The sequence below is a fragment of the Mercenaria mercenaria genome, chromosome 1 (genome assembly GCF_021730395.1).
Source record: "Mercenaria mercenaria strain notata chromosome 1, MADL_Memer_1, whole genome shotgun sequence".
NCBI lineage: Eukaryota > Metazoa > Mollusca > Bivalvia > Venerida > Veneridae > Mercenaria > Mercenaria mercenaria.
Genome location: NC_069361.1, coordinates 34,320,497 through 34,464,675, shown reverse-complemented (window position 1 = coordinate 34,464,675; position 144,179 = coordinate 34,320,497). Strand labels below are relative to the sequence as shown.

At 34.7% G+C, this 144,179-nt stretch overlaps 4 protein-coding genes across 4 annotated transcripts in view; 1 reads left to right on the top strand and 3 right to left on the bottom strand.

Moving 5' to 3' along the window:
• Window positions 1-8,465, bottom strand: part of LOC123542277 (actin-related protein 2-like) — a 20,750-nt gene extending 12,285 nt beyond the window's left edge. The window contains exons 1-4 of the mRNA XM_045328019.2: window positions 8,320-8,465; window positions 4,515-4,613; window positions 1,976-2,191; window positions 76-148 (exon numbers count right to left, since the gene is read on the bottom strand). Of these exons, the coding sequence (XP_045183954.1) occupies window positions 76-148; window positions 1,976-2,191; window positions 4,515-4,613; window positions 8,320-8,367 (436 nt within the window). The 5' untranslated portion in view covers window positions 8,368-8,465. The remainder of the gene's footprint in view (window positions 1-75; window positions 149-1,975; window positions 2,192-4,514; window positions 4,614-8,319) is intronic.
• Window positions 8,466-24,805: 16,340 nt separating this feature from the next.
• On the bottom strand, window positions 24,806-37,923 carry LOC123542267 (actin-related protein 2). Its single transcript, XM_045328007.2, has 8 exons — window positions 37,767-37,923; window positions 35,388-35,498; window positions 33,317-33,532; window positions 32,526-32,598; window positions 30,001-30,137; window positions 29,177-29,326; window positions 27,500-27,778; window positions 24,806-26,365 (listed from the first exon to the last, which is right to left on the bottom strand). The coding sequence occupies exons 1-8, from the start codon at window positions 37,812-37,814 to the stop codon at window positions 26,195-26,197; spliced, it is 1,185 nt and encodes a 394-aa protein (XP_045183942.1). The 5' UTR covers window positions 37,815-37,923; the 3' UTR covers window positions 24,806-26,194.
• Window positions 37,924-37,962: 39 nt separating this feature from the next.
• Window positions 37,963-46,745, top strand: LOC123542282 (neudesin-like). The gene is made up of 4 exons (XM_045328034.2): window positions 37,963-38,150; window positions 39,929-39,989; window positions 41,930-42,033; window positions 43,191-46,745. The coding sequence occupies exons 1-4, from the start codon at window positions 37,980-37,982 to the stop codon at window positions 43,338-43,340; spliced, it is 486 nt and encodes a 161-aa protein (XP_045183969.1). The 5' UTR covers window positions 37,963-37,979; the 3' UTR covers window positions 43,341-46,745.
• A 7,543-nt stretch (window positions 46,746-54,288) lies between these two features.
• Window positions 54,289-126,241, bottom strand: LOC123542215 (uncharacterized). Its single transcript, XM_045327930.2, has 14 exons — window positions 126,191-126,241; window positions 124,534-124,563; window positions 121,593-121,622; window positions 108,478-108,514; window positions 107,959-108,105; window positions 105,087-105,197; window positions 104,023-104,154; window positions 102,905-102,926; window positions 81,560-81,608; window positions 80,896-80,938; window positions 62,713-62,856; window positions 55,341-55,451; window positions 54,678-54,809; window positions 54,289-54,448 (listed from the first exon to the last, which is right to left on the bottom strand). The coding sequence occupies exons 1-14, from the start codon at window positions 126,191-126,193 to the stop codon at window positions 54,420-54,422; spliced, it is 1,020 nt and encodes a 339-aa protein (XP_045183865.2). The 5' UTR covers window positions 126,194-126,241; the 3' UTR covers window positions 54,289-54,419.
• Window positions 126,242-144,179: the final 17,938 nt, after the last annotated feature.

Below are 144,179 nucleotides of genomic sequence, written 5' to 3'. Positions count from 1 at the left end.
GGTCAGTATGTGACACCGGATGACCAAATTGAATGATGGAGACATGATATTAAGCATAGTTTTGCCCCATCTTACCGTGAGCATATAAAGCAAGTACAGCTTGAATAGCAATATAAACTCCCTGGAACTGGTACTTCTCAAACATAACCTGAATAAGGATAATAACAATTAATCGGAGCTGAACAAAATAGCAGAAATTCTTTTATGCAAAACCTTAAACATCAAGTTGTTTGAGGTTGCAAGGGTATAAAAAATCTAGTTATCCAAGGTATTTAGTTATTCAAACATTGAAAGCCAAGAACCAATTAAATTGCTCCCGAGAGTTCGGATGTTTCAGCCATCAATGCGCAAGCAAGCGAAGATTTACTGTATCTGATACAATAAGTAAATCTTAAGTTTTAACTTGTTTCATTTTACTTACAAAAAATACTCTTAGTGTTAAAAAAATATGTCAGTGTTATTTATATATCTTTTGTCTTCTAAAAATATGATATAACATAACGCTTTACTGGAAAGCGCTGGGAAACAAAATTTCCTGCACATTTAATAACTGTCTTGGTTCAGATAAATTCCTACAACTGAAACTAACACGTCTTATGTGGACACCCTACACGACTGAACTGTTCCTTTGATCGCAAAATTGTTTTGTTAAGAGGTGTTGTTGTGTATGTTTATACGACACGATCTTTTACAGATTACATTGTAGCCAAACAGTAGTTGTAACAATGCATTTACGGATAATGTCAAAACATATCTGCAGCGAAATGCGACGGGTGTTCAAATATAACCGGAAAAACTGCTCTAATATCTTTATTTGTGGTCCTATTTTACAAAAAAAAATTAACAAATTGCATGTGCAGATTTCAGAATATGCAAATTATCTATTTACTGTCTCTAAAGCAACGTCACTACCAGAATCATTATGACGCTGTCATATCACACAGATGAAATCAATGCAACTGGAAGTTATCCGTAGTTTAATGTTTCTCTCCATTAAGTGCATTTTCTATACATTTCTACGAACAAATAGATATAATTCATATGATATTCCTGTTGTATTGATAAAATGGGACACTGAACTGTGATACCGTATCAAGGATTTCTTTAATTTCCAAAATGTGACTGAACGTTAATGTTTTCTGACGTATGACTCGCGAGTCGTCATCAGTTTTCTTCTGACTACTTATTAAACATCTCGTACCACTAATAAGATGTTATTTTTTTCAAGACATTGTTACCTCAATCTCAGGCAGCATATCAATTGTCTCTGTCTTTGATCTTTATTCAAAACAAAACATGTTTTCTCATTTCTCCCTTCGACACAGATGTTCAAGCGATGACCAACCTATTAGTCTTTACTGGCATAAAGCTTACATTTCATATTAATATTCGGCCGATCTAGGAAAAGGTAGCTTGAAAAATAGTTAATTAACAATTAATGTTATAATGGAAGCCGAGTGGAAAAGTAGACAACATTGGGCGAACGACGTCACATGACGTTGTCGTGGGGATTAGCATTTACTTATTATTTGTCCAAAGAAAGTATAACTTTGACGTAGTTTCTAGGTATTCCATAAACAACATGATATTTCAGTTTCAGTTTCATTGATTTTTGATGATACACGAAGAAATGAAAGCACTTTTCCGGGTATTCATTGAACACCCCTTGCACATTGAACCTGCCACCTGCTTTGAGAAGCCACTTGTCTCACGCAGTCAGTTACCTTACAGAATTGTTTGTACTAATTTCAACTTCTCTCATGCAGCCACTTGCCTTAAGCAACCATGTTGTGTCGCTCTCTTAACTAACAGCCTGCTTGATAAAAGTTTGATTGAATATTAAAAATGATAAGAGCTAAAACCTGAGGGTAGGGGTGGGGTTGTTTACACGACATAACAGCATTTTTTGTTGAGATTAATGAATAGTTATTAACAATTTTGTACAAATCATCCACAAGCTAGTTTGAAAACTTACCTCAATCGTTTTTTCTCTATTACTCATTTCGTTATGAGGTTGTTCTGTGAGAAGCACTTTGGTATTTCTGGTATCAACGTTTAGTTTCTTTGGTCCAAATGTATAATCATACAACAGCTGCATATCATCCCAGTTACATACTATACCATTTTCCATTGGGTATTTTACATCTAACATAGATCTCGACTGACTCGCCTCATCTCCAACCATGATATCCTGAAAAATATCTAGCTTAACTTGAAAATACTTATAGTTTAACTCGTCCAAACATCCAAACAGCAACCAGATATTTTCATATTTTTGACTCACTTATTTGTATAGTGTGCAAGATAAACAAGTGAATCTATGGAACGCCTAAACTGCCTTTGCGTGATAATTATTAGCTCGTCATGTGCCATTTCCAATATTTCTGTACAAATCATAATTTGTTATGTAGATAAAGCAGTTTGTTATGTACATTTGCTAGTTTGTCCTGTACATATTTAGTTTGTGCTGGGCATTCACTAGTTTGTGATGTACAATTAATAGTTCGTCATGTTGGAAAATGCACATGACGAACTAATAAGTACCACTCAGAGGCAGTTTAGGCGTTCCATATGAATTTATTGAATATATCATTTAGTTGGCAAATATGAGGGTTGCTGGTGGTTACACATAGTTTTACTTCTTAAATTTTAAGAACATTTATTTACGCCCGGTAATCCTCCAGAATCAAACCATTTGGTGTTGTATGTAAATGATTCCGTTGTGGCTTCTTGTTATGATGGTTCTAGTATGAAAACCTAAATGTAATGAATACCTGAAATAGAAATAGTGCTCAATGCCTTGTAAGGACTAGGTCGTCGTAATTGTCTCGGATTGTATCTGAAAAAAAACAGGAGGATTGTCATCTAGAAAGTGTAGACCATTTTGAAGCACAGATGACGTACCGCCAAAGTTCACTTCTTGATACTATAGCCATATATAAATGATGCATCGCGAACAGAAACTTGCGAACAGCGAGATGAATAGACTTTAGGATAAACTGTTTTCAGTCAAATGTCATTTAGAATGAAAGTGATGTTTCTGTCACCGTGTACTGAATAAAGAGGAACTTCTACAATTGTGTGTACGCGTGTACGTGTGTGTGTTCGTGCGTGCGCGTGTGTGTGCATACGGATACATGTAATAGGTTATACTGGACAAGTACAAAAGGTGTGTTTAAAGTCACGATATAAGCTGGAAATCTGCAAATGTTTGGCTATATTTCATTTTTTTCTTAATTCCTATGGTAGTTATATGCTATGAAGAATCATAACCCACTCCGAAGAAATATAACATTGAATACACTTCAACATTTCTGTCGTAAACTACAGTACAACCTCTCCAAAGCGGCCCTGTCTTAAACAAAAACCTCTCTATAACAACACCATCAAAATTTCCCTCAGCTAAAATATTTACCTCTGCTGCAGAACAACAACCTCTACAAAACAGTCAATATTTGTTTCTCCCAAAGGGTGTTGCTCTACAGATGTTGCACTGTAAACTCTCATAACACTTTGTCGGGATTAATTGAAATGTTTGTGTATCGTTAATAGATTATCTAGCAGACAGAGGGTGACACAGAACAACTGAAATATCATAACGTGTATAACTTTTAAAGTTGAAAGGAAGCAGATACCTGGTCGCTGCACGGAAAAGCTTTTGTGTCCGTACCGTAATCGTTGTTCAATCCTGCATCGAATACCTTTCGCTGTTTTTCATTTGCAGTACTATTAGAAAAATATATAAAATTTGCTTACCTGTGTCAGCATTTTTGTACTAGATCCATCATAACCGGAAACCGCGACAGGAGCATTTCCACACACCAGGACTGACTATGATTCTGGAGATTACCGGGTGTGTCATTGAACACTGTTAGAAGTGTATTTGTTATAATTTTATGTAAGTTCCTTATTACCTTCCTTTAATAAGAAAGTATCTAAAAAGCGATTTAATTTAATTGAATTTTTAGTTTATATTTATGTTTGATAAATATTTGATTATTTCTGAACAAAAGACAAGTTTGCAAAAAGTGTGTCGCTTCCGAATTCATTTATTTGCAATCTGGCAATAAAACTTGAAAAGAAGCTCCCGTGCAATTCTAGCATGTATTAAGCAAGTGTACTGCTCAGTGCTGCTCAGTGAACATAAATAAGTATAACTGATCAGATTTTTAGTTTCGAACAAATACAATTAACCTGATTAACCACTTTTAATATTTTGCTTGTTGTCATAAACACATCTTCCTAAACTGTCTTACACCTCAATAATTTAAATAAAAATCTTTCAGCATTAAAAGATAGCAATCCCTTACTACATGTTCAAATATGAAAATTATGTCGATAGAAGAAAACCCATAATTAAGCAGTTGTACTTTCTTAGGCAATCTTTAATTTCTTTACTAAGGAGACAATTTCGGGAATAAATCAGTAAAATGTATTTGCTATTGAGAATGGGTTAAATTACTTGTCCTGATAAAAAGCACTGGTTGACTGAAAATAAAACATTACTGACATACTTTGATTTTAACATTGTTGACCTTGACAGCAGATCGACCAACAACAGATGGGAATACAAATGATGGGCTGTTCGAGCCGGCATTTCCAACTTTTACAAACTGAAAAAGAATTAATGTTTCGGTAATTTCACGAATTTCTATAGAATGACAGCTTTTGAAAGAATTTGTGATAGTTATGAGCAATTGACATAGTAAATTTAGACACTGACCTGAATATCACAAAGGCCACAACATATATAAATTTGCTGGACCTGGGAATTAAGTAATACGCAATAACAGACAATATCAAAGAACCTTAAACCCTTGAGCAAATGAGCAAGAGCAAATGAGCACTTACATCTAAAAGATTCAAAAAGATGTTCGACATAGTACTAGGACAAAGTTATTCCTTTCATTCATTTATCTGGTAGACATGTAAATGTATAACTAAAATATCAGCAGATCAATTTTCCCATGAATGAAACCTATTAGAATATTGTTTAAAATCTGTGAAACCAAGATATAAAAGTCAAAAACCGAAAGGGACAATTGTCGTGTCTGTGCTGTAGGAAACATATTTATATTAAAACTAAATTGGAGAGTTCGCATATTTTCCAGATAACTATAAACGAAATTCCAAGAAAAAAAACAACAGTTTATGCCGGATCTATCTTTTCTGTCTGACGGATGACCAGACAGACATACAGACTGACACAAAAATAATGACGTACAAATTACCCATATCATCATGTTTATGAAATAATTCTTGTACTTTTAAAGTAATGGCAGAATCAGCAATTTGGGACTGATGTATGTATAGAAGGACAAACGGACGGACGGAATGAAATAACTTGCATGTTTTCCATATTGTCTACTTAGTTCTCTTGAATTTCAAATTAATCACAGATCCAATTTCTTATCATATTTTAGACTACTTGTTGCCAACTTTGCTAAGATATTGCAATATATTACGATATATTGTAAACATTCCTTTATTAGCACAAGAGCACTGGAAGCGGGTGTCAGTGCCCATTTGGAGATGATTGACGTAAAGCAGTGCCGACAATTTCGTAGTGTGCAAAGTTTCGAATCTACTTCGTTAGAAAGTTGACGTTAAATAAAAAAATCTTTCCCTTATGTACAGCAACGGGCTGTAACACAGCTCCCTTTGCACATAACTAGTACCAGATTCTTGTGTGCTTTTGACTGGAAGTGAATGCAGGTATATAACTATCTTAAGAAGGCAGGGAAGCAGTTTCGGATTTGGGTTCTGGTCTCTTTTTTAAGTACTGTGAATTTGTGTATCCTTATTAAAAATCATTAAAACTGTTATTTTAAATAGTTAGTGAAAGTATTTTTTGACTTGTTAAAATTTGTAACAAAATACTGTAAACACAGTGAAAAGTTTCAGCTCTGAGAAAAAATCATTCCTTGGGTTTGTTTACTTTACTGACCACTCAAAACGGGCTAAGCGTTACCTTATTCCAAGTAAATCCCTGCACTTTTTGAATGAATTGGTGGTCTCTGACCTATAGTTATAATTATAATAAAACCAAAAGCACTTTTTTCTTACAGTAGTGTAAAGTAAATATATGTCTTATGTGAATTGTATGGTGGCATACTTCTACCAACCACGTGTCTACTTATTTATCTCTATTTTTTTGTGAAAATGTCACTTATTCAGTTATTATCTGGCAAGTGACGAAACTGCTTGTTATCCATTTAAGTATCTAAACGGGACAAAACTGCTTGTTAGTGCCCATTTCTGCCGTCCACATATTCACTTACGTTAACTAGGTATCTTGATTTTTGTCAGTTAGTCAGTTAATAAAATCTGTAAAAAGATCCTTTGGAAGCAAAGAATGCAACCAAGAAGAATAATAGCAGATTCGGTTTGATTGCGTCTGTTCATGAGAGGTAATGAAATGTGCAACGCCTCTCACGCCCCCTAGCACCGACTTAAGCGGAATTCTATTACACATATGTTGAACGGACTCCATGATCCCAAAGGACCAGAAAATATAACAACACTGAATCCGAGTACGGGGAGACTTTTTACAGCCGCCACACGGCACTTAAAAATTGTTGTTGTGATAGTTAATAAAATCTGTAAAAAGATCCTTTAAAGGCAAAGAATGCAATCAAGAAGAATAATAGCAGACTCGGTTTGATTGAGTCTGTTCATGAGAGGTAATGAAATGTGCAACACCTCTCACGCCCCCTAGCACCGGCTTAAGCGCAACTCTATTACACATATGTTGAATGGACTGCATGATCCCAAAGGACCAGAAAAGTTAAGCATCAAGGCCCCACGTTGGGCGCCAAATGTCACAGGATGAGAAAAATGTGCAGCCAGACCGGGACTCGAACACGGAACCTCGAAATACCGTTCCAATGTACCGACTGACCTACGCGGCCGCCTATGCATTTTCTCCCGTTTCGATATTCAAATTATAAACAGTGACAATGCCTTATAGGGGACGAAAAGTCTAACCGTTAATCGCGAATTTGGGTACGAATATTAACTGGATATCAAGAAAACTTTCACAATAACCACTTATTTATGTGAATATGTGAATGGCAGAAGTGGGCACTAACAGGCAGTTTTGTCTTGTTAACATAATTATCTGCATAACACGCAGTTTTTCCATTGCCAGATAATAACTGGATAGGTGATATTTTTAGAGAAAACTGGATATGTGGTTGGCAGAAATATACCACCATAGTATTGTAAAAAATGGCTGCCTGGCTGATATCGAGCCATGTTGCAAACCATCCAAACGGCTGCGAAGTCGACATCTGGCATATTGATATTGTAGACGGCATTGGTCTGATGTCAGACCGAATATGTGTGCTGCCTGTTAGAATTTATTCAAATCCTTTTGATATACAATTGTTCATGTAATCAATTTTGTTTATACAACCCAAAAATAACACATACTGACAATACGTAATACTGTCATAAAACGGCTAAAATTGACTTATAAACGAAGACAACCGTAGTTAAAATTTTCTAAATATCATTTAAGAATAAGACTTTTCAATAGAGCCATTTCTTCTGCCTAAAGAAGGGCCCTCTCCTAACTTCTTAGTGTCATAATGTATTGTGAAACATGCCCATCATGAATATAAAATTTTCTGTTTGCGTCTGAATAGATATGTATAACGTATAGTGTTCATCTGAAATATATCCCGTTCGATGAATGTTTTGCTACTGCAAAAATATTGAAAGGAAATATGAGACACTGTAATCAATACGCAAAAGAACAGGATAAAGGCTGATTTACTCTACATTGCATTTCTAAGCTAAATGTAATTAAAAAGCATATACCCTTTACAAAGTAAATATATACCACCTTTTAAAATGCAAATATGGACAGAAAATGTAGAAGCAAGCACAGTATAAATTTCTTTCAAATAAAATTTAATCATTTTGGATATTATAAATAGATACATTTGTAACGCTTGTTCTGTAACGCTGGTTCTTTCTATGCTGTTGCAATATGTTGAAACAACTGTATCCCCTTTAAATAAACCATTATTCAGCAAAATCAAATTATATGTTAACATAAAGTCCTGGTTAAACTTAAAACACGTCAGAAGATCAATGGTTACTCACTCTTTATTTGGGAGCTACTGGTGCGTCCGAGTAGGCCAGTTTATTAATTTTCTCACCTTACGTATGACAAATATCTTCTATGCCTTAATAATTATGTTGTATGTTTTGATAGCTACAAACGTTATCTTTTCTGAGTTAGGTAAATTTCAGCTTTAATTTTACAGATAGATTTTCAATGAAATTAAACGCATAACTAAATAACCATACCCCTGTTCCATTATCACAAACGATCACGCGTCTGCCTTGGTTGTCCATGGCGGATAGCGATGTATCTATCCAGGTTTAATTTGAAGTAATGAGATAAACTTCCTTTTTCCCAAATATAAATCCTACAAGCGATACGAATTCTGCAAATCTACATGCCACTCTATTCGGTATGGTACCATCTATCGGCCTTGTTAAAATGTTCCAGCTTTAGTCTATATATTCATAGGGACATATAACCAGTCACATTTTTTTTAATTTACATACATTACAATATAGTCCCGCGGAGATGATAAATCTCAAGAAAGGACCATACATTTTCCATGTAATAATAAAAGCTACGTTTATTTCTGACTACATAAACCCTGTATACCTTTATTTTCATCTAAAATATGTCATTAAATTAATCATATAATATAACATGCAATGCCACACAAGTCTACATTCACTTTCATATTGTAACGGTGTTTTGCAGTATTAAATATTATGGTGGCATATTTCTGCATACGATAATCATAAAGTTTTCATGAAAATTTTATTAACTTTCGCGAAAAAAACAATACTTTTCGCGAAAAATCGACTAAACTTTCATGAAAGTAGGAGAAAGTTTTCTTGAAAATATTATTTTGTTAACGAGACAATACCTCAAAATAGTGCCCTGAACTGCATAAAGATAACCCAATAGTCCCCTTTACGGAATGAAGTGCGTTATATCCACCTCAATCCCCGACCAAGACCCCTAAAAGTGTCTTAAACTTATAGATATTTGATTATAACATTCAGATGGGTTACAAAATTATGGTGGCATATTTCTGCATACGATAATCATAAAGTTTTCATGAAAAGTTAATGAACTTTCGCGAAAAAAAAAAAACAATACTTTTCGCGAAAAATTAAACAATCTTTCGTGAAAGTAAGAGAAAGTGCTCGTGAAAATTTTATCTGGTTAACGAGACAATATGTCAAAATAGAGCCCTGAACTGCATAAAGATAACCCAATAGTCCCTTCTACGGAATGAAGTGTGTTATATCTACCTCAATCCCCGACCACCACCCCTAAGAGTATCTTGGACTTACATATATTTAATTATAACATTCAGATGGGTTTCAAAGTCAACGTATTTTTTTTAACTCCCTTTATTATTTCTGTTCATTCCGTATCTGTTATCGTATGCAGTAGTTGGCACTATCGTGAATTTTTTCCACTTAAAACAAAAGATTCTTTTCGTGAAAAGTTTGTAAATTTTCACGAAAACTGTACGAATTTATGCGAAAACTATCTGCTAAAGAGAATGCAGAAATATGCCACCATACAAAATCAACATATTTTAACTCCTTTTATTATTTCTGTTCATTCCCTATCTGTTATCGTATGCAGTAGTTGGCACTATCGTGAATTTTTTCCACTTAGAACAAGAGATTCTTTTCGTGAAAAGACGAATTTTCGCGAAAGCTATCTGCTTAAGTGATTGCAGAAATATGCCACCATAGAATACATGTATGTAGAAATTATTAACAAAAAAAAAACAACAAATAATATGAATTATACCATTTCAAAGATCGCTTAGCATAACCAACATAAACGAATTCTAAATGTCAAATTGTTTTCGACTCCAATTTGAAGACCTAGCAGCATTTTTAAAAAGATTTAATGACGCAATTTCCTGCAGTCTTGAAGAGCAAAACATCGATGCCAAAAAACAAAACAACATATATACAGACATATAAGAATGGTTTCAAAATGTACATTATCACCGCGTCATTTATATTGTACATTAAGTAGTATACCAACACTCTTAGGAAATAAAACCAAATGAAAAAAGAACGTTAAATTTTGCTTTGAGTATAACGATACTTGAACTGCGATATAAAAGTTAAAACATAAACTGAATGAGAATAACATAAAGTACAATACACACACCAGTTTAGTGGTTACAAGAAAGTTTTACCTCTGCGAACTGCACCGCAGAATGCAAACCGTACCATATACATTTTTATGTGCGTGCGTGTATGTGTTCGGGTTTAACGTCTTTTTCAACATTTTTCAGTCATATAAACGGCGGTGTCTACTTGTAGCAGTGAGCACAATGCCCAACTTTATAGTGCTACCTCACTGGAATATCACACCGTAGACTATCCTCTTCATGCTGAGCGCCAAGCAATAGCATAATCAGCTCTTACATACACTGTCAGGTCTGTCATATCTAACAAGTTATAATTGCACAGTACCACTAGTATCACTGCAAGATTTTGGAATATATTTTGCAGAGTTGACCTAAAATATCTTTCTTGCATCAAATATACCCCACCCCAACCCCAATTTTCATTTGTGTTTAATTTAGCTTTGACAATATTCTTCGAACAAAATGCATTTCCTTTTAGGAGTCAGTGGCGCAGTGGTTCGCAGGTTGGACTTCAACGCCAGCGATCTGGGTTCGGTATCCGGCCGCAGCTGATATTCCGACTAGTGTTCAGTGCTGGGTGATTTATTCAAATTGGTAGCGTTTCCAGCAGTATCGGCCTAGACTTGATGCTTGGGATGTAAATGACGCGTACCGTAGGCTCGACTGGAAATATATAGGTCCATCCATTCCAGGTGGGGACTTTCGTCGACTACCCACGTTAAACAAGAAACTTTACATTTACATTTTACTGTGTTCTTTGTCAGTTTGTTAATAACTATATAGAATAAAAACTGTAACCTATTTAGAGTACGTTTAAACGAGAACATGTATAAAACTTTTCCAACGTCCAAACATGGAATGTTTTGTCACATGTTTAGGTAAAGTGACACTCACGTTGCAATTTACTGTAAAAAATAACAAAACCATTAACAGTCCCATTGTCGCTATTTCGTATGTTTAGTTTTGTTTTGTTGTTGTTTTTGTTGTTGTTGTTGTTGTTGTTGTTTTGTTGTTGTTGTTTTTTTGTTTTTTTTGTTGTTTTTTTTTTTTTTTTTTTTTTGGGGGGGGTTTTTGGGGTTTTTTTTTTCAAAACCACTTACGAATATATTTTTAACGTTAGCGCTTCTTCTTCTTCTTCTTCTTCTTCTTCATCTTGACGTTCACCGACTACACCGTTACCCCTGATCCAGCGATGAAGGCTGTCGTCTTCTTCCTCCATCTGGTCATGCACTATGATCCTCATCTTGGTGCTGTTTGGTCACATACTTTGCCTTTGGTTCTCCAGACGTGGACATCTCTGCAGAATGTGCTCAGCAGTTTGTTGTTCCAGCCCATAGGGGCACAGCGGAGAAGGAGACGATTTTAGCTTTGTACACGTGTGGACATTTAACCTGTTGTGTCCTGTGCGAAGTCTAAAGATGATGACTTGTTCCCATCTGTTTAGTAGGTGGGAGTTATCCTTAATTGACCTTGGTTTTGTCAGTACTTTGATCATTGTCACCTTCTCCTCGTTTGTCATGGCATTTTGTGGTTGGTTCTCTGTAGCTCCTCGTTTGGCTAATCTGTCTGCATTCTCATTTCCAGGCACACCACAAAGTGCAGGAGTCCATTGTAAAGACACAACTGTTTTGCATAGGCTGAAAAGTGCGCTGGAGATTGGTGGTTAATTAGAATTTTCCAATTTGGAGAACTGACACAGCATCCGTGAAGATAACCACGTTGGGGCAGCTCTCTGGAGACTCCTCAATGAGTTTTGTAGTCTGTTTGGTGGCCTCCACCTCTGCTGTATAGTTGGTCCAGTGCATTCCGGTTGGAGTACTGTTTGTCTCTAATCTTCCAGAGGTGTGCAGTATGAAGATGCCAGCTCCTCCGTCTTTTAATGTAGCTGAGGCTGAGCCGTCTGTGTACACCTGTGTCCATGACTCTGACGGGTATATCTCTTGGATCAAGGCCTGTGTGAAGGACAGCTTGGCCGTTTCATCTGAAGTACCAGGGGAAAGACCAGAAACGGTGGTATGTAATGTCAGGTTGGATTGGCCATGTTTCCACGGTTCTGGTAGATCTTGAACGGTGAAAGGAGTAGTGGGGTGTTCAAGATGTTGTGCAAAGGTATTGTTGAGCCTCTTGGCTGCGTGCACAAACCTGCCTCTTTTCATACGATTTTTGTTAGCCCTTCGAATTTGGCTTTCATGAGATAGTCTGGCAGGTACTGGTGTTTGCTAGTTTGTACTAGAGCTTTTGACTCTCTTCTCTTTGCAAGTGGAAGGATGACAGTAACGTCTTCCATGGCCTTAATGGGTGTTGATTTCAGTGCTCCGGTGATGATTCTGAGAGCCTGATTTTGCACCTTGTCTAGCCTCTGCTAATTTGTCTTGACCATTGTCATCCAAGCGGAGGAGCCGTACATTAGGATGGGTGTGATGGTCTCAGGGTATACTGCCTTGAGTATGTTTTCGTGTACTCCCCAGTTTGTACAAGCTACAAGCATGTTTCCGTAGGATGGAAAGCTTTTTTGTGCCTGCTTTCTGCAGTGATAAGATGTGCCTTCAATGTTAGACGCCTGTCAAACGTTACTCCTAGATATGTTCTCTCCTCCACTTCTGCAAGTGGGGTGTCACAAATTCCAATATTGTCAGCAGCTGTCTGCGTTGGTGACACTGCAAGTAGCGTTTTGCAGGACTTCGCAGTGTTGACCCGAACACACCATTCTTCTGCCCGGGCTGTGAGCCTGTCTGTGGCTTCTTGCATCCTGCACTTGGCAGTTGTTGCATATTCCTCTGAGCACCAAAGCTCTAAATCATCCGCATAGAGAGCAGCTTTGATTCCTCTTGAACGTTCCGCCACCGATCGTTGATGAAGTGAAGAAAGAGAGTAGGAGAGAATACTCTTCCTTAGGGGAACTCCATGTCTCTGAATAACTTCTGACTAGAGGTTCAATCAAGGTTAACTCTATCCCTTCGGTGGCAGAGATAGGACTTTATCCATCTCCAACAGTGGAAGAACCTCTGTAGTTTCATCAGAAAACCATCCACCCATAACTTGTCAAATGCTCTCTGGAGGTCTACCAATGTTACTAGAGTAACCTTTTTTGCCTGGAAGACATTTTTGATTTCTTGTGCAAGGTATGTTGTTTGACCTTCTGTTGAACGGAATGACCTTTAGCCAGCCTTTTATCGGGCCAAGATATTATTGGCTACTAAGTACCACTTCATGCGATGGTTTATGATCCTTTCCATTTCGCTGTAAGGCTGATGGGGCGAAAGCTGGCTGCTTTCTTCCTGCCCTTTACGCGTTTAAGGATAGGTGCCATGATCGCCTCCCTCCAAACCTGTGGAAGTTTTCCCTCCTTCCAACTCAGGCGAAAGATATCTAGAAGGGTTTTCGTAGCAAAACTTCCCATAGGTGTCAGCATCTCGTTAGTGGTGTGGTCTGGTCCTGGTGATTTCTTGAGCTTGAACTTCTTCCATGCTGTCAGTAGCTCTAAATGAGCTTGTGTGAGACTTGCTTCCATCACTTCTTCCTTGGACTTTTTGGATCTCCTATCTCTTTCCTCCCTTCTAACTTCTCTTTGCCGTCCTCTGTTGACTGTGATGTTGCTTACTTTCTCGTAGTTTTCATCAAACTTATTTGCAACCTGTTTTACTGTCAGCAAAAATCTGTTTTCTTCTACAGATGTAGTGCCTCTTTGCATCCACCTTTATTATCCAATTGCCGTGTAAGTTTCCTGAGCTTTGTACTGTCTCTTTCTAAGTTGAGTGCGGTAGTTTTTTTTTTCTCTCTCTCTCTCTCTCTCTCTCTCTCTCTCTCTCTCACACACACACACACACACACACACACACTTCTGGCCTGGATCTTGGCTCTCAGAAACTTGAATTTGCCTTTTGGAGTTTTATGTTGTTGGTTTGGAACGATTGTGTTTCAGCCTCTCGTCGGGTTTCTGACAACTCCTCCTAATGGCCCTCTAGATTGTTGTTTCAGTATGGCTTGTAATCTCTCCTGAAACCTCTAGGAATGCAATTTTGGCTGCCTGGAGTAGAGCTGCATTAAAGTCCTTTGTGACTTTGTTGATATATCTGCCTTCAGTAAGAATTTGTCTGCAGATTTCATCTGTATACCCTGTATCTTTTTCCGTCAGCCTTTTTGCAGTTCCAACGAGGTATGGTCCTACACTTCAGGATGAGGTAAACAGGACGCCGATCGCTGCAACCTAGTTGCTGGCCTACTTCTCTTGTAATATTCTTGTGGATGTCCTCAGTGAAGAAACCAAGATCAGGAGTAGAAGTGGTGTGCCAACGCAACAGTAGGTATCCTAATCGTCGGGGATGTTGATCAGCAACAAGTTGTGATCATCTTGTCAAGACTCTACTTGTGACTGTTGACGTCGCCAATGACTAGGAAGTTTGAGTCATGCACTGATATCGTGTCAAGGGATAGAGGTTTGTCATTTGGGGAGTAGAGATTGACAACATTTTACTCCACATTTCTAAGTTTTATGCGTAACAACTGATTCTCGGAGTCATCCATCTGCACGGTGATCTGTGTGGCTGCTATGTTGCTTATTACCAGTTAAGATTCCTCCCTTGCTCGTACTAAACCTGTCACAACGGAAGCACTGGTAGCCTCTAGAAGAATTTGTTCTTGCTAAGGTGAGTCTCTTGAATGCAGCAGACCTGAATGTCCTTATCAAACAGAATGTTTTCCAAGTCCATTTTCTTATTGGACGAGTCCTTCTGCATTCCAATGCATAAGCTTGAAAGGTTGTGTTGGCTTCCTTTTATACACCCAAAGGGAAGTATTATGTTATATCCTAAGTGTTCGTCTGTCTATCTGCCCGTCTGTCTGTCCGTTAGCAATTTCGTGTCTGCTCTGTAACTCTTGAACCACTTGAAGGATTTCAAAGAAACTTGACACAAATGTTCACCACATCGAGATGACGTTCAGGGTGTATGTTCTGGGTGGTTCACTTCAAGGTCAAGATCACACTAAGGTGTCAAAGGTCAATTGACTTTATTTCCTGTCCGCTCTGTAAATTTTGTACTGCTTGAAGAATATTTGCACAAATTTTCACCACATCAAGACGACGTGCAGAGCGCATGTTTTGGGTGGTTCATTTCAAGGTCAAGATCACACTTAGGGGTGGGGGCCAAAAGTCATAATACCTTGTTTCTTGTCCGCTCTGTAGCTCTTGAACTGCTTGAAGGATTTTAAGACAATTTGGCACAAATGTTCACCGCATCGATACGACGTGCAGAGGACATGTTTCGGATGGCTCACTTCAAGGTCAATGTCACACATAGGTGTCAAATTTCGTATGACTTTGTTTTGTGTGTATATTGCTCTGCATTGTGGGGCTCTTGTTTTTATTTGGCAGATCCCTTTTTGTTCTCTTACAATATTTTTATTGAATTACTTCCCCTTTATATTGCTATAAATAGCTTATTTTGCACTTTTTTATCATTGGCCGTAGCGAAAACCCGAGTGCACTTTTCTGTGGTACAGCATGAATAATACCTCCAATTTTTAGGTGTATTTTGACATATATGTACCTGGTAAGGATCTTTTTGTGAATTTCTCAAGGAACAAATGTATACACAAAGCATGGTACCTATTCTTCTAGAACAAAAACACACACTTGATAAAAGGCAATAACAAAAAGTAATAGAGATAATCATATGTGTTTCAGAAGTATACTGAAAACTTTAAGAAATATATCTAATAAGGAGAGGGATGGGGAGGGGGGAATCTAAGACTGTCATCATACCTGGACTAAATTGTACGAACGGATAAAATCAATAAGGTAAGTACTTAAAAACATATGTATCCTTGATGTTATGAAAAAAGCTCCAAGCATTTTTATTTAAAAAGGTGCTTTGGTTACACTTTTAGTATCAAAAGGCATCCTGCATGAACGAAGTTCTTATCATGATTATATTTCTTATGATGTCAAGTTGTATCCGTTAAAAATATAAAGATTTAATGCGCGGACAAAAGCAAACATAGGAGACTGCAACTAAGTAAGAAATAAAACGTTTCTCAGTTTACATCAAATTTTGGAACTGAAGTGTCATGAAACCCAAGTGTAGAATGAGTTTGTTTAAATAGGCCCTGGAATGGTTGAATGCAATACAGATCGATTTAAATATTTAAATTAGTGACTAAAAGCCACTAGGATCTTTTTACAAAACCAGGATTTGGACAAACTTCTCTACCATCTCTATGTACTTTAGAAAATTCTGGCTTAGTTTGAATGGTAGTTTATGCGTCACGGAGGAATAAATGACACAGTTTTATATTTATAATATTTATGTAAAAAAAAATAATAATTCAAAATTCAGTTGGATAACCGGCATCCAATGTGAGTTTTTTAATCCAACGAGAAAATTATCCCATAACTGGACTTTTTTTCTGGGCGGACATGATGAAACTTTTAAAGTTTTGTAAAAACGATTATTGATCAATTTGTTTTTAATTTACTGAAAATGTCGGGAAGATTTTCCAACTACAGCTGTTTCAAATCGAACATTTTTCCGTCGGAAAAATTTATTGATTAAACAAACGATAAGAACACTAGCATAGCGTTACCAATTCGTTCATGTCTGTCTATTTTAAATGTTTAAAGAACTAGTAAGTAAAGTAGCCTTGTTGTACAGAACAAGTCAACGTATTACATGATTTCTTTTCCCTGCATTGCAACCGTCATTAAATTGCACTTAAGAAGCCCTGTGAAGGCAACAAGTGGTGTTGAAGAACAGTGTTTGATGTGTCTTCAAACAGAAAAATGATATATTTACTACAATTGTCCAAATTCATGAATTATATAATAATGCATATTTTAAGCACCTTACAGTTTAATGCTGGGCATTAGTCTTGATGTTTGAGGGGCGGGATTGTTGTTATTTTTGTGCGTTTTTCTGTAGTTTTTTTCCTTTGGTGATTTGGTTTTTAACTCCTTTTTAAATATGTTTTACTTGCTATCACTAAACTGAATTCCGTGTGTGACAGCATTTTCTAAATCTTTGGGATATAGATTCCAACGACAATATCCCACCGCTTAAGCAGCGGCTAGGTGGCATTAGGGCTGTTCTCATTACTTCGCATGATCATTCCGAATTTAAGTCATTTCACTTTATTGAGAACTTTACTTCCAAAAAGAAAATCTTGTTATATACTTTATTTGCACAAAATAAACATGCAACAATATACAAATTCTTAGTTCTACTAGCTGTTGTGTATGAATGTTTATAAAATATACCTGTGTGAAATGTAATTTTATACAACAAAAACAACTAACAGTTTGCATGCAAATCAAAAATAAAACTTCACTCTGAAATATTACCACTTACGTCTTTGATTTATAAAATCTTGCATATAAATTGCGCTATTAATAAAATACTTCAGATCTTATTGTAACAAAGCAAATGCCAAACTATTAAAATACATGTATGAGAAACAAATAAAAATCCCTCCATGCATGGAGAAATGCTCTGGACAAAGTAATTCTTAAATCTAACCTTTGACCTCTAAGTATGACCTTGACCTTAGACTCAGGAACCTGGTTCTTGCGCATGACTCTCCGTCTCATGGTGGTGAACAATTGTGCCAAGTTTAATCAAAATCCCTCCATGCACGAAGAAGAAATGCTCTGGACAAAGCTATTTTTGTAGCTGACCTTTGGCCTGTAAGTGTGACCTTGACCTTAGACCTAGGGCCCGGGATTTGCGCATGACATGTTGTCTCATACAGTGGAGTATTTGTGCCAATTGATATTTAAATCCTGTCTTGCATGACACAGTTATAGACTGGACAGGAAAAAAAAATATTGACATTTGATCTGAAAGTGTGACCTTGACCTTTTGAGCTAGGATTCTGGGTGTTGCGCATGAAGAGTCGCCTCATCATGGGAACATTTGTGCCAAGTAATATTAAAATCTCTTCATGGATGGCAGAGTTATGGACCTTTGACCCCCTATTGTGACCTTGTCCTTTGAGCTTAAGGTCCGGGTCTTGCGCCAGGTTTTGGGCATGACACATTGTCTGATCATGGGGAACATTTATGCCAAGTGATATTAAAATCCCTTAATGAATGCCAGAGATATGGACGGGACACGAAACAGACTCTGTTCATGCCATGTTAACATTTGACTGCTAAGTGTGACCTTGACCTTTTAGCTAGGGGTCTGAAAGTTGTGCATGACATATCGTCTTATTATGAGGTACATTTGTGCCAAGTAATATTAAAATCCCTTCATGGATGAGAGAGTTATGGACCGGACAGGAAAAAAGCCCCGCTGACCTTTGACCTTCAGTTGTGACCTTGACCTTTGAGCTAGGGGTCCGAGTCTTGCGCATGACACATCGTCTCATCATGAGGAATATTTATGCTAAGTGATCTTAAAATCCCTTAATGAATGACAGACTTTTGGACCGGACACGAAGCAGAACCTGTTCATGCCATGTTAACATTTGACTGCTAAGTGTGACCTTAACCTTTAAGCTTGGGGTCTGAAAGTTGTGCATGAAACATCGTCTTATTATGAGGTAAATTTATGCCAAGTAATATTAAAATTCCTTCATGGATGGCAGAGTTATGGACCGGGAAGGAAAAAAGCCCCGCTGACCTTTGACCTCCAACTGTGACCTCGACCTTGGAGCTAGGGGTCCGGGTCTTGCACATGACATGTCGTCTCATCATGGGGGACATGATTTATGCCTAGTGATGTTAAAATCCCTTCATGAATGACAGAGTTATGGCCGAACAAGAAATTTTGGACGGACGGACGGAATGACGGAAAAGCGCATTCCTATAGTCCTCGAAACTGGTTTTCAACCAGTAGGGGACTAATAAAGATTCTATGATTGTAAGAAGTACACATAGCTTTTGTATCGGGTAAACCCGCAAAATCCGGTGTATGAACAAAATAAAAATGAAAGATAAGAATATGTATATACAATCGTATTAACTGCCAGTTTTGCCGATTTAATTTATTCAGATACGTGAATATTGGAATATTCTGTCTGCGGATTTGAAATCGGAAATCTTTTTAACTTTTTAGTGCGACAATAATTTCTGCAAAAATTAATGCAGTTGTACATGTACCAGTCTTGTGGTCATTCTACAACAAAAGATCGCGATACTTTTAACTAAAGAGACAACCTCAAATAACCTGTTACACGTAGAGCAAAATCTATCTCGGATTACTCTGCAATAAACCATTCGCGTGCAATGACGTCATCCAACCCAGGTGCGTAGTACGGTCGTAAGAAGTAGTTGCCATTTTTTCTAACACTGTTGATACTTGTATGTCGTGTTAGAATCTAAATAATAAGTTTCCAAGTGTGATTTATCGTAGAATAACCCGAGTTTTTCGTTCTTATGCGAAACAATATATCACTCAGGCCTATGGCCTTCGTGATATATTCTTACGCATAAGAACTCAAAACTCGGGTTATTCTACGATAAACCACGTTTGGTAACTTATTATTTCTTAAATATTTGATTTATTAAAAATATATATTAAAAGGCTGTCTGCTCAGCTTAATGGTACTTTCTGGTTTTGATGATAATAGAAAAGCTATAAAATATAGTTCACGTTTTAATTCGAAGTGAAACAACCTTCTACGCCGTATTTCACGGTGGGGAAACCAATAATGCAACGTCATCAAAACCCAGCGCAAGTGAGCTGACCACACACAAATTTACGCCGATTCAGGTAAGAAAAGTCTTGTAACTTTTTTTTTACTGCAACTTTCAACTGGAGATAAAGAGCACCGTACCCGGCCTGGAGTATACTATTCTACGGTAGTGTTCCATCTTGTACATATAGCTTGGTTTTTTCCTGAAAACGCGAACAGTTGACAAAGAGGACATGAGCAGTACCACACTTTAGTCTAAGAAGGTGAGTTTTGACCATATGTTCTTGAAATGAGGACATATTTGACGCTCATTTAATATCAGTAACTAACATAATGCTCAATCATTGTTTTATTTTGCTGTTTTCAAGGATATCCGACAATATTTTACTCAAAACAAACAAAATTATTAAAATGAGACCGTCCACACTGACGACCTTGTTGGAGAACATCCACACTCTTAAGTATCTTGCACTGTTTAGAAAAAAATCTAAGCGACTTTTTTCTATTCTGACAAGTATACAGTAAAAGTGATAAGTTTTACTGCATTCTGTGCGTCATTTGTTATTTTGTTTCGGATGACAGTATTTGTGTATTTTCACGACATACAATTAATGATGACAATTTGAAAATATCGTTGCAATCAGTAGGGCGTTTGATCTATATAAATATTTAGTAGTGTAGAATCTATATGAACAGGACCGTGTTACATATTCCCGCTTTATGTAATTTGTAAATAATTGTCACTTGATAAACTTTACATTTTCAATAAACTATATTATTGTTTTTGAACTCTTTCATTTGTTTGTTTTGGGTTTAACACAGTATTTCAGTCATGTAACGGCGGGCAGTTAACCTAACCAATGTTCCCGGATTTTGTACCGGCGCTCTACCTACTGTGCTAAGACGGCGGGCTTTGAAACTTCTTTTCAAAGCCCCATAGGCCTATACCAGTGACGAGTTGACAGAATAAGAGACAATAATATTTCCGATGGCTGAAATCACAAAGAATGACTCCACAGCATAGTGCATGTTGAATAATAAGGGACACACTTTACTTGGACAATAATTGTAGATCTTATATCAAAAAAGGAAAAGAAAATATATTTTCCCACCTTTTTTAGTTTTTGATTTTTTTTTTGTACAGTGGCATTGTAACATTTTTCAAATTTTTGGGAAATTATTTTCAGTAAATCATCATTTACTTCCAGTCGTTTATCAACCCGGTAAGTCACATACTGTAGGAGGAGCTTAAATTTGTGAACAAAAATAATACCAAACACTAGTAACAGTATAGCCAGTAATTAGACAATAAAACTTCTCATCCCATATAAATTATTTTGGCACCAATTACACATGCGAGATAACAAAGTATTATGTAAATTTCTTTTGCCAAACCAAAATCCTATACTTAAAATTAACATTTAGTACTTACCTAGATCCAGAGCGAACCATATAAATGATGATATTATAAAGTTCCCTCTCCCGAATGACGTCACGACGCGTATTGAAAATTATAAATTAAACGTGAAATTAATTGCAGCAAGTGCAATTTAACGGTAAGATAATATTTTGTATTACAAATAATCTACAAACAAATTCTCCTATAAAATCTTATATAATATACAGAAATCATGAATGTAAAACAAGATTCATATACATACATTTTTAAAAGTATTTAAGTAATCCTAGGATAAAGTACTGTTCTTCGCTGTTTTATGAGAAAAAAAAACATCAATGCATCAGTCAGTTAACAAAATATTGTACAAAGAAGTGAGTTTTTAGCAGGCTTTTGAAAGCAGCTAGCAAGTCAGCTTTTTGACTGAAGTGCGTAATGGCGTTTGAGAGAAAAACCTAAGATGTTAGTCGCATTGGAGAGAAAAACCTAAGATGTTAGGAATGTGGAATGGTGCATTAATACTGGCGAACTTTTAAGCCGTAACATGAAATCACACAAAAAAAAGCTTTGAAGAATCTCTTTCCCGTATGATGCTTATGGTAGTTCTATAAGACCGGATCCATTTTTTCCTTCACTGATTTGAAATTCGATTGAAGCCCTGCTCCGCGGTTATTCAAGTTTTATTATGTATGCAACCCATGATTACAGTAGGTAATAGATAACGGCCACGTGCCACACTTTAGCACGCAAAACCACAAATATTTTATGCAGAATTTTATATAAAATAGACTCAATTTTGACAGGCGTCACTGTTCGTACTCAAGATTTCCATGCCTTTTCAGTGACAATTTAAGGTTAAAAAGGTAGGACTAGAGCAGGTCTTTACACCCCGATTGTTTTCAAAATTATAGAATAAATGTAAAATAATAGTGTCATATGCTTATTTGCTTTATTTTGCATCATGTTTTAGCCCTAGGCATTTTTAGTAATAGGTGCCTATAGGAAATCATCTTTTAAAAAATAAATTGTCCCTGATGCAGCTTTAACTGAAATTTCTCTGTCGGAAATGTAGAAGCCGTGTGTTTTTATGTTTGCCTTCAATTTTTAGATCAGCGCATTTCAAGCTGGTTTAAAGACACTATTTAGAACTATTTAACATTCTAACAATTTTAATATTATGCTTTATGTTTAGAAATATAATACTGTTGTCATTTGCCATACAAGAAATGAATTCGAATCCGGGCTTAAGCCTATGTCATGCTAATACATTGTATGCCTTACTTCCGGTTTATCAAATTCAGAATAACCTTAAGTGATAGTGCCTTTGAATGTATTAGGTTAGATTGTATTCGATATTCGACTTCCTTTTTTCAATTAAGGTTTAAAATATCTTACAGTTGTAATATTTAATTAAAGTAATGAAATAACTAACCGAAGAACAGTACAACAACTACTCCAATCCACTATTAGCTTTTAGACTTTGTGTGCAGGACTTTTAATCTTAATTTGAACCTTAATGTCTTCGGCCTAAGAAAGCAGTCAATCTGAACGCCGTATCTCCATGTTACACCATACACATTGATTAATATTAGCCTAACATGTGCTCAGCCGTTCTTATATGATTTTGCAGATCTGTTTTAACTGGTCTACAGCCTTGCGGTAAAAGTTTTTAATTGCTGGTTGTATGTATAGACGATATTTTGTTGTTGAACAACATAGTGACTGCCTAAGAGACGTCTTTTAGGAAGCATACCTGCAATAATGGCAATTAAAAGTGTGGATGTTCTCCAACAATGTCGTCAGTGTGGATGTTCTCATTTCAATAATTTTCTTTGTTTTGAATAAAATATCATCGGATATCCTTGAAAACAGCAAAATACAACAATGGTTGATTATTATGCTAGTGACTGGTACTTAACGAGCGTCAAATATGTCCCCATTTCACGAAAATACGATCAAAACTCACCTTCTTAGACAAAAGTGTGGTACTGCTCATGTCCTCTTTGCCAACTGTTCGCGTTTTCAGGAAAAAACCAAGCTATACGTACAAGATGGAACACTACCACAGAATAGTATACTCCAGACTGGGTACGGTGCTCTTTATCTCGATTTGAAAGTTGCAGTAATAAAAAAGTTACAAGACTTTTCTTACCTGAATCGGCGTACATTTGTGTGTGGTCAGCTCATTTGCGCTGGTTTCTGATGACGTTGCATTCTTGGTTTCCCCACCGTGTATTTCGTGCAACTGCACTCCAGTGTATCATTGAAGGGTCCATGTACAGCGCCGTATGAACACATTTGCGGATGTCTCTGTTTGAATTTGGTACTTCTCTGGGCTGGACGACTTGAATGGTAGCATGCACGTGAACAGGCTCAATGAAATTGAGCTTGAAATATTTTCTTTCAATTATGTCGTGTTGAGCGACTTTTAAAATGTGTATCTAAATTCCTGAAAATGTTGAAGGGTGCATCATCTAGATATTATATCTTAAATTACTTTAAAATAAAAATATTACCAAGTTCTTGATTATGTAACGGTGTAGGCCTATTGTGGTTGAAAACGTCTATCTTCTATATCATTGAAGATATCTGAAGGTGAATCAAGGCTGAAAAGAATGTTTTCATGTCCTATGCAATTTTAAAGATGCTAAAGAAATAACACGGCTTATTATCATTTAGTAGAATACTAGTATTTTACATCTATAAGTTTTAAGGTAGCAGTTTCAGTTTTAAGGCAGCGAAGTTAAGGTAGCAGTTTTAATAATACACAAAACTAAAGTAAAATATCGTGACATACATCCTTTGCTAGTACTACAAACCAAACATAGTCTGTGCCTGAACAAACCAAGCCTATATATACAGGACAATATAAATGCACTAGTGCCTTTTACATGTTTCATTCAGCTGCAATCTGCACACAAGACAGCAATGGCAAAGAAGCTATTTAAAGATGTCAAGTTCTGCTCTAGGTGAGAGGGTGCGAGTGGTAGCATGCATTGCCACTACCAACCGTGAACAGGCTCAATCAAACCAAACCTGCAACATTTTCATACTTGTGTTGGGGTCCGTGGAATTTCAACTTTTTCTTGTATGCAGCACAGATATGTATCTGTATATGATATCATTTAAAGTTCAAACACAAGCCTCTATTGATGTAAGGTACAACTATCAAATTACAACACCCAATATACCAACCAAACCTGTCTAAACTTTGTTTAACGACAATCAAACATGGAAGAGGTGATAATGCCAAAAAGATTTGTCATCGGTACACATTCCCTAGCAAAGAGAGCAAAGCCGTTTCAAGCCATCTTTGGACTAATATCTTATTTATCGCATATATGGTGGCTTTTTCCACAGTACCATTTGAAATATTTCGTCAAGTAGATTATCCAATCATTAAGATATTTTTAGCTATACTTTCAAAGTAGCAGTTCGTTACATACACACTGTTGGACGATAAATGCAAATCAAGGACTTTTTAGGAGGGGTGGGGGAATGCCACTTGTGATATTGAGCAACTTATATTACTTTCTAAAGCAAAAGTAAAAGTTCATTGTTTTATCATATTTATTTTATACATTGCTTTATTATATATACAAACAAGAGCAATAACATTATAATTATGTTTATATAATTTCGTTCATGTATATATTACTGGAATGAAGAGGCAGCGAAATATAAATAAACCAGGACTTTAAACGGGGAACCTAAATAGTAAATCTATTCAAGTCCTTGATAAAGGCTGCAAAGAGTCAACATCTATACATTCACTTTCATCCAGACATCAGTTAGAAAAGAGAAACAGTACGAGTTACTACATGTAAAAGGATGAAAAGTTAAAAGAATTAACTGACAGTTGCATTTTTAAACAGTCGCTCTAAGATCCCCTTGACTCCATCAAAAGCATTTGAATCAGTTACACATTTTATTGCCAATTTGTTATTTGGAAAAGCAAGGAAGTTGTGACAGAGATAATGAAAATGCAGTAAATAATTAAATTAAGCCAAATACATTTCTTTGTACCGAACATACGAATAGTTTCACGATTGTTTGCCCATCATAGCACTTTCACAAAATATTCATGCCCAGCATGTCATCATTCAATTCATTAAAAAAATCTCAGAGACACTTTTAAACAAATGCAATGGCACAATAATGCATAGTAAGGCTTACAATTCAGTCTCAGAACAGTACATTAAATTTGAACGATCTGAAGTTTTATTACCCTTCATGTAAAACCGACTTGGTTTTTACAAAAATATCCTTAAAACAAGTGATACCTACAAATGATCACACAGTTACAGTTACAACTTAGGCAGTCTTCACTATTGGTCATATATTTTTTGCAAAATCTGGTTTTTCTTAATATACGTGTTACATATACATACTAACCATATGTTTTACATTTACAGAGGATATTCATTTATTTCACTCTTAGATGAAAATATCTTTAATTGAGAGAACATCAGATGCAATATAAACCAGTAAGTTATCTGTGGATATAAAAATAATTGAATACTGAAAGGGAAAATTTTAAGGGCGAGTCTTCAGTACTTAAATTCTCTTAAGCATAAATCGTCGATCCTTTTTTTTTCAAGACAGACTACCAACAGGAATGAGAGACAGTATGGGCAGACAGAAGGTTATCTTTATTATCTGTCTTTTTATTTTTCTGCCATAGATTTGTCTCAAAATCAATGTTTTCTTTATTATCTGTCTTTTTATTTTTCTGCAATAGATTTGTCTCAAATTCCAACAGGAAATATCCATTACCATCAAATGTCAACAATGAGAATATCAGTATGTCTAAATCCCAATGATTTACCAACAATCTACTTCAGAATTTTATAAGACTATAAATTTGTTCATTAGGGCAGTCCAGTTAACATTCAATACTAAAGTTCTCAATATTAAAGTAACAACTATCACATGATCTGTCTGTTCACTTAAGTGGTCCCAAAAGTTTTTCAAGAACCTTGGTGCCTTTTTCTTGGTATTCTTCTCGTGTCATCCAGAAATCAGCCTTGTCTTTCATGATATCAGCAAGGACAGCTCCTCCTAGGAACACCATATGCTTTCTCCTAGGTGGATCTTCTATACGAATTTTAAATTTCTGAAAATAAAAGAATTGGATCTATAAGAAGCAGTTTTAAATGGTAAGTGTTGTGATTCAGTAGATACTATAGGTAACAAAGTATAAATACCCCTGCATGGGACTAGAGTGCTTAACTGATGGAAACAGTAAATTACTAACTACTCAAAAGTCAACAGCGGAAGAGCAAAATGCTCAGGCAGTCCATGGTTTATTATGACCCAAACATAGAAAATGCAAGAGAAATGACCATGGGTTGCTCAAGTCAGCTCTGGTGATTGACCCAATGACGCTAAAGTGTGCGATGTTGCACTGTTGCTAGTAACGCAAGTAACAAGACTACTGCCTAGCATTAAATGTCCCCTACAGGTACCAGTAGTTGCTTGAAATTTACATTGAACAACTGGAATGTTTTGGCACACTTTTGGGCTATTTACTGCCACAGCAACTACCCTTTCCTGGCATATCAACAAAATAAGAAGGATGTGCATATTCTACATGTTGCCATCTATCTATGTGGCAAGTTTAATGACTGACAGTGAGTGACTGGCTGACAGACAGACAGACAGACAGAGGGCAAATTGTAAGACTCCTTGTTCACCAGTAAAGGACTAAAGAATCTGCCTTTGTACAGAAGTATAACTTTGTTCTTCAGAGATATTGTAACCCTGAAAAGTTTCACTCTTATGTAACTAGTTGACTCTGAGGTCAATGTAGCATTTAGAGCATGTTCTACAAAATCATGTATCAGGTACAGAGGCAATATACATGTATAGCCAAAACACATCCAAAACATAACAGAAGATACAAATAGTTAATGTAGAACTCAGATTACACACCACAACTTTCTTTTGGGCTTACTTTAAAGTTATGGTTTTGTTACTGAAAACGCTTTCCTTGCTTCAAAGTTCAAACATCCACCAAACTTTTATCTGACTTATATGAAGTATAACTGTATTGGCCATGTTCCAGAAGAAAATGTGTTAAACACCTTAAAAAGGTAAAGGTGTAAAATGCAGAGCTGTTGAAAGTGTGTTCATTATATAAAGAGTAAAGAACGCTAGCTATATTTTTGTATTTATGCATTTATAATCATTGGGCAAGATCATCCCTCCATTTCAGAAACAAAACGAAACAAACATAAAATTCACTTACACTCAATGCTTCTGTATTGCCTTTAAGGATTCTCTCTAGATACAACTGTTTTAATTCCCTCTCAAGTCGACTTGGCAGACCGGGATACATAGTGGAACCTCCTGATAGCACTATATGCTTGTAAAATTCTGGTCGAGTGTCCATATCAGCAGCCTGAATGGCTTTGAATAACATTTCAGCTACCCCGTCACCTTCTACATTGATGAGATGGGGTTGAAATAAGGCCTCTGGAGCCTCAAACCGCTCCCCACCCACCTTGATCACTCTGCCATCTGGTAACTACAATTATTCAATTAAGAAAACTCAATGCAAATTTATGCAATTTTCTCGACTGGAACAGTTTATAATATCAACAGTTGAACCTCTGGCTCATAACAGTAACTTTTAATACCTGCAAAAGTTTATGTGTGGCATTTTACTATGAAATATATTAATATGCATCAAAGGTGTCACAACTCAGAATACTGCAATTCTAATCAAATGTAGACATCAATTTACATAAATGTATAAATTAATCTTACTGTTCTAAACTATGTACATTTACGCACAGTAGGTAACTAAAGTAATCTATCAGACAATTTATTTATAGATGATACTGATAAGGCCTTGCTACACACATACGTAAACATACGTGTAACAAAATCTCTGCTTTAACTGCATACCTGCAAAATATGTACTAGTATACCAAATTTCCTTTTTTCTCCTAACTGACTTCTTCTATTTCACTGGGTAATTACATGTCATTTTACTCATTTCTTACTTCCATTTAGTAGGTAGTCATTAGACTTAGTATGTATTTTATCTGTAACTGTTATGTCATAGAAAGTATTAGAAACCTTGAAGGTGTATGCACATATTTCATTAATCCTCATTAATTTTCATTTTTACCAAATTAAGAGTGTCTGCTCCATCATAAAAAGTTCTCAAAAGAAAAACAACTATATATTCATACTGCAACTTTTGCCAAAATGGTCACAGGTAAACTCTGCTTTGTCCAAGAATCAAACTCCAAACTTCTACATTGGAAATCTCCAAAAAGTGGTCTCCCCTTATAGAAATGAGACCTCACCACCACAAACATATTTACAAATATTTGTTTTAGAACACTTTTCAAAGACTTAAGGCCAATGCTAATGATAAAATTAAAACATAAAATCAAAAATAAATAAATATTTCAATTTCTTTTTCCATATTCATGCAATTTTCATGGTCATGTGGAATTTGCGACGGCAACAATTAATATAGTGCTACGAGACATGATAGCTGCTGGGACCTTTCTAGACTGGTAGTCATGACAACCTACTTGGCTCAATGAGAAAGAATGTTTTATTTTTATTTATTTTTGTTGGGTTTAACGTCGCACTGACACAATTATAGGTCATATGGCGACTTTCCAGCTTTTGATGGTGGAGGAAGACCCCTGGTGCCCCTCAGTGCATTATCTCATCACGAGCGGGCACCTGGGTAGAACCACCGACCTTCCGTAAGCCAGCTGGATGGCTTCCTCACAAGAAGAATTTGACGCCCCGAGTGAGGCTCGAACCCACATCAATGAGGGGGAAGTGATTTGAAGTCAGCGACCTTAAAAAATTGGCCATGGAGGCCCCATGAGCAGGAATGAATTTAATTATAACTTATTTTATTTAAAACTGCCTCCCCTCCTCCTGTAATACTTACAGTATAAGATTCTACTAGCACTGTTGTTTCTAAGGCAAGTTTTTGTTCCTGTTCAATGTCATATCCTACATAGCACAATTTCTCTTTCATCATTCGTACTGTCTCAAAGTCGGCTGAATGGTTGAATGCATAGCCCCTCAACAAGAGCAACTGAAATGATAAATCATGTCATAAGTGACTGAGAAAAGTATAAATTAAAGCCCCTGTGATGTAAAAAGGCAGTTTGTCAAGGTGGCATTAGTTACATCATAAAATTGAATAATTCTGAGAAGAATCAGTTCATGAAATGGCAAAATGACTCATTAGCGAGTGTAGAAATCCGTTAACCAGCATTCACAACAAATAAACATCAGAATATTGGACTTAAAAAAAAACAGCATGCGAATAACTCTGTTAAGTAATACAAACAAAAACTTCACATTAACTTGGAACAAAATATTTTTAAACTGTCTGACTGTGTGAAGGCTAAACAGCCTTTGTAATCCATTCCAGTTTCTTTTCAACCAACCATACATCTATCCCTGCATGCTATAGGTTCAAATGAAGAGCCAAGCCCTGGCATATCTGGCATGTATGCTCCATTATCTTCTTACTTTATAAAAACAGCTACTTTGTGTTATATCTCTTCCTGCAATACTGAGACATTGTGGGAGATGAGGGCGAGTAAAACCCTCAAATAACAGGCAGATATGTAACATCATCCACATACTTTAATATGTTGTACATAGTGAAATCCCTGCCTGCAATACCAAGATGTTTTGTGAAATGGAAACAAAGCCCTCAGATAATGGGTAGGTAAATTGTATGCTGAATCATCTACTTACTTTGATAAGATATTTAGTGATATCCCTGCCTGCAATATCGAGACGTCGTGTGAGATGAGGGAGAGCAAAGCCCTCGTATACAGGACATATATGTGTTACACCGTCTCCTGAATCTACAACAACTCCAGTGATTAAACCTGAAACATGACAACACAATTTCAAATAAGGCCTTAAATATTTAACATAAGTGCAAAAGACACATTGTAAAACTGTTAAAACTGCTGACCAGCTTACTGAAGCCAAACTTTCGACTCGGATAATGAATCTGCATTTAAATCAATAATTTATTGCAGAACAACTAAGTTAGTTTGTAACATGTTAAGGTTTCCCAGTGTGCATTATTGAGAGAAAGTGAGGAACTTGCAAGCAGTTGATCAGGTCACAAAAAGTGCAACATCTTACCTTTTTGAAAGCAGAACAATACATGTTTATTTTTTTATATAATCTGTAACACTGGTCTGTGACAATTTCAGAATCTTTCCTCTAAAACATTTCCTTATAACAGTTTTATACCAAACAAACTGACAAAGCATTTTCCTAATCAATTTTAGTAAGTTTATACTTTTATCATCAGTTATTTCTTCTTTTCAGTTCAAGAATAACATATTAGTGTTGTCAATCCAAAACCTCGCAACTGCCATTTGGCGTACTTTTGTTCTTTTAATAAACCGTGTCAGTCAATTTCCCACTCATTTCAGTCAAAGTTTCACATGCTGATTAATATTCCTGTAATGTTTCCTAATCCTGGCTCAAATGTTTTTTGATATACATGTGAAACAAATTTTTAGGCCTTTTTTATGCACATTTTTGACCAAATCTAGGACCATAACTCTGACATATGCACAAAGTTGAATGGATGAACAGGGGCAACTCTTAAGAGCTCCACCCCACCTGTCCGCCCCGCAGAAGAAAGGCTGGAAGAAGATCTGCATATAGTAGAGATAAAAAAATACAGGAAGTGCAATATTATCAAAGTTGATGATGTGTACATTCTGTTAGACACAAAACACCATTTAAAACTAGATCTAAAAGAGTCATCTTGTTACAAAGGACTTGCCCGGACTATAACAATATATGTATTTTTATCATCTCCTGAAAAAGTGGCCATGTTGCAGTTATGAGGTTTTGGATTGACACAGCTGGTATGTATCATTAGACACAGAATATACAATGTCAAGGACAACAGCATCGCTAGGCAACCAGCACAGATTTTCAAGACTCCCAGTATTTTGCATCCAAGCACCCACTACCCATGTAACAATTGTATCTTTTCAACTATCTTCTATATCAGACAGTATATATCTCACTATGCCACGCATGTGACAACCATTTTGATTTTAAAAAAACTTTTATCAAATGCTTATTTATTCAATTCAATATGAAACATATCAGGTCAGTGACACCTCATGACCAATAGAAACTAGAGCTATCACTAAAGGTGATGAATGTACCCCCCTCATGCACTGACACAATACACTGCAATTTGACGCACACAAGATTGCATAATTATGTGGACTGTATGTATATAGACCGTATGTATACAGTATAGTAACAAAAAACAAAGTCCCATAACAATGCAGAATATTTATCTAAAAGAATGTAACATGCACCATGCACAACTACTGTTGGTACTGATCACTTGTGTGAAGTTTCATTAAATTGTGTGCAAGGGTTTGGTAGATTAGGCACACACAAGATTGCATATGCAGACTGTATGTACATAGTATGTTAACAAGAAACAAAGTCCCATAACTCTGCAATTTTTGTTGCTGAAAGAACATAACATGCCCCATGCACAACTACTGTTGTTACTGATCACTTGTGTGAAGTTTCATTAAATTGTGTCAAGGGGATGAGGAGAGATGGTGCACACAAGATTGTGTCTATGTATATAGTATAGTAACAAAAAAACAAAGTCCCATAACTCTGCAAATTTTTTTTCTGAAAGAACCTAACATGCCCCATGCACAACTACTGTTGTTACTGATCACTTGTGTGAAGTTTCATTAAATTGTGTCAAGGGGATGAGGAGAGATGGTGCGCACAAGATTGTGTCTATATATACAGTATAGTAACAAAAAAAAAAACAAAGTCCCATAACTCTGCAAATTTTTTTTCTAAAAGAACCTAACATGCCCCATGCACAACTACTGTTGGTACTGATCACTTGTGTGAAGTTTCATTAAATTGTGTCAAGGGGATGAGGAGAGATGGTGCGCACAAGATTGTGTCTATGTATATAGTATAGTAACAAAAAAAACAAAGTCCCATAACTCTGCAAAATTTTTTTCTAAAAGAACCTAACATGCCCCATGCACAACTACTGTTGGTACTGATCACTTGTGTGAAGTTTCATTAAATTCTGTCAAGGGGATAAGGAGAGATGGTGCGCACAAGATTGCGTCTACGGACAGACGGACAGACAGACAGACAGACAACCTGAAACCAGTATACCCCCCCTTACAACTTTGTTGTCGGGGGGTACAAATACTGAATACAACCTAGAGAGTTTTGCCCAGCCTTACCTTGAGCATATAGAGTAAGCACAGCTTGTATAGCTATATAAACTCCCTGGAACTGGTACTTTTCAAACATAACCTGAATAAGAACAATAACAACTGTTATACATGTCTACAGAAATGACCAATATTCTTTTCTATGCAAAAACTTAAACACCGATTTATTGCAGCCAAAAGTTGCTGAAAAAATTCTCCAGTTACTGTTAATCCAATTATATAGGGTGCTGAGTGATTCAAACAAAGGAAATCTAAAGAAATAAACCACAGACAATATGAATTGCTCCGGAGAGCCCAGGTGCTTTAGCCATCAATCCCCACGAAAGTCATGTTTCAATAGATCTAATACATTCACTAAATTTATTTAGGTCTTGAGTTCTTTCTGACATATATCTTTATCAACTTGTTTCATATTACTAATTCTAAATACAATACTAGTATGTTAAATAAACATCATTATAATCATATGGCTATTTGTATTTAGTATTTACAGCTAAACTACTCCTCTGATAACTTAAGTGTTTTGTTTTAGGTGTATGCTTACACATGTACATGTAACTGACCTGATACCCGAGTTCAAAAAGTAGCAAAAGAGTACTTGTAATAATGCATCTGCAGATAATTCCAAAACATGTCAGCATCAAAGAACATTTTTACATGTAAAATGAAATACATAAACACAACCGTTTTTTTCTGTTTTCACATCATGTACATCTAAGATCATATCCCAACCAATACTGACAAGGTTACTGAACAGTCTCTAATAATTTTATACAAATAATCCAAAGGTTATAAATTACCTCTATCATTTTTTCTCTATTTTTCATTGGGTTCATGGGTGGTTCTGTGAGAAGCACTTTGGTATTTCTGGTATCAATGCCAAGTTTCTCTTGTCCAAATGTATAATCATACAACAGTTGCATATCATCCCAGTCACGTACGATACCATTTTCCATTGGGTATTTCACATCTAACATAGATCTCAGCTGACTTGCCTCATCTCCAATCATGATATCCTGAAATATATTTCCAACTATCAAATATATTGGGTTCAACCATGTCCTGCTCTTCGAAGGAAGCAATATAAACAGAATATAATTCTGATCTTAAAGTGGTATTATGCTTATTTTACTGCACATAGTGTGTTTTTGGTGAATGTTTTATAAAAGCAATTTTTAGTTGCTGTGCATTTAAATGTGTAAAATTAATGATAATGCCGAATAAGTATTTGAAGCTGATGCTTTAGAAATAAAGAAATCGGACTAATGAAATAACAGGGATCATCCTACAAGGCGATTTGAGCGATATCATCGCTTTGAAGTCGGCCATTTTGTCTAATTATCGCCTCCGGGCGAAATCCGAATTGCCACATTTTTTAGAGCGTTGTAATCTGTTTACTTAAAAGTTGCAAAACCTGACGCATAATCTAGATTAAATTACCAATAAATCCACAGTCAACCCCGCCTACTCATCTGTCAAACTTCAGCCAATCATAGCGTTAATATCCCACTGTGTTAATCAATAATATTGTAAGCCGCCGCCATTTTGAAAATTTTAAATCGGCGTGTAAAAAGCCGATAAACTTAACGAGTGCATTATCTTATGCATCAATTGTATATTATTTCTTGCTTTTATTGAAAATTACTTCAAAAAATTATTTCAAATACGGCCAATTTCTGTTAATGCATTGCCCAGGTGCTTTGGATAAAAAAAAAAAATGATTCCGCAGATGTCTGAACAGCCCTACAAAATATTGTAAATAGATCGCTAATATCTAAAAGTTTTGTATTATTTTCGAAAAGATTATTAAATAAATCAATTAAATTTATGAATCTGAACAAGTTGATGCAAAAAACGGGCTTTATTGAAGCACGATAATCGAATCATGAATGAAAATTTTCACGAGGTTTCCATTGTGCACCTGATAAATTAATGAATTTCGGACGTGTACATTTCGGATAAAAATCTAAAGGCGACTTTTTCACGGCTAAGTTTATACTTTATTTAGAAATTCATGATAATAATAATGCAGTTATCAATTTCCTCAAATAAAATTTGCTTTATAAGTTAAAGCAGGACCCATAGAAAGTGGATATATATATGGGCAGGAAACTGAATTAATTAATACTATGCCGGATCTTCTCGGTAAATTCCTCGATTTCTCCCTAAATTCTGTGGAGAAGAGAAGTCACTTCTCCCTAAATTTTTGACCTAGGATGATCCCTGAATAATAAGTCAATCTTCTACACATTGATCTCACTTTAATATCTATAGGTAGTGATTTCTGAAGTTGAAGGGAAGTAACTCCTGCATGAAGTTTGACTTTTCTTTAAAAAACTGCCCCAGTCAAAATAAGAAAAGTCATATTTGGAAAGTTATTATTTCAGACTGGTAACAGAAAGAGTTTGGTATATTGGGTTAAAAGATAAAATTTCCTTCACCCTTTTTACACACATCTATTTCAGCTGGATTTTTACTTGACAAATGCACATAATTTCACTTTAAATAGCCTATTAAATCATGATAAGCCCTGTGATCATCTATCAACTGTTAGATGTTAACACTTGCTTTTTACAATAGACATAAGCTTTCATGCTGTCTCACACCTCAATAATTCAATATAGCAACAACAGCATTTGCAATCACTCCCTACATCTGCCAGTATGAAAATTATATCAACTAATTTAATTATTTAAAGAAAACAACTCAGATTTTAGCAGATGTTTCATTCTTTTGTAATTCTAGTTTCTTTGAGGAAGAGCTAAATCCGTACATGTATTTATTACTGAGACTGGGTTGCATACATGCCCTAAATATACTACTGATGAAAGGTACTGGTACTTGAATCACAATAACACATAACTCACTTACCTTAATTTCAACATTGTTGACTTTGACAGCAGATCGAATGATAGGACGACCAACAAGGGATGGGAATATAAATGACGGGAAGTTTGAGCCTGCATTTCCAACTTTTACAAACTGAAATAGAATTATTATTTCTGTTATTTAATGAATTACTCTACAATGAAAGCACTTTGAAAGAACTTGTAAAAATGAGTAATTTAATTTTAATTTTATGTTTATCACCCACTAATAGCCACTATTACCCACTTTTGGGGGTATTGCCCAGCCCGGATTTTCCCACCCAGGGTAACTGCTTGCCAACCCTGCTCTTGTCAACAAAACATCCCACTTACGCTAAAGAACTTATCTTTGCTGTTTTTGATTTGTATGTAGCTTTCAGTTTTATGAATGTGTGGTATAGTCAAGGATGCATGCGCACTGTTGCGCATATGACCCAGAGAGGTGAGGGATCTGGAAAAAAATAAGCATGATTTTCGTAATTGTGCATCCTAAAACATTTTCATTTAATTTGTTCTTTACTTTAAATCAATATAGACTTAAACAAAGGCAGGAAAATATATACAAAAGCAGTTAAGAGGATATTTAGTTCCTTATTTGACTTGCATATCATGGCACAAAATCTTTCATTTCTCCCTAAAATCTAAGTCTAGCTTGAGCCCTAGATGTATATGTTGTAGAACAGACTGTACATTGGTTTCATTACTGTTATTTGCAGTATTCAATATACATGACTTGTAATGCAGGATTAGTGAGCTCTGTTGCAGGAATATGAGTAACATTATTGTCAGTCACTAGTCCTATAGGACCAGCTCTCTGAAAAAACTTTTGTACCCTGTTGCAGTTATGATACATGATGAAATTGAAATACTGCGATATGAGAGACCAGCATCTGCCTTCAGACTGTAGTGATAGTAGGTAACTAGGTTTATAGGCCACTTCGAACAGCCTTGCTGTGGGGTTAACCCTTTAGTGACGTGGTTAGTGTCTGCGTACGGATCACGAGGTCCTGGGTTCCAGCCCTAGTAGGGACCTTAGTATTTTTTCTTCCAGGGTTTACTTTAATGGCGATGAGGATGTTTGACTGACTCATGCTGTGAGCATACAGGGTCATTCTGGAGAGCTAGTTAGCTCTGAAAATAAAGGGGCAGAAGTGTAGTGATAGTAGGTTTATAGGCCACTTCCAACAGCCTTACTGTGGCCAGTGGTTTAACCCTTTAGCGACGTGGTTGGAGTGTCCACACACAGATCACGATGTCCGGTGTTCGACCCCAAGTAAGGATCTTGGTATTTCCTCTCCAAGGCTTTACTTTAAGAACAACACAAGGATAGAATTTGTGTAATGAAAAACTTTCTATCAGATTGTTTGTTTATAATGATAATGGTGTCTTTTAATTTAAATGTTATTAATATTTTCTACATGGGGATGGAATGAACTTATGATTGGAAGTCTAAAAAATCAACAGTTGTTGTTTGAATATTAGACCCCATTCGGTTTATAACGTGCCGGCTGTGTCACCAGTGTAATACTTGAATAAGCGTCTGTTGATTTGATCACAAGTGATCAAGTCAGCAAACGCTTCTATAACATAACGCGCTGACATGAGCTTACGCAAGATTATCTCCTGTTGCCAAACAGGCTAGGGTAAAGAAGTATAAAATACACAGAATGGCAACGGGAGATAATCTTGCATCAACTCGTGTCCACATGTTAACTTATTGAAGCGTTTGCTGACTTGATCACTCTGTCTCATGATCAAATCAACAGACGCTTATTAATTAAAGTATTACACCAGCGATACGACCGGGCCGTAATTAACCGAATCGGGTCCAATTTTCAAACGACAACTGTTGATTTCTCAGACTTCCAATCCTTCCATGTTTAGAAAATACTGTTAATTTACATGAAAAAAACACCATTATCGAACAAACTATCCATCAGATAGAAAGTCTTTAACAACACATATTTTTATACTTCTGCTGTCTGTTTCATACACCGGTAAAAAGGGATAACATTCAGTTCCCACGTGATGTTGGTGAGATTTGCTCTGTATGTCTTTCAAGTTGCCGATCTCTTTGTTTTTATAGGTCTTTGCCTTTGGCTAGGACTGAAACAACTGACCAAATATTGAAGCATTTCTACCAGGATTATGCAAGCCAGTTGTTTCAATAGTTTGCAATGCAGTAAAGTTCTACCTCATGCTTACTTCTCTAATAAATTCTTTCTAATATAATAAAAAATTTCTGAGTAAAATAGCCTATTTGCATTGAAAACAAGTTTGACAGCTCAAAACTTCACTTCCGGGTTCGGTCCAAATTAGGCCTGTTTTTCGCAAATTTGAGGAAAATATCCCATGATTAAACATGCATATGTAAAAATCATACCCCTGTTCCATTATCACAAACAATGACTCGGTTGCCTTGGCTGTCCATGGCGGATGGCGATGGATTTACCAAGGTTTAATCTTTACTAAACTTTTTGTTTTTCCTTCCTCCCGGAAGTAACTCCCAAAAGCACCATGATATAGTACGATCGTTTTCATTGGTCATTCGACATACTACTATCCAATTAGATTTTCCATCGCATTCATTTCCAAAATGTCTGCGGCCATGTCACCGGTGAAAACAGCTTTTCTGATTTTTGTTGCATTTACGGCCGTGTATTGCGGTAATTACAAACCTATAGAGGTGGAAATAAAGACAAATGAAGGGGGCGTGCCACTGAAAATATTTTCAGCCGAAGAGATCGCAAAATATGATGGAACAGACGTAAGTTGAATGAGTTATCGTCTAAATTTATTTCGGATAAATTTACAGGTCCGGTCCGATAACAGGAACAGGATTCTTGAGGTCCGATAATAAGTTTGTTTTTATACTATACTGTTATTTGCAGAGAGAGGGCTTTAAATGCTTAAGCCAGCTATGTTTAAAAAATTTAATCAGTAAAAACTAAAAGGAAGTGTCTAGCCGTCCGGTATAGATGGTCCGGTAACCTTTCTTTCTTTCTTCCTATAATGACTTTGATCATTATTGATAATAACGTCATGCGGGTGGCAATTTGTACAGTCAGAAGGGTTGATAAAAACAAACAACTACCCATATATAATACAGTTAATAAAAACGAATAAGTAATTTTGATGCCAAAATAGCTCTGACAGCCAAATTATATGTTTTTAAATAGGGTAGCCGACACAACCTGTTAAAACTATGTACATGGCTATATTACCTTACATTGTCATAATGGCCTTCTTGATGGAGTCCACTGTACTAATGGAGACAGTTGACTCAGACAGGCCATTCTAGACTGGTATTATCCTAGGAAATAAGGAATACTTAAAGCAAATCTGTATGTGGGGAAAATCTATAGTACTGGAAAGGATGTCTGGTTCTAAGTGACCTATTTGTAATAGGGGTATTTGTAACCGGACACCTAGCCTGCGTTCTAGCCGTCATTGTCTCACGTTCAATAGACTCAAATTAGCTTAAGCAATGAAAATCAATGAAAGAGTAATTAAAACTCTCTTTTTAGAATGCACAAATTTATTTCAAATATATATAGAAAATTATCTTTTTTTTTTTTCAAATTTTCAAAAAAATTATACAGGTATATACTATTTAAACATCTCTGATGCTGAATGTTTTAACTAAAAATTACTTGAGTTGATGATAGAAATTTACAAGCTATCTTTTGTAGCAATATCAAATGGAAATCAACTTAAAGTAACACTCCATATTCAGTTTTGTGACAAAACATTGACTGTATCAGTGTATGGCTTACAATTATAGACTGAACTGTCTACTTTTGACATAGTGATTAAGGAGTTTTGTACTTTAATATAATAGAGCGGAAAGGTAACAGCAAGTTGCAGAACAGGACAATTTGAAATTGCAATTTAAAACTTTGTTGTTTCTTTGTTATGTTTTTTTGTCAAGTTCGATGGAATAAGCTGTAAATTGGTTCTGATGATTTATAGAATAATGCAAAGAGCTGTAAAAATAAATGTATTTACTTCTTATTATTATGGCTATAATTTTTGCACTGTTGTTTTTTCAATTCTGAGAAAAACAGGATGTAAAATTGTTTGATAAAAGAATTGAACAAGTGACAAGAAAATAATTTGTTGTAATAAGTTTTAAGTGATTTCAGTGATTTTTTTTCCACAGAACACAAAATTGCCTCTCACCTGTCTGACAAGGGTGCCGGCTACATCATACCAAGGCATGGCTGCACTCTTCGATTGATTCTCACCATGTTTTTTAAGTTTTACTATTATTACACATATTTTTATCGGAAAAAAATAGTATGCACAAGTTTCATTTGATGACGAGTTAAAATGACCACTCTGTTACTGCCGAGTGCTTTACAAAGCTTTATTGGTTTGAGGTATGGTGACCGATGAAAGACATAGACATAAATGATTTTGCAAAATTTTAGGTGGTTATCATCTTTAGTTGTTTCTTTAAAAAAAGACTTTAAAGATGACCAGTTAAAGAAATATTGTTCAGTGTATATTGTTTGCAGAGCAATGTTTTTTCTTATATTGCAGCCAGAGAAACCAATATACTTGGCAATGAAAGGTGTGGTGTTTGATGTTACTTCAGGGAAATGTAAGTTAGAGACTTTCCTTCGTATGGCTTTCAAAAATAAACTGTAAAAAGATCCTTAAGAGATTTATTACTTATAGCAGACTCCAGTTGGTTGAAGGTAATGAAAGATGCAACGCCTCTCAGAACAAATGCTGTATTATTATTATGAATTAAATTTTCTTTTGAGTTTTTATGTCCCCGAAGGGAGGCATATTAGTTTTCAACTGTCCGTCTGTTAGTTCGTTCGTTCGTCACAACGTTAACTTTTTGCATGAAGGCACTTTACTCGCGAACCACTGCACCCAGGACCTTCAAACTTCACATGCTGATAGTACTCATTGAGTACACAACCCCTATTGACTTTGGGGTCAAAGGTCAAGGTTACCAGGTCAACGGTCAAGGCACTGCGGGGGCATATGTCACCATTAGTGACAGCTCTTGTTCAGGACCTCGTGTTATATAAAAAAGCTGATATGCAAACATCAACTGTTGCTGTACAGTCAGTTTTGTAATTTGCTAATTTAGGTCATTATGAATTAAAGCCCTGCTCCAGGCCTACCTTTTAACTGTAAATTGTCACTGAAAAGCATCAAAATCCTGGCTATGAACAGTGACGCCGGTCAAAATAGAGTCTATTTTATAAAAATTAGAACTATAAAACCTGTGGTTTTGCATGCCAAAGTGTAGCACGTTGTCGTTAACTGTTACCTATTGTAATCATGGGTTGCATACACACAATATAATTTGAATAGCCGCGGAGCAGGGCTTTAAGCATTTCTAGACCAATGTCAAATTCCTTGTGTCTATTTTAAGAATCATTTTGCAACAGTTACTGATACATAAACAGTAATACAGATTAGAATGTAAATGTAGCATTCTTTTATAAATGTTGAATATCTCTTGCATACAAATGAAATTCTTTACCCATTTGCAACTTGATTGGTATAACCTAGAGGCAATATTGAGTTGCTATAATAATAATTACATAACAAAATTGATACACAAATATTTTCTTGATGATCTGTCACGTTCGAGTGACATCCATCAATACAGGACCTTTAATGTCATGGTGGATTTTTTTTTTCACAAAAATTTGGTATACATGTATCAGCTTAAACTTCACATAGAGTTTTGCTAGGTCTATATAACTGATAAGAAAATTAATACATTAGGTCAGATTTTATGACATAATGGTAGTGTCAACTTACTGTCAGTATGATTTAATAATGATAAGACCGGGAAAACTGTCATGCCAAAATGTTTTATTACCATCTGTTTACTGGTATATATGAGTCTTCCCTTATCTATATCTTTGTAATGGTCAGTCATATTGACTTCCATGCAGTGTTGCTATGATGCAGATGTTTTGAAATTCACATTAGTGTATTCAGACTGAGAGTTACTGCCCTTCTGATAATTGAAAACTGCAACTTTTGTTTTTCAACAAGTTATACCTGGATAAAGATTACTCGTATTGAGTTGATATTGGAGTTGGTGTTTTATACTTACTTATAAATGTCTGCTTCTTGACAGTTTTTTTGTTTGTTTTTTTGAAAGTTAAATAAATATGATGAGAGTTACTGCCCTTCAATTAATTAATAGCTACAGTTTGTTGTCCTTCCGCATTCATTATTAGAGAAGAAACAGTCGTCGCTTTATTCACCCAAACTTCCTACCCTCTACTCCAGCTGTACCTGTAAAAGACAGTAGCAAACTTTTATAATGATAGCAGAATGCATAAAACCAGAGTGAAGAAATGTGAAAGACATTTCATTTGGATGCTTTCTGTAGAGTGCAAAGCTTACAGATGTTATTTTAGGTCTTTAGTTTTAAAGTGGTTACTTTTTGCAAAGGCAATTTAGGTCTTTGTTTTAAAATTAAAGAATTTCTTTAAAAAAAAAACAATTTAAAAGTACTTACCTGGTAACACAGTAAACTTCATACTTTTCTCTTGTTTTCAGCATTTTACGTCAAGCAGTCTGATTACAACGTTTTGGCAGGTAAAGATGCTAGTCGTGCTCATGCACTCTGGTCCCTTGATGAAAAAGATCTGACCCATGATCTGGTATGATACTTTTTTCTTTTAATTTAAAAATGTGTTATATTATAAAATAATAAATTCAAATAATTTTGATTTGCAATCAGTCATAAAATTTATGTTAATGAGCTTCCATTATGCAGAATTCTTTTTACCTGAATGGGTCGTAATATGTCCATCATGAGATAAAAAGCAGGCATACACCTGATAAAAATCTACAGTACTAGTACTTAATGACTTGGTATTAATGGTAAAGATTTGTATATATTTAGATTAAGGCTGTAAAGACCATCCTCCAGAAATGAAAAAAAAAGAGGTCTATCAACATGCTGAAATTTACTCTATAGTTGAATGGGGAGAAGAGAAAAAAGTGTCAGTCTACTGTTTTATATATAAAATATTTCAGAATCAAAATTATATAACAGAACTGTGCAACACTTACTTGGCACATTCTTTATTTATTATTAAGGATACAGATCATTCATTAGAAGTCTATGCACTTGTAAATTAATCCAATGGACGTGAAATCATCACCATGCTTTAACATGAATATGGTGTTATACATGCACTAATTGGTGTTATACATGCACCATTAGATATTTTATAAATATTCTTTTATACATGAAAGTTATGCTATAATTGAAATAACATGTAGCAGAACCATGTTTTTAATTTTTAAGACTAAATTGTTCATACAACGGATGAAATGATTTAACTTCAGTTTTGCCCTCAGGAAATAATTCCATTGGCATATCACCTCTTTGTCATATTGAAATTTAATAAAACTAGGTTCTTATGTATATCATTACTTAATTCCAAATACACATATAATTCAAGTGTAAGTTATATGTAAAACATATGAGGGCAAATTGCAGTTGATGTGGGCAGCTGAATGTTAAATGGGTAACTTGGTCTGAAAAAGTGATGTCAAACACAGAAAATGGTTACAAGGTATAATAATGCTTAATGTTGAAACCAGCTTCACTTGCCTCCTCACTAAATGATATGTGTTCTTGCATCAACCCTAAAACCTTTGTATTTTTCAGAAGGATTAGACTTTAACATCATTGTAAACCAAACCAGATTTCATTCTCTGATACCGAATTTAATTTATGAACTCAATTCAGAAGGTACAGATTAAATGCATCTTATTGAAATTTTATTGCATATTTAATGTGTTTCAGACTGGACTTGATGATGAACAGCTCAAAGGACTGGACGACGTATACACAGGCACTTACCTGGCAAAATATCCCATAGTCGGTTATATGGACCATCTGATAGCCAAGCAGTCCGACGATATCAAGAAAAGATTCACAAATGATGAATTGTAATCTCAAGTAATTTGTTAAACCGTAAATTGTTATTGAGATTTGTTCATATATATATACTCAATATGTGACAGAATGTTGAAATATTTAGTAGAAAAAAATCTCGTATTCTGGTTCTGTGCTATACAGTACTGGAATAGCATAACATGACTGTATATCTACTCTCTCTCTGAAACAGCAATTTGCCATTGTTGTTACCATTCCTCCACCTCCTCCCTGCCTCTGTAATTTGTTTTCTTTCAGTTCAGTTACATGTTTCTTTGACAGCTCTTGTTTATACCCTGTCCTTTCCTGCTTTAGGACTAGCATATGATGCCCAATGCGGTAGAGCTCTTGTTTCTTATTGCCTAGTCCAGTACAGACCTGTTTCTCATGATGTGTAATTTCTTTAAAACCACTAAAATATCAATAAGAAAACTAATGCTGTTTTTTTATTTTCAAGGCAAGTTCGATATTTCTGTATTGACTTGAATTTGAAAAGTGATAAATGTTAACTACAATTTCCAGTAAATATGTATTTTTGCAATGGCCTGCAAAAATATTATTGGGCAGTTAAGACAGGCTTTGAATCAATGGCAGAGCTGTAATGAAAACAGTTGTGTATTAATAGTATAGTATGAAATGGTACTTTTTACTGCTAGTGTTTACTGTTAGTATAATAGTTTTAACTATGTTGTTAAGTAGCTTAATAGTTAACCAGATTTTATTTAACATTGTTTTGTTATAATTAGTGATACAGTTAAAGTTTCATATATATTTTACAGTTTCAAACAGCATTTTGCCTGTATTGTCAAGCCAGACTTTATTTTTTAAGTTTTTTGTTATCTAGCTTTGGCCATGCAAATATTAACTTAAATATGGCAAACATACAAATAGTACGGCAGTTATGCAATAAGAAAACCGTGCAATACATGTTACATAAATTTGGCAAGCAATAGGTGATTTACTTGCATATGGCATATCAATTTTAGCTTGCATCTTAATGTCCAGAAATGGTGTATGGTTGATTCAAAGAAGAGCTAACTCACTATAATGTCACACTTTTCATAAAAAAACAATTCAGGTGTTGTTAGAATGAAAGTTATACTGAGCCATTTATATGATACATGTACATATATCTTTAAGAATCTCAAAAGTGGAAACTCCGTATTTTAAAAATGTCTTTGACCATAGGAGATTTTTAGCAAATGGTTGGTCCATTTTTAGTTAAAAGTTGGTTCTGATTGTGTCGCTCCAGTTTGTGTCATTGTTTAGATATGGCTGCATTGGAAAGATACAACATTAAACTGTCATACTTCTGTATTTCAGACTTGTTGATGTATAAAATAATAGAAATTTATAGAAAGAAATTTATGACATGTATATTTTAATTGTTTCAACTCCACTGCCATTTCGAATTACATATCGAGTTTATTTTGCCCCCATTCAAGGAAGGAATGTATTGTTTTGCTCATGTTGATCTCTCGGTAGTTGAACACATTGGTTTTCAGTCCAAAACTAGAGAAGGCTTTAATCAAACAACAAAAGGATTGCCTGTGGTCAGTAGATAACCCCTGTTATTTTTCTGATCATAAGGTCCGTGAAAAGGGTTTCTGATCAATGATTGGAGACTACTTCGGTCTACAGTGGTCAAAATTCATAAAATGATTGTGTGTGGTCACTAGATGACCCGTCTGCTTGGGAGGTCAGTATGTTAAAGGTGAAGGTCACAGTTTTCGATCACAAACTCGAAAATGCTTTGACCTCAGACTGTCAAATATCAGACAGTATGGTTGTTTACATTTGTTTTTGTGGTCATTAAGCCAGTTGATTTAGACTGAAAATAATACACTGTCATCCTAAAGTGCATGTGTTTTGCAAACAGGGTTTGTTTTAGCAGTATATGCAGAAAGAGGTTTATATTGTAACAACGAAAACAGATACCCTTGTTGTCCGAAATGTTAAAATGTTGGCCGTACTTTTAAGACGCATCCATTCATGTGTTCTAGAAGTTCTGCATACTTTACTTAACTGCTGTAAGTCCCATCCTGATAACCATATAGGGGAAATTTCAGTGCCATGTAAAGTCAGTTTAATGTTATTGCATAGAATGTGTGATAAACTCAAAACATTCCAGATCTGAATCGATTGTTTTTGTATGAATAAAAAAATATTCTGTACCATATTTGATGTTGTATTTATAGTATGTTACTTTATAATCATGACCAACTTCAAGTACACAATTGCTGATTTAAGATGGTTATGAAATGCTATTAATGTTTTTGTATTTTTATATATGCAGATTTTTAGTGGTTGCCATAGTTAATCAGATGCATTATTTTATGTGGTCTTTTTGTCATTTATATGTGTGATGAAAGACAATATTTTTATGAATGTTTTGCCAGGAACTAAATGGTAAATTTCACTGTGTTATTAAGGCATATATTTTTTTAAAGTATGTGATATTCAGTGTACCTAGGTACATGTATACTTAACTATGCACTTTAATATTAGACAGATTCTACTAGAACCAGAGGAATTGATGCAAAAGCTCTATTTGTTAAACATTCTTGTAGTTTTTGATGCCCCTTGGCATATAGCGATTGGACTCTCTGTCAGTTAGTACATCCGTCCATCCTTACCATATTTACTGTTTGCCTACATCCCTGAATTCTTGACCCGCTTTAGACCATATTCACACTCGACAATCCTTGTGGCAAGACCATATATAAATGAATTTGACCTCATATGACCTTCGCTTTCAAACTTAAAACCTTAATATAAAACAACATTTTTGGTCCTACAGCACACATAAATGATCCAGTTTAGTTCATACTCACATTCGCTAAATGTTATGGCAAGCCGTACGAACTGACCTATATATAAATAACCTTGACCTCCATGTGTTTTTCACCTTTAAACTGAAGACCTCAAAAAACAACATTTTTGGTCTTACACCCAGGGGCATGATTTTGCGCTCCTTGTTTCAAAAATACAATTAGCTTACCTCAGCGTTTAGGGATTTTCTTTCTATAGTTAGAAAACATTTTTATTTGTTAGTTCCTGTGTTCCGAAAGTCTGACGGCAATGAAAGAAAGTGCAGAGCACAATCATGAAAGATACCTTGAATATTGAATATTTTTGCTACGTATTTGTGTAACTATTGAAAGAAATGTAATGGTATATGGTATTCATAGATGACAATCAGCAGAAATTTGTAACAAAAAGCATAACTGAAGCATTATAAATTACTGATTTATCAAATTATGTTAATGGATTTAAGCAAACATGGTAGCAGTGATAGTCCACAGAAAGTATTAGGTGGCAGGGAGACACCAGTTGTGAAAGAAAATCTTATCAGATATCAAATGTGTTGTGAAAAAATGTAAATCAAAGTACTTTATAATTCTATAATAAAACAAAGAAATATATTTTGTTGTTATACATTGGATGTTATAAAACCATTATGTGTTGGTTGCAAAGTGTATCTCCTGGGAATTTAGATAATAAGAAAGGAACAGTTCGTGCTCTTTATCCTTTATGAGATATAAACTGGGTAAGCTCTCAAGTTTAGCTTAAAATTTGCCAGCGGGTACTCCTTCATTCAGCATTGATATTGTTTCATATAGGATTAATTGCATTTTCGAATGATAGATAAATAGCTTGTTTGAAGGAATGCAAATCGGTCATTTAAAATTTTCATCAGACTTTGTGTCGTGGTCAAAATATATGTATTCGACCAAGCCTAGTCAGAACCATTTGTACAGTTAGTATAATATTATGTATGTTTTATCTGCTCACCCTGTGGTCAATGGCCATCTTGACTATGGGTAGTTTTTATACGCCCAAAGGGACGTATTATGTTATACCCCCGGTATCTGCCAGTCTGTTAGGAATTTCGTGTCCGCGCTGTAACTGTTGAACCCCTTAAAGGATTTCAGAGAAACTTGACACAAATGTTCACCACACCGAGACGACGTGCATAGTGCATGTTTTGGATGACTCGCTTCAAGGTCAAGGTCACACTTAGGGGTCAAAGGTCATATTAGTTTGTTTTATGTCTGCTCTGTAACTCTTGAACTGCTTGAAGGATTTCAAAGAAACTTGGCACAAGTGTTCACCACACCGAGACGACGTGCAGAGCGCATGTTTCGGATGACTCGCTTCAAGGTCAAGGTCACAGGGGTTAAAGGTCATATATGACTTTGCTTTGTGTATATTGCTCTGCATTGCAGTGCTCTTGTTTTTATTTGGCAGATCTCTTTTAAGCTCACCTGAGCACAAAGTCCGTCTGTCCGTTGTCAACAATTTGACTGTTAACACTCTAGAGGTCACAATTTTGGCCCAATCTTAATGAAATTTGGTCAGAATGTTACCCTCATTAAAATCTTGAACGAGTTTGATATTGGGTCATCTGGGATCATCACAAACTAGGTCACCAGGTCAAATCAAAGGAAAAGCTTGTTAACACTCTAGAGGTCACAATTTTGGCCCAATCTTAATGAAATTTGATCAGAATGTTACCCTCAATAAAATCTTGGACAAGTTCGATATTGGGTCATCTGGGTTCAAAAACTAGGTCAACAGGTCAAATCAAAGGAAAAGCTTGTTAACACTCTGAGGTCACAGTTTTGGCCCAATCTTAATGAAACTTTGTCAGAATGTTACCATTAATAAAGTCTTGGACGAGAGTGATATTCGGTCATGTGGGGTCAAAACTAGGTCACCAGGTCAAATCAAAGGAAAAGCTTGTTAACACTGTAGAGGCCACATTTATGACTGTATCTCAATGAAACTTAGCCAGGATGTTAATCTTGATGATCTTTAGGTCAAGTTCAAATCTGGGGTCAAAAACTTGGACGAGAGTGATATTCGGTCATGTGGGGTCAAAAACTAGGTCACCAGGTCAAATCAAAGGAAAAGCTTGTTAACACTGTAGAGGCCACATTTATCACTGTATCTTCATGAAACTTGGTCAGAATGTTAATCTTGATGATCTTTACATCCAGTTTGAATCTGGGTCATGTAGGGCCAAAAACTAGGTCACCAGGTCAAATCAAAGGAAAAGCTAGTAAACACTAGAGGTCACATTTATGACCATATCTTAATGAAACTTAGTCAGGATGTTAATCTTGATGATCTTTAGGTCAACTTTAAATCTGGGTCATGTGGGGCCAAAAACTAGGTCACCAGGTCAAATGAAAGGAAAAGCTAGCTAACAGTGTATAAACCACATTTATGACCATATCTTAATGAAACTTGGTCAGAATGTTAATGTTGATGATCTTTAGGTCAATAGGTCAGGTGAGCGATACAGGGCCTTCATGGCTCTCTTGTTTGTTCACTTACAATATTTTTGAATTACTTCCCTTTTATGTTACTATAAATAGCTTATTTTAAATCTGGGTCAGGTGGGGTCAAAAACTAGGTCACCAAGTCAAATCAAAGGAAAAGCTTGTTAACATGTAGAGGCCACATTTATGACTGTATTTTCATGAAACTTGGTCAAAATGTTAACCTTGATAATCTCTAGGTCAAGTTCGAATCTGTATCATGTGGGGTCAAAAACTAGGTCACCAGGTCAAATGAACGCAAAAGCTAGTTAACACTCTAGAGGCCACATTTATGACCATATCTTAATGAATCTTGGTCAGAATGTTAATCTTGATGATCTTTAGGTCAATAGGTCAGGTGAGCGATACAGGGCCTTCATGGCTCTCTTGTTTGTTAACTTACAATAATTTTTGAATTACTTCCCTTTTATGTTACTATAAATAGCTTATTTTGAAACTTTTTTATTATTGCCCGTAGGGAAAAATCGAGACCACTTTTCTGTGGTACAACATGGATGGTACCTCCAATTTTTAGGTGTATTTTGACATACTTGTACCTGGTAAGGATTTTTTTGTGGACTTAGAATTTTTTTTGAAATTTCTTCCCTTTGTTGTTCCTGTCCTTTGGACTTCAACAGGCAAGTTCTTTAAATTTGCGCCCATCCTCTGATGTAACCCTTTCGGCGTATATTGCCCTGCTTGACGGAGCTCTTGTTCTTGTCCTGCCTTGGCATTCTTATGACTGCTTTCACCTTTATGTATTATGGCTTGGCTGTCAATACCTCTTCATCTTAAATTTGACCCATGTTATTCAACTTTACATATGTCTTTGTCTTGCTAAGGAACAGGCACAATATAAAGATCATTTGGGTAATCTTGTTTGATTTCGATTTCTAAAAGTTTGCTGGTGGTGTAGAAGTCTTTCTTGTGAGGAAGCCGTCAAGCTGGATTATGGAAGGTCTGTGGTTCTACCCAGGTGCCCACCCATGTCTGAAAGAACGTCCTGATGGGAATCTGGGAAAGCTGGAAAGTCGCCTTATAGTCTGTGATTGTCAATGTCATGTTAAACTTAACAGAAAGGAAGGGTTTGGGCTTATCTTAATTACTGCCACGATTATTATTAAAGGGACCATAATACTTTTGTTTAAAATGTGTCCGCCACATTTTTTATTACTTTCTATCGTCGATGATTAGGATTAGTTTCTCATATATTTGGCAAAGGTTTGAATACTTGATTTACATGGTAGAAGGTATTATTAACTATTGTTTGTATTATCTCCTTTTGTGACTGACAGTATAAGTCCCTGTGTATATTAAAAGCAGTGCTTTTGTAACCATTTTTAGCCCACCATCATCAGATGGTGAGCTATTCAAATCACTCTGCGTCCGTGGTCCGTCGTCCGTCCTTCCGTCCGTTAACAATTTCTCGTAATCGCATCTCAGAAACTACTGGGGGGATTTTGACCAAACTTTGTCAGAATGATGTATAGATACCCAAGTTATGTCCCCCTGAAAATCGGACTGGTTCAACAATTTTTGAGTGAGTTGTGACCCTTTGTTTATTTTTATAATTTACAATGTATATAGATTTATATAGGGAAAAACTTTGAAAATCTTCTTGTCCAAAACCACAAGGCATAGGACTTTGATATTCTGTATGTAGCATCATCTAGCGGTCCTCTACTAAGATTGTCCAAATTATTTCCCAAGGATCAAATATGGCCCCACCCCGGGGGTCACATGGTTTATATAGACTTATATGGGGAAAAACTTTAAAAATCTTCTTGTCATAACCTACAAAATTCAGATTTGGACCTTATGTATAGTTCTGAGTGGCTAGATGAACCTTCACATGAGTTGACCTTGATTTTGACCTAGTGACCTACTTTCGCATTTCTGTAGCTACAGCCTTCAAATTTGGACCACATGCATAGGTGTGTGTATCGAAATAAACTTTGACATTGACCTAGTGACCTACTTTCACATTTAATTTGGACCACATGCATAGTTTTGTGTTCGGAAATGAAATTTGACCTTGATTTTGACCTAATGACCTACTTTCACATTTCTCAAGCTAAAGCCTTCAGATTTGGACTACATGCATAGGTTTGTGTACAGATATAAACTTTGACCTTGACATTGACATAGTGACCTTCTTTCACATTTTATTTAAGGTACAGGCTTCAATTTTGGACCACTTGCATAGTTTTGTGTTCCAGAATGAAATTTGATCTTGATTTTTACCCAGTGACCTACTTTCACAATTCTTAAGCTATAGCCTTCAAATTTGGACCACATGCACAGTTTTTTTACAGGAAAGAACTTTGACCTTGAAATTGATCTAATGACTTTCTTTCACATTTCTCAGGCTACAGCTTCAAATTTGGACCACATGCATGGACCACATGCACAGTTTTGTGTACCGAAATGAACTTTGACCTTGATTTTGACCTTGATCTAGTCTTGAAATTTGGAACGTTCAAAAATGGCTCAATGGTGGGCGCCAAGATCACTCTGTGATCTCTTGTATTATACATGTTCTCTATTTGGACAGATGATTTTCTTGTTTTTAACATTGAATGAAAAGCCATATGGAATTTAAAGTTTCACAGTGGGACTGGTTATAGTGAAATGGAGGCCTCCGTGGCCGAGTGCTTAAGGTCGCTGACTTCGAACTACTTACCCCTCACCGATGTGGATTCGAGTCTCATGTGAGGAAGCGATCCAGCTGGGCTGGCTAACGGAAGGATGGTTCTACCCAGTTGCCTGCCCATGATGAAATAATGCAAGGAGGGGCACCTGGGGTCTTCCTCAACCATCCAAGCTGGAAAGTCCCCATATGACCTATAATTATATCGGTGCGACGTTAAACCCAACAAAAACAAAACAAACATAGTGAAGTGGAATGTAGTCGCTGATGATCATTTCCGTATCCAATCCCTAAAAAGGGCGGGTTTTTAGCTCTCGAAGTGCTCATGGTGACCTTTTAGAATTGTCCGTCTTTTCTTCTAATCCACCAAGCCAATTTCAATCATACATCACAGACATATTCCTTGGATGGTTTTCTTTTAGATTCCTTCAAATCTCGGTCATTCATTATGATGTAGAATGTATTCTCGTTGCCATGACAACCAAAAGGAAAATGTTTAGAATATCCTCCGAGACCGCGGGCCCAATTTTGAAATAATTTGACAGAAATGATCCTTGGGTGACCCTCTATTATATACACGCCAATCATTCTGTTTCTATCACGACCCTCTTGTTTGTCGATCTTCTTAGCACTTTCTTATGTTCTCAATATTGTTTCCTAGTACCCTCTACATAGTATACCACTTTTCCTCCCCTGATGATATTCCGTTATAGTAACCCCGATACAACATGTCTCCGTTCACCTGCACCCCATACTCCAGCATCTTTTTGTTTATGCTCAACTTTCAATTTCTTTTGTTTGAACTCCTTACTGTTTCTCAGTGCCTTCACACCATTACATCAATGTATCCCCCATGTTGGGGAAAACATATTATCAATGGTCAAGTCGTATGTTTACCCTCTACAGATTTTCAAATACATTTACACATTTTCGTAATGAAACAGCGTGCAGACAAGAGTTCCCATTCATCGGTAAAGAATCAATGTCACATTGTTATTTCAAACATCAATTTCTGGCCTGTATTCTTTTACCACTTTGAAGGATTTTTAAAAAACATGGCATAAATTTTTGCCGTAATGAGGCGATATGCAGAACTAACGCCTTCAATAAGTCAAGGTCACACGCAGAGTTCCAAGTCAAATAGGTAGTATTAAGTATCCGTTACGTTCCTTTTTACATCATTTGGAAATTTTTCAAATAACTTGACCTTAATGTCTACGAATGAGACGATGTGCAGAACGCAACACTCGTATAGGTTTAAGTAGGACCAAAGGTCAGATAGGCAGTATTTCATGTGCGCTCAGTAATGTTTTGAGAAGGACCATTTACTGATGTTGCAGACTCATTGAAGTACTTTTGTACAATTAGTGTTATATATGTATGTTAATGATAAACAGTACTATTAAACAAACAAACAAAAAATAACCGTTCGAAAGATATTGAATAACTTGGACTAATTGCTTACCATAATGATAAGACGTGCAGAACGCAACATTTATGTTTGGTACAAAATCCATAAGAAAATCATTGGAGCCAAGCAAAGGAACAGCAGACTCGGTTTGATTATGTCTGTTTAGGAGAAGAAATGAAATTAGGTTTAAGTGGAACTCTTTTATACATATACATGTAAATTGAATGGACCCCATCAAGGACCAGAAAATGTAGCAAGACTTAATTAACCGGATCTTTTCACGAAAATCATCAAATAAGCAACACCCCTTACGACCCCACCCACTAGCATCAGCTAAAGAAGAAATCAGTTATACAGATGCTTTGACCGGATTCTAAATCGTTCTTGATCGTTCTATTAGATAATCTAATGTCTGCTTTATTATCCTTTCAAGGATGTTCAAATAACTTAATTGGCATGTTTATCAATTACTCACCCATTAATTAATTTAAATCGGTATGAAAAAATACCTACATTTTCAAAAGCATATTGAGTTTTGTTTTCTCTGCTGGTAAATACTTTTGACAGCTATACTACCAACACCTCTTGTTCAAATTTGATGTAATGCGTCTTTGCATTGATCTTGACCTTGCATAAGTTGTCTTTCTCATTGATGTGATGTGAAACAAACGTTGAAAACATAATTTAACGTCTTCTATGGATAAAAACACGTGTTTTACAAAACTTTGTTCTGAATCAAACCAGGCATCAAATCAGCACGCAATGTATATGGAGAGAATACCTACTTATTCTGGAACCAACCTTTTGTCAAGTTTTGATGCACTTTCATTGTTTCCATTTTATCTTTGAAATTACTCAATGCCCTTGCTTCAAACATGAATACATTATATAATGACAAGGCCCATAATTCTGGCAGTCACCTTTTATGAATAAAGTCCCCACCCCCCCCCCCCCCCACCCCCTCCACAAACACTTTTCGTACAAGGCAATTTAAGTTAAGATTATTTTCTACCTCTATTTTTTTTAATGGAATAACGTAAAAAACTTTTACAGTTGTTCCCGTAATTACACAGCCGTATAACAAGTTTACTTATGTTCCCGTTTTACTTTCGATTTTTTTATGCTTATAAATCATTTAAAAACATTGCTGTTGTTTAACAGTTTAACATAGAAATATTCTGCTGTAACATTTTGAATAGATTTTAACTAGCTACATTATAAGATATATTTGCTGGAAGGTGTTTAACCAAGCTCGGTCAGAAAGATTCAGTTTTTGAACAAACTTTGCAACAGGATAACATATTTAAAACAAAAAGAAACGAAAAGCTACACAAAATTTTATTTTCAGGTAACAGCACAAGATTTATGAAAATGAGAACAAAAAAGAAATGAAGCAAATACGTACAAAAATCTATCTACATAAAAGCACTATATTTTATATCGGTTTTAGCAAAAACAAAAACATTAAGAGAGCAATCGTCATGGAGCGCAGTCTATTTTCATAGATATTTTAGTAGCTTATTACTATTACTGAAATGGTCCAGTTTTCGTTACACCTAAAATATAGAGTTAATGCACCACAAAAACATATAAAATATAATCAGCAAGACGTAGTTGTATTTCGAACAAACACTGTATGTTTTAACGTTACAATATATACAAAACTGTTTCAAGTTTTAACATGCTGGCTATTTTGCGGTCACCATTGGCTATTTTGCGGTCATCATTCTCACAAATTCTGAAATAAATAGAAGGAATAATAGGTAATTTACATACACGACCATATTATCAATCACCAGTGCCCGTAACGATTTGACTCGTAACGAACGTACAGATAAGGAAGTATACCAAAACATGACACACTAATACTTAAAAGTATTAAGATATAAAAGCATGAAAACAACAAGGAAATGGTCATCACGAGAATTAAAACCTACTTATCAAATTAATTTAAAAATTACACAAACCTTCGTAATTGATTTGGCCATCACCGTCCGTGTCCGCCTGTTCCAGCATGGTTGTGATTTCCTTATCAGACATGCGCTCTCCCATGTTGGACATAACATATTTCAGTTCGCTGAAACTTATCACTCCATCGCCTACAATTTGTTCAAATGTTTCTTTTTAGCATGATAATGTTGAAAAACGGCATATATTAAAAAGTTAATCAAGCTTTATGCAAAAATAAGATGACAGTAGTGTACAAGCACAGCAAAGTACAGCACACGACCTCAAAAGTTGTTTTTTTTTTTATTTAACTTGATATTTGGTTGAATGCATTTTAATATAAACTTCAGCTTACAGGATATCAAGCTTAAAACTAAAACACTGAATTTACAAAGAGAAAATGATGAACACTTCTAACACTTAAAAAACGTTGTAGAAAGAGTTTTCCCTATTATTAGTTAAAAAGCCTTTATTCATGCTCTCATTGGCAATATGAATTCTCAACGTTTTATCCATAGAGAAAGTATATACATGTAGTAAATTTATTGTCCATGTAAAATGGCAGTTTTGTTTGTTTTAATTTGGTATAATATTTTATGCATCTTATATGAAATGGCTGTTATCTGAAATTGGTCAGTTAAAACAAGCTACTCCACGTTAAATTTATGAAAAGAAAGCCATACCGTCTTTATCAAACACTCTGAAAGATTTTCTTAATTCTTCTTCCTCATCAGTCTCCTCTGCTCGCTTTGTCATCATCTTTATAAATTCCTCGTACTCTATCGTACCATTTCCTATAAAGAGAGTCAATTATATCATTTTTTATGAATTCCTCGTACTCTATCGTACCATTTCTTATACAGAGAGTCAAATTATCATCTTTATGAATTCCTCGTGCTCTATTGTACCATTTCCTACAAAGAGAGTCAAATTATCATCTTTATGAATTCCTCGTGCTCTATTGTACCATTTCCTACAAAGAGAGTCAAATTAACATCTTTATGAATTCCTCGTGCTCTATCGTAACATTTCCTATAAAGAGAGGCAAATTATCATCTTTATGAATTCCTCGTACTCTATCGTACCATTTCCTACAAAGAGAGTCAAGTTATTCCTCTTACTCTATTGTACTATTTCCTATACAAAAAATCAAGTCATCATCTTTTTAAATTCATGCCACTTCTGGAACAGGTAACAAATCTGGTAAAGATATATGCAAGAAAACATTCTGCTGAATACTTTGAATTCCAAGGTGTTCCATATAGCATGAAGGGAAGACTAGCCAATAAAGGCCTGGTAGAGGATCACCCAAGGAAAATAACTATGAAATTATTTTCAAATTATGCTAGCGGTGCGTTAAGTGAAAGATTTTTTTAGACCTTAGAGACGCTTTAGTGGCTTATTGCCATTGTATTTCAGAGTTCCTCGGATAGTTTGGTCGTTTATTTCGTGAAATATTGAGTATTTTCTATTTTCCTTTGTCGACAGGCTTTTATCACAGATGGGTAGATAATCAACCAAGAAGCTATGCATAAAAATCCGAACCAGTTATTCAGGGGAGGATGTCGCTTATAGATGTTCTATTTTAGCACTGTAGCCAGGTGGTTTGCCGGTGGGGGGCGGGGCGGCTTTTGACAAATCAGAATCATTTGAATAGTTTAAGTTGATGGTCATCTTAGGAACATTAATGTGGAAATACTTTACTCGGGTTGGCTATTTAGGAGAATATGTTACTAGAATAGAGTTTTATTTTCAGCTCAATTGGCCATTTTCCACCAACTAGAACAAGAGCTCCGCAAAACGTTCAATATCCAAAGAACTCAAGATCAAAAGAGGAGCAAGTAAAATTTAAAGAAATTTTCTTGGGTGAGGTTGTGTGGGGTGGGGGCGGGGGGTGCTGCGACAGTGATGGAAAACTAGGACACAAACAACTTAAAGTGATTTTACCTGGAACTGAGGCGGCTAGGAAGTTAATGTGTATGTGAGGGGGGAGTGCTTGGGTAGAAATTCGGAATGTTGCACTCATCGAATCATATCATCTTCACCCACCTATATTTCAAGTATATAATAAAAAAACTTGAATAGTTTTGAAGTTGAAGTCATGTGGACTGTGTACTCCTCAAATCACCTCATTAACTCAAACTTATGTTCCAAGTTTAAAATCAATACCTTCAATTGTTTCGAAATTGTTGACCTTTGACCTATCAACAAAGTTCATGCGCTCTGCACATCGTCCCATCGTCACCTGACACAAAATATGACAGACACATTTGACCTTCCAATGACCTTGACATTAAAACCTAAGGACCTAATATATGCGCTTTTTACGTCGTTTCATCGCTACCTACATGTATGCCAAGCTTAGGGTCGATATCTTCAATGGTTGTTGAGATATGCTATAATTCGTTCGTTTTCTTCAAAACGGTGGTAAGGGTTTGGACAAGAAATATTTGTGTGAACTTATTTAAAATCGAATGAGCGTTTTGTTTTCACAAATCAATAAAATATGTTAAAATATTGGAACACCGTCGTAAACAAAAAGACCAACCAAAAACATCACTGTGAAATTACTTAAAAACCGAACCAACGATTCAGGAGACTATGACGATTTCAGAGTTTCTATTTTGAGTTCTGGCTGCCATGATGCTTTTGTATTTTTTGTTTGTTGTTGTTGTTTTCATTTCTTTTTTAACAAATCAGGATATTGAGAAGCTAACTCAAGGATCATTCTCACTTATTTATTTCGGAATCTGGACAACAGTTTCAGACATTTTTTTGTCAATGTTTCCGCTTCGAACACAAGAATCACAATACCTGACCGGTACACTAACAAAAACTGCCGATTTATTTCCTAATCAAGAAAAACAACACAATTATGTTTTCACCTGAAAACTCAAAGAATTGTTCTGTCTATTGAACAATTCCATGTGTTAGAATGTCATCTTGATTTAAACTAATCTTTTTATCAAATGTCCAAAGTTATTTAACCATTCTCTATTTTAGTTATATTATATGCCTCACCTCACTAACTTAAAAGCAAAAGTCAACTTTAAACACAAATATACGTTCATTAGTGTTATGAGAATGAACAAGTTTTCTGCGATGCTAAGCCTGTGAGTTCAATTTACGATCGGATAGCTTTCTTTAATTATTCAAAGATTTAATTATTTCACACAGGAAACAATAATACACTAGAGAGTTAATCGAATAACACAGAGCACACAACATAAATATTTTTTTCTGAAATGGTGAGTTTTTATGTACTTTAACTTTAACAGTCGCATAATCTCGCCTTTTTATTTTGAACACTGGCATTAAATTGGTTGATGCATTTAGTATTGCTGCCAATGGATCAATTAAATGATTAGCAAAGTGCCTTAAGTGGTTTTCCTTCTGTAGTAAGTAAATTGCTTATTTTATGGACATGTGTAAATACATGAAACAAATACATCAAAATTAACAGACCCACACCTAACCATTAACCCGCTGAATTTTTAAGGCATTTGCAACCAGCGTAGACCAAGATCAGCCGGCACGGTTGCACTCTCGCTGATCATGGTCTACAATGTTCACTGCTTGAACATTGAATCAGACAGCGAACAGTGCAGACCCTGATCAGCTGGCATAGTTGCTTGCTGGCTAATCTGGGTTATACTGGTCGTATAGGCCCGCCAATAGTTGTGCTTAGCAGTTTAAGAGTTTTATGTGATGAATTGTACACTAACTGGAACAATAATAAAAAGCTAAATAGGTAAATTAAATCAAACGCACCGCTTTATTTAAAAGCATTTCTACAATTCAATACACGTTTCGTAAACAGAAGTATAGAGGTGATGTCATTATTGAACAAGTCAAATGGTTTATCGCGGCCAGAAATTTGTACAAACCGGACAGAAGTTGCGAAATTGTCATTTGTGCAGGAAAGAAGCGTTTACCATAATGTCCAGTACTGGACAGGTATAGTGACCATGCACGGACACAGCCAATTATCTCAGAGGGGGTCCGATCCCCTGCCCCCCCCCCCCCCCCACACACACACCACCCTGGAAATTTTGAAATTTAGCACTTCATTTTTTTGCATTATGGGACAGTTTTATGGACTAACCTGTTAAATTTGGGAAAATGATAAAATCAAGCTTTCTTGAAGGTAATATTCTTAGTTTCTTTTAGATAAATAATATGAATTATGTCGGGGTTGTATGTAGCAGCAGCCGCATATACTTTACATGCAGTCCTAATGTTGCCTTTTTTCGAAAAACATTTTCTTTCCTTCTTGTCTTCTTTCCTTTTTTAAAGATGATTTTCCAGAGGGGGTCCGGACCCCCGGTCCCCCCAACCCCCCCACCTCTGGGTCCGCGCATGGTGACATATCATGCTTTCTGTTTATGCAGGTAAACTTGTGTTTGGTTAAATTTCAACAGAGCACAATTGTCTGAACAGTGTACAAACTCATTACTGTTTTTTCAGCCAAGGGTGGAAAAAAGTGGTAGACAATGAAAACAGTAACATTTTTATTAAAAAAAAAATAAACAATGAGACAAACATTTCCAACATCTTTGGACGGTTCAAAAATCCCATGTTAAACATACGATAAAGCCCGAAACGCGTGAAAATGTTCCGAATGTAAATCGGGTGAAGTAGGCGCTCTATAGAGTTAGATTATGCGTCTAGATACTGTACCAGAGGGGTCGGTCAATTGTGGGTTATTGATTAAACTGGCCGAGTCTACTTACTTATTACTTGAGGATGAAAAAAAAAAACACGTGTTTTTAAATGTTGCTCTTAAACAAGGGTGGCGGTTGAACTACTAAAAGTACAACAACAGTTAATTCCCAACAAATAGTACGGTATGTTTTATAATCAATAGAAGCCAGGGTTGTTAATAATTACTTGCAATAGTAATGCATTAAATTAGCATTACTTGGAAAAAGATGGCATTAAATTAGCATTAGCATTACTCATTTTTATCAAAAGAATGCATTAAATTAGCATTACATAGGGTGCATTAGCATTAGCATTACCATTACTTTTTGAGAATCATTGCATGTTATTATCACATACACTGTTTTTCATTAAATCATTTTAGTTTACCTAGGTCTAGGTCGTCTACATGAGTAGTTAAATACGTGTATGACTTCCTTGTATTATATCTGATTTTTTTCTTTTACCATTATTTTATAAAAAAAAAAATACCTAATGTTGGAAGTACAGCATGCATGAGCATTTAAATTGTTAGAGAAAGTCAAGTACCTGTTTAATGGCTCCATAACAGCCTAATTTAACATGACATGTAAAAGCTAGCTGCCTTAAACAGGTCTTAAACATCACTATCAGTGGCATAGTGTTAATTGATAAAAAGATGTCAAAAGATAATAGATTCTGTTTGATATTTTGGGTGACAAATCTAATTATGTCACACTTCTATGGCTATTATAAATATGCACCTTGGAGTTGACCAAGGTTTTAAATGTATTTTTCAAAATCTTTCAGGTGTCATTGAACAAAAGGTAATTATATCATCAGACAGTTTATTAAAATCAAACAAAAATCTATTAGAGAACTGCTATAACCTGTATAAATAACAGCATACATGTGTATTATTTTTTTTCCAGCGATACAAAAAATAATGCCTAAGTAATGCTAAGCATTAGCATTAGCATTACTTACTTTGGCATTAAATTAGCATTATTTTCAATGCTAAAATTGTGGCATTAATCATTACTTGGCATTATTTGAAAAAAATAATGCATTACTAATGCATTACCATTAGCATTAGCATTACTACAACCCTGATAGAAGCTAGTCGTATTTACGCTTATGAGACCTGTTTCACCCATAAGTAAAGAATTCACAGGTCCATCATGAAATATTTTCCCCAGCGCGCATATACTTTACCTATTCAATATCTTTATTTAATATTGCCATGCTCGTACGGATTGTGACGCTAAAATTCCAACAAAAACATGTGTACTTAGTCTAGCAAAACATCAAATAGAAACCCTAATATTGCAAATTTCTAAATTATACCCTGTGATGAAACATCTATTCGACATAGCTGAACTTTACATTTTACAGAAAAATGAATGCTGGTAGATGTTAAGGTGCATCGTTTTACATTAACTAAATTAAACAGTTACAGGGTTACAGAAGTGCATTTATTCAGAACAATAATGCATTCTATGTCATCTATACCTGAATGTATAATACTAATAATATGTTAAGTAATGCATTTGCAGATCAATTTTTTATGCACGTTAACCATATTTTGTTCAATAATATACAGGAGTTCGTACATTTTATGTCTAAAATCGGAGAACATCCTCCTAAATTATTTTAAATACTAGTATACGATGCCTCAGAAGCATTTTCAAGTTACTGAAACCGGAAAAAAATGGACAGACACGGATAATAAGGAAAATCTTGAACAAGTAACCGCTTGTCTTTTTTCTTTTTTTTGTTATGCTATACATTTCCATGACAACGTTTAAATGTCAAAGGAATTTTCTGAAGTGGCTGTCGCATTGAGTAAAAGTCATATGCACTATTCTGCCGTTTAATTTCTCTTGATATCACTAATCATCAATCGCTATATAAATAGTTTTTTTAGTTATTCAATTTACTGTAGAATTCACATGTTAAAACTTAATTTGTACGTTTGAGTCTTGATTTATTCTTCTACTATCTATATGTAAGCGTTTCGTGCGCCTCACGTAATTCTGAAAGCGAAGGAACAGCAAAATTTGCATTGATTACAGTTTTGGACTTGCAAAAGTTTCCCACACTTTAGCCAGTGAGTGAATTCTAAACACGAATTACTTTTTTAAATTAATTAAAGACTAAATTACTCCACTCTGGAAACAATAATACGCCAAAGAGGTAATAACAGAACACAAACCTCATTACAGTAATTGTTTTGAGTGATAGTTTCTTACGTATTTCAGTTACATTCGTCACAAATGTTTTGCATTTTAAACGCCGGCATTTAATCGCTTTGGTAAATTAAGTAATGCAACTCATTGATCATTTAAATGGATAAGTCACTGGCTTCGAACATTATTCACCAACAATAGGCCATTTGTTGTTTTTGCTACATTTAATGGACTTTCTCCATTTACAAAGACGAATTCAGTTTGTATTCCCTTGGCTTTTTTTTTGCTATGTATTTGGAGTCTAATTAGTGAATCTGTTTTACGAAAGGTCTGTTTGCTGCATAAACAAACCACTTTTTGCCAATCCCTAATTAAATACTATTGATCATTGTCGATTCCTACAGTTTAAAGAATATCGATAGTTTAAAACAAGCATGCTTATATCCTTTTGGATAAATATATCATTTGCACGGCTGTTTTCAGTAAAACATAATACTTTTACGGGAATGGTATACTTACGAGTTCTGAAGTGTTTGTATTTACAAAAATTGAATTGCAAAATACAGTAACTTCTGTGCTACATACCGGTCGCTAGGAATGTTCACACAGAACCGCTTGTCAACGAACTTTTGGTAGTCATTTCTGATAATCTAATTCGCGAACGAGAAGAAGAAGAAGATAAGCTAATAGGGTTTATACTGTGCTAATGATTGCCAAACTGTATTAGGAAGAACCCTCTAAAGACCTCCCGCCCGATTTTACAGATAAAAGAATAACACATTTTTGTAATTGTTTCCAGGTAGTTATTGGAAACAAGCCAGTGCAATTTTATTGATAACAGTACCCTCCAAATGAGTAGAAAAAACACGTATTAATGAATTTTCCGTGCATTTGGCCCTTGAATTTGATTTCATAATTTCGAAATAAGGCTTTTTTTTATCAAATGTGCTTTGAGATCAAGGGGCTTTTTAAGTCGCTGCAAAGGTACTGTACATGTAAAGGCATAATATGAAAATCGGAAAACATCGTTAAAATTCCGAAATTGATCGTGTGGATTCACGACATTTAGGTAAATACCATCTTACTCCCCTTAATACAACTCTCATGAAACAATATCTCTTCATTTCGTTATATTCGCAAATGTCCTATTTTAAGTCCAGTTATTAGTGTAGACATTTAGTCTTACCATCTTTGTCGACTTCCATCATGATGTCATCTAAATCTTGCTCTGTAGGGTTCTGACCAAGACTCCTCATTGCGGTGCGTAGTTCATCTTTGCTTACACGGCCATCTCCATCCCGGTCAAACAAGCTGAACGATGCTTTGAAATCTAAAATATTCGATAACTTTAATCGTTGTGAAATAGCATCGGAAATGAATGCAGATTTAACGATAGAAACTACATGCTGATTAAAATCATAAACTGTTGCAAACGAATTCAGATGTTGTTTCTTCTAGAATACTCAACCCAATGCTTATATTAACTAAAATCTAAAATAAAACGGTGAAAATTTGATTTGTCAAAATTGTGGTAAAAGCGGCCTCTTGAATGTAGCTAAGGGGTGGCCATTGCGCTGGAGATGGGAGCAGCCACTAATTGTACAATCATGTGCCAAAGAAGTTATTATTGCAACACATATTCTTCCTTTGTAATAACACAGTTAATATAATTGTATGGATTAGAAATAGCACAGTCAAAACAAGTAAAACATTGTGTATATTCAATATACGTATGTAGAAGTTTTGACTATTTATCGTTATAATGTTTAAATATTAATGATAAAAATACCCTACTGAAACTTAATGCAAAATAATGGTAGATGCAGAATGAGATAGCGTTTCTAATGCTTTTTATAGAATAATTTATGTTCATTCTTTATTCATGAATCTTCAAAAATAAAAGAAATACTTATAATTAATCACAAAGAATTTCTTTTACATTTTAATTAAGATGAAGTTTGAAAAAATACAGGGCTGTATGGCATTTTCTCCACAAGGTTATATAAAACAAGCAAATTCGATGAATTGGAATCCCCCGCCGAAAGGGTCAGAGTTGAGGAACGGCAAAAAAATATATCCAGCAAAAAGTTAAGAATGTTACCAAGAAGCAAATAATTTCATTAGTCAAAATCAAATTAAAAGAAAATGAATGGTTTGTTTGGGTGGGGGGTGGGGTGAGGATACAACAGTTTACATGTTGATTATAAATATTGATAGAAAACGAAAAATGAAAAAAAAAAAAAAAAAAAAAAAAAATTGGGGGGGGGGGGGGGGGGGGGGGGGGGTGACCAAGGTAAGGTGGTGACCAGGTGTAGGTACACAACATCACATGTTTATAATAAATGTTCATGGAAAAGAATGAAAGAAGTTTAATGAAATTCTTCCAATTGGTTGGTTTGTTATGTACAGATCTGTGGATTTTTAAACAATTAAAGGGCAATAACTATATGGAAAATTGACCAATCGAAAAAAAACTTGAAGGGCATCGTCGCAGTATCTTGGTTCATGTCTATTTCAAGTTTGATGAAATTCTACCTGCTAGTTACTGAGAAATGGCTGCAGACGGACATTTTTCATTAAATCAAGGGCAATAACTCTGAGGGAAATTGACCTATCAAAAAAAAAACTTGACGGGCATCAGCGCAGTATCTTGGTTCATGTCTATTTCAGATTTGATGAAATTCTACCTGTTAGTTACTGAGAAATGGCTGCAGATGGACATTTTTTATTAAATCAAGGGCAATAACTCTGAGGGAAATTGACCAATCAAAAAAAAACTTGACGGGCATCATCGCAGTATGTTGGTTCATGTTTATTTCAAGTTTCATGAAATTCTACCAAGTAGTTACTGAGAAATGGCTGCGGACGGACGGACGGACGGACGGACGGACTGACAGACTGACGGACTGACGGACGGACAACGCCATTTCAATACCCCCCTCCCGATTTCATCGGCGGGGGATAAAAAGGACTGGCAAAATCATAGTAATTGATTAAAATGAAATTGCATTCTAACACGACCAGCAAATAACCTACATACATGTAGAGCAAAATCTATCTCGGGTTATTCTGCAATAAACCACTCGCGTGCAATGGCGTCATCCGATCCAGGTCCGTAACACGGTCGTAAAAAGTAGTTAATATTTTTTCTTACACTGTTGATACTAGTATGTCGTGTTAGAATCGAAATAATAAGTTCCCAAGTGTGATTTATCGTAGAATAACCAGAGTTTTTCGTTCTTATGCGAAACAATATATCACTCAGGCCTACAGCCTTCGTGATATATTCTTACGCATAAGAACTCAAAACTCGGGTTATTCTACGATAGACCACGTTTGGGAATTTATTATTTCTTAATTAAACAAAAGGACAAATCTGAAGGAAATCGAGTTAGGTATCATGTAAAATACTACATTATTTACGAAAGCAGCATTTAATTGATTTCAGTTGACTTAATGAGAGAATATACGGAGACGTGGCGTTCGCTTCTGGTGCTTTTCAATAAATGTGCGTCTATGTCATTTAAATAAATCTCTTAATCATTTATAAATATTCATAATTTGTCTATGGATATCATTTATTCGTTTATGGATACCACAATTTCAGTTGTTGTTGTTTTTTGTTGTTGTTTTTTGGGGTCGGGGGCGGCGGATGGGTGTGTATCACAAATTCATTTTATAATATCTTTAATTCATATTAACGATTTCTTAAATTCTATTTCATGACATCCAAAAATGATTTTTAGATATCACAAAATGAATTTAATATATCAATAAACAAATTACGGATATCATAAAATAAATCGATTCTGTAATATAGCTAAATCGATTTCAGGATATCGCTAAGTTAATAATGGATATCCTTAATTCAATTTTAGGATACCATTAGATGAACTACTGATATCCAAAATATAGTCTGGTTTTGGATATAAAAATCGACTTTTTATATCATTCAATTAGTTAAAATCGTACAATAATATTACTGAGTATGAATGACATGATGACATAAGAATTAGTTTGTTTGATATCATATGCATACTGAGAAATTTTCCTCACTTATCAGGGGAAGAAGGTGTGCAAATACTACGATTAAGTCAATTTCGCTATTAGCGTTTTCTCCCCTTGTGAGCAAAAGTGATAGCGCTTTGATATCTCTAATCTCAAACAGCTACCAAGTAACCAGACATCATCTTTTACAGGCTTGATTGTCTATACAATCAATGATTATAAATAAATAGCATTTTTTCAGAATGTGAATGTTGTGACTGACGAGGTTTTTTTTAAACAAATTTTTTTAGCAATTTTCTGTTCTTTGCACGGGACAATGGATACTTTTCGCACCTAATACACAAGTGTTTCTTTAGAAATTTATTCGTTATATATTGTATTGATTTCTGATCTGAAATTTTAATCCATCGAAAGTATCTAAACTGTACCAGAGGAAAACATTTCAATACGATATAGTGTTATATTTTATGTTTTGTGATAGTATTTATTATCAGAAATCAGATTAACTTGAATAATTGGTGACTGAATAACAAGGAAAGATCTATCAAGTTTACCAAATTTTTTCAATAATTTCATTGCACATTATTTAATAATATCAAGTATTGCTATTCAAACAAATCAAAGCATACATGTATATGTTGTATGGATGAATGGCTATACTCTGCTGTAAATGTATGCAGCTATGATAAAACTTTGTTATAGAGTTCTTATGAAACTCGATAATATTAAATATGGTACATTGACCCTCTACATGAAACCTGATAATTAAGTGGTGACAGTTTTATGCCACCATAGAAAATAATGATAATAATAAACAGAACAGAACAGAACATAGTTTATTCAACTTGTACACATATACAGGTACCTCGTTGTACAAAACATTCATACAATATTCATAACGTACATGGTCATTTCAAAATATATGTTATATCGATAAGTCTTTACAAACAATATTTTTTCTATTACACATACGATCTTACATTATATCAGTACTTGTTTAAATAGTTAATGTCTCTTGTTGTCACAGGCACAGTGGAAAGAAAAATAATCAATTTGCAAACTAAAAATAAAATAGTTAGGATTTGGAGAATGAACTTTAAGGTCAAAAATTTAATAGAGCGTATTTTCTCGTTTTAAGAGCTATTTTACTGACTCATGTAATTATAAAACACATACACACGCAAACATACTATATATAATAAGCTTCAGGATTCAATAATTCATTTCTTTTCTTATTAGCTTGAAGAATGTATTTAGCGAGATTTCTAATAACAACTTTATTTTCTGACTTGAGTAACTGAATGAATTTGTGCATACTGGGACGTCTATAAAAATACGATTTTATGAATTGGTGTCGTAACTGCTCATATACTTTACATTTAATGACAAAGTGATACTCGTCTTCTATGTCACGCGACTCACATAGCTGACAGATTCGTTCGACCCTTTCGATACGATTCTACCGTGCCTACCTGTTTCAATTCGCAAGTTATGGGCTGAAACACGCAATTTAGCTAGTGCCTGACGTAAGGTTTTTGTATTAAGAACGTGAAGATAGTCACTTGGGACAAAGTCGTCTTTTACATAAAAATATAAGTTGTTAAGAACATTGTTACTTTGTAAATCTGCCCGCCATTGTTGGACGTAACAGTCTATAAGCCTTTGTTTAAAAATGGGCAAGAATGTCTTGGAATCGACACTGTCCTGATAATTCCAGACGTCAAGAAAGCCATACTGGCATAGCAAGTGCTTAACTTTACTGGCCCAGTTAGCTTTACCATTTAAGCATTTGTTAAACGAATCATTATAAATGTATTTTAGTAGTATGTTATTGGACGATAGAAGTTGTAACCAGTATTTGATAATTTGAAAATGTCTCGAGATAAATAACGGATACCGTGCCAATTCGCCGTATACGGCCGCATTACTTGTGCTTTGTCTGACTCCCAAAATTGCCTTACAATATTTTAAGTGCACGCGTTCTATTTCTTTGGACTTAGAGAATCCCCAAATTGGACAGGCGTATTGAAGAATTGAACCAACGAACGAATCAAATAGTTGTAGAGATATAGGTGGGCTTAATTCAAACTTACTTAAATTGCACAATAATGTATTTGTTGCTTTTAGTGCCTTTCCTACTACATACTGGTTATGTAATACAAATGAACCAGTGTAATTGAATACCACGCCCAAATAATTAAAGTCATTTACTACTTCCAAAAGATGACCATTAAAATACCAACATTCATTGCGTTTAACTGGACCCCTTTTTCGAAACACTACCACTTTCGTTTTTTCTATATTGACCTGTAAACTCCAGTATTCACAATATTCGCATAACCTATTTAAGCTATTTTGTAAATCCTGCACAGAATTTCCAACAATAACCATATCGTCAGCAAACAGTAAGATGATCACACATATATCATATAAAGTCAGTCCTGATGTATTTGTATCTTGTAAAAATAGTTCTAAGTCTTCTAAGAAAAGGGCGAATAATGCTGGTGAATTATTAAGACCTTGTCTTAAGCCAATGGATATTTCGAAGAAATCTGAGCACTGGTTACAACTTTTAACACAAGATTTTACCACTGCGTACATAGCCTTAAACATTTTTAGTATTTTACCATCGAAACCCATACCATAAAGTTTGAACCACAGGGCATTACGGTAGACCGAGTCGAATGCCTTTTGCAGATCGATAAAGGCGCAAGGCAATCTTAAATTCTGTGTTAAAGCATGTTCAATTAAACTTTGTAATACAAATATTGCATCGACTGTACTACGACCCTTTCGGAAACCGAACTGGGAGTCCGAAATAACATTGTTTTCCTCGAACCATTTTTCTACTCGCAATGTAAGTATGCTGGTAAAAAGTTTACCAAGATTGCTGAGTAAAGTGATTCCACGATAATTATTTGGTATATTTTTATCCCTTTCTTATGGATAGGCACTATAAAACCTTGTGTCCAGATTTCCGGGAAATAACCAGAATTAAAAACTTTGTTAAATAAGTCAGTAATATGACTTCCAAGAATATCGATAGTTTCAATAAAAAACTCGTTAAGTAAATTATCACTTGGGCACGAAGATTTGTTTCGTTTCAGTTTTTTAACTGCCGAGGTAACTTCTTGTAGATTAATAGGCGCATTTAGTTCATCAAATGTAGGATTATTCACATTAAAATCGCTGTTCTCATTAAAATACTCGGCATCATCAACTACCGTTGTCCTAATTTCGCTAAATAGTTCTGAGAAATAAGATTTGAACTCCTCTACTGGGATATTGTGATCGGATTTATTAGTTTTTGATTTAAAATGCTTCCAAAAATCTCGAGGCTTTTTATTCTTCAATTTTGCTAGTTCAAGTGATTGCTTAATTTTATATGCCCGCTTCTTTTTGCGAACAGTAAATTTAAAGCGCTTTCTTAAGTTACACAACTGTACCCTGTTATACTCAGACTTGCTACTATTGAAAACCCTTAAACGCATTCTTATATTCAGACTTTACCGTAACGCATTCCGCATCGAACCAACCGTCGTTGTCGTAAAAAGTACGCCTCGATTTGGAGCCGTTTTGTTTGAACTCATTCTTAAATAACGGTTCTGCCGTTTGAAGTATTACACGAGAAAATGCATTAACCATAGAATCAATTTCTAAGGTTTCATTTAAAATTATATTATTAAATTCCTGTAGTCTACCGATAATATTACTTCTAAATTTTTCTTTATTGTCGGCATTCCACTTATAATAACTATGCGTGTCTGAAAACTGTAACCCTTCATTTTCGCGCCACGGCTCAAATCCATCGATACAAAACGATAAGGCGGCATGGTCGCTAAACATATTAAATGGTAATACCTGAAAAGAATTTATAGCATAAAAATCTGTCTCTTTCAACAAAAGGTAATCAATCACGCTACTTGAATTACGGTTAAAAAATGTATATGCACCAATATTATAATCATGGCCTAAACGGCCGTTGGCGATTCGTAATCCCGTGGCTTTACAGAGTTCTAATAATTTAACTCCACGGTTATTGCACGTACTGTCGAGTGAGGTTCTGGGGAGGTTCTGGTCAGGTGTATAATTTAAATCATCAGTAAAAATTTATCACTGAGTCACAAAGAATGTAATCAGGCCTAATTCCCACTCGACAGTTCCAGTCACCTGCTATCATAGTACAACCAATTTTATCAAAATAGTTAATATCTTGCATGAGTAAATCGAACAAATTTGCATCAACAATATGTGAAGCCGGTGATTCGTCCGACCATAGGTACAACCCACACAGGTATACATCTTTATCAAAGTTAAAAAATTGAGCATTTAACTTGAGCCAAATTATCGTGTCAAAGTGATTTTTAACAACAGATACACCATTTTTTAGCGAATTTCTCAAAAATATTGTAATTCCTCCGCTATTTCTCCTAGCTTTCTATGCCTAAATTTCCTGTAAAAATTAAAGTAGTAAATCCATCAATATCAATAGAAGAGTTTTATCTGTCCATGACTCACCCAGAATAATAATGTCATTGCTTGTTATGAAAGAAACAAATTCTTGGTCAGATAATTTGCTGTCAGTTAAACCGTTACAATTCCAAACTAAGATTTTTGGTCCATTCTCCGACCGGTCCTAGTTACACTTTACCGGTTTACCTTCGATGTACAGGGTGTCATATACCAGCCAGGCTCTCTTGTTGTCCTTGATAGCTTCCTTTAGCTGTGGCATCAATTTCCGGCGTCGAGCAGCAATTTCCGGCGGGAATTGCTCATGAAGGAAAAACCCCGTTTCTTTTAAGAGATGTTTTTGCCGGCGAACAAGCTCTCTGTCTGAGAAAATGTAAATTTCACAACGAAGTTACGTTTCCGCTGGGATCCGTCGGAACTCGGAACCCCCATCCGATGAATTCGCTCTAGCTTCATCGAGTCTACAATGTTTTGTGCTAGTTTAAGATCTTTAACTAAAAACTTGCGAAACTTATCTTCCAAATTTTCACCAGATTCTTCAGGGAAACCTCCAAATACAAGATTGTTTCGCATGCTTTGCGACTCTAAGTATGTAACTTTGTCTTTCAAATTTAAATTTTCTCTTTCAAGCTCGTCAATACGTGATTGGTATTCAGCTGATATGAACTCAAACCTGTTTACTCTTTCGTCAATATCAGTCATTCTTTGGTCAAATCCCTTGTTGCTATCGTGAACTTGCACAGTCAAAAGTTTAAGATCTTTTTCGAAAGAAAGAACTTTCTTCTCTACTAAATCAAGCTTTTGTAGACGAGATTCAACCTTGTCTAATTTTACTTCCAGACATTTAAGAACGCTCATAATGTCACTGTTCGAGGGAGTGTGATGCGCCGGCGAGGTTGCAGTTGATGAACCGGGCGCAGACGCCATCTTGATATTATCTTCAGGCGTGATGTTGTGGTTAGACAACGAACAATCCGACGAATTAATATCTTCAAAAACGTTATTTGAACTATTGAATAATATACTGTTAGTTTCGTTCAAGATTTCACTTACAGATTTGTTTTGATCTTTCGATTTTGAATCCTGTGACGGGCCTCCGACGATATACACTTTACTTAGATTTACAAATTCATCTCCACTACTGCTTCCTTTTTTACGTTTTTTATTTTTCTTTTTGCCCGATGAACTCATAGTGTATTAATATCCATTATTACATCCAAAATTTTCAAAAAAATGCTTTTAAAACACATATTTTGTCCATATTTTGCAGAGCAACGCAAAGTGCGTTCACTATCTAATCACGTGACCAGGTAACCTAATAAAACCTAAAATGTTGGCCCAAATGAACACAGGTGGTAATTATTAGGTGTCGATTCCTCCTTAATTATGAAAACACATGTGCATCTGTTCACTGTTAATTAATAATCTAATTAAGAGATAAACATCTTTTTTGGCGTAAAACGGCACGCACTAGAACAATCAAATTAATTCTTTAAACAGCATTTAAGTTTAGTACTACATAATAATACAATCAAAGCCATTTAGATTTCGGAAAATGTAAGAACACTTCAGGCAATTTCGAAATAATGATTTTGCTGCTGATTTCACAGAGCATCAAAATCATAGCCAATATCTTGTAAATTTTCTTAATGTCATTTTAATTCTTATTCATTTAACAAATAATCAAGGCCTTCGCGTGGTTTATCGTCTGATTTACCACGGTTCAGTGTTCAGATGCGTAGGAATTGAACCACGAGGGCGTAAGCTCGAGTGGTTAAATACTGAAGCAGCTGAACGATGAACCGTGGTAAATTAGACGATAAATCACAAGAAGTCCTTGATTGTTTTCATTCTGACATGCTCATTGACATATTTTAATAAATATCATGCTGGACTTCATTTACCCGTGGAATAATTATTGGACGTCATGCAGCAATTTGACGTCATAATTGACGTCATACTGCTCTCTTACCGGTCCGCGCGTCAACCATTGTTTATCGCAGAATATACAGAGCTTGATATCCTTCTTTGTTTACTGGAAATCAAATCGAGCCATGTTAGAAGGATCAATACAATCCGCTACTTTGACGTAAACCACGCGCTTAAATTCAAAAGCTTATATTAAAACATCGGCACGTGTTACGATGTTATACCTTTCATTCATACATGCCGTGATTAGGATGGCAACATACGTGTCACTTTAAAATTTAATTAACACAATTTAAATTCTGCGTACACGGATTTAAGGCACATGACCATAAAATTTATAATGCTAATATCTTGTCAATACAATACGCTGCCCCATACCACGAAGATATACATGCATACAAGAAACAGGATGCTACTTGATCAAAATGACACTTTTAAAACTTTTTAATTCAGATTCAACTTATTTACTGAAACACCCAATCATTATGTCAAAATAAGTCATAATAAATATTTTGTATTATTATTTTGGTTATTACTACAATGCAACAACAGAACTGCTTACACTTCTATTTTCGAATTTTTAAAACATATCTCAGTATTTTCAAAGGAAAATGCCATGAAAAAAAAATTAAAAACGTTAAAAAGAACATTTGTCTGACGGGACGCACCCAAAAATCATGCTAAACTTTGTTATATAATTATACATGTATTTCTATTCCGTTACGGCTCTACCTTATCGTAAAACGTTTTTTGTCAATATACAGAAAGTGTTGAAACTCTGTTTTTAAAGGAATTTTGAAGCAAGAAATAAATAAATTATTTTATAAAACAAATATATATCTAGAATGTGCACGACGAGGACTTTCCAAATATATCCGGGATAGTATTTTAACTTTAACCTTTCCTTCGAAAATACTTAGTAAAACAGGGTTATCGTGTAATTCTGCCAAATATGTAAAGAGAGTATATTGAATTTGAGTGACGTTTTTCAAACGAATTTTGAAGCAACCAAATATTGACTTATTTTAAAGGAAAATATACCATCGTAAAGGTATTGAATCGTTTTTTAAAGAAATATCCGGGATGATATAATAGAATAAATAAAAATGTGTAACTTATAGTGATGGGCCGACAATCGGCGACAATCGGATAATCGTCGGCGTGGCTTTCCTGATCGCGATCGCAGACTTCACTTTTCCCTGACCGATTAATTATTTGGCACCCTGAACGGATAATATAGTTGTTTCTGACCTTTCTCTTTCTGGTATTTACGATTCCTTGGGAACAGTTACGCCAAGGGAAACTACTCTACGCAGATATGGCTTCCTCCAAAGTCTCGAAAGAAATTGAGGACATCTATGATAACCCAGAATTTGGAAGATATATGGCTTTTACAATATTAAGCCGGGAAAACTATCATCCATATGTCTGGACATTAATATGGAACTATGCATAGCATTCCGTAAGACTTACGCAAGCAAAGGTATTTTCAAGTTTTAATTTTGTAGGATTGAAAACATTCCAGTCGATCGTTAACTAAGAATTAATAAATCGTTATTACTTTTTTTTGCTCTAAATAATTTTTTATTTAATAGCACAATATCACTGAATAAGTCCCTGGTGAAATTAAGACGAGTACCTGATTTGAAGTTTACTATTTTCACAAATATTTTACTTTTGTGCTGTTAATTTACTCGCGTTAATGAAGGGACACAATATAAATAGGATATTTAATCTCTGTGTGGTTTATTTCTTAGGTAATGACATAAAACATACACTGTGAAGTCAGACAGACAGACAGACAGATTTCTTTATTACTACCCAAGTATACATTTACATATACAATATGGGGATTTTCTAATAAAGTTATTCATAACGTATATATCCAGCAGTAAACATAAAGATAGATGCACAAGTTTAAACAATATCAAATTCAAGTGTTAATGATGTCATACATGATCAAAAATTTGATACAGATGGTGGGGGGATTCATATGTATTAAAGTTACATATTAAGGCGTCATAATCAATTATAAAGAAATAAAAAATAAGATTGGTGTTTATTGCAGCAAGCATATTGAAGTTTCAACATTCTAAAATACGTTTGAGATGGTCATTTGTCAAACAAAATGATTATAATCAAATTACATGCATGAGTTGACTTGAATAAAAATATACATATATATGTATGTTTACATTTAGGACTATTTTTTCTCATAATATAAAGTAGTGCTATGTCAATAAGGTTATTAAGAGTTGTTACGCTATCATTGCATAAAATGAATTGACGATAATTGATGAATGTTCACTGATTATGTGATTCTGATAAAATGCCATAATAATATAAAAGACGCGCATGATGAATCATTGTCTTGTGGATTAATTTTATATTTTTATTGGATTATTACACGTGCCGTTTCGGTAAGTGCAATAGCAGATTTAATGTATAATTTGAATTGTTTTAAAATACACTAGAATTTTGCCAAAACAGCACGAATGAATTTGCATAAGTTTACTAGATCTCTCTCATTTATCGAGTTCATAACTTTTGCAAATGCAATATCGTTTTCGATTGTCAAGTTATGATTATAAAGGAGTTCATTCCTTTGGTTAACAAAGTAACTACATTTGAAAATGTAATGGCTCTCTGTTCCGGGAGAGTCCGTTTGACAAAGTGGGCAGATTCTGTCAAGAAAAGCGGTGCCATCATAACGACCTGTTTCTGACGGAATTCGTGTATTACAAGTTCTAAACTTAAAAAGTGTCAGATAGTCGTTTCGTTGTAGAATATTAAAATATTTTTCATAGCAAAGAGATTTTTTAAAACTATTATAAACTTGTTCTTTATTCGAAAGTTGCAATTGATCATGCCATTGTTGTTTATATTGATCAATTAAATTAATCTTAATACGTAAGTGAGTATTTTTATTTAAAGAGCTATTTTGATTCACCCATAAGTTAGGTCTGCCTACCGAATTTAGTGAACTTATAGATATGCGACTAGATTAACCGATTATCCGATTATATCCGATTAATCGAATCGGTTGGGTTGTCCGATTATGCCGATTAATCGATTGGCAAATCTAATGGTAAATGTATCATTTTCCTATATAAATCAATGTAAGTATAGGAATAGGATTTATCAGTTGCGCTGTCTGAGGGCTTATCAGATTATGTGCCGTAGATGTACTGATAAGATCGCCTAAGAGGAGAATTGTTCAACATGTTCATCAAATGAAAGTTTTTCAAGGTTGTCTTATTCTGACCAATGCAAGTACTTGTTTTCAAGTCAAAATCACATTCGTATATTAGCCAAAACCTGCTTTAATATTTTAAGACAAAGGTATGAATATTTATATATTTAGTAGATAGGTTGGTTATAAACTGTTTACCCCTCATCGATGTGGGTTTGAGCCTCACTCGGGGCGTTGAATTCTTCATGTGAGGAAGCCATCCAGCTGGCTTACGGAAGGTCGGTGGTTCTACCCAGGTGCCCGCTCGTGATGAAATGATGCACGGATGGGCACCTGGGGTCTTCCTCCACCATTAAAGCTGGAAAGTCGCCATATGACCTATCATGTGTCGGTGCGACGTTTAATCCATAAAAAAAAGATAAACTGTTTAGATTTAATATGTACATACTGCTTAACATGTTTATAAATATATCCAGTTATTTTTAAGTCTATCTCAGTACAGACAAATATTATTTTTTTAATGGATATGAATTCATTTCTTAACTATGAGCATATTAAAAAAAAGAAATAACCATTTACAGGTTTTAGATTAAGGGAAGTTTTAGGTATAACTACACTTTTTATTACTCCTGAATAATGATTGTCCCTAAACTTTTACTTTTGTACATTTTTGTCAAGATGTGGAGTAAGACTTGATATTTTACACTGTAAACAGTCGCTTATAATTAAATTACTGAATGACATTGTACTTTTATAGTAGGAAGTGTATAAAATGTGTAATGCAATGTTGTACAATGATGTGACTTTAATAACCAAATAAACTAAACTATGAATTATTGATATTTATCAATTGAATTTAGAATATCATAAAATCAAACATGTTTTAGATAACCTTAAGTGATTTTATGATATCACTATATCGAATTAAAGTCTCGAAGAAAATATTCGTATTTACAGATATCCATATCCAGACAGACAGACAGATATTTTATTGAAGACTTCTACATTGTACATTGTCTATAACACATAAGTTACATAAATAATATCTCCGTGAAACTACACATAGATTTCGTAAATAGTATCAACGTGCAATTATAAACAGTTTGGATAAGACATTATACAAATATAAATGGAAAATGAATAAGTAATTGTATAAACCCTTATAAACATCAAAACTATTACAACGACGAAACTTGTATGTCGGCAAGGGTTGCCAGTCAAAAGAATATCGAAAGTACAGAGTGTCAATTTGTTTGTTTGTTTGTTTTTTTAATTCCATTTTTCAACAGTATTTCAGTTATGTAACGGGCGGGCAGTTAACCTAAGCAGTCTTCCTGGATTCTGTACCAGATTTCAGACACAACATATTTTATCAAATCGTCACGAGGACATAGGACCCGTCCAGGGATTGAACTCACGATCCCGCGATTCGTAGATCTGCGCTCTCCTTACTGAACTAAGCGTGCGGGTTCCACAGAGAATTAAATAAACCTTGAAGGAGCACATTCTGATATATTTAGTGATGAAAGAAAGCCAAGGTATTTATGAGTAGAGTTTTAATGTTTATTGGCAACCACTCAGTGTAAAGAAGCATAGAATCGGACTGGAAATTTATATAAGACACCCGTTTTACATATGAGCCGCGCCATGAGAAAACCAACATAGTGGGTTTGCGACCAGCATGGATCCAGACCAGCCTGCGCATTCGCGCAGTCTGGTCAGGATCCATGCTGTTCGCTTTCAAAGTCTATTGCAATTAGAGAAACTGTTAGCGAACAGCACGGATCCTGACCAGACTGCGCGGATGCGCAGGCTGGTCTGGATCCATGCTGGTCGCAAAGCCACTATGTTGGTTTTCTCATGGCACGGCTCATATGATGGATGTTAACGAGGAGTTAAAGAAACAACACTCAAAATATAAGAGCGTTAGTCAGTGCACATCTGAAAAACTGACACCAGTTTTCGTGAAACCGATACAGCAAAACGATAAACTGATACGTTGTTCTAGTGATATCTTATACAACTTAACCTTGCTTCTAGAAGGTATAATTATACTGTTACAATACAAGATGACAAACAAATTCAGTGAATTTTGCTTTGTCGGGAAAATTTCTGGATCCACGGTAAAATGCTTTTGTCCAGTACCCTCTATCTGATCAAGTAGTGCTGACAGATAACAGTACGATGCTTACATGCCATTTGCCATGTTATTATCCAGCGTAAACTGAATAAAACACATTGGTGTTGATCAAATTGTCAACATTAAAGAAGGAACGGAACGGGAACAACATGCGTGTATGACGAAGATGAAGCTAGTGTGGAAGAGAACCGGGTAATCAATGAATTTATAAAAAGGTCATGTCTCTGCTATATCGACTATTGAAATTATCTCGTATTACTTGTTGAATGTGACTTTGCCTGTATAGGTTTTAAACCAAATGGACACTGATGAGTGCCAGACATGGTATTACGCTGGACGGACAATTTTGTGATCGGGTCGGCCAGTCTGTCTTCGCATTCAAATTGTTGACGGCAAAACATCAAACTCCCGTACCTGCCAGCTCTGTTATGTACACTATAGATAATGCAGATTCACCGATCAATCGTAAAAAATCTTAAGCAATTTTAATTCAACAAACTAACTGTTTTTCAGTTCTATGCTTTCTTTATTACTGCCAGCCTAAATATTTTACAAAATTTAGTGTACATATTTCAAGTTTGTATTGGTTGTTGTAATTTGATCGTCAGTTATAAGTTTGCACATAATAGTATTTAATTTATAAACATATAGAATACATTTTGCTTGAATGTTAAAAAGATATATTTAAAAAGTGAATTGTTATCTTACAAACGGTGAACACACTTTTACAGTTAGAAATGATATTTAGGTAAATCCGAAATTGACTTAAAATTTTACAATTTATTTTGTAGTTGGTTATTCGTGAAGAAAGTCATCAAATATAACCTAAATTGTGCAGTATTTTACGCTAAATAACGTATTCTTAACGAACGAACGTCACATCTGTATATGTCAAGCAAAGGCGGCTCGACTGGAAATGAAAGTCACTGGAACAGCATGTACGTTGACGACATAGTGTCTGTTTGTTTGTTTTAGTTTTCAATTCATGACCATAATACTGATTACTTTTAAATGAAACAAACATGCAACGCTAACAGTGAGTGAAATAATTAAAAACATAAGTTTTCTTCCCTTGTACACTTGACATTCTCCCTTAGTGTAAAACTAATCTAGAACATAACAGATTCTGGCTCGGATTCCATACGGGAATGATATTGTCATTCCACATGGAATTAAAAGTCAACAGATGATGCCATACTATAATCTTGGTTTGTACTTTAAGCTGCGTATTCAACGGCTGAATAAACTGCCTTTGTCGACCAAGGTTTTCTATGAAAAATGTTAAAATAATTTTTTAATGTATTTTGTTGTAAATATTAAACATAGTATTAGGTAAGATATAAAGTCTTATACGACTAACCTATGCATGTTTTCTGAAATATATTAAGGAATCGATTCTACCGACTTTCGTCGCAGAGCGACGAAAATCGGGATCGATCCCTCTACGATAACATGCGATATACCAAATGAGATTAAAAGCTGTGTACTTCCAGTACGTGCACATAGCGTTGACTTCAGAATTGTTTGGAAGAATACGCTTTCTCCTTGTGCCTAATAAGCGTCGACATAATTTGTCCGAACCGCAACGTCTTGCACATCAGTACAAATATGGATAAATGGTATATATACACGTATTGTGCACTTGTAAATAAAAGCATCTAGTGAGTACAGTTCATAAATAAATATGCCTCTCTGGTGGGCGCCTATCCAAGAGGCGGAAATTACCTGTAGTACAATACAATATGGGCAGTGTTGTTTTTATTCCAAAATCTACCTTTAAACAGATAGGGAATCGATCCTACGCGTAGCGACGAAAGTTAAGATCGATCCCTATACGGTAACATGCGATATACCGAAAGAGATATTTACTATCGAATTGAAAATGAGTCCTTCCGTGCTGTCATTGGACAGTTCTTTTCAAATGTTATGGGATGATTTGAAGTCGGATCGATTCCCGATTGAGGCAGTGCCTTGTTTCATATTATTTTTAAATGTATTATATCAAATTAGAGCATTGATAATGAAAACTGTTGTTGTTGCTGCTATTGGTTTGTTGTTGTTGTTTTTAAATATGCTGAAATTTTAGCAAAACGCGCTGTAAGATCACACCCTATGCTCAACTCTTTAATGCTAAACGATATTGGCTGACAGTTCTCAGGGGCGGTTGACGGGAAAGGGGTTCTTACTCCAAGTGTCTGTCAAGTCTGGTTTAACTTGCACATTATAAATTGGAAGTTAATAAATGCAAAAACTCCTGGTAAATGTAGCACTGTAACCTAGTAATTGTTTATAATACTGATGTGTAAAAAAGGTCAATATCTTTAATAATTGTAGCATATCGATCTTTTCATTTCTAAATATTACTTGTAAAAAATCTTTGCTATGCGGAAATGCAAATAGTGGACAATAAAAACAATTCTTAGAAAAAATGTTATTCGACAAACACCTTTCACCTGCCTTTAAAAAATGTCAATTTACTGATTTGTTTGAAGATTAACAAATGATCATTTACATTTATTTGTGTTCAGTGAGTGTTTAATATTATACGTATCATATTTTCACTGGAAATATCTTTAAAAAAAATTTCCTTTCTTGTTTGCCGAGCGAGTTATTTTAGCATGAGTATAAATTCAGCAAGCATACATTGCCTAAGGAATGATGTGAATATAAGAAATAATACATTAGAATTGCTTAGCATTTGCATTGGAAGTTGCATATTTAGCCAAAAGCAAATAGAAATGCAAGTTTTTAAAGTTAGTATTACCTTCCTTGCAAATAGTCTTGCTTGTGCAAACCAAGCCAGTTTAGAAATAATTGAAGTTAGAAGCTTCACCTGTTTTAAAAGTTGTCGTTTGGTTCAGAGTGTTGTAATATCAAAAAATCTGTCAAATGGAAATGTATAACTGGAAATTATACTCAAATAAAAAGAAATAGTCTACTTTTTATATACTCATATATAAGGGGGATTCATTAAAAAAATCTTTAAAATGTAATAATACATACAGGAATGTGGCGTAAATGTTAATGACCGCCCTTATACTTAGTGAAATGTAATAAATAGACACAAAGAATACATGGTTCAAGCTGAGATGGAGAAAGTTTATCCAATGAGGCTTGTCGAACCGGGAAAACTTTCTCCATCTCGGTAGGAACTATGTATTGGATTTACCGTTTATAATACTATAAAATGCATTATGGCGCGTAGGGCTATATCAACAGTGATTGGAACAACCTCTACTGTCAGGATATCAGCAAGTTTGCTCGGTAACCCCTTAATTAGGTCGAAAAATCAAAGAAGGCACAGGCTAGAATGGATTATCTATTTTATGAAAAAGAAATATGAGCCGTGCCATGAGAAAACCAACATAGTGGGTATGCGACCAGCATGGATCCAGACCAGCCTGCGCATCCGCGCAGTCTGGTCAGGATCCATGCTGTTCGCTAATAGTTTCTCCAATTCCAATAGGCTTTAAAAGCGAACAGCATGGAGCCTGACCAGACTGCGCGGATGCGCAGGCTGGTCTGGATCCATGCTGGTCGCATACCCACTATGTTGGTTTTCCCATGGCACGGCTCATATATAAACTAACCGTTAATAATAATATACAAAACTACAGCTGTAATCGTACCTTGTAACTGTTCCACAGTCATAGCATCAGATTTTGTGTCCGCCTGGAAATAATAGAACAATACAATGTTAAATGGTCAATGATGTTGATCAGAACGGGAATATATATTCAATGATATAGCAGCAACTGAACGCCAAAGATCCGAAAATAATAGAGCGAGCCCATGTTCAGTCATGTTGCAGTATAACAGGTTGAACACTACTAAATCCGGCTGTTAGTTTTTCGTATGTAACCCACATACTGTAAAATGTTATTTACGCATTTTCTTGAATATCAGATGTTCAAGTACTAAAATAAAAGAACTATATCTCTACTTCATAGAAAAAAAAACAAGAACAAGGTGTATTAACTTTCAAATAAGAAAGTTTCATGTCATTAAATACAACCCTCTGAATTAACTCCTTTTCGCTTTTGTCAATTTTTATTATTATGTCTCTTTTCGAGACAAAATTTTAACTTCGCTATTTTTATTTAGCATGCGACAGTAGCATAGCGAAACGCAGTAGAATAAAAACAAAATACGGAATTTGGGCTAATTTTACACAAGTTTACATTTGAACTGGTAGTATTCAGCCTAAAAGAACACGACTATGTACAATACTAAGGAAATAATAGAACAAGACCATGTTCTTGCACACCGGACATACGTTTCTGGTAGTTTTACCCGTGGCGGCAGAACCCATGTCGTACCCTCATGCCAGATGGCTCTCGTTCTGTTAATGACAACATCTGTTTCGTGCAGTCATTATACATGACTTTTCTATTTTTGTAATATTCGATTAAAAAAAATATAGAGTCTTTATTGTTTCTCTTTATTCCTTTTAGTATATTTCTCGATTCAAAAGAGTTATTTTACGAAGAAAATTATACTGTTTAAGCTGCAAATGTTAGTACTATACATGAACTATGTCGATGTGCTTCTTTGAAACGTAATAGCGTGCGTCACTTTAGTTTCATGCCTTGGTTGAAATACACTATTAAGCGTGATACAAAGACATTATTTCGCTCTGTTTTATTTTTTTTCTATAATATGTTTTATACAGTATACAAGAAAAATATCCACCACTGGAGATGTAGATGGGAATATCTGGCTTTGACGATAACTCTGCGGAGACTCGGTACCGCCGAAACAATAAATCTGCATCTACAACCAATGACAGATTATTATATTCAATTATACATTACCATGTTCAATGTTATAAAGACTACAACAGAACGAGAACATGATCAATGATGTTGAAATAATAGAACTAGACCTTATTCAGTGATATGGATATAATACAATAAGGTCATGTTCTATCTACTGTAAATAATACAGCGAGATCATGTTCAATGTATTAGTAAGATTAGGGTACATTTAAGTATATAGTTTAAGTATCCTTTGTCTTGAAACTGCAAATAGTTTGCATCATTCATAGTTTAGACCACATAAATATATATTATGTGAAAGGAGACATATAGCATCTAAACTAATGATGTTCGCCTCATGGTCGGGCAGAATTATTATACGTTTCTTTATAATACTAAAAGCACGCTGTTCTGCTCTGGCCATACTGAGGAATACCGCATTGGCGCATATATCATTGATAACGTTTTGATGTTTAAGATGAGAATATACTCGTAGCTTCCTAAACCAGACGAGTTATGATTTTTCATCTGAAGTCAATACTCATGTCTAAGGTGATTGCACTGAAAGGCCTTTGGGAAGTTTAAAGGGGAAACTGTACAAAGATTTTTTTATTTATAAGATATGTTTCACATAAAATAGAAACTGAAAATGTGATTGAATTATTATTGCATATTTCTTAATTATCTGTATGAGAAACACCTTTGTAAAAAACAAATGCATTTTTCGTCTGAAGTTTTGATATATATTTGATTGTTTCATTCTTTTGAGAGTGTGAAAGTTGGCAATAACTCTTGCTCAATATCACATCAACACGAGAGATTGACGCCTAATGGTGGCATACGTCAAAACACTCTGCAGTAAACTTCATAAAATATATGCTCTTGCAATGAATCTATGATAGAATCTGAACAGTGAAGTTTTTAAGTAGAGACTGAAATTTCATACTTGCTCGTTCAGATATTAACTCTTTATTAAGTGTCTTAGGTGTGACAACACAGAACGTCGTAATTCTGATATAAATTAGCTACGCAGGCTCATAATTTTGAAAATGTACTAGTAAACATAAACGCGTAGCGAAAAACGTTTTCGTTATTTTTACAAGACTCTTATTTTAAAATACGCTTAGGGGTTTTCTAAACATACATGTACACGTACACATCCTGTACTCACGTCACATTATGTTTAGCCTCATTTACGTTCAGTAGAATATCAAACTTCTTCATATAGGCCTTTTACAAGTGTTTTTGCAAACGTAGTACTTCATACATCCGTCAAAAGTGTTTATTTTTGTTGACATGAATTATCAATGGGAAATATGACAGCATATAGATTGTGTTATAACACATAATATAGATTGTGTTACAACACATAAAACTCATTGCAGAACGGGATACTCGTACTTTTCAGTCAAAAGATATATATAGCTATCTTCACACATTTGAGTTTTACGACCAGCCTCTTCTTTTGTTTGTCATTTAATGAATTATGACTTGTCAATTTCGACATTGACTTTTCTTTGTATGATTAACAGAGAAAGCATTTATTTGATATTTATGTGCATCAGCATACTCTTTATATATTAGAGATTTGCCGCTTGAGCAGACACCTAAAAGTGGCTGAGAAAATAGAGGATTTTCCCAAAAAGAAAATGTTTAGTAGGATGATACAGGTTTTAAATGGAAACTAAAATGACAAGAAAGTTTCACCTTGAAACAAATTCAATTGATTAAACAAAATGTTTTCCGTTTTCTACCTATAAATATATTCATTTCGGTTTGGTGCGGGGGGTAAGGAGGGGCATATCAACCCACAAAATATACATTTGTCTTCAAAAATAGATTGCATGATTGTTTTATGATTAGAATGATAGTAACCCTCTGATTATTTTCTTTATGTTCATTTTTGTGAAGTTCAATCATATGTCTGACCGTGCTTAGAACTAAGGAAGCTGACCCTTTGTCCAAACTGGACAAAGGTTAGTGTCGCTTTGTAGATGTGTATACGTCTCAATCCATTTTAATAAAAACGAAAGCATAAGGACTATATTCATATTATAAGTAATCAAACTATATTGTAACGGAAATGAATATAATGAATATAGTTCTGAATAAACGATATATAAAAGATTAGCACAACATGTTTCATTTGCACTTCACAATCTATTTATTGTCTTCAATCAAATTAACACGACCACGTCTGAAAAATGTAAACTTTTTGATAGTCTGGTAGGCTCTTTATTAAATTATAGCGCCGAGATGTGGGGAAATAACGATTCGAGGGATATTGAACAACTTCATTGTGAATTCCTATGTAAAATAAAATGTGTCAAGAAATCAACACACTTGTGACTTGAACAAACGTGTTGTTGCTTGTATTATGTGAATATTAAAATATTGCTTCGTACCAGTTTAGGACGTATATAGTGTAGTATCACATCTACCTTCCCACAAATACTTTGATTTGATATGGCTGTAAATATGCAAACGCTGTTTAATGCCAATAAATTATGTTATGGTATATACGGTTGGTAGCAGTGCGTAATAATATCACCTTTTTATGTCCTATTGTTTCCCCAAAGGTTACTGAAGTATCACACTGTATAGAAAACTCAACAAAATATGAGCCGTGCCATGGGAAAACCAACATAGTGGGTGTGCGACCAGCATGGATCCAGACCAGCCTGCGCATCCGCGCAGTCTGGTCAGGATCCATGCTGTTCGCTAACAGTTTCTCCAATTCCAATAGGCTTTAAAAGCGAACAGCATGGATCATCCGCGCAGTCTGGTCTGGATCCATGCTGGTCGCACACCCACTATGTTGGTTTTCCCATGGCACGGCTCATATTATATTGAATTGAATAAAGGGTATTTATTATTAAAATACCAGAAAAGCAAACCTGACTACAAATCAGTGACAGTTTTCTATATCCGGGTGACCAGAAACCGCCACCCAGCGCCCCGGATATATTTATATCACTGCCTATGTGTACAATTTCCCTGACTTGAAAAACCAAATGCGAGAGGAGTTTGTTTCACTTCACACTTCTTATTAAGAAATAAAACTAACTGATACCTAGACTGGTTGACCTAAAAACTGTGGTTATTTTCAAATTTGCAATTTCATACATTTTTGTCCTACTGGATAGCTTAGTGGCTTATAGTGGTATAGATGGCTTACGATGTATGGCATCATTAAAGTTCAAGAAAGATTCTTTAGCTTGAAACAGTCCTGATGACGTATTTGCTTTCAATGATGCGCTTTCAAAGAAAACATTATGTCAATTGACTCTCATTCTTGTGTACCAAACTTTCTTAACAAGTAAATTACAGTTACTTATCCGTAAATTCAGTCCGATCTAGTCAGTTATTGCTAAATTATTGTAGTGTATATTTAACAAACACAAAGAGTATGAAAAAATCAGCGTTTCTTCCAATATGTTATTCGGGTACTTTCAACTGCAGTAAACAATGGCTAAAATGTAGGGACAAACGTCGAAAGGTATTGACAAGTTATGAAAACTTGATCACAATAAAACTGAGTTTTTTATCTAGTTACTAGTAAGTTTAGAGAAAAATTAGAACAACGAATTCTAATTTGGATCCACATCACAACGAAGAAAAACATTATTATTATAACAGGATACACTTTTGAAAAAAAAATGCAGATATTTTGTGTATAACTTAAATTTGACAAATATTTAACAACATTTACTATAAACATACTGGTCAGCAATACCAAAACACTTGTACGCCTAACAATAAATGTGTTCACCAATTCTTTAACACAATAGTTAACAATAACTAATATATTGAAATAAAATTAGGAAGCAAGCAAAAAACAAACGTACCATTGTTTTCTATTCCTCCAATATATATACACTGGTTCCGTGCCTTCTTGGTAGTTCCATCGGCTGGAAATTCAATAACATTTTTATTGGCTTTTAACCGACTTTAATCAACATGCGCCAAATTACGCAATCGCTTTGGAGACTTGTTAATCGAATCATTAGAAAATTATGTTTCTTTTCTTTTTTCTTTTCACACATTTACTGGTTTTATTCTAATTAACTGCCGCGGAATGGAGAAACAACAAAATCACCAAAATGTCACATGAGAACGTTCATTCATCTATTTGCGCCGTTCAGAATGTTGTTTTGTGAAATGTTTGTACATATTATATAAACAAGGAGCATATTGCTTCAGTCTAAAACATGATTTACCTCCGTGTTTGTCAGTCAGTATTTATGTTGTTGCCGTTGCACATAATTTATAATAAAAATAAAATGAAATATGGAAAGAAAAATCAAATTCTTAAAACTTTTGAAAACCAAGCAAAAGAAAAACGAAACGAACATCTAAAAGGTGGTCAAATTTGTATTAAATATACTAAGATGTGTTTCTATTCATATGAACCAGTCCTTTTTAAAATATAATTTTGTACTTATCTTCAAAGCAGAAAAGAATACATAATAGCATGTGTAATAAATAAATCAAAAGAAGCAGTCATTTTTTCCATTCTTTTGCTGAAATTTATTTTCTTCTAGGATCTGCCAATCACGATTAATACATTAATGACATACATTTCATCATACACACTTCTTTCTTTTAGAATCAGTTTACCTAAATTCACACATTAATACGTCTTATTATACAATCTTATTTTGTATTCTAGAATCTGCCAGTCCAGATTAATTAATTAGTTAAATATTAATTTTTTATCATAAAAAATCCTTCTTCTAGAAACTGCCAGTCCAGATTAATACATTAATTAATGTCATACGTTAAATCATACAAACACTCTATTTTCTAGAATCCGCTATTACATATTAAAAGGGTGTAGACCTACATTTTATCATACAAACTTATTTCTTCTAGGATCTGCCAGTCATATAAATACATTAATGCCATATGTTTTATCATACAATTTTTTTTTCTTGTAGAATCCGCGAATCCAGATTGATATGTGAATAACATACATTTTATCCTACAAACTTCTTTCTTTCCAGAATTCGCTAGTCCAGATTAATACATTTATGTCCTACATTTTATCATACAAACTTCCTTCTTCTAAAATTTATACATTAATGACATACGTTATATCACTTCTAGAATCTGTCATTCCAGAGCAATACATTAATGACATACGTTGTATCATACAAACTTCTTTCTTCTAGAATCTGCCGGTTCAAATAAATACATCAATGACTTACGTTTTATCATACAAATTTCTTTCTTCTAAAATGCGCCATTCCAGATCAATATATTAACGACATACGTTTTATCACTTCTAGAATCTGGAAGTCCAGATTGATACATTAATGGCATACGTTTTATCATACAAATTTCTTTCTTCTAGAATCTGATAGTCCAGATTAATAAATTACGGACAAATGTTACATCATACAAATTTCCTTTTTTCTAGAATCCGCCAGTCCAGATTAATATATTAAAGACATACGTTATCATATAAACTTCTTTTGTTCTTCTGGAATATTGCCAATCCACATTAATACAATAATGAAATACTTTTTATCGTACAAATTTTCTTTCTTCTAGAGTCCGCCCGCTTAGCTCAGTAGGTAAGAGCGTTGGTCTACGGATCGCGGGGTCGCGAGTTCTATCCTCGGGCGGAGCGCATGTTCTCCGTGACTATTTGATAAACGACATTGTGTCTGAAATCATTAGTCCTCCACCTCTGATTCATGTGGGGAAGTTGGCAGTTACTTGCGGAGCACAGGTTTGTACTGGTATAGAATCAAGGAACACTAGTTAGGTTAACTGCCTGCCGTTACATGACTGAACGGCGTTAAAACCCAAAACAAGCAAACAAATCTTTCTTCTAGAATCTGGCAGTCCAGATTAATAGACTGTAGACCTACGTTTAATCATACAAACCTATTTCTTCTAAAATCTGCCACTCCATGAAAATGCATTAATGACATATGTATTATCATACAAGCTTCTAACATCTAGAATCCGCGAATCCAGAGAAATGTATAAATGACATACGTTTTATAATACAAACTTCTTATATCTAGAATCCGCGAATCCAAAGAAATATATATTTACATTCGCCCTATTCTTTTCCTTTGAAAATTATGACTATAAGGATCTTACATGCCTAGATCATTTTTCTTGCCTATCATGTTCAAAATAGATTGTGGAGACAAATAGGTTTGGGTATTTCCTGACATTATTTATAAAGTTTATGACGTCACAATGGTACCAGTACTATGTGACGTCACCTTAGTGCACGCTATTTTAGACAAGGTTTTTCCCTAGGGAAAGACAGGAATATCTATCCCCGGCGCGTGCTCGGATAAATGTATATTTTCCTTGCTAGGTAGGCAAGAAGTTCATTTCTTGCCTACCTAGCAGGGAAAGTATACATTTGTCCGAGCACGCGCCGGGGATAGATATTCCTGTCTTTCCCTAGGGAAAAACCTTGTCTAAAATAGCGTGCACTAAGGTGACGTCACATAGTACTGGCACTATTGTGACGTCATAAATCTTATAAATAATGTCAGGAAATACCCAAATCTGTTTGTCTCCACGATCTATTTTGAACGTGATAGGCAAGAAAAATGATCTAACATGTTTTACCTGTGTAAGACAGCTGTTTTCCCAACCCTCGGGACAGCGTGGAAATAAAAACCTCGCTAACGCTCGGTTTTCCATTCCACACTGTCCCTCGGGTAGGGAAAACCCCGTCTTACACAGGCAGGCATGTAAGATCCTTATATTCGTATGAACAGCAAAACGAAAAGCGCGAAAGTTACGTCATCGCTGCTTAGTGATAACCGACCGCTGTTTTGAAGACGTCCGCTTATAGTCAGGGAGAACGTTCCTTAGATGACGTCGCAGTTGTTCCGTCTTGAGAACAGAATGGCCGGGAAGCTGATCTTAATGTTAAATGCCGCAAATTATGTGCAATTTATAATATTATATTGTTTACAAATGGAAAGGAAATATAATGTAAATATAAGAAATGAAACTATTTTTTTCCGGTGTTCATGAACGACAGAATAGAATAGGATCGGCAAATCCATGAATCGCATCAACACCGAAAAAAATCATTTCATTTCTTAAATAAATGCCGTTTATTATATACGTTTTATCATACTAACTTCTTTCTTCTAGAATACGCCAGTCCTGATTAACCTGATTAACAACTTCCTTCTTTTAGAATCTGCCAGTCCATATTTATACATTATTGGCATACGTTCTATCATACAAACTCCTTTCTTCCAGAATCCGCCAGTCCAGATTAATACATTGATGACATACCTTTTAATTTATCACTTCTAGAATCTGTCATTCCAGATAAATACATTGATAACATACGTTTTATCATACAAATTTGTTTCTTCTGGAATCTACCAGTTAATGACGTACGTCTTATCATACACACTTCTTTCTTTCAGAGTCTACCAGTCCAGTTAAATACATTTATGACACACGTTTTATCACTTCCAGAATCTGTCATTCCAGAATAATACATTAATGACGTACGTTTTGTCATACAAACTTCTTTCTTCCAGAATCTGCCAGTCCAGATTAGTAGATTCATGACCTGCGTTGTATCATATAAATTTATTTCTCATAGAATCCGCAGATCCAGACTAACTGATTAAAACCTTCCTTTTTTCATACAAACTTATTTCTTCTACAATCCACCAATCCAGATTAACAGATTTATGACCTACGTTTTATCAAACAAACTTATTTTTAGAATCCACCAATATAAATTAATAGACTCCACACCTACGTTTTATCGTAATATTTATTTCAAGTTTTCTACATTCTACATTTGTCTTTTTTTTTGTTTAGCTTCTTACGATATACACAATTAATTCGTCTTCTACAGATGACTTGCTAAAAATCCTAAGTTGTAGAAGTGTAACTTTTATATAAACATTTTTAAATTATCAATGATTTTAAAGAATAATCATTAAGTACAAAAATGTTTCTAAGGACTGCGAAACCTTTGAAATGTCTGAGTAGAAGCAACAGTAATTGTTAAATTTTACTTTTCCATTATTTCCAAAAGTCAGATAATTACACATTTATTAAAATGAATGTACACAGCTTTACCCCAACCATTCTAATTTTGCAAACAAATCAGTGTATAACTTAATAATCTGACCACTTTATACGAATATCTCAAAAAGTTGTCTTTCATCCATACTTTTCAATTTTTTAAAGTAAAACGATACGTTACCATATTCCTCATAAAGTGTTATTTTGTCTAACTCCGATGTAGTTTTTAAAATTTTAACAGTGCAGTATCAGCGTGCGGTATCTTAATCCTTAATCGATTATCTTAATCGTTTTCGCCTCGTTTGTTGCTAATTGGTGATTTTAAGTACTTGAATTAATACTTAGCGAATTAATCACCAGAAATAAGTACATTTTTCAAAAAAGATACATAAGACATCTAGATATGCAAAGTATAGATTTAGCTTCAATTGTTTTGAAGTATATTTTACGATTCAAATGAAAAGTTTAAAAAATTCCCCTTCAGGTAGTAGGTCTATTTAAAACGGTTTTAATTACATATAGGCATATTATGGACAATATACGTTTGCAAATGTCCACCACTCTTGAAATAAACTGACTAAAGTTTAACCTTTTGTCAATTAGATTATATCTTTATAATTATAAATTGTTATTTGTAAGTAAACAAAAGAAGGAACACTTGAAAATTAAGTTTTATTATACCTCACATAAATGTCCAATGCAAATTTCCCATTAGTTTAACTTGAATATTACATCATATTCCCCAATGATTTTATAACTCATGCGCAAAACCGTTATTTTCAATTTCTGCGCAGGTGATATGATCCATGATTTCATATCACATGCGCAACAGCGTTATTTTGTTTTTCTGCGCATGTGATATTATTTTTTCATATCACCCGTTGAGAGATTGATACTTTCGAATTGATTGAAAGACTGAGTCGATAAATTTTCAGACGAGGCGCTTATATAATTATACTTTAGGATTAAATTACCCTTTTCTGGTGCTCTTGCATGTGCGAATCCGGCCGAATTTTCTTTTTTATGCTACGTGCAAAATATTTCGAAAACAACTTTTCATCTAATATTGAATCGAAACTACCACCTTGAGATTGGAAATGATCTAACTAAGAAAATGAGTACTCACACTTATATGTTTCGTTTAGAAAAAAGAAAGTTATCGCCGTTTTTCGAATGTTAGGCCTACTGATTGACGCAATGTTGAAATATTAGAATAAATATACTGTAGGGGTCAGCGATATGTAAACGTCCCGTCTAAATCTATCAAAAAAGTCTTATTAAACAGCAAATTCTGTCTTCATTATCTGGTTAGTAATTACTTTTTAATGTTAAATAAATTATGTTGATTTTCCAGTAAATGTTTTGACCCTTATAATCTTTCGGTATAATAAAATAAATATTGCATTCCTGAGAGGGTGATATGAAAAATGTTCACCCCTCGAAATATGAAAATAGACCTCGGCTGGCGCCTCGGTCGATATTCATATATCTCGCGGTGAACATTTTTCATATCACCCTCTCAGGAATGCAATATTTATATAATATAGGATTAGTAACTTATATTTCAAAATGTCCCACGTGCTACGCATTAAGACGGGCAATTACGCAAATTCCGCAATTATAATCCGTGTATACATCTAATGATCTATTGACCCCGTTTGTTTTTAATTATTCATGAAAAAATAATGTTATTAGAGTACAGGAGATGGATTTACTGACAGCAAAAGTTACTTTGGCAGTCAAACTGAAGAATATTTAACACTCTTGGCGTAGAGTGACATTTTACGATGTAAATCCGGCAACAGTTTTAGAGATCCTGTCTCGGTAATCCATTTATCTGTCTTTATATATAATACTCACGGCGGTCGAAATCAGACAAAAGAAAAACAAATCAAACTAAAAGCAATAAAAGTTATTCTTTCCAAACAGTGTTTATTCAATTCAGTATGATCTTCAAAAGACCTTGGTTATTCGAGATGCATACTGTTGCCAAATTCTAACTTATTTTTTCTCATGACAGAAAATTGGGAGAGTTTTTCTTAAATTGTGTTTATCTTTTTTTGTACTTGTCAGAGTAGATGTTTGTTCGAAATGAAAGAGAAATACGGTTTCTCGGCCCCTTCATCTCCCCTTTTCTATATTTTGCATACACTAGAAAAATGTTCTTGTTGAAGCAACCCGTCGTTACAGCTTCTTTTTGTTATGGTCTTTCTTTGCAAATGCGTGGCTCTAAGGCTGTGTTTGTGGTGCTCTGTGCTTCCGAGATATCTACCCTTACCTACTGGTATTATCTTTTGGTTGTACAACTCTTAACAATAGAGAGAAAAAATTGATCCTTAAATGAAGTTAAGAACGAAAACCAAACAATTTTTGTGACATAAAATTTAAGCAGCTGTTACTGTTTTGAAAGGCCAGTTACGGTCATACTAACTGGCTAAACCTCTTACGAATATCCTTGAACGCATGGTTTGTTAAAATATAAACTTAATATGTAGTGACAAAAGCTGAAATAATCGTGCTAGAGACTTTTATTTGTGACAGTTATATCATAAATCAAAGTCGTTAGGAGATTATTTGATGTCATAAGGGCATTCTCAACAATGATTTTTTTATGCTCTTTGAAGATATCAACGAGGTCAGCTGGTTAATTTAAGGAGCGAGATTTATGTCACAAATCGTAAAGGTTCTATCGGACTCTATAAATGTTACAAAGTGCACGCATGTAGAAAACTTTTTTTTTCGGCGACGCCGTCTGAATTCGTTTTCGTAACCTATGCCATGTGACTTCAGTTTGCAAATCAAACTACTTGATAACGCATTATAGATAATTTATCAAAATGGAAGATTTATGCAACACTCTGCCTGATTGGACGAGAGTGTCAATTTCTTTCACTCTGTTGATTGTGCTACGCTGAGTGAAATGTAGACAAAGCGTTTATCCTAAACGACGCTGTTCACAGTTTTAAAGCTAACTTTGGCTCAGTATATTTAGCAAGAATATTGATATATCTCAAAATGATAAATAAGTTTAATAAATATGATAAAAACCTGCTCAAATACCAACATATATCAAATTAAAGAAAGAGCTGAATACGGTCTGCGTATCACATGAATAAGGGTGTGATAAGAGTCTTTTATGTAGAGAAGTGCTTTTTAAAAGATTTTCCTTGTTACAATTGTCGTCTGTATACGAAAAGGTTTCTTGCTTTTGTGACTTATTCAGATTGCATATTAATATGAGTACTTGTTTGCTTTGATATATATGTTATAAATTATTTAACTGATTTATTATATATGAATATTTTTCTTTAGTATGGTATGCAAATATTGAACTCAGTTGAAAACTGTTTCATTATATATATGCTATATAATGACTGAATCTCATTACACTGAAATGAAGGTACGCTGCATACAGTTTATCTATGTGATATGACTACGGTCAAACTTTGCTTATGAAACAGAAATATTGAAATAATTACAATTGTATGTTTTGCTTGACCTTTACTTTTTTTTATAGGTGTGACGTCATTGTCCAAAGATTCATGAATAGCGAATATGCATTTGTTAAGGCGGGATCAGTTGGCCTATTTTAGAAATAAATAAAAATAATAAATAAAAAAAATCCTTTAATTGATTTTTTCTCATGTATTCTAATCAAACTTGATTTGTAGCATCTTTATTAGGCCCGCAGCCAACTTTGTTCAGCTGGGACATTTGACCCCTTTTAGGGGCTGTTAGAGCTAAAACTAAAAATGCCTTTATACAGCGTCTCCTGAACAGCTTGGTGGATCTTTGTCATACTTGGTCTGGAGCATCATTATAAGGTCCTCTTCCAAATTTATTTATATAGGAACTTGGGCCCTATTAGGGATCACTATAGCTAAAAGTAGATATGCCTTTCTTCGTATTAACCACTAAAATGCAATGGATTTTTATCAAACTCGATGTGTGACAATATCGTAAGGTCTCCTGCTATTTTGTTACAAATGGGGATAGGGACCAATTTAGCTGAAAATATAAAAACATGTTTAATGACCTCTTCTCATGAACCGCTTCATGAATCTTCATCAAACTACTGCTGTATAAATTATTCGTCTAAGGATAAACGAAACAAAATTGCAACCATACGAAACCTTTGCGAAAAATTAAAAGAGAACCATTTAAATTGTTAAAGTGCGGTGTTTAGTTTTGCAATTTGAAAAATGTTAGATGAAAGATGAATGTTAGATGAAACATTCATAAACTTCTTTCCTGTTGGTTTTCTCATGGCGCGGCTCATTAAGTGATGGCAAGAATGTAAAATTTGACCGTTCACATAAAAATGAACTAAATTAGAATTTGTTTCTGTAGAAATCAGCAGAGCAACAGTCCAGTTAGAACTAATTCCATTACTTTATACACATATTGGCTAGTTTTAATTGTTTCGTAGTGTAGTTCAAAGACAACAACAAGTTTATTAGGCAACAGCATTATAACATGCCTTTGTTCATTTACAGTATCTTACTAAGATGGCCAAGCCGCCATACAATCAAATACAGATCATCCATTATTAAACCTCATACAAAGCATACATTCATCAACATACAGACACACGAAGTAAAACATTCAGTATTAAACACTGACGCAGCAATAGTAGCATGTTTTTCAAATGTCTTCGCCAAAACGGAAGCATGAAATGGCAGTAACATTTTGTGGGAATCATTTGTCACGTGATGGTACGTGGGTCATTGAAACGGAGAATGCCGTGCGAAATATTTCAGACTGGCATCTATGCCGCCACAATTATAACTTCATATGAAATAAAATATGATCAAAAGCATACTTCTTGTTCAAATGTGCTTCCGAAATTAACGAGCAACGAGGAACAGTTCAAACATAACAACAAAACTGTTTCATAGTAAGAGAAGACTGCAGGCAACTGCGAAGCTGCAAATGTTGATGACCAAACAAACAAAAAAGGCATGAAATATCAGGCAAAATATAAACTCATTGCCTGCGTTGTCAAAGGAGTAACCGTTCTTCGATATTTGTATCACAGTATGTTCGGGCCAATATTGACACGTATACTGACCGATATTCAGCCGATACCAGAAATCAAAGCTATCTGTCGGAATCAATATCGTGTACGTGGAATTTGCGTTCTCGAGACGTGGCTTTTCCTATTGAATATTTATTATTGTTTTCATGCAAAACTGACCTCGGGTTGATATATAACGCTTGCTGCTTCATTTTTTTCGCATCGTTTACATGAATGCACATCACATTTTCTTTATTTAGTAAGAAGCATTATAAAACACCAACATAAATTGATTCAGATAGCTGATTCGTCAGAAATGGTGTGCCGGAGAACAAACAAAAACCTAACGCAGATGACAGCAACAATAAGAGGCTAAACGTCCAGGAAAGCACGTGTCAATAAGAAAAGACAATCCTTTCCAAAGATTCGTGTATTCACGGGTAACTGCCTCAATTTCTTTTCATGTTAAAGAATTCAACAGCAGATGCGACCGGATCTACATTTCGTTTCTGGTACTGGTGGGCGTTAAACTCAATAGTTTAAATGATACGATGTGACGGACCTTACAGGCATGTCAGTAATGTTACTGCTGATTTCACATCCACCATGTAAATACTGGCGTTAATTTAAATGAGGGCTGTTAGCCCTGGTCGGACACGGGTCCCACTTTAGAAACAAAAGTAACATGTATGGTAGATTCTCGAGCAAACCATGCAAATAGTGGGTAACTATTACTTATTATTTTAGATGCTGAAAACAAAGGAGTTCCTATCGTTGGAGGAACAGTTGGTGTGATAGGGACAATCCATCGTTTATATAGATGGAAACACAGTTAATTTAAATAAGGACGTTATACCGGTGGTAAATCAGAAACCTAGATTATTAAATCCACAGACCGAAGTGAACACATTGGTCGAGAGGGCTAAGACGCTTTCCTACGAAGGTGAAGATCCTGGGTGCGATTCGATACTCCCATTGCGGTGTGTCCTTGGGCAAGGCACTTCATCACGATTGCCTCAGTCGACTCAGCTGTAAATGGGTACCAGCAAATTGCTGGGGGTAAGGTATAAGTGGTTTCAACTGTTCTTAAATAGGGTTGATCAAAAGCTCTACAGAGCTTATGTTTCATTGTTTCGCAAAGCGACGGTAAATAAAATCTACATTTACCTTTTTACCTTTTAGTGTATTAGTCATCACACCATCAAATAGTAAAGCGTAGCGACTAACGACTAACTGTAGATGGGTCAGTCGCCAAAGATGCACTGTCCTCAACGGTTTTTGTCTTGTATCCTCATTTGATGAATTTTTTTACACGTTTTGCAAATATTTGATTAAAAAGCATTATGTTCAATTTTGTGAAGTTTATAAACTACACCCCCATAGTATGTCGTGATGTAAGACAAAGTTTTAGAAGTGTTTTTAAGGTTTGTTTTATACTTCTTTAAAATTTCGGACGATCTATAGTGTCTTACAAAGTTTATGATATCGGTAATCTTTTTATCATTAAAATCCTCTTACTGTGAGCAAGCTCTTACAAAACGAATAAGTTGTGACATATAGACACCGCATAAAGTCGCCCGAAGGACATCCCCATCCAGGTGGAGAAGGCCAACAACTGCAAAATTGAAATCGTCTCCTTTATCATACATTTTTATTTCTAGTCCAGAAATGACGCTTCTAAATCTGAGGTGTTAGCTTTGTTAAGCTGTAAGTCTTTTCACCAGTTCTGAAAAATATAGGTTGTCAATATTTAAAATATCATCGAGGTACCTCGAGGTTCCGTTAAAAGCTTTAATAATGTCAAACTGCGTCCCAGTGAACAAACTGAATATGAAATCTTTTTAATAACAGTGAAAGGATAAATCAGCAATGTGTGGGGAGCAGTAAGTCTCCATAGGGATACCAATATCTTGTCTTGTTTTATTGCTAAATCTAATAAATATGTTATCTAACAGAAACCGTAGTGCTTCACAAACCTGGTCACAACCTCTCAAGGTGTATTATGTTAAACTTACTGTTAGAGACAAATCTCTAGTTCAATATATGCCAGATAATTAACGTTTTCTCTTGCAAATGTTTTCTCACTTAAAGCTACCAGTTTTTCTTTTATGATATTATGTTGTAAATTAGAATAAAGAGTAGAAAAATCATAAGTTCTTATAGTCGAATATTTGTAGTGTTTGTTTAATAACTTTCAGATTAACCACGAGTTCTCATATACCTTAGATCAATACTTCTGCAAGTGGTCTTTTATTGCAGATAGACAAACATTCAAAAGAAGGGAAATATTCTTTGTAGTGCAGAAGGTTGAATTCGTATTGAATCGACCTTTATATGGGGTTTTGTGTAATATAAGGATCCAATAAAGAGGAGGGAGCTTCAATTGTTTGTCGTCAAGTTTGACATTAAAATTTACAAAAGACACGTGTGTTTGTAATTGTGATAGTGTCAGTAGGAACGTCCAAGTCAACGTTTCTTGAACTGCAATTCCAACCCTTTCACCAACTAAAGCAATGTGTGCTGATGCGGTATTCTAAGATACAGCTGCGATTACGGATGATGTGTAGATTCCCATCCGGATCGAGTATTATTATTATTATTATTATTATTATTATTATTATTATTATTATTATTATTATACCAGATTTATATAGCGCCCTTTTCATGATCAATTTCACGTTCAAAGGCGCGAGTATTGATGCCTCTTTCTTCCAGGTAGAAAAAGTAAGTAGACTCATCCTGAAAGCGACCGCATCAACAACTGATCCAGGGTAGACCTCCCCGGCAATAAAATTTTTAACAGGACTTGCAGATTTGGACAATTTAAAGGTCCAAGTTCAAATGAATGAACTGTAGAATATTAGCGCTGTTGGATGAGGGTAAATGTATTTGTACCGAATAAGTTCATAAGCCAGTCATGTGAAATCCTTCCAAGTGTAATGGTTTTGATTCTATGCCAGCTCACTGTAAAATTACCGCATTTGACAGACTGGTAAATATGATGTACTCTGATGCCTATGATACTGTATGTGCATAATTTCACTTCCTTGCGCCGGGTGTTAAATAAACAGTATACGTTTCAATGAAGTTAGTAATTTGAAATGAAGTGCCATAGAATTTTTACGAAGCTCACTCAGTTTTCCATATCTAAAAACAGCAAAACTGACATTTATCGTGAAGGAAAAGCTATCTGAAGGTGTGCATTACAAATACCTCACGGCTTATGATAAATGAAAAAGTAAAGATTCGTTACAAAAGAAATTATTGAACAAGGGAAGAATCTTAATACTGTAAATACATAGATAAGGCGCTGTATGAAATATGTTATAAGTCAACCATGTTTTTTGTATTTTTCAAACTTCTATGCTTTTACAATACAGTTTCAGTTCTGTTAGACGATGACTGAACTTCTTTTACCACTTTCTTACCCCTGCAAACTGGTGTTTGTATTTAAGCTTGCAGTTCGGTTAAAACGTCCTAGTTCAGGGCGTTACGTACTACCGCTCACTCGAATATCTTAAAAGAAACGTTAATAATCTGTGAGAATCAGTGACACCAGCAGTCACATAATGTTATACTGGTTATAGGACGGGAGAAGCCGAAGCTTGAAAACGTATTTTAGAAATTCAAATTCGTATATTTTTCTCTGAAATATGTCGTTATACCACGAGTTTAATAATACTGTTTTAGTATGACGTTAGGATGAGACCCGACACCTAATTGTATGCTAGAGGACGCAATCCGTTGATAGCCAAAATGTAGAGGTTCGTGTGATAGAGAAATTAATACAGAACAAAATGAAAATGATAGCATGTGTCCTTAGTTGAAATATCTGAAATTACCAGCGAAATAGATTCTATATAACACTGCTAAACTTTTATTTTCATTGATATGACAGGACGACTCAGGATGGAAATTCCAATTCGTTTGGATATGTTCTCTTTTTCACCTGTCATTGTCAATTGGCATGAGATCTGTCAAAGAAGAATAACGAAGACTAACCTTATTTCTGTCGCTTTCTTCTATTATAGACATTGATGATTAATTTGCTTCCAAAGGAAGTGTATTTCGAAGTTCAGTTGTTGTTCGGATGCCCATCCTCACAAGGCAAACATTATGTCAGGCAATAGCGCCGGTTCGTTTATAAAATCCTCGACGATCTAAATACAATTATGTGTCTTTCCCAGAACAAAATAAATGCTGAAAGCCGAATTTATGACCGAGTTTAAGAGGTTCCGTTACAAAAATGTACTTTAATGTACTTTACATACGTGACAGTCTCACTGTCGGAATAATTTGTATATCCGATATATATTGATAACGTAACACATTAGCACAGATAGTGATTGACTCCCATTTAATGGTGCCATTGCTATAATTATTGTTGAATTGCTGTTTATAATAGGGTTTGGGTCATTTCTGGCTAATTTGGGTTCATTATGTTGATAGCTGGATCCCAGCCTCACACACTATGTCATATAGGCATACAGACACTAAATAGAAAAATGGCGCGAAAAAAAATGGTAGTCGCATAATGGCGGACACAAATAGTCCTCAGTTTTTTTTGCTCTGTAGGGCTATTTTCCTTATTTTCTTTGCAATTTTTTTGCTAAAATCACATGACAGATCTATGCTTGACATGTAGGTAGCATTTTCATAATGAAATAACTACATGACAAAATTTTTCATGGAAACTTAGATCATACACCACCAGTATAATTTGGGGTCTCATTTTTTAGCTGATTTTGCAGTTTGTGTGTTTGACTGAAATCATTTTTCTTGCATCAAACATGACCCCCACTTTTCTTTTGATTTTTAGTTAGCACTGACAATATTCTTCAAGAAAATGTAAGTTACAGAAATTTAAAATGGGTCCTGATGTGTGCTGCGGTCATTGGAAATGGGTCAGTTTCATATAGAATAAAGAACAACAACTATTTAGTGTGTTATAACCTATACAACAGTTAAATGGAACCAGATATTTGTTAGAGCAAGTACTCGTTGTAAAATACTATGTATAAATTTGGACCAATCAGAAACAAGTTCTATAAATAGCACGTCTGTTGAGGTATAAATAGGTAGATGGATGACAGAGAGGGCATTCGGTATCCAGCGATAGAAGAAGACACCTCGATGATTCAAGTAATAATTTATCCCAGTACCTTGAGAAGGAGCTTATTGCAACTACCCTCTCAGGGCGGATAAATTATTGAAAAAAAAGAAGACGTTTGAAATTCATAGACTAAAGAAGAGTTATAGAATTTCAAGAAGGTTTCGAGCTATAGGGCCAGCGCATAGGAGTTTTACCTTAACGATAGTTGAATACTATAGACGATAGCAAATATAGGATGAGCATCGGAAAGCTGAGACAGAGACCCAGAGTTTGGTAATCTACTGAGATAGTAGGAGAGTTCCAGCTTATAGACGGTTCAGCATTATTGGCGAAGTACAGTCAAGGCATCGGGAATATACCTATGATAGCATATAGGCGCTGAGCATTCCAGGAGTCGGGGCATTCATATAGAGTTGTAACTTCAATTAAGAGGACAGAGGCCGAGCATCTATGCGATAGGACTCGTATGTTGTTGATTCAAAGACATTGTCTGACGGAAACTTCAACAAAAAGACCAGTCAAGTATAGAGTCTCCAGCCTATGTTAGTTTGAAACATTTAGTGATTTGCCTGATCCCTGAAATTTTCTAGCTCATAATTGGAAATCATTTACGAATCACTGGTACACGAATCATTTAGGCAAGGTAGCTTGAGGAAAATTTATGTATGAGATATTTGGTCTCACCAGCTATACGTTTTAACAAAGGGCATTCTATATCGTTTGTCAGCTAGTCAAAGACATAGTCACCTTAGCGATTGGACCCATTTCATTGTTCAAGATACTAAAGGCGTAGGCACTTCCCTGGGTCATATAACTCGTATCCTGACACTCACATATCTTGTGATAACAGAAAAATAAGAATACGTCTTTTGCAGTTAATGATTTTTTAAATGGTGGCACCGCTTTGATTTCGCGGACGGAATCACTAAAGCATAACTTTAGTTGACATACTAAATAGCTCCGTATTGTCTCATCTGTTTTATTTTCATGTGTAAATTTATGTAATTCACAGACAATTCGTAATTGAGCCGTGCCATGGGAAAACCAACATAGTGGGTGTGCGACCAGCATGGATCCAGACCAGCCTGCGCATCCGCGCAGTCTGGTCAGGATCCATGCTGTTCGTTAACAGTTTCTCCAATTCCAATAGGCTTTAAAAGCGAACAGCATGGAGCCTGACCAGACTGCGCGGATGCGCAGGCTGGTCTGGATCCATGCTGGTCGCACATCCAATATGTTGGTTTTCCCATGGCACGGCTCAATTTATCACTCAAAAAGGGAGAAAACTGCATAAATATTTTCACTTTCGCTACGTGATCGTGAAGATTTCGATTGTCTCCCTTAGCACTGATGGCTAGATAAAAAAAAACGAATATCCTCTAGTTACCACCGTTTTCATAAACTACATAAATATGTTCTAAATTTTACCATCGTAATTCAGATTTGCTTTATAATTTCAAAGCAGTATGTGTACATTTTTTAAATTTTGCAGGATACCGAAACCTGGGAATTTTACTATTGCAATGGCTAAACTATAAAAAGGGTGTACTAAAAGCGGTTATGATGACAAGACTAACTGCATATTTGATAGACCTTTTACAACTTCCATTTTGATTATGTCGACAGTTCTTGTTAGGCAATTCTCAAAGGCGACTGCAACGTGTTCTCTGTCCTGTTTCGTCAGGCCATTCTTTACCATTGTGTGTTAGGGATTCGTCTGAAGGGAATTACATTGATTTTTCTGTCCTAAAACTTTGTGGAATTGTGGAAATTAACAACGGGAGCTTGAGCACAATTTACCAATTTAAACTCCCGAAGTTTTGCCACTGACCATTTTAAGGCGTTGTCGTATTGTGATCTTATGTCTGTTTATTTTGTCCTCATCTTTGTCTCTGTACTTTATTTATATCCCTCACGTACTCATCCACACTTACAATCATGCTGTGATTCTTTTTGTGTGTGTATACATTCTAAGAACGACGCTATTCTTGTTAGATCGGTGTCCTTGTTTTCTAACTACTGGATGTTTTGGACTCGTTCGCTACAGAAATATAACTCTAACCATAGCTCACCCCACCCCGTTCTCCCCTCGTCGTAGTTTTATTAATAAGTGCGTATGTTATGAAATGCAAGTTAACTGGCCGTCCCTACCGACTAGATATCCAACAAGCAACTACAAAAATAAAGGAAGGTTACAATTAAACGTTGTAAATTGTAAAATAATCTGGTAACCAACGTAAGGAAAACAAAATGTAAGTTGTTTGTTTTGGAAAATGGTTTATTTACATCAAAAATAAATAACAGAATCATAAAAGTATGTTGATAAAAGTAAAATGAAAAACGGGAGTAAAATAAAAAATATCTGATTTTGTGTATCACATATGGAAAAGGACGGTTTGTAACAGGAAAATGCCACAAAATTTTTCAGTCAATCGTAAGTATTGATATTTTGTATGATAGATATATACATCACATACATACATGAAGGATGGAATCTCATGAGACGCTATTGTTTTCTTGTAATCATATTAATTATAATTCATAGTTTCTTAATTCAAAGTGAATCATGTATAATCTACACCATCACCATGCATCATCGATCTAAACAAAGCTGCTAAAAAGTTAAATATTTTAAGTAATTGTTTTTTAATTGTTTAATATCTCCATAGGTTCCATGGTTAGACCGCTCCGATTAAGTGTGGATTTTTCACGATATCAACAATTGCGTGAACTCTGAAAAATGAAAAGCAAATTTGTTCCTAAATAAATAAAATAATTTGAATTAAACCGTTTCTTTGCATCATGCAAAAAAATGAAAGCATTTACGTACATTTAGAAAGATATATATTCAACTATAATCTGGCTTTTAGTAAAGATACATAATTGCCAGAACTGCTTATCAAGCTGTAAATTCCCAGTTGTCAACAGGTATGGATTTGATCTTTTTCCATTTACGTTTGACTGTAGGAATAACGCATATTTCTCTGTCTTATAGCATCGGCAGAATCCCAAAGAACTGTTTAGTTTAAACAGTATTTATTTCAATCAAGTAAACATAACATAAACAGCATTGTAACAAATACAGTAAGGACTTGGAAAAAAGGCAACTTTTCTGAATCCGTTTCTTAAGCATTTTATGTGCATACAATTAGATTTTTAATGTTATGACAGGTTGCAACAAGATATGCACTCTTGAATAATCAAAACAATGTAGAGTTAGAAGACTATAAAAGATTAGAGAAAAAAAGAACTAATTGATGCCCGAGTCAAATACGGAGAGGGCACCGACGTATCCCGAGGAATTCTGCAGATGCTATAATAGAAAAATAACTTGGTTAACACTATTTTTGCACAAAGCGCGTAAACCCTAAATTAGATTAATATAAAACGTTCATTTCTTACGAAACAAGTTTTAATGATGCGCTATAGGGACGAAGTACGACAGCATTTTGCCGAGGATATCACATAGATGAAAATGTGAGTTAATTGCAAGTGATCTTCAAGAAACGGTTTTCGTGCAACAGAGAACATAATAAGTCGGGGACTACAAATATACTAAGCTCCTCCCTGTTAAAATCAAATTAGAAGTTAAATTACGATGTTTCCCTGAGACAATTAGTAAGTCAGTGTCAACTGGTATTGATAATCAACATGATATATATAATATCACACAATAAAAATTGATAAATTAATAAGTCTTTTTTCCATGAAAGTAATGTTAACGATATTGAACCATTTTTAAGTCTGACAATTACGATAAAACTGCCTCAGAGCAATGCGGTCATAATACTGGCTTATGATGTTTAACCAGTTGCAGAAATTAACATACCTTGATAATTTATTTGACCATCACCGTCATCGTCGGCTTCTCTAATCATCTCTTCAACTTCTTCGTCTGTAAGTTTCTCTCCCATCGTCGTGACAATTTTCCGGAGATCTGCCGCACTAAGTACGCCTGTGCCTGTCAAAGTAATGCGCTTAAAGTAACTCTTTGTCAGTATTTATCATTCTTGTTTCCATCCGGGTCAAACAAATCATTTATCTTCTACGGTGTCGCTATTTCATTATTTCTCACTCTATATCGCAAAAGTCGAAATCACAAAACTACGATAATGAAAGTTGAAACCACGACAGTGAATGTCGAAATTACGATGGTGAAAACTAAAAACTACGATAACGAAAATCGGAATCACGAAACTACGATAATGAAACGCTATGTGATTTCGCGCATTCACAATTGTTTGTTGGGTTTAACGTCGCACCGACAAAATTAAAGGTCACACGGCGACTTTCCAGCTTTGATGATGAAGGAAGAACCCAGATGCCCTTCCGTGCATTATTTCATCACGAGCGGGCACCTGGGTAGAACCATCCACCTTCCGTAAGGCAGATGGATGGCTTCCTCACATGAAGAATTCAACGCCCCGAATGAGGCTCGAACCCACATCGGTGAAGGCAAGTGATTTGAAGTCAGCGACCTTAACCACGCGGCCACGGAGCCCCTGCATTCATAATTGTGCTTTGGTGTGTTCATCAAGACGGTTTCGACTTTCAACCTTCATCACCGTTGTTTTGTGTTGTTTTCATTATAGTTTCGTGTTTTCGTTGCCGTAGGTTTGACTTTCATCATCACAGTTTTTTTGGCATTGTTGTTTCGGGGGACAAATAAAAATGCAATGATCCAAACGGAAGATCGAGCACAATATGGTACATAATTAATACTGCGTATCATGATGTGATAACGAAATCTGTTCTTTTTGTGTCAGCCCCATGCATCTGAATATTTTAAAACTTTTTTTGGATTTAAGAACTTCCATCAGTAAAACTGTGAAAGGGAAGCATTTATTTCCTTAACTTATATTTAATCTGGAAGTATTGCTTCTTTATTCTTACCTTCTTTATCAAACACTCTGAATGCTTGCAGGAGTTGATCATCGGGTTCAGGGACTGTGAGACGCTTAGCCATTATGTTTAGGTAGCCATCGAAATCTGTTAAAACCTGACCTGTCAGATACAAATAAATTGTCCTGTTGTATACTAGACAAACTAAAACTGATAGGTCGAAAACGATGTTCACTATGTACAGGTTGCGCACCGGATACAGGGCCATTTGCAATTATTTTCTACATTTCCTCTAGCTGCAAGCATCTATGAGAAGGTAGTAATTTTATTTCAATAATGCAGATATGTCTTTGTTTTCAATGAATAGTTTTGTTAGCTAAGTTTAAGATAAAATTGACTGTTATCGACCATATCTGATTTTATGTACGGTCACATTATGACACTAATAATTTCCAGACTTTTACACCCAACACGTTGTTGAAAACATGACTTTTTCAAGTTGATAGAATGTTTCTTAAATAAGGCGGTAGTCTATGGTGTGGAGCAAATTGATTTCATTGTTCAAACAAATCATTCTGCTTGGTTTTCCTTTTTTCATTTCGTAGATGCATCGCTGTTTTTACGACTTTTATTATCTAAATGAGTCATTTGCTCAAAACAATTCTCAGAAGTAAACCTTGAACATTCAGGCTTTCAGTAGAGAGCTCTAAATCTTACGTATCCGCAATATCCACACTTAAAATGTTGTTGCTCGAATGCCACGTGTTACAAAACATAGACACAATACACTATTACACTCCAAGCATTTTAACGTGCATTTACAACATGAGTAATTTTTACCCTTGCACTTTTTGCCCTTTTTCGTCACTTAAAAGAGAGAGAAAAAAAGTAACATGAATTCTGGAAAATTCATACATGACTCGATTTGTCTGCCAGTTAAACAAAGACGAATTCCAACCTCTCTATACTCTGCAATAAACAAAGGTTGAATCGCGGACCGGTAAGAGAGCATTGTGACGTCAATTATGACGTCATAATGCCACATGACGTCCGGTTCATTACTACTCGAATAAATGAAGCCCAGCATTTTTTTACTAAAATATTTCAACATGTAAGAATGAAAACAATCAAGGCCTTCTTGTGATTTGTCATCTTACTGACCATGGTTCATCGTTCAGATGCTTAGATATGACGCCCTCGTGGTTCAATTCCTACGCATCTGAACTCTGAACCGTGATAACTCAAAGGCCTCGATTATTTGTCTATTAAACTGTGTCTAGTACAAAACTGTACACGAAGCAAATATTTTAGATTATCGTGATACAAGGAATTGAAAATATCCTTTTCTCATTCAAAGATGTAGATACTAGTAATAACGTATTAGAATCGAAATAATATATAGAGAATATTAGGTTACTGTCTTATAAATTTAAATTTATTAAGTGAGTCGGAGAAAATATAAAAGTCGAGGCTCTGCCGAGACTTTTATTTTTTCGTAGACGAACTTAATAAATTTAAATTTATAAGACAGTAACCTAATGTTCTATTTATCCTACCTTCTGATCTAAAATCATTCTTTAATTAAAATTCAAAATTTACCACCAACTAGATCTGAGTCTGTCTTGCACAGAAATTAATACGCCCCACCATTACACAAACAGGTATTTAAAATAAAAATATTATAAAATTAGAGCCGAAAAACAAAGGCTAACCTTGTTCTGCTTTGTGTCTGACTTCTCTGTTCTGCTGAACATTAAAGAATAATTTTAATTTGCTGCCAAGTGAAGTTTTGTCCGAAGTTCAGTTGAATGTCGGATTGCCCATCCTCACCAAGCAAACGATTGACGAGACTCATATACACGCCATATCGCCGCTTGACAAAACGAATAGGCAAACCGTTTCCTCGATGATTTTATTCAATAACACTCCATTACAGATGCAATATATTCCTAGATTGACGAGTAGAAAGCTAAAATTCTGAACAAACGCTATACATGAGTCACTTTCCCTTTCTCCGAGCGTTTCTGTTATAAAAACTTTTTGTAGTAATTGCAAGTACGGTATGCATACACTATACATTTGTGATGGTCTCACATACCTAATAAAAGCGCGTTTATGAAAATAATTGCATAAATATGTCTTTTAGCAGTTATTCTCAAAAACAAGATGGCGTCGTTTTAAAAAAAAATCAAAAAAGTAGTCCGCCAAGCTTTATTTAGTCACTGACCAGATAAAGCAAAATTTATCTGACCCCTTGATTTTTGCCTTTATTTTGCATGAAGGTAGGATAAATCTCATTATGTGATTTGCTCTCGAATAGAATCATTGTTTTCCGTTCAGATGCGTATTTTTATATCACGTGATATAATTTCTTCGCATCTGAAATCCAAACAATGATTTTATTCAACGACAAATTACTAAATGAGATATATTATTTCTTAATTAGATATGTAGTAAAATACGGGTAATTTGTTGAAATTACTTCTGTTTAACAAAGGAAAAATAGTTTGGTATCTGCTCTTTAAAAACATTGCAACTCATACGAAAATTCGATGGGTCTAATTCTCCCATATGCAGTGCATTTGGGGTTGGTAACTGATACAGCAAAATATGCTATGGATTTGATTGCATCTTTTATGCTACAAAAAGAGGTTATTATGGAAGGAACAAGACGCAGATGCCAGATGTCAGTCTGCGAAGAAATACATATATACGTCCCTGGAAAAAACATTTCAAAAACCGTGTGCAAATAGGGCAATTCACGTGCTGTTAATACGTGAATTGCCCTATTTGCACACGGTTTTTCTCCATTAATACATTGTCGGATCCAGTAAAAATGTAGTTCTTATGCAAGAATGTAGGTCAACGTGCACATCTTTCATGAAAACAGTCAAACAATGTAAAAGTAGGTTAGTGAGTTTACCCTCTTCTCCTTCCGGTTTCTTGACTAGTTCTTGAATTTCGCTCTCTGTTGGGTGCTGGGCCATGGCTCGCATGGCTTCACCCAGCTCCCGGGCAGTAATGTACCCATCATTGTCCCGATCAAACAATTTAAATGTCTCCTCTAGTTCTGAAATAAGTATGTTTAATTTGCAGGTGATGCATCAGTATTAGGCTGTTTGAATTAATTAAACGAAAAATTGCATTCCTTTGTTTATTTATATAGTAAAAAAAAGATCGGTTTTCTGAAAATTTGAATATTGTGAAAAACGTCAATAAATTAACAGTTATAAATACGAAACTGAAGATAAAATATAGTTTTGTTTTCTCGGAACAGTATATTGCCGCTATCAGTACCTATCTGCTTTCTCTTGGGGAAACATTATTTTGTGTTTGCCTTGTACAAAATAGAGTGACATCACCAGAAACAGAATAAAACGTCCTACTGAAAGACTGACTTTTCCCCCCTTTTTCTCGGGTTTACATATAAAAAAATACAAACCTGCCCTTTCTTCATCTGTGATCGCCTCTACCGCGGTCTGAAAGCATAATCATATTAAGATTCAAAACTGAACATGTTCGCCATTGTTAGGAACAATATAGGAGGACAGTGTGTTTGTCATAGCAAAACTAATAATAACTAGAAAATGCTTTTGTAAAAAAGCGCATGTCTCCCCCAATGCAAAGTCCTATAGGCAAGAAGTCAATAGGGGTCAGGAGCGAAAGTCAAAGAGACACTGATGGTTGGCTGCAATAGGGATCATCTACTTGGCATGTCCAGTCATCCCGCTAAATTTCAACACTCGTGGCCTAGTGGTTCTCAAGTCACTGTTCAGGCTCCTGTGACCTTGACCTTTGATCAAGTGACCTCAAAATAAATAGGGGTCATCTACTCTGCATGTCCAATCATCCTATTAAGTTTCAACATTGTAGGTCAAGTGGTTCTCAAGTTATTTCCAAAAAATGATTTTACATGAACAGGCCAGTGTGACCTTGACCTTTAATAGACTGACCCCAAAATCAATCGGGGTCATCTACTCTGCATGTTCAATCATCCTATGAAGTTTCAACATTCTGGGTCAAGAGGTTCTCAAGTTATTGATCAGAACTGGTTATCAATGTTCAGGCCCCTGTGACCTTGACCTTTAACGGAGTGACCCCAAAAACAATATGGGTCATTCACTCTGCATGAACAATCATCCTATGAAGTTTCAACATTCTGGGTCGAGAGGTTCTCAAGTTATTGATTGGAAATGGTTTTCCATGTTCAGGCCCCTGTGGCCTTGACCTTTAACAGAGTGACCCTAAAATCTTTAGGATTCATCTACTCTGCATGACCAATCATCCTACGAAGTTTCATCATTCTGGGTCAAGTGGTTCTCAAGTTACTGACCGGAAATGGTTTTCAATGTTCGGGCCCCTGTGACCTTGACCTTTCACAGAGTGACCCAAAAATCGTTAGGGGTCATCTACTCTTTATGACCAATCATCCTATTAAGTTTCAACATTCTGGGTCAAGTGGTTCTCAAGTTACTGACCGGAAATGGTTTTCAATGTTCAGGCCCCTGTGACCTTGACCTTTAATGGAGTGACTCCAAAATCGATAGGAGTCATCTACTTTCCATGTACAATCATCCTCTGAAGTTTCAACATTCTGGGTCAAGTGGTTCTCTAGTTATTGATCAGAAATGGTTTTCAATGTTCAGGCCCCTGTGACCTTGACCTTTGACGGAGTGATCCCATAATCAATAAGGGTCATCTACTCTTTATGACTAATCATCCTATCAAGTTTCAACATTCTGGGTCAAGTGGTTCTCTAGTTATTGATCGGAAATTGTTTTCAATGTTCTGGCCCCTGTAACCTTGACCTTTGACGGAGTGACCCCAAAAACAACAGGGGTCATCTACTCTTATGACCAATCATCCTATGAAGTTTCAACATTCTGGGTCAAGTGGTTCTCTAGTTATTGATCGGAAATGGTTTTCAATGTTCAGGCCCCTGTGACCTTGACCTTTGACGGAGTGACCCCAAAAACAATAGGGTTCGTCTACTCCAGCAGCCCTACAACCCTATGAAGTTTGAAGGTTCTAGGTCAAATGGTTCTCCAGTTATTGCTCGGAAATGAAATGTGACGTACGGACGGACGGACGGACGGACGGACAGGGCATAACAATATATCCTGGGGAGACATAATTACATATCTATACGAGACCTATCGAGCAGCACGCTTAAAATGTACACATTACACAATATAGTAAATATAAATCTACAATTAAACTATTTCAAAGATCGCTGGAACATTGATATTTACAAGGTGCTGCGTTTTCAAAACGCAAAATCATGCCCCCGGTTTTCAGTTTAAAGGTGAAGGTCATAAGAAGGTCGATGTCAGTTTGTAGTACTTGCCACAAGGTTTAATGAGTGTGAGTATTAATTAAATGGGGTCGTTTATGCCGGCTGTAGGACCATAAAATGTTATTTTTATAGATTTTAAGTTTGAAGGTGAAGGTCATATAAGATTTAAGGTCATTTATATATGGGTCAATTCGTAGGTCTTGCCACAATCACAAGGATTGTTGAGTGTGAGTATGTGTGAGTATTAACTAAACTGGGTCATTAATGTGGGCTGTAGGCGAAACGGTTAAACATGTTTTGTATGGACGGACGGACAGTTCAATCGCTATATGCCCGAGGGCATAATTCAAATAATTGTTTCAACATACCTGCAGCATTTGACATTTACAATAAATTAAATTATATATTACTGCAGTATTTGCTTTAATTAACAGTGTCATAAAGGTAATAATAACTACAGTACTGTCCTGTACAATGTCACAAAATTAGAAATAAGTTTTTCAAGATAATTAAAGGATTGGTAATTAAAATAACATAGAACTTAAGTAACATACAGAATTATTAGCATTTACAACGGAAAAAAACTTAAATAACCTTAAAATCTGCATTTACAATGCCATAAAATTAAGAATAAGCTTACTGCAGCATTGTATTTACAATGTCATAAAGCTAAAACTTAATGCAGCATTGGTAATTCACATGACAAAAAGCTCAAATTACTAAAGCATTGGCCTTTACACTGCCATAAAGCTACAAATTACAGCAGTATTAACATTTACACTGCCTTACAGTAAAAAAAACTACTGCTGCGTTGGCTATTAGCATTTCATACAGCTAACACCTACTGCAGCATTTGCTTTTACGCTGTCATAGAGCAAAAAGAACATTGGCATTTACGCATAGAGCAAAAAGAACATTGGCATTTACGCTGTCATAGAGCAAAAAGAACATTGGCATTTACGCTATCATAGAGCAAAAAGAAATACTGACGCATTGGCATTTATGCTGCCATAAAGCAAAATTACTGCTGCTCTGGAGTTTACAATATCGCAAAACTAAAAATAACGTGTTTACAAAGATTTCTAGAGCGTTTGCATTTACGATAACATACAGCTTTAGCATCTACAATATCGCAAAAATAAAAGTATCGTGTAAGGATTACTAGAGCACTGGCACTTACAATGTCATAAAGCTAAAAGTTATCTTTTCAAGGTTGCTGCAGCACTGAATTTACAACGTAATAGCACTAAACACAACTACATGTATTTTTTGATAACTATAAAGCTAAAAATATCTACACGTTTTTCTCGTGTCCTGTTAGAATAAAAGATACATGCAGCACATAAAAGTAAAAATAACTCTTTTTTTTATTACTGCTGCACTGGCACTCTCGACATATTCCAACTGAAACAAATCGAAACATTTTTAATAGATACTGCGGATGTTTGTAGCTAGAAATTGCTTAAATATTTGACAAACAGGAAATTGAACCTACACAACTTTTTCATCATTTTCCTTTGGAATTTATCATCTTCTTATCATACTAAAATAAGTGTTGCATTTTTTGCTTTCAAGATGTCAAAACAACAAAATATAACCATTCCAAGAAGACGGACACTGACATCTTCCGTTTACTCTAAAGAGCTTACTATAATCGGATAGCGACACTTCATAACTGATATGTTAATAGTACTGGTTATAGAATCTTTTTGCTCTGATAAAAAATAAAATAGATTGTATTCACTCCTATATTCAGAAGCTTGTGTTTACTCCTGTGTTCAGAAGCTTGTGTTTACTCCTATATTCAGAAGCTTTTGTTTACTCACACCTGTATTCAGAAGCTTGTGTTTACTCCTGTATTCAGAAGCTTGTGTTTACTCCTGTATTCAGAAGCTTGTGTTTACTCACACCTGTATTCAGAAGCTTGTGTTTACTCCTGTATTCAGAAGCTTGTGTTTACTCCTATATTCAGAAGTTTGTGTTTACTCCTGTATTCAGAAGTTTGTGTTTACTCCTGTATTCAGAAGCTTGTGTTTACTCCTGTATTCAGAAGCTTGTGTTTATTCCTGTATTCAGAAGCTTGCGTTTACTCCTGTATTCAGAAGCTTGTGTTTACTCATTCCTGTATTCAGAAGCTTGTGATTACTCATTCCTGTATTCAGAAGCTTGTGTTTACTCCTATATTCAGAAGCTTGTGTTTACTCCTATATTCAAAAGTTTGTGTTTACTCCTGTATCCAGAAGCTTGTGTTTACTCCTATATTCAGAAGCATAATTCGCAAATTAACAACAACTTTGCAAAACAGCGTATACTCGCATCAATATTAACTAACATTCTTTTAGATTATTTTTTGTGAGTCTGCACTAAAATTGTCAGAAATATGTAAAACGTTAGATATTTAAAAAATGAAACAGGGATTAGTCCATACGGAAAACTGATGAAATAGTTTTGTAAATAGGTTTTAGGCCTACATATAATCTGTGTGGGATTGTTTGTATTACTAATAGTTAAGGGCGTATTGTAATTTACTGAAGTGCTCAGGACATTGTAATATTTCGTTTATTTTAGAAAACGTATATACGGAAGTAAAAATGTGGTCGATTATCGACTTCCAAAAAGTTCGTGATAAAAACTGCGGTCCATTTTCGAGCGTTTGATAATACTACATTGTGCACATGTATCAAGTCTATATTTTTAAAGACCAGCAATTATCTCGCATTTTTGTTGGAACCCGGTCGCTTGTTTTCTGTTTGAATATTTTATATCTTTAAACACATAGATCTTGCAATATCCTTGATCATCGTAAATATTTTATTTTTTTTAAATGTCTGAAATTGTTTCTTTATCTTTTTAATGTAATTAGTATAAAGTGAGAATTATCTTACAGATGAAGAATGAAATCATTTTTAGCTGATCGTTTTTATTACGAAAGATTTATAACCCGTGACAAATCTACTCTAATAAATGGAAAAATTACGTTAGAAATATCTGTATAATACGGTGTAGGGCCTGTTACGGCATGGACATCGGGGTATTATATGTAATATTACCGTTAAATTTAATACAAGCCACACTTTTTGCCTTTAGGTCGTGTTGCAAAAAGAGAATGGGATGAACTTAGATCGAAACTGACACTGTATTTTACTGGGTATTTTGAAATGTGTCTGGTCAACATCTAAATATGAAAGGAGCAAAATTTAAGGTAATTTTATGAAAGATAAGGAAACTGTAAAAATCGCCAGTGTTACGCAAAAATAACATCGCAGCTTACCGCGCTCTCAGAAAGTTTCACTTTTTCCATCATTTCCTCCGAACGTCCGTTTTGTTCTGGATATAACGTCACAATCCACAAATAAATGCAGAGGCCGCGTGACTTTTCCCGCCGCTTATTGCATGAGGATTCGACCGGTTAGCGTAACGCCAAAACGTTACGCTTGAAAAAAATATGAGAACTGAAATTCAAATACTCTTAAAAATCATTTATTTGTTTGTGTTTCTGTTTATTTATCTAACACACAATATTCAAATTTAACGAGACACAATTCTTAAACTGCAAGCAATTAAGGAATGTTGCTGTTAAAAAATTGTCGACCTTTATGAACCTGTTAAATAATTTAAGAAACAATTTACAGTCCCCGATGTGGGATTTGAACCAAGAACACCCATTATTGCAGGACAACGTTTTAAAGACATGAACTAACGACAGGCCAGACTCCTACAATTTACTGAAACCCTATGCTGACAAATTCTGTAGTTAATGTCGTAATTCACGTAGGGACATAATCTACGCAAGCTTACGTTTGACGTTGAATACAACGTGCGGGTGGCAATTTCTGTTTCACCTGAAAAAAGTCCTGACAGTTTGCTAATATTGCGATAGCTTGTTTGATTTATGTAACTTTTTAATACTTCGTGACGGATTTTTCCAAATATTGCTATCAGTTTTTAAAAGTTACCCAACAGTCTATCAAGAAGTCTATTTCTACAGGCGACGGACTGTTTTTCCCGGTTAAAATGCAAAACAATAAAATAAATACTGGCCGACAATGTATTTTTATCATCAACAAGACTACACTGGAACTTAGAAAGGCCAAAACATAAATGGCCTGTATTATCAGTTCTTAAAAGAGAAATTAGATACATTTTTCAAAAGGACTAATTTCATCAAACCGCCATCTTGGTTGAACCTGAACTCGTATAATATTCAGCTTAATTATACTTCTGTCCTAAAATATTTAGCCCTTTATGGCACATCTGTTTAATATCTGTGCAAGTGAAACGAACCGAGTTTCGCCGATACGTCCGTAAAACAATGGATTTTGTAACTTTGTGAAATTAAGTAGTTTCAATGACTTTTAATTTACACCGAATGCATACACATGTACCATTAATAATCAAAAGGTAGGCATAAATAACATGTAAAGAAACACGAAAATGGTTAACACTCGGACGAAAATTTGAAAAAGGCGCAACACAGTGCGCAACGTCATGAGCGAGCCCCGATGTTACATAGTTATAATAAAGTATATTGCATCAGGTGTTTTAATTGCTTAAATTGTATAAAGACTAAAGTCGTATTATACACCCCAAAACCACTGAGGTTTCTCAGTATACATGTAGTCTGCGGCTTTGTAAGATGACAAATAAAATTAAACATTGTAATTCCAAACAAACATACCTAACTGAAAAAAGAGAATAAAAGTATACGCAACACAATATTTCGGTTTCGTGTAGATGCAGACCCTTAGGGTCGAGCTTGTTGTTATATACGTATGCAATCAAACACGTTGAAGGCATTCTGCTCGAGACCCAGTAAGACACAGACTGTTGGATATTTCATACAATTACCTCGTTTTACTATTACCGAAAACACAGTACAAATATTATTCTAAAATATTTGTGTAATCTATCAAAACCCTTATTGGACTTTGTTACTATTTACATAAAACTTTAGCAGAGTCACATTGTACCTTTATGATTAGCCGAAGATAGTTTTTTTTTTCAATTCCGTCAAGTAAAGGTAAATAGACCAACCTTTTAAAATATGAAATTTATCATTTTAGATAAAATTTGTCTATACGAAGATAATAATTGAGCCGCGCCATGAGAAAATCAACATAGTGGCTTTGCGACCAGTATGGATCCAGACCAGCCTGCGCATCCGCGCAGTCTGGTCAGGATCCATACTGTTCGCTAACGGTTTCTCTAATTACAGTAGGCTTTAAAAGCGAACAGCATGGATCCTGACCAGACTGCGCGGATGCGCAGGCTGGTCTGGATCCATGCTGGTCGCAAACCCACTATGTTGGTTTTCTCATGGCGCGGCTCATATTTGATAGATTAACTGCAAGTATTCACAAATATGACAAGATTTGTACACGCGTTTCAGAATGATTTTTAAATAAATCAAAGTCACTGCTCCTAGACAATTTGTTTAACCTATGTTTAAAGCCATGTTTCAACTGTACTTCGTTAATTTAACAGCGTCTGATTAATTTATCTAGTTTTCTAGTACTGACGTTTTCTACATAAGTAAGCGACAACTTCCCCACATGGATCAAAGGTGGAGAACTAATGACTTCTTTCAAAACAGCACGAAAATATTTGCCTTGAACAGGCGGATCGAACTTGCGGCCTCACTACAGGCAGTTTTGTACCCTACGTATGAAGGTAATAGTACATGCTGCTGCCGTCCTAACAGTATAAAAAAGTTTAAATCTGGTAACTGAAAAAATCAGCATTTTGAGTTTTTTATATCTAGCTACTTCTGTTAATTTTTACACTATATATAAACAATTTTATGCTGAAACTAAATCATAAGTTTAATATTTGTGTTTTAGTTTTACTATTTGATAACCTACTTGTACGTTACTGTTACGTATAAATCGGGTCAGTTGCATTAATTAAACCGTTTTTATTTCGCAGTAAAGATACTAACTGAAACAGAGTAAAACGTCAAAGTAACAAGACAGAAATATTTCAATAGTTTTTACTATATATCAAGTTATAACTTAAGTTAAACTACAACCGCACAATGTATAAGCGTACATTTTTCTGTACAAAAATCAATTCATGTATTGCAAACACCGAAAATTTGATATTTTAATTACAAAATCTAACCTTTGTCATCTTTTGGTAATAGAATAGACCTCCGTATCACATTTACTCTAGATTAAAACTCTAATAACGAAGCCCTTGTATTTTCAATTCCTTTTCAATATATAACCAATGCCTGAATAAATGAACACTCTATCCAAAAGCTTATAGAAAAATGATAAAAAATTATAATCATCAATGTAAACTAGCCAAAAAGGCCGTACACTTGGACGTTTGTTTAAACGATTAGTTTGTATTACATCAACATAGGAATTTTCTTATTTTGCCACTTTACATTAAAGGTATTCTTCGATAATTTCATAAAAGTACGTGACAAATTTTATCTTGAAATGCTTTATCGTTAATAAGTTTTATGAAAAATGCGTACATTACAGAAAAGGTTTTATCTTAAAGGCTAACTATTCGTTTGTTTACAATACATCATGTGTGGATATAGTATTTTGACATATATCAACTTATATATCAGCATAACATGTTCCCTTCTTTAGTAACATTGCTACATTTTAAAATTTATTTAAGTTTTTAGCATTAAACGTAAGTTTTTATATCTATACTAAATATTTTTTCTGATTTTTCAAGGTTTAATTGCTTCCTTTAAAAAAAAAGGCTGTTTTTACTATTAATCAAAACTTTTAAATAAATGATACTTTTTCTGTGAATATAACTATAAGAACATCACCATTTTGACAAAAGATAACATATCACTCTGGAATACATAGTAATAAAAATGTATATATATGTAAGGAACATTAAAACACAACGAAGCATCCAAGTACTAGAACTGAAAATAAACTAGCATGAGCCAAAACGGCAAAAAGCAATTAAACGCATACAAGAGCTGCAAGCGAAAAACAAAACTTTCTTTTAAACAAATTTAGAAGTCATAAATTGTCTGATGTAACACTTACCTTTGGCATCGTGTTCGGTTATTGTTCTCAAATAGAAAAACTCGCACAAAAAAAAATCTTTTTTTTTCTGAATACAAATACCCTAAATCGGTTACTTCCAAGTGTTTCCACGCATAAACTAGAAAGTTCAACACAGTCCTGTTAGCTTTTTAATAGTTCTTAATTCTAGTTTTCTATTTAATGTTCGAAATCTGTGTATTTTTGTGATATAGACCGGTAAATGAACGTAGCAAGTAATTGTTAATGCGAAAATATTGTCATAAAATCTCTTTATGTTCGGATTTATTATGATATTTAATTACCCTTGTTACAATTATTTGAATAGATAGATCAAATACAGGGCAAGTTTAGATTAGAATATGGAATTCATATAAGTCATCTTTTGTGGCCAATTCTGTGTTAATAAAAAAGGGATAAGATCAGATCGGATAAAAATGTAAACACAGAAAAACAAACAAACATCTGAGTGAAAAGGATTATGATAAATTAATCCGTTCTTTAAAAATAAAAAAATAAAAATAATGTTATCACGGTAAATAAAGGCAAATGGCATTGGCACAAATGTATCTCCACATAGAACAAACTGACTTATGACACTAAAGTAAGAAAAAACTAAGGACATTTCTATATATGTTTTCTTTGTATTTTATGTAATATTATACATTATTTGTTAATTAAGAATGTATTGAATGGCAGTAAATCTTCATCCGATTTGCATCGATAGACCTTGAAAAGTGTTATGGCAAAATGTGTAACTAGTACGTTATTGCTTTGAAGTACTTAATGTATGCGTCTGCCAAGTTTCGTGCGCAACAGAAGTTTCGAACTGAAGATTATTGAAACAAGGTCTAGAGCTTAGTCCAACTTTGTTTCTGTTTCCTTTTCTAAATGAGTGAAATATATTGCAAAAAATGAGAACACAGAAACTTCTTAAAACCGAAAATAATGCCTAAATTAACCCTCCTCTCGTATATGTACGAGTATACATTAGCTTGGTTGAATCTCCTGCTCAATGATATCCTGTTACAGTAATTTATGAACTATCAAAAGTAATCACTGCGCGGTGATTTAGAAACAGGATATTGTGGTAATTTGGGCTTAATTATGCTTCCGTGAATTACTTTACAAAAAAAGACCCTTTTTTGACTAATACCCGCATTTGTCGAGACAAAGGTACATATATTCGACGGATTGGCTTTTAAACTTGCACAATATGTGTGTCAACTACGTTGGCACGATCTCCTCCCCATTTGATCCTTAACTCACTCTTACTGAAAATATACCAATATGGTCCTGATATTACTGAATTTGATACGAAACAAAGAAAAAAAGCTATTTTACTTGTTTATGGCCTGGTCTGAATAAGAATTACCAGTTATCTTCTACCATCAACATAGTATTGATTGAAACTAATTACCCCGTTAATAATTCATTATTTAGGCCTATCACTTACATTTATCAGAATATCCTGGTCAAATTTACATTTCAATATCACTTGCTACAATAGACTTACAGCTGAATACATGTATACATTTGTTTTCAACACATACCCTGTAAGTGATGAAAACAATAGCATTTTCTCTCAATTTTTTGTCATTGCCATTACAAGAGCCACAAATGTATAACTCAATGCCGATATCATTTAGTCTTTACTTAAAAACATCAACCAGAAACAGATGGAAAAGTTAACGGTTTCGAAAATTTTGAAGCGCTTTAAACCCAATCTACTTCTTGTATAAATTCTTAAATTTAGTTGCAAAACAGACCTTTCACCTGAATGGAATGATGCTAAACCATTTTAAACATTTTGAGAAAGTTTATCCAAAAGTTTAACATGGCTTATTTCCCTCATTTCTTGTTGAAAACGATGAAAAACAATTCGGTTTGTAGATTCTGAGAACATAAGATTTTACAACAACTTATCATTTTCATTTCTCTTTTTTTTTATCCCTATCCAAGATAGAGCAAATTTGAAAATTCCATTAAAGATATCTCCAATTCGCATCTTTCACTAAAATATTTTATATTTACTTTAAATGTAGAAAATCCACATAAATTCTATTCAACTTTACTAAATAGGGCCTATATTATAATTAAATGTTATGCAGTAACAGTCAATTGTTAAAAAATACTTCCAGTGTTTTTAGTGGTAGAACACATTTATACTGTGTTTAGCTTTACATGTATTAAGTGTGTATTGTTTAAACCTACTGCATAGTACTGAAAAACACATTAACTTATAAACTTTATGTTCACATAAACTATATGTAGTTATTATCCATTATGACATTTGGGTCTAGCATACCTTTAAAAGTGTAGTTAATGACAAAACTGCATCTCTTCAAACGGATTTAGAGAATTTCTCGATTAAGCTCTTTAGGCCATGGAGCACTTTGGTGCCAAGTCCAGCACATAAAGTCGTCACATCTAACAGAGATTGCCCCTTATGAAGACACAATTTATGTTATAAAGAGTTCTTCAAGACAAACAGAATGGTTACTTAAATTCATGGAGATAGAACGCTGTAAAAATCCAAGGATGATAGGTCAGTCTGTAAATGACTGAGTGTTACAAAGAGAACGAAACATTACGCATGTTACCTTTAAGTGTAACGAGGACCCCCTGTATATATTATTTCATCAATAAAGTGTTCATTCTATCTTTAGCGGCCTTAAATCGCTCTCAAGTACCAAGATTTGATTGATTGTCGTTGCTGTTATCAATAATTCTACTAATATCTGAAGGGCAACAATCAAGTACAAATTAATTCATAGTTTCTACGTGTACTTGACAATATTTGAAACTGCTAAAGTTAAACTTGTGTGTCATGGACAGAAAGTACCGTTTTGGACAAAGGGATTGCATTTGACATATTGAAGTTCTAACAAATTGGTATTTAGTTGTTTGAAATTATCGCTTAGCTGGTCACTTAATTAAAAGTGGCGGCCACTAAAAGATGTTTAACTGAAACGTATATTAGAACTTAAGTTTGCCTTTGAAACTACATATTGTAGACTAGATACACAAGTTTCAGACGCCAAAAACTGCATAATATACAATGCTGACGCATATGTACCGACATTCCTACAATATGTAACCGCCTATCATTTTTAAATCAAAGGATATTACATTTTCCGCTAATTCGTAAATTTTAAACTTTTTCTGCTGCTATTTATTACAATACGAACGTAATTTTTAATTATCTTTTAATATTAAATAAAGAAATTTGCCTTGATTTATGATAAATGTAATACCACCGTTTGGTACCGTTGTCGCCATTTCACGTGACATTTCATAAATATGTGTAAGTGTTACTACAACCACATACACCCGAAATTTCGTGTCACGGGTCGGCACACGGTAAAACGTTCAAATTTAAGATAAGATGGATTAGCTCAGTCAAGGTTAAGGTGGCAATCTGGCAAATTTATGATTAATGTTTTATTGACCTCTATATATGAAATTTACAAAACAAAAATTGGTTCAAAAGTCATGGCTGTACGCAATATGTACTAGTATTTCATTTAAAGGATTTATTTAAAATTAAACTCTATACGTTTTAAGTTTTTGGATTTGTTATCATATTTAAAACGTGTGCCCATAAGCAATACACTCATTGTTTGATCATTTAAAACTTTAACTTTTCAAAAGAAATTGAAGGCCATTTGCTATTCAAAATACACGCAGTATCAATACAGTAAGTAGCGTTGATAAGTTTACAATATTTGTAGATAAGTGACGACATACTAAATATCTATTTCTAACTTCAATATATTTTTTTCTAGTAAACTAAAACCTGCAGAAAAGTAAAAAAAAAAAATAAATAAATAAAAGCCGGCTACAAATTGAAGCTTCTCGTTCGCAAAATAATTGTAAAAAAATCGGCTTCCTTAAACACCCAGTTTGAAAAAACATATAGTTTTAACCGAAAGGATTTACATTTGAATGTTTTGATAACATAACTCCATAGATTGTTGCAGATTATTCGTGTTCATTTTTGAGTAGCAATAAGAAATGTTTTATTTGATATAAAAACTGATATTTAGATCTACGTATAACTTAACTTCATACAAACGGCAAAACTATAACAAAACGCACTTTTTGTATTGAGATGATTTCATTTTACCAACACAACAGCGAACGAGAGGCTATAAGCACACAAAAGTAAAAATATATTTTATATGCAATGATACATCAAGTTATATAAAGTTTTAGCACAAAGCTGTAATACATTACCAAATGGTCTACTTCCTCTTGTCCCTTAGCCTAGTGTTACACAATATCAATATTACTTCCACACAAAATGTTTAAGATATAATTATTATCACATACCCATTTTTAAACAACGTTAATCTCAAACGTCAATATTTGTCCGCACTGACGTTCAAGACGTCACGGCACATTTAGAACATGTGACATATTTGACGTTCAAGACAAGATGTCACGGCACATTTAGAGCATTTGACATATAAAACAAACTAATTAAACACATATAAAAATGTAATCACAGTAACAGAACAACTATGTTGGAATGTAAAATTGGATGTTAGAATGTGTGACTTAACAATGCCACTTTAGTAATAATGTAATTTTAACTTAATTTACTTAAAAAGTAGCTAAATATAGCTTAACTAGTTAATGTAGAATGAGTAATTAAAAGCTACTACAATAAGCTATTTATCAATGTAGGAGAAAACAAAACGATGTGCTAAACAGACTACAGGCTGAAATAATTTCTTTACAAAGTAAGGCAAATTTATTAGAATTGCTTTGTTTTTGCTATTCAAAACCTGTTCAAACTTCAATGAATATGGTTTTCTTTTCTTTAGTAATAAGGGTTTATATATTTACATGACATATATTTAATCTTTATTAGAGTCTCATCTATGTACATACATATGTTACATTCATAATACTTAAAATCTAATGCACACAGCCGTTCTAATAAAAGAATGATAAGGGACTAAAATCATTATTCATAACACTCCCAGTTAGATACTTAAGCTCCGAAAATGTTGCTAACCTATTACTACCATTAAAATCATAAAGTGCCCCTTAAAACACTTTACATTAAGAAATCAGCACCCGCTTTGATAATGTCAAGCAAACATATGCCGCTTGAAAAAAAAATGTCTAGCTGGTTGTCATCACATAGGTTACAGACATGTAAACTTCTCCGTATGTTAAACATTCTACATTTTCTGACTGGTAGTTTGTGGTTCATACATCTTAACTTCAAGAGTACAACACCTAAACCATATGGCAAAATATAAAGCAAAGTCAGTCTTAAAAATAAGATAATTCGAACATTTATTTTATAATCTGAACATAATATTAATTATATTCTGAACGAACTGATCATGAAGTCTAGTATTTACAGCTTTCTTGCAGCTAACCGAACACCAAACGACTGATCTAACAAGTAATTAGATAAATAAAGACTGTCTAAGTTTTTTCCATAAAACATACCCAAAGACGCATAACATTACTTCTACAAAGCGAGGAATACATAGTCTTATACAATGTTGAAGTATTTTTGCAATTTTACTATTAAGTAAATATACACCAGTAGTTAAGAACTCTGCTTTCAATAGGCAAAGCTCGCCATAGATCATACAATTTGGTGTACCCTGTTGACATTTAAGAATAAGTTTATAAAATTTCAACTGAAACTTATCACTATTGTTAAGATTATCTATACAATGTTTATGAAGCGGAAGTGGGAAGACAACCTTGTATGGAAGCCTACAAGGCGAAAATGAAAAAAAAAAAAAAAAAAAAAAACGACAATTCTGTATGGGAGATTTGGCGCGTGACGTCATTTGTGGCGTCATTTTCATTTATGTTGTAAAACTTGCCTTAAAAACGATGTTTATTAGGCTTAAGAACAAATTTATATCGTTTGTATAATACTCATAAATGTAGCTGCGTACGTGCTCCTTTCGCGGAAGGAATAATACTGCGTTTTTAAAATCGCACAGAACTCGTGCAAAGTTCTAGACACAAAGTAATTGAAATTGTACCTATAGTTATATAGTAACAGTCTTGGATAATTGTGAAACTTTTCTCTTGATTTTGACATTTACTATATTTGGTTTTACATTTAGATATGCTGGATTAATATCTATTTGGTCTGACATTTATCACAATTACAATACTCAAGTTTTTTCTTCTAAAAACTGTAATTAAGTCCAAATTTTTTAGTTTTCATTTCTTCATAATATCTTATAAAGCAATTTAGTGGACAAAGTACCTGCCACATAGCCCGAAGGTCGAGGGCTCGAACCCAACATGTTCGTCTTCCCTCTTTTACAAATTGCCCTTTTTGTGCAACAATTAAGCAAAACATTTATCGATTTAATCCTGATAGGCCCGAACATGTAGCGACTGAAAGATATATAGGGAAGCACTACGTTATGGGATTTTATCGATTTTAAGTATATGAAGGAGTTTCTAAGCAGTGTCAAAACTGTCCCCCCCCCCCCCCTTGCTTACGACAAAAGTATTTTTCAAGAGGTAAATGCAAGAATATTTGAAATAAGCATCGAACATTTTTTATTAAATAAATACAGAAATAGAACTAGATATAATTGACCAGTTATACTTTTCAGATAAGAAATCTTATTCAACTGCTGCAGACACACTTTAAAAAAGAACTCATTCAAACTTCAGCGTTGCAATATGTATCTTTTGGAAAAATAATATTCTGCAACGACTGATATTAAGAAAGTAAGAGTGAACTTTTTCTATCAAAGCCCGCCATATTGGTAAACAACACAATCTATTATGGTATATACATGTAATAGTTAAAGATATGGATAGCAAACATATACCATCAATTTTGGCACAAAATAAATATATGTGAATGAAATAAGTAAAAAGTAATCCATTTTGGCTCATACAAAATAAATATCAGTGAATTAAATATATACCATGGGTAAACAACAATTTTCGCACATTCATAATAGATACATGGGAAGCAAAAATATAGAGTCTACCATGGATACACAACAATTAATGTTGGTACATACATAATGAATACATGGGAAGCAAATGTATACCATTACATGGGTAAACAGCAGAGCCAATTTTGGTACAATAAAATAGAGATATGGGTGTAATACACTACCAAGAGAATGTATAGCATGGGTAAACAAAAGTCAATATTGGTACATACTTTACCAGTTACCGGGCGGCTCCTTGTGGTCTAAAACATAAGGAAGAGAATGAATGCCGTAGAGGGCTCTAATTTTCGTGAATGACACTAACTGTCATAAAGGACGCTTACAAAGCGAAAACTATTGTACACGGTGTCTCCTACTGGTTGGATGAAGGTAACTGTTACAACAAAATTCATAACAACTGCCGGTACATATGTTTTCTTTTGAAGTACTAACATTTGTGACCTGTTAGTGTAACACTGAGATATGCGTCTGGAATTTCCTTGTGACACATCGCACTTGTAAATGTTTGTACCATGTTATGTGAATATTCTAACCATTCATAGGAAATTTACTGACAGTACAGGAGTGTGGTTTTGACCTTTTATCGGAAGGTCTGGGTCTTGAGCTTTACACATTGTCTTTTGTGTCGAGTATTATTACAATTAATTGAAGAATGGCAAATTTATTGACCGGGCACGAAGTTTGATCTTGTTAACGTTTGATCTCCATATGTGACCTTAATATTGCAGCATGGCGAACATTTGTGTCAATTAGTTCAAAACTCTATCTTATGGACCGGTTACAAATGACGGACAGACGCACGGGTGGACTAGGCGCACACCTATGATGAAAGCAATTTCAAATGCAAAAGAATAAATTCTTGTACGAGATGGTCATTAAATGTACGTAGATATGCGGTTTTTAAAGATGGTTAATCACATTTTGGACAAGCTATGGCGCTGTATGAAACTTTACCAATTGATTATATGCATTTAGTTGTGTTCACTGAGCGGGTAGATGATGTAAGATTTCACCGAATGCATTTTAAGAATTTGATTTTCTTATCCAGACAAAATTGTTTTAACATATTAAGTACAAATTTAAAAGATACACTTTGCCAAAGGAATTACCTGAATATCAGAACTGTTGTTTTACATTTGGCTAAGATTGGATTGACAATAATATATGAAAAATGCAAGTCTATTATTACCTCTTGTTGCGCAACCAAGAAAAAATGGAAGTGCATGAAATCAGAAGCTAAACCTGTTTTAAACCTGGTTCTTGCGTTTTGGTTCATATTGTTGAAATATCCAAATATATATCAAATGCAAATATGAAGTAGTTTTAAACTCTTAAAATATAAAAGAGGGATTGTCAATTTCATACACAATAATAAAACACACATTTAATAGTGATTCAACTCTATGTAATGCGTCTTTTTGTGTCTTAAATAAATCTTTAACTGAATATATAAAAGCTGAAAAATGTCATAAAAATGTTACTTAAAACGTGACTGACCACCTTTAGAGTCAGGGTCACAAAGAGTAATATACATGTATATGCATACGTTTTTAAAACCGCTAAAATTTGTAATTATTAATGTTAAACTTCCTTATATTATAAACTGTCATTTATTATATACAAGAGTCCGACGAAGTGGCTCTTAACAAAGCGAAAATAAAAGTCATACATCACACCTATATATGTAAGTACTTAAATTACAACTTGATAAAATAAGAATAAAAAACCAGATGGAATTACCACAATAATGAGACAAGATCATAAAATGGAATGATAAAGTTAAAAAGAAATCAAATGTAACAAAATCTTTTCATATATCTTAAGGCACTTAAGTTTTATTACAAAAATAAATATTTAAAACTAACATACCATATCTTTCTATAACGGCTTAATCTATTGATCCAACATAGATTTATGTTAAACCTTGATTAGTCTATTAACAGTCAGAGATTTAGTGAAATGCAAGCGTCACTTTGTTATCTTTAACTAATTTCTTTACCCTTGGATAATCACATAAACTTTTATAGGCGAGTTCTTATTCCATGTTCTAATTTGTAGTTAAATTCCTAATTACATGTAAAGCAAATCTGGTCTTCTTTTACTTTTATTCGAGTATTTCATTTTCAATTAAGATTAATTAGAACTGAATCAAGATTAATTAAAGTTTAATAGATCAAGTGATTGATTTTTTTTTTTTTTGGATGAAACATAAGAATAATACACTGCTATCACGCGCTCATTAATTTCTAATTAAAGCTTAAGTACTAGCACTTTCATTATTTGTAAGGATTTGCTACATGCAGCTAAGGCATTCTGTTTCGTAAGAAAATGTAGGAATATTTCGCTGATTGAATGTGCGGATAGAAACGTCCGCAAAACAATTACCCGAGAGCCAGATATTTCTCTGGTGATAGATACTTTTTGCAAGCCGTATTCTTCAATCAATACAATATGTAAAGTAAAGCTCAACCACTATTTATCACAGCCCGCCCGCTTAGCTCAGTAGGTAAGAGCGTTGGTCTACGGATCGCGGGGTCGTCAGTTCAATCCTCGGACGGGGCGTATGTTCTCCGTGACTATTTGATAAACGACATTTATACTGGTACAGAATCCAGGAACACTGGTTAGGTTAACTGCCCGCCGTTACATGACTGAAATACTGTTGAAAAACGGCGTTAAACCCAAAACGAACAAACACTATTTATTAAAGTAGCGCATTAATTTACACATTCATTTATAAATAACAACACGTGAGTCTTCTTACACACCGGGGTGAAAGACAAGCCGATGATGTTCCAGCGCAGGCAAAAAAAACCCCGAGAAAATCCTGCCCGGCATGCAATAAATATACATAGATTCTACAACTAAAATAAAAAACATTAAGAAAAACTATGAAATATAGAACACAATTTATAACTCTATGAAGTATTAAACAGTGCATTTTGCATGTAATGCTTGATAACGAGTAAAGCATTTCATGATTAATTTATCTCATAATTTTAATATAGCTTGCTCTATATTTAATATACAGTCTATTAAGATTATCAATTCATTTGTGAATTTTCAAGTCACGATTAATGTCTTGAAAAGTAACTCTATCTATCATCTCTATATTGCATTTCAAAAGAATAAATAGTTTCTTTCAACAGACGTAGCAGAGGGTATTTGAATTGCCTTCTTAACGATATCAATGTATACTATCGATTTGTCGGATTTTTTTCTTTCTTTTTACAACAGGTCACATTTCAATCATTTGGAGTTTTAGCTTCGCTTTTTACAAAACACCCAATTACCTCAACAGAAAAAAGTATCAATTTCATTTTAAATAAATATATTTTGGTTTCGTTCAAATACGCGTGTATGCTTGAGGAAATATGTGGTACGCGACTTAAATGAATTTTGCTTGGTATTGACAGCAAAACTCGGCTGTTAAATAAATATCAGATCATCAAATTGATTGAATAAACTGGCTGGCCACAGTGTAAATAAATTGGCATACATTTTTGGTATCATTCAAGTGTGATGTTATATAAAATAATTACTATGTTATTAAAGCTATAGCATCATGCTAGCATTAGAAATATGTGTAGCAATATGAATAATGACCTTTTTCAAATCTGACAGCGGAACAGAAAGTGAAAAGAACTTCTTTTATAAATACAACCGATTCAGAAATGAAAGGCTTCAGCTATTCTGTCCTTGAAAACTTCATTTTGATGCAGAAAATCGCAATTACAGTTTCAAGATTTTATTTAGATCATGGGTTATCACAACCATGTGATCAGAACAATAACACCATTAGAAACAAGTAACTAAACATGTATATGTTTAATATAATAGGAAATACTAAGACAAAAAGTTTGTATTATTTTAAAGGAGAATGACTATTTGACATAAGATAAAAGAGTCTTACAAAATTTAGCCAATTTGGCAAGTTCTTTTTTTTTCATTTACTGTTCATTAATTGATCTAACTTAATACAATTAGAGTTACGATAAAAGTACAAGTAAATATTTTTGTTTCTGTCATCTGAAAAATGTTGACATTCAAACAAGTAATGGAATTCATCCTTAAACGATTACTATTACACAAGTGACCTTTCAATATTTTGACTACGACCTACTTCAATAGGGAAATTGAGATTCATTAAAACCAACATTTTATTTATTTGTTTCCTATGCTCGCATAGAAGGTCAGTCTGCCTCACTTTGGTTCGGCACAGCACAAAAAAACTATTTCTCTTTTAACCCATTATTCAGACAATCGTCCCTTTCTTCTTATTCTTCATTTGAAAGCGGTTTAATCTGCATGATTTTGAACCATTTGGGAGGATTGTTTATATGTTGGCAAATCTTAACTACAACCGATTTGTGTTGTTTCTTTCATGCCAATATATGGTCAATCTCTTTGAATATTATGTATTTACATTGAAATGAAAATATGCAACAAAATATAATTAAACTATCAGAGCTTCAAATTCACTTGTTGGGTGAATAGTTCAATATCTTCATTTACTTACAATAAATGGCAGGAAGCATAACGTAGAAATAATTAAAAACGGCTATCAGATTAATGAAATTATAGACCGCCCTGGTAACACACCGCGCCCTCCCCACCTCTAACCCCATCCCATCCCACAAACATTATTTTTAATTTGCTTTCTTTTTTTTAAATCTTAAACCTTCCATGAACATTTATCAGCATGCAAAGTTGTACCTCCCCCACCTCGCTCCTCCACCCAGTCACCCCCCACCACCCATACGTTGCAACCACCCCTACCCTCGACCTGCCAACTTTCTTTTATTTTTTTTTTCAATCGATATGCTCATAATAAGACAAATCGCAGATTTTAGATGCAACGAATTAGCATTTTGTCAATATTTCGAATATTATTGAAAAGACATGTTTTATTAAGTAAAATGTTTCAAAACTCTAGAAAATTATTGAAAAACGTAAGTATGCCACATTTAATTAAGAAATAATAAATCTGTTCCTATATTTTATCAGTTAATAAAATATGGGCAGGAGTTTGGATGCGTAATAATTAAATCACGAGTGTGTAGCACGAGTGATTTAATTATTCGCATCCAAACGACTGACCATGTTTTATTAATTGATAAAATTATTGGAACATATTTATTATTTCGATTCTAACAATGCAAATACTTCGCATTTTACAGTACTACATTTTCAGCTTTTCAGCGTAGTACGTCATTCCGGTCATATGCTGTTACAATTTACCCCCTATGGTTAGAAAGAGTTGCATAGCCAATGGAACGTATAGATATTTGTTTCTTTTTATCAGAATTTTGAGAAGTATTTATGAATTAGTAATCTAACAGCTCGAAAACTAATTATGAAGAGAATCATAAAATTAGTCGAGTTGACTCTGTGTTACAAGTTACGAGCTTAACTTTATATGACGTCACATCAGTATGACGTCATACTTTATGTCATACATTTATGACGTCACCACTGAATCTTAATTAAGCTAATTGAATTCGCTCGTAGAGATCAAAACGTGTTTTACGGTCCTACACATAAGTCAGTATGACTTTTTATCATATTTGTGTTTTTGAAATGCTGTTTTCAACCGTTTGGCCCTTAAATAATTCGTATGTAATGGAACTGAAGTAGAATCTCTTATGCCACAATCATAGGGGGTGAAATGTAACAGCCAACCATGTTTTATCGTAGATTCATGCATAGGCGATTTCGCTATATGTTTATATAGCAATTGCTGCAGATCGTGTTAGAATATTCATTCTAATATGCTTTTCTCTGTTAAAACACTCTTACGCTAGAATAACGTCACGTTAACGTGCGGTGACGTTAATGTTTTTGTTGCGACCAAGAAAGAGCGCTACTATAATTTATCTACTGTTTTAGATTAAGGGCATATTAGAATCGAAATAATTTATACTAAAACCGTATTTTAACACTATTTATACACTCGGGCGGTAATACGTCGTACAAATAATTTCACTCGGGCTGCATGAATAGATGGTATTTGTCCGAGAATAATCAAGCACTGCGGTCACTTTATTACTCCTGCTATAGCTCATGTTATAAACCAAAGCATTCGTTACGGAATATTTCCAGATGCATTTAAGGAGGCGTTTGTAATACCAATTTTTAAAAGCGGTAACAAAGATGACCCCAATAATTATCGACCGATGTCAATTTTACCAACTATGTCTAAAATTTTCGAAAGACACATTCCTTTTTTTAAGTCGACTAAAATCATCCATTCCTCACAGTCAGGTTTTTGTCAACATGATTCGTGCCACACTGCTCTTATTCACTTAATATATACTTAGTTAAGAGATATATATCCTGGGAAATATGTTGGGTCAGTGTGTCTTGACCTTAGAAAAGCTTTTGACTTAGATGACCATCAAATTCTCCTGTATAAACTTGAACTGTATCAGTTTTCTAACAATACAATTAATATATTCAAATCGTATCTTTCAAATAGAACTCTGGTTATTAACTGAAATTGAAGGGTACGTTCCATGATTCGGATATTGGAAGAGTGATAAAACATACTTTCAGGGGTGTAGTGACTAAAAAAGTCAGAAATGAAAAAAATGGGCAAAACTTACAAGGCAATACATTGGAGTTGACTGGAAAACATCAGAATCTGTTCAAACAGGACATGAAATCACCACACATCATCTACCATCATTGGATCATTCATATTCGTCTTGTGGAATCGGATCATAAAGATATGGACACAATATTAAGTACTATTACAAGCTCCAACAATTTAGACCAGTTTGAACTGAGTGAAAAATCCGAATTATTACTGCAATCTCAATTAACACTAAACAAATGTAATGAAGAATGTAGATGGAATCCTGAAATTTTTAGAATGTGTTTAACTTTATACTGTATATCAACAAAAAGCTACGAATTTATTTCAAAATGTGGATACTTAATACTTCCATCCGAGAGCCAAATAAGAAGGTATAAAAATTAAGTTGATCAAACAGCAGGTTTCAACAATGATATTTTTCAATGGATGAATAATTAGGCTGTTACAGAAAATATACCTGCAGAAGGATTTGAAGGTGGACTTTAGGTTGATGAGATGAGAATCCAGGAGGATATTCAGTTAAAAAGAGTTGGCAATGAATTTCAACTAATTAGCTTTGTTCAATGTTGTGAGGAGTCCACAGCCTTCTATAATCTGTCTGGGAAACATGGCAAACTAGCAACTCCTGTTTCACAGTTATTATTCCTTGGTGATACTGGTTTCAGATTTCCTGTGGCATGCTTTCCAACTTCGCAAGCAAGTGCAAATGAACTGTACTTAATATTCTGATAAGCAGTACCGAAGTTAAGCATTTACGGATTTAAGGTAACATACATAAGCTTAGATGGTGGTGGAGCTGCAAACAGATCTTTCATGAAGACCTTTTCTTCCTCAGGAATGCGAGACCTCTGACTCTATCAAAACTTTGCAGTTTTCAAATGTATTTAATCCAAAAAATGCCAAACATAACTGTTATTATGGACTATTCCCACATGATGAAAATATAAGAAATAACATTTCAAAAAGTGGATATTTGGCAAACCATAAAAAGGTATTAATGTTCAATAAAAAGTACATGTACATAAGATGGAGTCACTGGTATAATGCTTATCGACGGAACGTATGTAAAACACACTAAAATACACCAATCACTCGCACAGGATCACTTAGTATTAAATTCGCAGTTAAAAATGAGAAACAAATTGGCAGAAGATGTGTTGGATAAAATATGCTGAACCTTACGACCTGTTATATTAAGAGTTTAGATTCTAATAAAGCATTGGAATTTCCCACCACTGTGGAATTACTTAAAATCACATCAGTACGTGTTGAAATCTTCAGAGATAACAGACCACTGCATACTTATGAGAACATAAGGTTGCATCAAATTAGACAGGTTCTTGGATGGATAAGGGTTTGGGGAAAACAAATTAATGAGAGTGATAAGGAAAATAAAGAAAATGTTTAATGTCCACAGAAACCAGGGAAGATGTTGTTTCGTGTCTCCTTGGAATTGATGAAATGTGTATGCAAAATTTTTAAAAATCACAAGGATCAATATCTCCTGCCAGGATCAACAGTAACACAATCGAGAACATTTTCTGTCAACAAAGTACACTACATAATGGGGCAAACACAAACCCGAATTATCTTACATATTGCAGAACATTTTGATAGTACTTCAACTTTGTGGTTCAACGCTGCTGTTATGTCAATTTAGTTAATGTGACCTCCAGCAAAGCAGAAATAACTTCGGTATCAGCCAAGTAAACAGTTTTTGTGTGTTTTCTAAATCTAAATTTCATGGTTTTATATATGGCAGTACAAGTGTCCATCTCATAGAAAAAGTGCCACACTCTTGCACTTGACAGTGACAATGTGTTTCAATCATTAAAAATAATTATTGAACGATGTTGGATGCTCACCCTACATGCCCTGGGCATAAAAATTAACTTGTGAATTTTTAATTTCCTTGAAACAGTGCTACCTTTTACGTGCAATTCAAACAACAGTATCATCACTATTATACAGCTTTCAAATTTTAATTTCTATTTCTTGTTGCATGATAACATCATTGAAAATGAGAATGGTAAAGTGTACTTACCAAATATTCAGAAGAAATTGACAGGTACGTTTCATACCCGTGATATTGGAAAAGCGATGAAACAGACTTCCAAGGGTAAAGTGATTAAAAAGTCATAAATAAAGAATTTTGGGCAAATCGTACAAAGCAATATATTGGAGTTCACTGGAACACATCAGAATCTGATGAAATCACCACACATCATCTACCATCATTGGATCTTTCATATTCCATAAGTCTAAGAGGAATCGGATCATAAAGATATGGACACAATATTAGATACTATTACAAGCGGCAACAATTTAGACCAGTTTAAACTGGGTGAAAAATCCGAATTATTACTGCAATCTCAATTATCACTCAACAAATGTAATGAAGAACGTAGATGGAATCCTGAAATAATTGAATGTGTTTAACTTCAATTATCTGTCTAGGAATCATGGTATCAAACTAGCAACTCATGATTTACAGTTATTATTTCTTGGTGATACTGGTTTCCGATTTCCTGTTGCACATATTCCAACTTCACAAGCAAGTGCAAATGAACTGTTTGTTTTTGTTTGTTTTTTTTTGGGGGGGGGGGGGGGGGGGGGAGGTTTAACGCCATTTTTCAACAGTATTTCAGTCATGTAACGGCGGGCAGTTAACCTAACCAGTATTCCTGGATTCTGTACCAGTACAAACCTGTTCTCCGCAAGTAACTGCCAACTTCCCCACATGAATCAGAGGTGGAGGACTAATGATTTCAGACACAATGTCGTTTATCAAATAGTCACGGAGAATATACGCCCCGCCCGAGGATCGAACTCATGACCCCGCGATCCGTAAACCGACGCTCTTACCTACTGAGCTAAGCGGGCGGGGTACAAATGAACTGTACTTAATATTCTGGCAAGCAGTTCAAAGGTTAAGCATTTACGGATTAAAGTAACATACATAAGCCTAGATGATGGCGCTGCAAACAAGATCTTTCAAGAAGATTTTTCTTTCTCAGGAATGCAAGACCTCTGACTCTATCACAGCTATGCAGTTTTAAAATGTATTTAATCAAAAAAAAAGGATGCCAAAAATAACTGTTATTATGGACTATTCCAACATGATGAAAAAATAAGAGATAACGTTTCTAAAAGTGTTTTTTTTTTTTGGCAAACCATAAAGTTATTAATGCTCAATCAAAAGTACATAGTATGGAGTAACTGGTATGATGCTTATTAATGGAACATATGTAAAAACACACTTAAAATACATCAATCACTCACACACACAGGATCACTTAATACTAAATTCGCAGAAGATGTTTTGGATAAAAAATATGCTGAACCTTATGACATGTTATATTAAGAGTTTAGATTCTGATGAAGCATTGGAATTTGCCAGCACTGTGGAACTACTTAAAAACACATCAGTACGTGTTGAAATCTTCAGAGATAACAGACCACTGCATACTTATGAGGACATAAGATTGCATCAAATTAGACAGGTTCTTGAATAGTTTAGGGCTTTGGAAAAACACATTAGTGAGAGCGATATGTAAAATAAAGAAAATATTCTGGCAAGCAGTTTAAAAGCGGTAACAAGGATGACACCAATAATTATCGACCGATGTCAATTTTACTAACTATGTCTAAAATTTTCGAATGACATATTCCTTTATTACTGCAATCTTAATTAACACTAAACAAATGTAATGAAGAACGTAGATGGAATCCTGAAATGATTAGAATCTGTTTAACGTTATACTGTAGATCAACAAAAAGCTACGAATTTATTTCAAAATGTGGATACTTAATACTTCCATCCGAGAGCCAAATAAGAAGGTATAAAAATTAAGTTGACCAAACAGCAGGTTTTAACAAGGGTATTTTTCAATGAATGAATAATGAGGCTGTTAAAGAAAATATACCTGCAGAAGGATTTGAAGGTGGACTTTAGATTGATAAGACGAGAATCCAGAATTCGGTTAAAAAGACTTCGCAATTAATTTCAACCAATTGGCTTTGTTCAATGTTGTGAGGAGTCCACAGCCTTCTATATTCTGTCTGGGAAACATGGTATCAAACTATCAACAGTAACACAATCGAGAACATTTTCCGTCAGCAAAGAGCACGACATAATGGGACAAACACAAACCCGAATTATCTTACATATTGCAGAACATATTGATAGTATTTCAACTTTGTGGTTCAACGCTGCTGTTATGTCAATTTAGTTAATGTGACCTCCAGCAAAGCAGAAATACCTTCGGTATCAGCCAAGTAAACAGTTTTTGTGTGTTTTCTAAATCTAAATTTCATGGTTTTATATATGGCAGTACAAGTGCCCATCTCATAGAAAAAGTGCCACACTCTTGCACTTGACAGTGACCATGTGTTTCAATCATTAAAAATAATTATTGAACGATGTTGGATGCTCACCCTACATGCCCTGGGCATAAAAATTAACTCGTGAATTTTTCATTAACTTGAAACAGTGCTACCTTTTACGTGCAATTCAAACAACAGTATCATCACTATTATACAGCTTTCAAATTTTAATTTCTATTTCTTGTTGCATGATAACATCATTGAAAATGAAAATGGTAAAGTGTACTGATCAAATATTCAGAAGAAATTGAAAGGTACGTTTCATGCCCGTGATATTGGAAAAGCGATGAAACAGACATTCAAGGGTAAAGTGATTAAAACAGTCATAAATAAAGAATTTTAGGCAAATCGTACAAGGCAATATATTGGAGTTGACTGGAACACATCAGAATCTGATCAAACAGGACATGAAATCACCACACATCATCTACCATCATTGGATCTTTCATATTCCATAAGTCTAAATGGAATCGGTTCATAAAGATATTGACACAATATTAGATACTATTACAAGCTCCAACAATTTAGACCAGTTTGAACTAGGTGAAAAATCCGAATTATTACTGCAATCTCAATTATCACTCAGCGAATGTAATGAAGAACGTAGATGAAATCCTGAAATAATTGAATGTGTTTAACTTCAATTATCTGTCTGTGTGTGTGTGTGTGTGTGTTTAACGTCTTTTTCAACAATTTTTCAGTCATATAAACGACGGCAATTATCTGTCTGGAAATCATGGTATCAAACTAGCAACTCATGTTTTACAGTTATTTTTTCTTGGTGATACTGGTTTCCGTTTTCCTGTTGCACACATTCCAACTTCACAAGCAAGTGCAAATGAACTGTACTTAATATTCTGGCAAGCAGTTCAAAGGTTAAGCATTTACGGATTAAAGTAACATACATAAACCTAGATGGTGGCGCTGCAAACAAGATCTTTCAAGAAGATTTTTCTTTCTCGGGAATGCAAGACCTCTGACTATCACAGCTATGCAGTTTTCAAATGTTTTTAATAAAAAAAAAAAGGATGCCAAAAATAACTGTTATTATGGACTATTCCAACATGATGAAAAAATAAGAGATAAAGTTTCTAAGAGTGTTGTTTTTTTTTTTTGGCAAACCATAAAGTTATTAATGCTCAATCAAAAGTACATAATATGGAGTAACTGGTATGATGCTTATTAATGGAACGTATGTAAAAACACACTTAAAATACATCAGTCACTCACACACACAGGATCACTTATAATTAAATTCGCAGAAGATGTTTTGGATAAAAAAAATATGCTGAACCTTATGACATGTTATATTAAGAGTTTAGATTCTGATGAAGCATTGGAATTTGCCAGCACTGTGGAATTACTTAAAAACACATCAGTACGTGTTGAAATCTTCAGAGATAACAGACCACTGCATACTTATGAGGACATAAGATTGCATCAAATTAGATAAGTTCTTGAATAGTTTAGGGCTTGGGAAAAACAAATTAGTGAGAGTGATATGTAAAATAAAGAAAATCTTAAATGTCCACAAAAATCAGAGAAGATATTGTTTCGTGTCTCCTTGGAATTGAAATATGTATGCAAAAATTCAATAAACTCACAAGGATCAATAACTCCTGCCAGGATCAACAGTGACACAATTTTCTGTCAACAAAGAGCACTACATAATGGAGTAAACACAAAGGTCTGCGTGCGATGTTACACCTCCGTCCAGTCGTAACTAATTTGCTACAAATAATGTATGGTTTCTGGAAACGCTTTAAAAGTAATGTGGCTTTTAAACATGAAGCAAGCTTAATGGATAAAACCGCTCTATGATTTGCATTGCATCATGCTTAAAAATATACAAGAGTTGTCACCGGACAACGAAGCTCACCACAAATGATGAAAAGTTTAACAAAGAGGGATGGGATGGATAGTGGAGGGTATTTCTGAGTGTGTGAAATTTTTGTATTAGGAAGGTTAATTGATGTAAGAAACAATACAAAGAGACAAAGTTAAAATAGATAAATATCTCAAAGTAAAAAAAGCGTTGTGACTGGTGAGTGGTACAGGTATACTCAGAGACACGAGAAAAACAAGAAAATGAAATTCGAAAAGAAAGAAGATTTTTAGGAGGGTGTGTGAGTGTCGGATGTAGTAATGGATGTAACGGCATACTAAGAGACGATATCAAGAATACAAGTAACAAAATTGGAAAACAAAGATATCTGGGGGAAGAGAGGTCGGAGCAGGGGCGGGGTGTCGTGTTACTGGTACTGTTTAGTTTCTCAGCATTAACATTTCGGCCTGGGTGGTTCCAATACTCTCGCTTTCGTAGCTTTGGGTATTGTTTTATCACCCCTTGTATATGGTGCCTGCTTTTTAATTTTGTCTTTTGGTAGTTCCTGTGATATGCAGGCTCCATAACCTCAGATCCCCTTTCTAAATTCCAGTTTATTTAGTTCTGCTCATTCACGGGTACTAAACAGTGCCTGCGGCACTGCCTGTGCCGACGAGGATTGAAGGCACTTCGCTTCCTGTACCGCAGGTACTTCGTCAATGTTTACAAAACGAGCGAGATCGGTGAGTGATTTTTGTCATTTTTATCATTTTGTAACTGCATGAAGCATTTTTTTCAAAAATCGGGGAATGTAGCGGGGTGTAAATGTATCTTATCTACATATCCATGCTTAAATTTGTGGCAAAAGATCAAATTCCTAGAAACGTAAGGACAAATAAGTTTAGAATGAAACCTGATTTTTTCACATCAGTGACTGTTTAGACTCATTTCTTTTCGCTGACCAAAACGATGCCGTCTCTGCCGTCGTAAATCATATTTATAAATGACATGTGATCTGCTAAAACATAAAATGTGTCCAGAAAATTCCGAATTTGAACGTTATGCCAATTTTGAAAAAGTGCCGCAGGCATTTCGACGATGCCGCAGCCCATTCGAGGTGCCGCAGGCACTTCTAAAAGTTTCATAAATTTGACCCATAACTAACCAAATCTCAAATAACTCGCATTCGTACGATTAAATTTTATATTCACAAATATAAAAAGTATAGCAATCGGTTTATCTCCGCGGGTAATCTTAAACTCTAGTACGCGATTGTTCCGGTCAGTTAATTTCCCAAACATTATGCTTTTTGAAAATTGCCTTCTCTGTCCGTCCTATGCTGCCCGATATGTTATTCTTTTTTTCAAAGTTTTGTTTGCAGGAAACGAATAGGTTTTTACGTACATGTAAAAATTCTCCAGTTTGATCGTTTATGAGCTATACTTATATAAGTTCTCCAATTTTCTGAAAACATTTTTACAATATATATATATATATATATATATTTTGTAGATATACTTAACATTTCCAGGAAAAGTTAGGCTATTAAAATAACTACAGAAAATTTCAACATCAATATAGTTTCGGATTTTATACCGAAATAACTGTCTAGCTAGTAAGTGTAAGCTGTCCACAGTGGGCTCTTACACAAATGGTATCGAGATTATAATGTGAATCATCGCAATAATATTTACAGGAAAATTCTGACTATTCAGACTCTTATTAGAAAACTTCGCTTTATCACGGTAATTTCTTAAAGTATCGCGACAGCTACCTGCCTATCTCATGGCAGAGGTTATAATGCAGTAATTCGGTCAAAAATGTGCTTCCGTGGTGTAGTCGAAAGAAGTCTCTAGTAAATAGATCCTAATTTTTCCATTTTTCGCGCAACTGCGCGTAAATCGGAGCCAAATGAGCATTATTTCACTCGTGGAATGAATTTTAAATAAAATAGGACACTTTTCATGCTAATACTCGCATGTTTTCGAGTTGTGTTACGTGAAAACAAAGTAGGGTTTTTTATTCTGCTGGCCGCTTTCTGAAATGCGGCAATATGAGGGTACCTGACTTCAGTTGACTTGCATTTCACTGCATACTATTAAACATCCCTTTTTCTTTTCGTTTACTCGAAGGAAATGTACAGGTATCTTGTGGAAAATAGGTCTACGACGGAGTGAAAATCTAGAAACTGTAACAAAATTGTTCTGAAGTAGCTGAATTTTATCTGAAATTTTTTATTGGTATATAGCCTATACCACCATAATGGACTGATATTTAAAGCGTTACAAAGGTTTGGTCCCTTTTATTTTACAACTATAAAGTCAATTTACTACAGTATCATGGGTGCATTTAGTTTCTGCTTTCTGCCCTTCTGTTTCTCTGTCGCAGTCTTCCATTTGTCTAGTTTCGGCCAAATTTATGTCCCGATACTTTTTGAAAGTGCCTGCGGCACCTCGAAGGGGCTGCGGCATCGTCGAAATGCCTGCGGCACTTTTCCGAAATTGGCATAACGTTCAAATTCGGAATTTTCTGGACACATTTTATGTTTTAGCAGATCACATGTCATTTATAAATATAATTTACGAGGGCAGAGACGACATCGTTTGGGTCAGCGAAAAGAAATCGAGTCTAAACAGTCACTGATGTGAAAAAATCACGTTTCATTCCCAACTTACTTGTCCTTACGTTTCTAGGAATTTGATCTTTTGCCACAAATTTTAGCACGGATATGTAGATAAGATACATCTACACCCCGCTACATTCCCCGATTTTTGAAAAAATGCTTCATGCAGTTACAAAATGATAAAAATGACAAAAATCACTCACTGATCTCGCTCGTTTTGTAAACATTGACGAAGTACCTGCGGTACAGGAAGCGAAGTGCCTTCAATCCTCGTCGGCACAGGCAGTACCGCAGGCACTGTTTAGTACCCGTGCATTGTTTTCACGTTTAGGGCAAACCCATTATTTTAACTGGAGACCATACGCCGCTTTTCATGGAATTACACACTAGTGAAGCATACACACTAGTGTAGCATTGAAGGTTCCATGTGCACCGCCGTATGAACACATCTGCAGATGTCTCTAAATTGTTTTTTGTACTTTTAGCATGTGTAAATGTTGAGTTCTGCTCAACCCGGGGCTAGAGGTCGTGGACGGTAGCATGCATGAACAGGCTCAATCAAACCGAGCCTGCAACATTTTCGTTTTTCTTGTGTTGAGCGACCTGTGGAGTTTCCACTTTTTCTATTTTGGTAATGAGGGCCATTTTTTCAGTTGATCTTTTTTCTTTTGCTGTTTTTTTTTTCTTTCTTTCTTTAAGTGTTTTTGTAAGGGATTGTAATGTAGAGAGTGGTGTGTAGATAGGCGGACACACAGATTGTATGAAAGGCATTTACATACCCCCCCCCCCCCCCCCCCCACTTCCATTAAGCAGCAGATCATAACAAAATATATTTAAGAAAGACAAAAGAAACAGAAGCTTGAAGTCTGATTTGTATAAAAATGACTACGCTCAATTTCATCGAAATGATAGCATGAGCTATGGACATTGTCATTCAGTTGGGGCTATCATGGGGAAGGCATGCATGAAGTTTTTATGAGAAATAACTGAGATATGAGCTTGATGAGAATTGTTGATAAAGTGTATACATGTACATACAACGCTGACGCCGAAATTATCACATTAGCTCTGGTGACTTTTGTCACGGCGAGCTGAAACATTATCCATAATTGTCACAAAAATTACTAAATATACTAGGTTACTGTATCAACAAATTTTTATTTAATAGCACAGCAAGACTGATACAAGTAAAACTGTTTTGATAATCAGCTTCTTCCATTGTCAAGAAGTGTCTAGTTTTTTCTATATAACTGCGTCAGTTCGGGTTATTGCGCCGGCAACGTGGCCAAATTGCGGCATTCTTCGTAAAGTGATTGAATGCTGATACTAATGCATAAGCAGTCGGTTGAAAAGTTCATTCGAAGCTTACGTTAAATTGTTTCATGTAATAAAATAAAACTTATCTTAACTGAGTGCCTCGCCGACTTGAAATAACTCCTATATGCAGTGCCATAGCCAGGCCTGAAAAACAACCACCGAGGAAGAATTTTTTGGGAAACAGTTTTGCTTACATGGGCTTATCTCAATTTGAAATTCCTAGTATAAGATTTAGTCAACATGGATTTTTCCCTTCGTTTTGTATAAAGCATACGGAACTGAATTGTGGCATATGTTGAGGCGGGCCTTCAGGGGTCCTCCTCGAGAAATTTTGAAATTCTACAAGACAAAATTGTGTATTTAAAGGCCATTTTCAGGTAACAAATTCTGAGCAAATTGTATCATACTAGCCTGGATGTTCGAGTAAAAGTAGGGCTGGGAATTCAGTGGTACTCCACGAGAATGTTTGAAATTCTGCAAGACATTATGGTGTATTTTAAGCTATTTCAGACAAAACAATATATTCAAATCAGATTAAAATGTACAAACTTCTTGCCTGCATAATTAGTGTACAAGTAGAGATGGGGGCTCGGTGTCCTCCCGAGAATTTCTGAAATAATGCAAGACAAAATGGTACATTTTAAGCCATTTCAGACAAACTATTGAGCAAATCAGGTTGAAAAGCCACAATACTCACCTGCATTATTGGATTTCAAGTAGAGATTGGAGTTCGGGTCTTCCCCAAGAATTTGCGAAATTAATCAAGACAAAATGGTGAATTTTAAGCCATTTCTGACCAAAAAGCTGAGCAAATCTGTTTGAAATGTACACACTATTCTTCTGATTAATTTGAGTACAAGTAGAGGTAGGAGTTCGATAACTTCCCCGAGAAACGTGAAAATTCTACAAAAGTTCAGTATACAAGCCTGGACAACTGGAGAGCAGATAGGGGGTTCGAAGTATTTAAATAATTTAAGTGATAACAAGGTAACAGGCTTGGACGGCATTCCATCTAGATTTGTTAGGGACAGTAATCTCTTATTGCCTGTCCTCTTACACACATTGTTAACCTTTCCATTATCCAGGACACCATTCCAGATGATCTTAAGTCCCACTATATAAGAAGAATGATACGGTCGAAGTAGGTTAACTACCGGCCGGTGTCTGTTCTTAGTAATATATCTAAGATATTTGAAAGGGTTATTTATGATCTTATATCTTATGATTTATGATATTTATAAAGCTGAAGGCTATCTTGATGATAGAGGACTTCTTTACATTTTCCAGCCTGGTTTCAGACAAGGTTTTTCTACAGATAAGTGTCTTATTTATCTATCTGAGTTTATTCGTTTTAACATGGACAAAGGTAATATGGTTGGGATGGTTATTTTGGATCTGCAGAAAGCCTTTGACTCGGTAAACCATTGTGTATTACTTATGAAACTTGAAGCTATAGGATTTCATACGAATGCTGTCAGATGGTTTAGTTCTTATTTATCTGATAGACAACAAATTGTCGATATGTCAGGCACCTTATCTTCGGGGGCATCTATTACATGCGGGGTACCGCAAGTGTCAATCCTTGACCCTCAATTATTCTTAATAAATGTCAACGATATGACAGTAGTTATCCAGGATAAAGTTCTTTTATATGCTGATGATTCAGGTATACTGGTTACTGGCAAGTGTAAACCAGACACTGAGAATAGGTTGACTAAGGATCTTGAACTAATTAGTTCATGGCTGATGGATAACAAGCTTTCTTTACACTTGAGTAAAACGGAATTCGTACTCTTTGGTCCAAGCCTAAACTTAGGAACAGTTCCAGCTTGAATATTACTTGTAAGGGTAAAAGTATCTCATCCTTTAGTTTTGCTGAATATTTGGGTGTTACATTGGTTCAGAATTTATCTGCTGACGTTATTGCTAAGTCAGTTATTTATAAGTAAAGTTAATTCCAGGTTAAAGTTTCTCTATAGGGTTAGTAAGTTTTTAACAGTTCGTACTAGGAAGCTACTAGTAATGTCACTTATCCAATGTCATTTTGACTATTCCCGTTCCTGCTGGTACCCTGGTCTGTCCCAGTACTTTTAAACACAGGCTACAGACTACCCAAAACAAGCTTGTCAGATTCGTTCTGAACTTAGACACCAGGTGCCGTGTTCATAAAGCATCTTATGTATAAGAAATTGATTATTTACTCAAGTATTACTTAGGTATGAAATTTATTTTACTTAAGTATATTTGTTATTCATAAAACAACTTAATAAGTAATTCTTGTTTTTTATTGTGGACGAAAACATTAAAAAACCCCATTAATTTCAGACAGATACAACATGCACAATTATGTTTAAAGTGCTTTTATCTGAAAAACAACACTTTAATTGTACTCACCACGCTATTTTATTTTCTGACTTAAGTCATTTCTTACGTATCTTAAGTTTAAGCTGTTTTATGACTTGGACTTAAGTTTTTACCTAGACTTAAGCTGAAATCACCACAAACTTAAGTAAAATCTTCAACTTAAGTCAAAACTTATACTTAAGATGCTTTATGAATACGGCCCCTGGTCGCATACCGGACAAGAACATTTGGTTACCAGTCCACAAAAGGGTCGAACAGATTATTTTGTGTCATGTATGGTTCTGCCCCGGAATATCTTTGAGAACATTTTATCCCATAATCGCAATACCAGGACATGTGTTACAGCCTATTCCAACCCTAAGTGATGTTCGGTTTAATTTTAGGAACACGGCCTAAAGTACGCAGTTTTGGGGAGACTTCATTTGCATGTAAATGGGTACAGGGATGGAACAGTTTACCAGCCCTTGTGAGATCTACCCAGACTTCATCAGTTTAAGCTTGCTGTAATAGAGCATATGTTGTCCTTATAATACTGTAATTTAATATTAGCATTCCGGTTAAAGCTACTTTTAGTCAGTAAAGTCCGATATATACTGGGAAGTAACATTTGCTAATTTTAAGTACATGCCAGTTTTTAAAAATACTTAGTCCATTATATCAGTCAGTCTAGTCATTTTATTATAATTGAATGCTTTTTGTCTTTTAGTACTAAATTTTATTGTTATTAATGTATCATTTGTGTTTG

Excerpts from the sequence above, each read along its gene's own strand:
- LOC123542267 (XM_045328007.2), bottom strand. The coding sequence starts at position 37,814 with ATGGACAGCCAAGGCAACCGAGTCATTGTTTGTGATAATGGAACAGGG. Across the intron at positions 35,499-37,766 it reads TTTGTGATAATGGAACAGGG|TTTGTAAAAGTTGGAAATGC; the intron begins GTATGATTTTTA and ends ATTCTATTTCAG. Across the intron at positions 30,138-32,525 it reads GCTTACTCTATATGCTCAAG|GTTTAATCACTGGAGTTGTT; the intron begins GTAAGGCTGGGC and ends GTCATGTTTCAG.
- LOC123542282 (XM_045328034.2), top strand. The coding sequence starts at position 37,980 with ATGTCTGCGGCCATGTCACCGGTGAAAACAGCTTTTCTGATTTTTGTT. Across the intron at positions 38,151-39,928 it reads CAAAATATGATGGAACAGAC|CCAGAGAAACCAATATACTT; the intron begins GTAAGTTGAATG and ends CTTATATTGCAG. Across the intron at positions 39,990-41,929 it reads TGATGTTACTTCAGGGAAAT|CATTTTACGTCAAGCAGTCT; the intron begins GTAAGTTAGAGA and ends TCTTGTTTTCAG.
- LOC123542215 (XM_045327930.2), bottom strand. Across the intron at positions 121,623-124,533 it reads GCCGCCCGGTAACTGGTAAA|GCTAAGGGACAAGAGGAAGT; the intron begins GTATGTACCAAT and ends GTGTAACACTAG. Across the intron at positions 54,449-54,677 it reads TGGCCAAATCAATTACGAAG|AATTTGTGAGAATGATGACC; the intron begins GTTTGTGTAATT and ends TATTTATTTCAG.